A 144179-nucleotide genomic window follows, 5' to 3' on the forward strand; every position below is an offset into this window, starting at 1 on the left:
ATATACCTTATCAGGTGCTACTGATAACAACAACTGCTGTCAAGTCTCCCCAACTGGCTCCATGCTTCTCACACTTGCAGGATGGAGTGTCCCCTTGATGAAACAGTGCCTGTCCTGGAAGAGCCAGTGGTATACGAAAGACAACTGGAACAGATCAATAAAGCTGTTGGGGACCAACCTGAGCTTGAAATAGCACTTGAACAAGCAGAAGAGGGTCTGGAACAAAACACTACTAACTCTGAAGCTGAACCTATCAAACTTTGTCCTTAAGAGCAGAAGTCAGACTTGGACTCAGAACCTGGTGAGAGACGGAGTGCTACTGGAGGGCAAGAGGAAGATGGAGACCAGTGGCCTAGATGACGGGAGTGAGAAGATATGACATTGTCTTAAGAGTGTGTACCATCAACGATTGTTGGGGAAACAGAGAATTCTGATGAGTGAAAGTGAAGACGAAGGTGTAAAACAGAGAAAGTCAAAAAGACCATGAACACCAACTTGCAGGTACTCTTAACCTGAGTGGACCAAATTTGCAAATGACGCAGATCAAGAATTCTGGGATTGTTGGCAACAGCATACTTGTTCAGCTGATCCTCTTTGAATTAGGCATTGTGATTGAGTTGTATTTGGAACTTTCATAGTCATCTGGCATGGTAGTTTGTGCACATGTTAGAGACATTTATATTGATCGGGATCTAGAACTTGGAAAGACACCTAAGCCCCAGTATATGAAAGAGGGTTGTCATTTAGAGGAACACAGAGTAGGGTAAGAAAGCCTCAAGAAGATTGATATGTACTGTTACTGAATGAACTTGACAGGGACCCTGCCATGAAAAGGGTGGTAGAAAGGGGATTCATGATCAGCATGGCAGTGCTAAACTCAACACCGCCTTGGCTGACCATGACTCTGACTGCCACCACCCAGCCAGGAGCCATGATCCTGGCGGCGGTCGCCTGGTGGTCTTGCTGCCAGGGTTGTCAGTCAGACCCCCAGGAATGTGGCTGTCTGACCGCTACCATGGGTACGGTGGTCCTATGGACCGCCGTACTTGTAAAGAGGTCCTAAGTCCTATGTTCTAAAAATGAAATAGCAAAGACTTTCTGAGACTTCTTCAATTGTGTGTCACATTTTTAACCAATGGGCAAGACAGGGTGGAGAGAGAGTCTGGAAAACACCTGGTCTTTGATCATACCAGCGCACATAATGTTTAAAGCTCCTCCAACAATTGAGCCAAACTTGCACCTTGACAAGCTGATGCTGTGGTAGGAGCCACAACTCATTGGAAATGTATTTTTATTACCTAGGTGTTTGTTTTTTCTTTCTGAAAGTTAATGAATCAACAAGGTAACTCAGTGTGCTAAAACTTCACATAAAAACACAAGTTTTAGTAGCCTCCAGTATTCCAAGTGTTTTGTACACAGCTTACAATTCAGGGCTGCTATAGAGGTATCTATGCACATTGTGCTTGTTCCCTTTAACACACTGGTTAGACCAGACACATCACCAGGTAAACCATGGTCATAGATGCCCATGCAAAGATAGTACAAGTGTTATTTGCGTTCATCTGCTTATCCATACTAGTACTGAAATTGTCATACATTATTTGTAATCAAGTTTTAAAATTAATGTTTGGTTACAGAATACATATCAGATGTAGTCCCTGATGTTAGTCACATTAAGTTTATTTTCTAAATGTTTGCAATAGCTATGATCCTTACAACTTTGGATATAACCTGTAGTACTTGTGGTTTTGTTTTTACTGCCTAAATATCTTATTAATCCTTTGCAATTAACTCACTACTGGTCTCTGAAAAAAAACATTTTATTTGTTCTTGGGTGAAGGTCATGAAGGCAGTAATCACCCACTCCCAAATAACTGTTTAGAACACAGGCTCAGTACTAACTCAAGACATAAGTGAACATATGCTTCTTACAGATGCCTTTCAGAGAAGCAGACCCATAAAAGAAGGCATTATCTCTCTCCAGTGGAAGCAAGAAGGTATCTGTTAGGACTACCTGGATAGTGTTATGAATATTACTGCTTTTCTGATATCCTTGTCTTGAGGTCCAGATCTTAGGGCTTTCATTTTGCCTGATGTTTTATTTCTCCTAAAGATTCAACTGCTCGACTATGTGTATTAGGTCATGTGTGCAAACTACACTACTCAGAAATCCGATGGCACTAATAAGGGACATTTTCCTGTATCGTTCATTAAAGACAAATCTACTTACTTATTGGGGATATATCATGTCTTGCAAATGGTTCGTGAAATGCCACCCAGGTGCCTTGAAACAGTATCAACTCCAGAAAAACAAAGATTTTGAACTCTGCTGTTGCTGCACACTACATGACCAGTTTCACACTGCAAATCTTGAGTAATTAGCGAAAATATTAGCTACTGGTCACCGTCAGAAATATCAGCACCAATCTAAATTTCATGTCCCTTTAGAGACAGAGACAACTGTACTGCAAATTACAGACCAGTGGTGGAAGTTGTAATGAGGGGTGAAGTGCTGCTTTATTCTTCCTTCATTGCTTGCTGGCCTCAGATATCATGAACTATGCACTACTAAGGAACCAATAGGAACAAGAGTTGGGAGTCTCAAATCAAGCACTGAACCAAACATTCTTATTTGGATTAAAATATCAGTGGGCCCCATACAGGCCTTTATACCCCTTCCTCATGTTCTTTGGTGAGTAGTCTTTCCAGGGCTTACCTCTCAAACTTAGGGCCTGATTTAGAGTTTGGCGGTTGGGGTTACTTTGTCACAAATGTGACTGATGTCCCTTCTGCCTTATTATGATCTCATTATATCCTTTAGCAATCGTATTATGGCAGACGGGATATCGATCATGTTTGTGACAGAGTAAACCATACACCAAACACAAAATCAGGCCCTTACTGTTTAACATCTATGTGATCACTTTGGGATGGATTATTAATGCCAATGGTCCATGGTGCTATCATCATCAACATTCTCAGACTCTCCACCATTGTCATGAGATGATTTATGTTGTATTTTACTACCCAAGCTCCCAAAGCACAGAAGATACATTTACACCATACTTTCCCTGGATTAGGTGGGTCTTCAACATCTTTCTAAAATGAAATAGACTGGAGTAAAGATGCATATTATCCTGCAGCTCATTTCCCTGGCACTAACATTTTATATTTCAGCCATGAATATTTTAACTTTAGACCAAAGATCCCTCAAGGGTTGATAAATTTGCAAGGCAACTCATCACTAAGGTATTATGATGTAGCTCCTCAAAGAGCTTGATGTGCTAGCTTTGGAAAACTAAACAGAATTCTCTCACTGACAGAAGAGAATAGATCCCTAACAGTAGGAAATATGCAGTACTTGTATTCCAGGAGTAAGCCAGCAGTACTGAGTATATAATTATGGATCTCACCATTTGACGTTCTAGAGTCTTACTTTTGTCTGTGGTCCAGTTGCCCATACTGGCACTTGTGTGTAGCACGATGTCTGTAGGGATGTTTTATTTAAAATATTTAGGTTTATCATCCTTTTTCACCTATGTTGTGTGTATACTTTGTTTTCATTAGTCGGTAAAATAAGAATATAAACAGATGTCGTAAGGTTATTTGCTTCTTGTTCAGTGAGTATATTTGGCTATTCATTCCTTTTTACAAAATATTATTAGTCTCCCTGTTCGAAAGAGTTATACATGGCCTATATCTTTTTATCAGATGTCATTTTCTTTCCAGTTTGAATGATTGTAAAATTGGTTACTAGTTAAAGTTAATTATCAATAAAGTAAGTAAAACTATTTGAACCTTCATAGACTTATTTGTATGGTTATTCCATTTAATATGCACTGGTTGATAAATGTTTGGGTCTACATCTTTCCTTTGTTTACATTGCCTTCACCATATCAAGTTGATAAAAGAGTTCTTTAAAAAAAAAAATCAGTTTCACAATATCAATCCTTAAGTTTTGTAAAGTGACTCAGGTTTATTTATTTTGAATAAATGTTAATTTCAATTGATTTTTCCTATCTTTAATTAGTTCTCAATGGTGAAAGTTTGATGATAATAGATACTAAGTGATACTGAACCAAAAATGAACTCTTGTGTTCAAATGTTTTTTCCTAAAATACAAAGTAGCATGACTAATTTTTTATTTGGTTTTAGGGGTATCACCATACAACTAATAAATATTTTTTGTGCTCTGTACTACTCATTTTTTGTCTATCAGTTTCTAACCATATTGATGATGGGTGCAACTTAATAAAAATGAGTACTACAAATGTACATTTCTAAAGCATAGCTGATTTTTATTCAGTGTTCTAAAAACCTATATTGAATTTGTCAATAAATAAATAAAAGACAGACAAAGAATATATGGAGTCCAAGGTTATCATTGAATATAGTTAGGAAGGTAAATTGTGTTGCATGTTGACATATACAGTTGAAGCAAACTGTACCACCTGGAGTATTCGGGCAGCATCAATATACTATCAAAGTAACCTAAATAATTAAATAAATACTAGACTAAATAGACCCACATTAAAAAGAAAAAGATGGATTCCAAAGTTTTGGAGCAAGGAGCATTAGATGTAAGAGCAAAGCCACAGTTAAGTTTGTTAGCAGACTCCAAGACTTGGAGTCATCCTGGAGGAAGGTAAGAGGTTATGAGACACCAAAATATGTGAATTTTGTGAACACTACTGGGGGGATGTTCACGGGGGCTTAGTGTTAGCCATGAAATTATCCAGTGTGGACCATAATAATATTGTTTTCCAGTTCTGTATGGATGCCAGCACACCTTATAAAGGAGATCTAGGGCCGGATGTAGGAAAGGATTTGCAACTCGCAAACAGCAAAAACTGCCGTTTGCGAGTTGCAAATCACATTTTCCTATGCAGAAATGCATTCTGCGAGTCGGACCGACTCGCAAAATGCATTTCAGAATCGCAAATAGGAAGGGGTGTTCCCTTCCCATTTGCGATTCCTAGTGGTATGCAATACCATTTGCGACCGCATATGCGGTCGCAAATGGTGTTGCAGTTACCATCCACTTCAAGTGGATGGTAACCCACTCGCAAATTGGAAGGGGTCCCCATGGGACCCCTTCCAGTTTGTGACTGGACCCAAAAAAAAAATTTCAGGGCAGGGAGTGGTCCAAGGGACCACTCCCTGCCCTGAAAAAATACAGAAACTAAAGGTTTCGTTTTTTTTTTTAAGTGCAGCTCGTTTTCCTTTAAGGAAAACGGGCTACACTTAAAAAAAAAAAAAAAATGCTTTATTTAAAGCAGTCACGAACACGGAGGTCTGCTGACTACAGCAGGCCTCCATGTTTGCGAGTGCCCATAGTCGGTATGGGGCCGCAATTTGCGACCCACCTCATTAATATTAATGAGGTGGGTCATTGCGACCCCATACCGACTCGCAGACGGTGTCTCAGACACCGTTCTGCATGACATTTTGCGAGTTGCAAATCGCGAGTCGCTAAGACTCGCTATTTGCAACTCGCAAAATGCTTCTTTAGTACATCTAGCCCCTAATTCTTCCAAACAGCTCATTTGAGGTTTGTGGTATTTTTCCAGTTACTAAGAGCAAGTTTGTATGTCATTGTAAGCAAAGGGTCAAACAAGTATCTCTCCCTATCCCGTGGTATGCAGGTATCAAGAGGACCCATAAATAGGTACAAAAAATCTTCATGTGGGAAAATCTGGAATAGGGTTCTGATAAACTCAAATACATGCTTCCTAAACTTTGTGCAAGGTCACAGTCTCTCACCTTGGTGTCACACCTAGAGGATTTGCAGGGTCCAAGATGCACTACAGCCCATGGAGGCAGGATCACACACTGCCCGCCAGTGGTGATGGCTGCTCAGTGGTGGAAGTGGTGGGGCTGGTGTTGGGGCTGGCAGTGGTGAGGGGAAGGCTCCAGCCCTTCTCCTGCAGCCTCAGACGGCTGCGCACTGGGGCTGCTGGCAGTGGTGCTGCTGGCGGTGCTGGTGGCGGTGCTTACGGTGGTGCAGGCAGTGGTGGGGGGAGGCTCCAGCCCTTCCCTTTCAGCCTCGGACGGCTGCCCACTGGGGCTGCTGGCAGTGGTGCTGGTGGCTGTTCTGGTGGCGGTAGAGGCAGTAGTGGGAGGATGCTTCAGCCCTTCCCCTGCAGCCTCAGACGGCTGCCCACTGGGGCTGCTGCTGCTGGCAGTGGTGCTGCCGGCGGTGTTTGTGGTGGTGCAGGCAGTGGTGAGGGGAGGCTCCAGCCCTTCCCATGCAGCCTCGGACAGCTGAACCTCCATGGTTTGTGGTGGGGGCTCAGAATCAGTTCCAGCACCAGGCCTCCTGTCCTTCCTGCCTGCTAGGGCAAGCCCCTTACTCTTCACTTTGGCAGCTGGTGGTGCCTCCTTGCCTTCTCTTTGCCAGCTGGTTGTGCCTCCTTCCCCTTCCCTTTGGCAGCTGGTGGTGCCTCCTTGTCCTTCCCTTTGCCAGCTGGTGGTGCATCCTTGCCCTTCCCTTTGCCAGCTGGTGCAGACACACATTCAGTGCTGATGCCTGGTTCTCTGGAGCCTCTCCCACCTGCAGTAGCTGTCGACACTACTGTGGCCGTGGAATGGGTGGCTGAGGTGCTTGCCTGGGTTCTGACCACCCTGGCCCGACATGAAGGACGGGGGAGGGGTAAGGAAGAGGTCAACAGTGGACAGGAAAAGCTTCTTAGGGACATTGGGGTGGGAAGAGGGTGAAAGTTTGGGAGTGGAGGAGGAGGAAGTGGTTGTAGGAGGTGTCTTTTTGCTGATTTTGGGTGCAGGTGCATGGGCTGGTTGCTGTTGTGAGGTGGATGGCTGTTGGGCGTCTGAGTGCTTGCGTTTGTGTACTTTGGGAGGAGGGGGCACAGGCACAGTGGGAGAGGACACATGGGACGTGTGCACGGAGGTGGGGGTGGTGCCTGCCAGTGAGGGATGTGTGCTGATCGGTGTGCTGGTTATGGTGGTAATGGATGAGGATGTAGTGCATGCAGATGTGAGTCGAGACGCTACTGGAAGGGAGGTGGAGGACGAGGAGGAGGGGGAGGCAGTGGAGGCAGTGGATATTGGTATGCCTGCATCTGGGTGGTGTTTGTGTGAGTGCCTATGGGATAATGTGTGGTGCTTGTGTTTACCTGAGCCACTCCTGCGTGTTGTCTTGTTTGCATGTTGGTCTGCCTGTGTGCTTGGGATAGGTTGGGGTTGAGGGGAATGGGACTTTGTAGAGGAAGTTGGAGGGGGGAGGCTAGAAACAGGGACAATGGCTACCATCAGGGAGGAGGCCAGAGCCTGGATTGATCTCTGTTGCGCCGCCATGCCAGAGTGAATGCCTTCCAGGAATGCATTTGTTTACTGCAAATGGGCTGACAGCCCCTGGATGGCATTCACTATGGTCGACTGCCCAAAAGAGATGGATCTCAGGAGGTCAATAGCCTCCTCACTCAGGGCAGCAGGGCTAACTGGGGCAGGGCCTGAGGTGCCTGGGGCAAAGGAGATGCCCACCCTCCTGGGTGAGCAGGCACGGGAAACATGCTGAGGGGCTGCTGGGAGAGCAGTGCTGGTACAGGGGTGGCAGCTGTACCTGTAGTTGGGGGTGGGCACAGAAGTGTCTGCCACCACCATAGAGCTTCCATCGGAGGAGGTATCACTGTAAGAACTGTCCCCTCCTGTCTCTGCTGTGGAGCTCCCCTTGCCCTCTGTCCTACTGGTGCCCTCACCATCAGTGGATTCGGCCTCCTGGGCCCTGCGGGATACAGCTCCCTCCGTTGACGGTGCCTCTGCTCCTCCGCCAGATGATGCTAATGCACATAAGGAGAGGGTGACAAAACAAAAAGGGTGGGGGAGAGACAAAGGATCCACTTGGTCAATGGCGCCAGCAACACCACCGTTGGCGTACACAACACACACACACACAGGGAACAGCCCTAAGCACTAGGTAATGCACAACCAGTAGCAATGCAACTCACCAGGCCATGGACAGGAACGCCAATAGCAACATACCTGACACCCACAGACCCCTGCCCAGTAGTGGATGCCTACTAGCTTGGTAGGAGATGGTGTTCATCAGCCCCTGCCCACATGGGACCTACCCTGCAATTTCCGGCCTGGCCTATTGGCACCCACAGACCCACATTCCCCACCCGGAGACCACCCAACCACGCACCAGTAGCATATTTGGAAACTGTACTCACCCCCTTGTGGCTGCTGTAATGCCCTCAAACCCCCATCCAGCTCTGGATAGGCCACTGCCAGTATGCGGGCCATCAGAGGGGTTAGGGTTCGACTGGCACCCCTTCCTCGTTGGGAGGATATCCCCAGCTGGGCCTTCACTGTCTTCCTTGCCCAGCGTCTCAGGTCCTCCCACCGTTTCCGACATTGGGGCTTCCGCCTGCCGGAGACCCCCAGGGTCTGCACGTCCTTAGCGATGGCATGCCTTATTCCCTTTTCCTGATGGGCGCTGACCTGCAGAAAAATACACATCGAAAAAGGTATCAGTCAGACCATCCGGCCTGTTACACTCATGGCCCACCATGGATCTCCCATCCCCTTACGCACAGACATTGCCTACCATACATGCATCACGCTGCCCGGAACCCTTCCACCAACCCCCCCTACATGAGGCCCTTACATACAGCACGCCATGCATTCATGCCCCATGCATCGTGCTCACAGTGTACACACCTGTTGGTCTGGAGTCCCATACAGCATTTGATACTGGGGTAGGAACCCATCCACCAGTCTCTCCAACTCCACAGCGGTGAAGGCAGGGGCTCTTTCCCCAGTGAAACGAGCCATGGTAGGTTCCAGACACAGGTCACAGCAGCACTTGCAGAGTATGTCCTCTCCTGTTGAAGGTCAGGTAGCAAGTGAGTAAACAGATAGAAAATGGCGGTCATGTCCACGATGGTGCGTACTGTCACCGCCGGGGTACATCACCATTGGCCACTGTAACCCATAGTGCCCAATGACAACCAATGTGGAGTTGCAAGGGGGTACTTGGCAGCAGGATTGTCTCAGCCAATGTTCTCAATAGTGCTGACCAGAATATTGTCTGCCCTGATTAAACACATGTGCAGCTACATAATTTCCCCCCAGGTGGAGAATTTGGCCACAGTGAAAGCTGACTTCTATGCAATGGGACATATCCCCAACATTATTGGGGCAAGCAATGGAACACATATTGCATTTGTCCCCCCCCCCCTGGGGAGAAATGAACAGGTGTACAGATATCGAAAGAACTTTCACTTGATGAATCCTGGGTCTGTGCATGATGCCTTTATCCTGAGAAATAGCAGCATCCCATATGTGATGGCTCAAATCCAGAGGCACCGGGTGTGGCTAATATGTGAGCCCTGGTCACTCCCAGTGGATGTTGTTGTATAGGTATGGTGTTGGCCCTAAGGGGTAGTGTGTGTTTAACAGTTGTCCATCGATATTTGCAGGTGACTCTGGGTACCCCAACCTCTCATGGCTACTGACCCCTGTGAGGAATCCCAGGACAAGGGCAAAGAATAATAGTAAGGACATTCGACCTCCTGAAGGCCAGGTTTGGTTGACTCCACCTAACTGGTGGATCCCTGTACTACTCACCCAGGAAGGTCTGCCAGATAATCCTGGCCTGCTGCATGTTGCATAACCTTGCCTTGAGACTCCAAGGGGCATATTTATACTCTGTCACATGGGAGTAGGCGGGTCAAAAAATATGACGTCCAGCCGCTTTTGCGTCATTTTCTAACGCCTGGTCAGGGCAGGCGTTAAGGGACCTGTGGGCTCGGAAGGAGCCCAGAGGGGCCCTCCCATGCCCCCAGGGACACCCCCTGCCACCCTTGCCCACCCCAGGAGGACGCCCAAGGATGGAGGGACCCATCCCAGGGAACTTAAGGTAAGTTCAGGTAGGTATTTTTTATTTTAATTTTTTTGTGGCATAGGGGGGCCTGATTTGTGCCCCCCTACATGCCACTATGCCCAATGACCATGCCCAGGGGACATAAGTCCCCTGGGCATGGCCATTGGGCAAGGGGTCATGACTCCTGTCTGTGCTAAGACAGGAGTCATTTCAATGGGGGCTGGGAGTCAAAAAAAATGGCGCAAATCGGGTTGAGGCCAAAATTTTGCCTCAGACCTGACTTGCCCCATTTTTTGATGCCCAAGCTCCATTTTCCCCTACGCCGGCGCAGCCTGGTGTGGGTCATTTTTTTTGACGCACACCAGTCAGCTGCGCCGGCTAACGTCATTCCATAAATAAGGCACCCGCATGGCGCTTTGGAGTGGCGTTAGACGGCGTTAAAATATTTGACGCACAACTGAGTTGGCGCAGTTGTGCGTCAAAAAGTATAAATATGGCCCCAAGTGCCTTTTCTGCAGGAGGATGAGGCTGGAGATATGTGTATGGCAGCAGTTGACCCTGTGGACAGTGAAGATGAGGAGGCAGAGGATGAGGATGAGGTCAACAGAACAGCAATAATATGACAGTACTTCCAGTGACACACAGGTAAGACACTGTAACTTCACTTTACACAAACAGTTTTGTGTTTGACATTGTTCATGGCAGGCAAATTCTCCCAATTCTATGGCCACTTGCTGTACCCTTTGGCGTCTCTCTTTTCAGATAACTGTGCCCCACTCTGTCACCTGGAATGTTGACGCAGCCTACTACAGGTCGTTTCTATGTATTTATTCCTGTACAGTTGTATTGCAGTGTTTCAAGCTTGTTAAACGAATACATAGTTCAATCATTTGACAGACTCAATGCTTGTATTTGTTCACTGGTGTTTATTTAAGTGCCAAGAAGTAGAGGGGGTAGCGGAATGGGCTGGGTTGATGGTGGAGGAAAGTCCAGGATAGAGTCCAGTCTATTTGTATCACAGGTGCATTGTCCAAGGGGGCATAGGAAGGGGAGCAATGGCAGTTCAAGGTGTACAGGGTGACAGAGTGGGACACAAGGGTGACAATCAGGAGAGACCTATTTACTGGAGGGGGTCTTAGCAATTGTAAGAAATGGGGACTTTGGTTGGCAGTCAGGTTACCCCCCATCCAAACAAGGACCCTCACTCTAGTCAGGGTAAAAGAGAATCACCCTCACCTAACCCCGGCTTACCCCCTTGGTAGCTTGGAACGGGCAGTGGGCTTAACTATAGAGTGCTAGGTGTAACGTTTTTGTACCAACACAGAAAGTAATTTAATGAAAACACTACAAAATGACACAACACAGGTTTAGAAAAATAGAAAATATTTATCTAAACAAAACAAGACCAAAACGACAAAAATCCATAATACACAAGTCAAGTTATCAATTAAAAAGCAAAAAGAGGCTTCATGTAATTTTAAACACACACTAACACTGTTACCTTTGGTGCGTCGAAAATAACCCTGCACGTCAAAAAGGGCTTGTGATGCGTGCATCGTTTCTCCTTACATCGGGTCGGGCACGTTGTTTCTTCTCACCGCAGGAGAACTATGGGTCGATTTGGTCAGCATTACCGGGTCCGGGCAGGCCTTGCGTTGTTTTTACGCTCCCAGTGGTGCTTATGTCGGAGATCCAGCCGCACGATGATCCGAAAACCACGGAGCGCGGGTTGCGATCTCACCAGCCTCCATCAGCAATGCTGCGCGTTATTTTTACAGCTCAGTGTGTCAATTCTTCAGTTGCGTTGCAGGCGAGCGTCGATTTTCAGCCACAAAGCCGGCAGCGTGTCAATTTTTCAGCTGCACATCAGAGTTGCATTGATCTTTTCCCCACATGGTGTTCTGTGCGTGGATTTCTTCCTCTCAGGCTGCCCACTTCTCCTTTCAGGGTCCCAGGAACTGGATGGGTACCACTTGGCAGAGTAGGAGTCTCTTCAGAGACTCCAGGTGCTGGAAGAGAGAAGTCTTTGCTGTCCCTGAGACTTCAAACAACAGGAGGCAAGCTCTAAATCATGCGCTTGGAGAGTTCTTCACAAGAAGGAAGGCAACACAAAGTCCAGTCTTTCTCCTCTAGCACAGGCAGAAGCAGCAACTGTAGGATAGCTCCAAAAAGCACAGTCACAGGCATGGCAGCTCTTCTTCCTCAGCTCTGCAGCTCTTCTCCAGGCAGAGGTTCCTCTTGGTTTCCAGAAGTGTTGTAAAGTCTGTGGTTTTGTGTGCCCTTCTTATACCCATTTTCTCCTTTGACGTAGTCCTACTTCAAAGCATAGTCTCTCTTGATTGTGAAATCCTGCCTTGCCCTGGCCAGGCCCCAGACACTCTCCACGGGGTTGGAGACTTCATTGTGTGAGGGCAGACAGAGCCCTTTTAGGTGTAAGTGACCACTCTTCCCCTCCCTCCTAGCACGGGTGGCTCATCAGGAAATGCAGATTACACCCCAGCTCCCTTTGTGTCACTGTCTAGTGAGAGGTGCAACCATCCCAACTGTCAAATTGACCCAGACAGGGAATCAACAAACAGGCAGAATCAAAAAAATGGTTTAAGCAAGAAAATGCTCACTTTCTAAATGTGGCATTTTCAAACACTCAATCTTAAAATCAACTTTACTAAAATATGTTTTTTTAAATTGTGAGCTCAGAGACCCCAAACTCCACATGTCTCTCTGCTCCCAAAGGGAATCTACACTTTAATCATATTTAAGTTTAAAGGTAGCCCCCATGTTAACCTGTGAGAGGGACAGACCTTGCAACAGTGAAAAACTAATTTAGCAATATTTCACTGTTATGACTTATAAAACACATTACAATATGTCCTACCTAAACCATACACTGCACCCTGCCCTTGGGGCTACCTAGGGCCCACCTTAGGGCTGCCTTACATGTAAGAAAAGGGAAGGTTTAGGCCTGGCAAGTGAGTATGCTTGCCAAATTGAATTTACAGGTAAAACTGCACACACAGACACTGCAGTGGCAGGTCTGAGACATAATTACAGAGCTACTTATGTGGGTGGCACAACCAGTGCTGTAGGCCCACTAGTAGCATTTGATTTACAGGCCCTGGACACCTCTAGTGCATTTTACTTGGGTCTTACTAGTAAATCAAAAATGCCAATCATGGATAAGCCAATTACATACACATTTTGTATAGTAGCACTTCCACCTTAGCACTGGTTAGCAGTGGTAAAGTGCCCATAGTAACAAAAACAGCAAATTCAGAGTCCAGCACACATCAACAACCTGGAAAACAGAGGCAAAAAGTTAAGGGAGACCACGCCAAGGATGAATAGTCTAACAACAATGTTTTCTGGCTTCTGCCTGGATCACAGGGACTGTTTGCGTGGTGGTTCTCCTTCTGCAGGGGGAGAGATGATGGTGGCCTGTTGGTCCTGTGGCGGGGCCTCCTGTCCACTAGCGGCAGCGGAGGTGGAGGGCTGTTCATCAGTGTGACTAGTGTCAGGGGCCCGGTAGTGTGCCACTGCCTCCCTCATGGTGTTGGCTATGTCTTCAGCACCCATGCAATGGTGACCAGGGTGGTGTGGATGTCCTTCAGGTCCTCCCTGAGCCCCAGAAACTGTCCAGCTGCAGCCGCTGGGTCTCCTGCAACTTGTCCAGTATCTGGCCCATCGTCTCCTGGGAATGGTAGTATGCTCCCAGGATGTTGGTGAGTGCCTCATGGAGAATCGGTTCCCTGGGCCTGTTCTCCACCTGTCGCACAGCAGTCCTTCCAGCTTCCTTGTTGTCCTGTGCCTTTGTCCTCTGAACCATGTACCCACTGCCACTGTCCCCTGGTCCCCGATCGTCCTGTGTTTGTGGGTTAGCCTGTGGTCCCTGTAGTTGTGGACACACTGCTGATTGACGTGTCCTGGGGACAGAGGTATGGGCCTGCTGGGTGGGTACTGTGCTGGTGTTTCATGAGGGGGAGGCTCTGTGGTGGTATGGCACAGTGCCTGGGTAACCGACTGTCCAGAGATCCCTGATGGGCCAGGTTGGTCATCCAGATCCAGGCGTCCAGAGCTGCTGTCATCACTGTGGACCTCTTCTGGGGGTGGACTGGAAGTTGCTGACATCTCCTCTCCAGTGACATTTTGTGGGGGACCTGTGGGGATGTAAATGTTATTGTTTCTGTTTGTGCCATCTTGTGCATGGGTGCGTTGCCCTCTATGGCTGTGATTGCCCTGTCAACTTTGCCTTGTGTGAGTAGTGATTTTGTGGGCTAGGTGATTCTCTCTAATGTGCATGCTTTAGTGATGTGTGTCCATGCAGGTCTGTGATGGGGGTCCGTGCATTGGTGTTACGTGCAGGGCTTGGTATTGGGATGGGTGCGTTGTGATGGTGGGGTGTATGTGAGGTGATGGAGTAATGGGGGTGAGGGTAGGGGTGGGGGTATGTGATGGCATGCAGGTAGGGGGGGTGAAAGTAGTAAAGGGCTGACTTACCAGAGTCCAGTCCTCCTGCTACTCCTGCCAGGCCCTCAGGATGCATGATCGCCAAGACTTGCTCCTCCCTTGTTGTTAGTTGTGGGGGAGGAGGTGGGGATCCACCACCAGTTCTCTGTACTGCTATCTGATGTCTTGCTACCAAGGAACACACCATCCCCCGTAGGTCGTTCCACCTCTATCTGATGTCATCCCTTGTTCTGGGGTGCTGTCCCACAGCGTTGACCCTGTCCACGATTCTCCGGTATAGCTCCATCTTTCTAGCAATGGATGTCTGCTGCACCTGTGAACCGAATAGCTGTGGCTCTACCCACTGGTTTTCCTCCACCATGATCCTTAGCTCCTCATCTGAGAACCTGGGGTGTGTTTGGGGTGCCATGGGTGTAGTGTGTGCGGTGTGTGTGAGGGTATGTGGGGTGATGTGTTCGGGTGTGTGCTGTGAGGTGCGTGGATGGTGTATGGGTGGTGGTGTTCTGTGGCTCTGGTTCTGTGGGTGCTCTTGGTGTGTCTAGCTCTGTGTTGACAATTGTTTTTAGTTGTAAAGGATTGTTGGTAGTGTGTGTGTGTTTTATATTGGTATGGGTGTGTGGGTGTGGTGTGTGTGTATGTGTGTCAGGTGTGTGTAGTTTGAATTGTCTAATGTGGTGTTGTTTTGTATGTGTGTGTGTGTGTATTTTGAGCGTTGTGGTATGTACCCCAATGGTTTACCACGGTTGAATGCCCACCGTGGTGATTTGTTTGTCATAAGGCTGTGGGCATAGTTCTGTTGGCATAACGGTGTGGGTTTTGCTACCGCCAGTTTATCACTGACCTTTAGGCTGGCGGACTTGTGTGTGTTGCTGTATATTGACGGATTGGTATGCGTGTGTCATAATATGGGTAGCGGTAAACCGCCGCTCCGGTGGTATGTTGGCGGCAGTCAGCATTGCGGTAAGCGGGACTTACCGCCATTGTCATAATGAGGGCTGTAGTTTGTGCAGGTGAGCTGATGTCCAGTTGGCTCTTTGAATTAATATAATTTAGTTTGGACTAGATCCAGAGTGATTTTATGTGTTATGGGAGATTGTATGATTTTTGGCTAGCTCAGATTATCATCGGCCACTAAATCATCCTTAAACCACTTGGAGTGAATCCTTTTCAAAAGTTTGGAAGAGGACAGCATTTAGTAGGCTCTAAAGACATTGTTTCCAGACCTGGCAAGGGTTCCAGCAACGAAAGGAAGTCAGGGGTCTTTGTCAGTAAAAGTTAGCTGACAAATGCATGCTTTGAGTTTCCGAAAATTATATTGTCAATATTAACCAGGGCATGTAAGGTTTGTAGGTTATCAAAAGTTATGGGTTTTTTATCAATGCCCAAATGATTGATGGTGAAGATTCCTCAAGAAGCCTAAAGGGGGTAGTGAACTGGTCAGCCATCCAATTAAATTTTGGGGTTTGCCCATGTAGAAGTCAAATTTGAAGAACAGATTTTATGATCTAGCATGAAGTCTACCTGTAATATATCTATTTTGGTGTTGTTCAGAATATACTTTGAGTGTAGTATGGTAGCTTCATTCATGGAGAGAAACAAAATACGGTTTCCTAGGGGAATAATAGCATTTTCAATCTCTAGACATAAGGGACTATGGGCCAGATGTAGCAAAGGGTTTTACCCATTTTGTGTCTATGGGAAAATGTGTTCGTACATATGGCCCTATATTCTTCCTTCTGGATTGGTCAGTAGGTGCCTTACTTGAATCGGAAAGCTGTGTGATATGTTTTGAATCTGTCTAAATTTATACCTCAGAGAAACTTACGGAGTCTAATTTTTTTAAGCGAGATCCTGGGTTTTTTGTTTTGCCAGAGAAGTGTATTGATGAGACTGTCTATTTTTTAAAAAACTCATCAGAGTGTGTGAGGGGTAGCACACTTATTAAATAATTTAATATAGATGTCATCAACATTTTTGCCTTCTCAATCCTTTCCTACTATGTCAGGAATTTGCGGAACCATTACTCCAATAGATCTGTGACTTTCCTGAGAATTGACACATTATTATATTTGAGAATACCAGGTATGCTATTGAAGAACACTCAGACTAATCATTTGATAAAGCTTGGTTAGCAGGCTAGTCCAGTGTAATCCAGTATTTCTTTGGAATCTAGGCTGTTTATAGGGATGACCCATGACTTGTCCTTGTTGAGGATGTATCCCGAAATCCTGGAAAAGTCTGCAATAGTCTCCATTAATTGTGGTATAGATTGGACTGCCTCTTCAGTGACAATTTAGGATAACATCGACATATACTGTTGCTTTAACTGTTAGATTTTCAAATGTAATGCCTGTGATAGCATCATTGTTCTTAATTTTGTACAACAGAGGTTCCAGGGCTAATAGGAACAGAGAGGGGGATAATAAGCATCCCTGTTAGATGCCTTTGTTTAAGTGGGAATGTATTAGAAATAACACCACCTGCACCTACTCTTCCAATGGACTGAGAGTATAAAGCCATTACCATTGTTATGAAAGGGGTGCCAAGACTGAATTTCTGGACCATCACTTTAAGGTAGATCCAGTCAACTTTATAAAAAAAAATTTCAATGTCTAGTGCAACAGCGACTGTGGGGGTATACAGAGTTTGTGCTTTATCAGTTACATAACAGAGCACCAAGCTGTTGTCACTGGAAAGGTGTTTCTTTCCAAAAAAGCCCACCTGTAAAGGATTAAGTGGTTTAAGCATGTGACACTGAAGTCTGGTGGCCAATATTTTTCTGTAAATTTTGCAGTCATTGTTGATCTAGGATATTGGTCTGTAATTCTTAGTCAGGAGAGGATCCTTTGTCATATTTAGGGATGACAGTGATTATGGATTCTGAGGGAGTGCTGCTCACAGAACCCAAGTCAGCAAACTGGATGTAGACATAGGTGGGGACTGCAATGAAGTTTACCAAAGGTTTTATAAAATAGTTCTGAAAAGCCATCCAACCCCTGTGCTTTCCCAAATGTAAGAGATTTAATGGTGTACAAAATTTCCTGATTGGAGAAAGGGGATTGGTTTGTTTTTCTTCCTCATTAAGAGAGGGGAGGACCAATTTGTCTAAAGACTTTTCACATTCAAATTCTGTTACCTTTGTATTTAGGAGATATAGGACCTCATAAAATTATTTAAAGGTGTTGGCAATCTTTGTAGAATTTGTTTGTATGTGTTTTTCATTGTCCATAATTTCTGTAATATAGTTTTTTTGCTGTTTGTATTTTAGGTAAGAAGCAAGCATTTTACCAGATTTAAACTCTTTTGATTGTTAATCCAAATCCCTGCTAGTGTGTATTCATATTACTTAGTAGTGAGGGAAGCAAAGAGTTCTCTTTGGACTGATATGGAGATGTTTGAGTGATTTAATCTCTTTTTCTAATGTTTGTAGTTTTGAATTAGGTTCTTTGTTCAATTTTGATCTAATTTGTATTATGGTGTCTCTGACAGTGGCCTTAAGTGCCTCCCACCTGGATAATGGAGAATAAGCTGCTTTAGGATTATCATTTAGAAAAACCTTAATTACTTAATTATTGACGCAGTCAGTTTGGCATGATCAAGGGATGTTAGTGTTTTGCTGCTTAGTCTCCTAAAGAGCATTTTAGGGTTTAGTTTCAAATCCTAATAGCTCGAGGCTACACAAGACTGATATGAGACTCATTTAGGTTCAGTAGTAGTTTGAGCAATATTGTAATGGTGTAACCTGCAATCATAATAGAATCAATAAGTAAGCATGATGAGTGGAGGGTTCAAGAAAAATGTGTAGGCTTTCTATGTTGAATGTTGGAGCTGTCATGTGTCCTTCAAATTTAATTTCTCACACAGACCTCTCAGAATATTATGAGATTCAGGAGGGTGATACCAATACAGTATGTAGAGTCCCTTTCAATAGTAGAGCCATGTGGAAGGTTAACATCACCTGGTGAAAGGAGAAGTGATATGCAAGGGATAGCTAGTAGGTTTTGTGTCACTTTAGCCCAGAACATTTGGTTGTCACTATTAGGGCCATATTCATTTGCCACATAGAATTACACCCAATTTTTAGATTTTCGGAAACACCCCATCTTCCTACTTTGTCTGAGATGGCCAAAAACATATTAATTTTGGAAGCGTGAGATATTACATTTATGACCCTGTTCTTTTCACCAATAGCAGGGGAACAAGCTGTAGTTTATAAGAATAATCTAAGATCTTCTTTCTGTTTCAGGATGATTCAAGCCCCTAGTGTTTAGTGAGATCACTTTTAGGGTTCTGTGCCATGATGTTGTGATATCATTGCTAAAGACGTCACAATATTAGGATCTGGGCCTGTGATTCTTCCTGTGAGTTGTTACGATGGGACAAGGCCATGTCTGTAGTGGCAATGAAAATAGTGGCATCATTACATATGTAGACATTGTTGATGTGTTAGAGCAATCAATGGTGACTAAAGCTTCAAGTAAAAACAAATACATAGTAAATCTGCAGCTGTTAAATAAGAACTGCAAAGTATAAAACATAAAGATAACAATAAGAACCAAAATCCATGGGGACTCCCAATCACTCCCCCAAATTGCGGTAAATGAGTTTGATGATAAGGGAAGGTTGTAGCCCACGCCGAGTATGATGTGGGTCAGTATTGGGAAGCAGATGAATATTACAACAATCTGACATTGGCCAGCTCTAAGGGGGGCCCAGGTTGTCATCAGTGACGGCGTACCAGCACCAAAATCAGAAGGATGCTTGTGGCTGGGATTGACTGTTGGCCAGGAGATAATAGTGACTAAAGCGGCAATGTTAGGCTTGGACCTATGGGTGATATCAAGCTTTCAGGAATCTCAATGGAACTGTTATTTTGGTACAGACAGGGTGTCTGCTGGTCCAGAATAAGTGGTTCCAATAAGACAGGGCAAGGCTGTGAAATGCGTATGTGTCTATCTGTGATTGTGTTGCAGAATTGGAGAATTTGAGGTGAAGTGGTCAGTTGATAGTGACAGGCTTTATGAGGGGCCTGGTATAGGTTAACATAGTAGTATGGTCAACAAACTTGTACTAGTGCCACCCACATCACAATTCCAGACTAGTTTTGGTAAGCATGCCTAATCTTGCTAAGCATTAAAGAACATGTATAATAGGGTAAGGTGCCCAGAGTAAGGGAGTATCCCTACTATAAACTAAGAATTTCAAATATTTTCTAAATCATCCTAAAATATCTTAATAGATCATAACAACACCACACAGGGTTAATTTGTACTGTACCAGAAAACCATACAGATATTAATGTTTTGGGGTTTTCAATATAGGCTAATGTGACGAGGTGTCCTTTTTTCCTTCTATTTCATTCAAGAATTTCATCAAGTCTCTGTGATCCATAAAGATATGTTTTGTTCTCTCAGCATTGATCAGGACTTTCACTGGGCTAACAAAGGAGAACAGGGTGTTTTTATTACACAGTCTCTGATGTAAGGCTAGGAAGCCCTTCCTAGTTTCAAAAGTGGGCCTCAAGAAGTCCTGTGTAATGTCGATTTCAGTCCCGTTCCAATTCAACAAGCTTATTCTTTCTGATGTATTCAAGGATCTTTTCCATATGTTGAAATCGTACTGATTTGCAGACAATGGATCTAGGTTTCCCTGTGTGGGAAGATTTAAAATCAGGTACTCTGTGTGCCCCCTCCTCTCCAGATCTTTAACAAATTGGATGAAAGTCACTTTGGGGATACCCAGTTGTAAGAAGTTCAAGCAGGAGCCAGTCAAATCCTTTACCCCTCTGGTATTCTGAATATTCAAAATTACCCCTCCTATTATGTTCCTCTGATACCGACATCTTTCTCTGCAAATCAATGGAGATGGACTTCAAGGATGTGATGTCTTTTATACAATTGTTTGGGAGTCGTCAAGGTTGTTAATCCTATTTTCCACCACTGTGATTCTGCTGTTGGTCTCTTTAAAATTGGTTTTGGTTGAGGTTATTTCATTCTGTCAGACTTCATTTTGGTGAATTCAGCTACGTCATGTGCTTCTGCAAGTGTTTTTAGGATCATATCCATGATAGCGTTGATAATCATCTTACCTTTGATGGGTGAGTAAGAAGTAGAGGGATCAGCTTTTGGCCTCTTGTAGTTTGATTTGGCCCCTTTGTCAGTCATGTTACTCTGAGCTCTGAAATGAGACTGTGAGATTTTGGTTGAATAGCAATCAGGCTGGCGTGACTTATTTTCCAAATAGTAAGCTTACAGGCTACAGTTGATATCAGTCACTGATGTCTAGCTCTGATAGCCTGGGCTCCTTTGTGCTCTCTTGTTGTCTGCACCTGGTGTTGGGCTATGGTGTCCAAGTGCATAGTGGGCACATATAACTCATGAGTCTCATAAGTCTGGGAGTGGTCTACAGTTCAGTAGCACCAAACAGGTATTGGAGTGCATGTATCACTGACTTATTCCCTTTGTTAGAACTGAAAGCAGGAGTCAAAAGAACCAATTTGAAAATAAAGTGTTCCTTACAGACTTGTTGCAATGGTGGGGGGGGTCACAGGTATGTAATATGGGATTTCTCAGAAGACACTGGCAGCCAGTAGGATGTGCATAGGAGAGGTCTTTTAGGTAGGTCGTTGTGAGAGTGGATGAGTCTAGTGCCACAGCAGTGTCATTTCAGGCAAGTCAGATGCTCATGATAATACACTTTCAAAAATATGTACCACAGCAAAAAAAAATGCTAATCGTTACCAGCAAAAGTTGTCTGATGCACTCTCAATAATGTTGTCTGGTGTACTCTCAATGCGGATAGCATAGATTTGGTGTTTTGAGGAGAGGTGCACATGTAATTTCAATGGAGTGTCATAAACGGGCAAAATAATACTGGCTACTCTTTATTCTTCGCCTCCTATTCCCTTATAAAACTGTGTGCCTATTTGCCTATGTCACGTATCAAAAGGTGGAGCATGGCTCTCAAGAGTCAGCTACGTGGGCTTAGAGGCATTATGAGCCTGTAGCTATTTGGAGCAGAGTTTCTCGTTCAGTCCTGCGTTTCTGTCTATGGTGTCCTTTCTGGCCTCGGGTTGATGATCTTTAAGAGAGGTAAAGCTTCACATGACTACTGCGCTATTCTCTGAATGGTGCCCATCTTCTAATGCTATGAGCTTGCATTGGGTGAAGTGTGGTGCTGAGAGCGCAAGTCGGGACGCTTACTGCTGTCTCCTGGGGTCCTCTTTATTTCTAGAGTCTCGGAGCCATGCCAGCTGGAGTGGTGTGAATCCTTAGGCAAGCCAGAAAGGCATAAATTAGAGCTGCTGCTTATGTGGTGGTTATTTTGCAGGTGGACCATGGCTTACCACGCTATTCTCTCCACCGGGGTGCCAGACGTAAAAGTTGGGGTACTTATCACGTGCCACTGCTCCTGGTGTTGTCATTATTCCTGGTGCCTCGAAGTCTTGAGATTATTCATGCAGGCCAGGGAAACATAGGGCCATATTTATACTTTTTGACGCAAAACTGCGCTAACGCAGTTTTGCGTCAAAAAAATTACCGCCGGCTAACGCCATTCTGAAGCGCCATGTGGGCGCCGTATTTATTCAATGACGTTAGCCGGCGTTAGCTGGTGGCGCTGCCTGGTGTGCGTGGAAAAAAATGACGTACACCAGGCAGCGCCGGCGTAGGGGGAATATGGAGCTTGGGCGCCAAAAAATGGGGCAAGTCAGGCTGAGGCAAAATTATCGCCACAACCCGATTTGCGCCTATATTTTGACTCCCAACCGCCATTAAAATGACTCCTGTCTTAGCAAAGACAGGAGTCATGCCCCCTTGCCCAATGGCCATGTCCAGGGAACTTCTGTCCCCTGGGCATGGTAATTGGGCATAGTGGCATGTAGGGGGGCACAAATCAGGCCCCCCTATGCCACAAAAAAATAAAAAAAAAATACTTACCTGAACTTACCTTAATGTCCCTGGGATGGGTCCCTCCATCCTTGGGTGTCCTCCTGGGGTGGGCAAGGGTGACAGGGGGGGTCCCTGGGGGCATAGGAGGGCACCTCTGGGCTCCTTCCGAGCCCACAGGTCCCTTAACGCCTGCCTTGTCCAGGCGCTAAAAAACAGCGCAAAAGCGGCTGGATGTCATTTTTTTTGACCCGCCCACTCCCGGGCGTGAATTTTGCCCGGGAGTGTAAATACAGCGCACATGCCTCGGAGTCACTTTTTTAGACGGGAACACCTACCTTGCATATCATTAACGCAAAGTAGGTGTCCAAGCTAAAAAATGACGCAAACTCCATGGACTTTGGCGCTAGACGCGTCTAACGCCAAAGTATAAATATGGAGTTAGTTTTGCATCGGAATTGCGTAAAAAAAAACGACGCAATTCCGGCGCAAACAGTGTATAAATATGCCCCATAGATTACAGTCCATCCCATCAATTAAAGCACCTCTGCGGCCAACCTGAAGCTAATTACGGTCTTTTCACCTCATATATCTGATGATGTGCACTGTCTAAATGCATTGATGGGACACTCAGTGCTGAGCTGATGAGCTTCACCCCCGTCTTCCCCAATGTACAAGCCACACCACCAAGTATAGCTGATTTTTAACTTCAAACTAACTGTGTAAATTGTGTTATTCGATTAAAAAGCGTTTGCTGGGAAATCTGGTGAGGAAAAACAGATAATTAAAGAGTGGGGAGAGCTTGATGTGAGCTTTGGTTTAGTTTTCATGAGGAATGCTGCTCTTACCCCTGGTAGTTTTACATTTTTTAGAAGACTTCCCTCCTAGAAAATTATGTTTCAGTATCACCAAGCCAACATTAAAGCCCAAAAAGTTGCCTAATTTTGTGAAGGAAAGAAGCATTTACTAAATGAAATAGCACCAAAATGACACAAGCCTTGGTTAGAGCCTAAAGAGTTGTGATTTTTTAAATAAAATGTCCATGTTGACCAGTAGGAAACAGTTAGGGCAGAAATCTAATGTAAATAATACATAATTTCCAAAAGAAACGTCTGGAATTAATTTTTTTACTAAAAAACGTAAAAATAAGCACAGCTACATTGATCAGCGACACTGGATGTTCTGGAGAAGTCAGTTACCTTTCTTGGCAGATGAACACTTTTTTCCGTGCAGAGGGATCGCCAGACTTCTCCACCTCTTTCAGGTCATTCAGCTGCAGCTTTCCTGGATTGTACACATTGTTAAAACATGCAGAAGGGCAATCCACTACTCCCAACTTCTTCTTGTTGAAAGGGTACCTCCCAACTCTTCTGAAAAGCTTCAGGCAGATGTTTCATCAAGGGAACCAACATGAATGAACCCTCTAGGTTCATTCATTCAAGATTTGCAACTGGAAGGGTTTGTTATATAGAAATGCCTTTTTATGAGTGGGAAACATATTTAAAACTCATAAAAATACTTTGCAACCCATTCTAGGTTGAAAATAGGAGGGGGTAAGATAGGGTGTCCTCCTTTCTGTGGGGCGTATTACTGGTTTGTGAGTGCTATTGGAGTGACAAACCATTGATATATTATATATCACCAAGAAAGACTAGTAACAGATTTGCAAAGGGAAATCTCTTCCATTTGGGACAGATTTTCCCTTGGGAAGTATGGCCTCAGGGAGCATAGACAGTGATCCATAGGACCACTGTCTGGTCCCCTGGTGCCTTCAAAAACAGGAAACATTATTTTAAAAAGTGGCACATTGGCCTTTATTGTACAAAAACTAATTTATGGCAAAAAAACTATTTATGAAAACAGCTAAAGGGCTAATGGTCTTCAGCACCATGCATGACTCCCTCCCTGCATTCAACTTGCCTAATCAATATTCTTTAGTTTAGTCAGGTTATTTTGCAACATCTATAAGTGTAAAATTTGCAATGCAAACCAATAGCATGAAGGTCACAATACAAATTGCATTATAATTCACAAACAGGTTAATGTGGAAATTTCACATGAAAATGGAATTAGCACATCTGGCTCATATTTGCTAATTTTGCTTCTCAACAGTTTAATTTCAGATTTCAGGAAAAAATGCCCAATCTTTCTTTTGGAAATGACATTCAATTACATGCTTGGTGTCACTATCCATTCCATATAGACAGTGAAAAAGGATTGCAAGAGTACAAGGAATAAGCCCTTTTAGACCGGACAGCCTTAGGGTGGTCTTCCTTACAACTTTTTGCCTACCTCCTCCACTCTTCTGACCTTATTTGTGCTGGCATTAAGACATTTTGCTAATGCTAGCCAGTGCTAAAGGGCTTGTGCTTTTGCCCATGAACATGATAACTTTGGCTTATCCCCAATTGGTAACTTTAATTTACTTATAAGTCACTTCTAAAGTGTACCCAGCGCCTGTAAATTAAATGCTACTGGTGGGTATTCAGCACTGATTATGCCATTCAATTAAGTAGCCCTTAAACCAATACTCAGGCCTGCCATTGCAGAGTTTGTGCCTGCAGTTTCACACTGCCATGTCGACATGGCAAAATAACTAATTTGCCAGGTCCAAACCTTCCCTTTTCATACTTATAAGTCACCCCTAAGCTAGGCCCTGGATAACGCAGAGGGCAGAGTGCAATGTATTTAAAAGGCAGGAAATGTACTTTTAAGTTTTCATGACCTGGTAGTGAAAACCCAAAGAGAGTTTTTTTACTATACCAAGGCCTTTTTCTCCCATAGGATAACATTGGGATTAGCTTTTTAAATCTTATAAGTATAATTCACAATTTGGAAGAGAAAAGCATTTCACATTTTGTGTCTCTAGAATCATAATTTAAAATTACAATTTATGGTGAAGTCTAATTTTTGAATCGCAATTCTGAAAATGCCACTTCTAAAAAGGTGACATTTTCTGACTTCAGCTGTTTGGTGCCTGCTGCCTGTCTCCGATCACTTCTCTAGGGTGGGTAACAGATGGACTTTGTGTTTTTCCCTCTAGAGAGCCACACAGAATGGGACCTTAGGTCTGACTTGATGGGCCATCCTAGGGGGGGGTGTGGGAGGAGCTGGGCACAATTTCACTTACACCTGAATAGCCCATGTCCGGTCCCTACCTGAATGGCCTGTGTCCTGTCCCCACACAAAGGGGTGCATAACCCCCTGTTTTGAGTCTGGAGCCATGGCAAAAAGGGTCGGACCTCTGTGAACTTCAGAGGCCTGTCTTTGAAATGTCTCATTTCAAAAGCCCAACTGGGTATAAGTACTGGACCTTTGACACCACCAACTCAGTACACTTCTGGACCTGTGACGGCTCTGTCAGGAGGAAGGACTGCTGTGCTACTGAAGAACTGCCATTCTTCTGGACTGCCCCTTTGTTAGACTCCTGCATTGCTGAGCCACCCTGCTGCCTGCTGTCCCCCTGCCTGGGTGAGAAGGACTGGACCTGCCTTAATTGAACCCAGAGTGACTCCAAGGGCTAGCTAGCTGGCCTTCTGATCCAAGCTCCCAAGGACATACAAGACTTACTACTATCATGCTATTGCACCTAGACTCTGCTATCTGTGAGTCTGCCCTGCCAAGTGATGCCACCCTGGTCCTCGATCCTTGGAAGAGGGCATAAGGTGTTTTCACCCGGGGAACCTACTCATCCTCTGCTATGGGATCAGAACCAATGCGTAGCTTTGGTTTCTAAAAACAGAACCAATATATCATCTGGTACAGGAGCACAACTGACCCATCACCACAGTTGCGAGGTTGGAACTAGTGCATCACCTTCTGTCAGAACTGAAGCAACCAGACTCACATTGCTGCTGCATCCTGGTCCTGCACATGGCCTTCAGAACCGCCACTGTGTCGCTTTTCCTGGTGCTAGGTCCTTGCATCTCAGTTGACGGCAGCCTCGACGACAATTCCAAAACTCTGCATCACAGCCTTTGTGGTCACATAGACATCGTTGTTGAAGATCCAGGTGCCAGAGATTGCTACAAGAAAATCAGTGTCAAGGTTGTGTTGTGCAGTTGAGGCAATGCATCGGTTCTGATGGGTGCAGGTACTGTGATGCTGAGTTTTGGTATTCACTTCATATTGTCCAGTCCAATAGTATTGGATAGCTCTAGGCTCTGCGGGCTCCATGACCCATACCTTCTGGCCAGGCTGAAACTCAACCAGCATTGCCTTCTAGTGACAAAAGAGTTTCATGGCTTCTTGGATGACCTTAAGGTTACTTTTTGCCTTGTTCCAGAAACAGCACATCTGGTTGTAGAAGGGCAACATGTAGCCAGCCACAACCTTGGGGGTTCTTGGGAGCTTGCTCCCTTCCCTCCCTTGACCAGACTGAGAGGTCCCCTGACCAGATGACCATACAGAAGTTCAAATAGGCTGAAGATTAATCCCTTCTGTGGTACCTTCCTGAAAGCAAAAAGAAGACATAGTGAGTGGACACTCCACTTATTTCTCATGGACTCAGGCAGGTCCCTATTCATACCTTTAAGGGTATTGTTGAACCTTTCAACAAGTCTATTGGTTTGTGACTGGTAGGGTGTAGAGAACTTATAAGTAAATCCACACTCCTTCCACATAGACTTCATCTATGTAGACATGAAGGGCCTGAATCACAAAGGTAAATTAAGACTTTTGGTCTAAATGGTCTAAGTGTAGACCAAAAGTCCAAGGCCCATATTTATGAAATGCTTGCACCACCTTAGTGCCATTTATCATGGCGCTAAAGTGGTGCAAACACATCTTTCTATTTATATTTTGATGCTAGTCCCGTCTATCTTAAATAATTTCGAGCTAGCGCCATTTTTCCGAATGCACGAACCCACCTCGTGTCAATGAGATGCAAGGTAGGCGTTCCTGTCTTGAAAATGGCATTAGTCCCCCAGCACCATATTTTGCTCCTGGAGCATAAACAACACGTGGGTGGGAGATGGGCCTAAATAATGGCGCTAAGCCCGCTTTGCGCCATTATTTACCGTCTGGTTGTAATTGTGTTCTTAAAAGGGGAAACTAATTGCAAGCAAATCTCACAGCTCACTTTTTTGAAGTGCAGGATGATAAAAGCGATGCACATAAATGGGTGTTCAGTATTGCTTCAGACGTTCATGGGAATAGTCTCCGGCACATGGCTGGAAGCTTTAGGAACACTGAGAATAAGGATTGTCAAAAGTCATGCAGTCCATTGATTTAATCTATATTCAGGAATTGCTTGCTGTTAATCATTTTATTTAGTTCACCCTCAGTAAAAACAAATGTGGGTGTCTAGAAAATAGACCCCTTAAAATGTTGAAGATGCTGACAAAATCTTTTGAAGAAGTTTGCACATTTCCTATTAAACAAATCTTGTGAAATTTTTCAACATTTTACAGGTAAAGGCTTTCTTCAAAGGGACAGAAACAGGAAAATAATGAACACAAGACTTTTTCTCCTCAAACCAGTCTTATGTCTAAATGCCTTTTGAAAAGGAGGCAAGCCTTAAAGTGTATTTTCGTGGGAGATAGAAACCAAGCATATATTGCAAAATAAATTTGTGTGTGCATGAATGTAGGGACAAATATGGTTACGTTGCTACAAAACAGTGCATTGTTGCCCTCCCCATACCAGCAGGTCATTTAATGTGTGTAATAAGAGGGTGGATCATGTATCTTAGCACTGGAATTATGTGTCTCAGTACCAAGGTTTATTGAATATTGCTACATTTTCAAAGTACTGTGAATGTACCCACCAGTGTGCAATCATAAAGGTTCTCTTAAGTCCTAGGAAATATCTGTACAATGTTGTCACTTACATAAAATACACAAAATTCAGCCATAAAAAAACACATGCTTATTGATACAACGTCAGGTCTTTGTTCTCTGTGGCACCACAAACAGTTTGGAAAGTTTTGTCACAGCAAACACATATACCCCTAACACAATACTCTCTGGCATGTGCAGCTCACAACCGACACATACTTCATCTATGGTGCTGGCAAAGAAACCAAATATTCCATAGGATGTCTATGAGGGAAAACAGGGGCTAGTCAGTCAGTGGATCCTGGAAAGAGGGAGGGGGGAGGAGGAATGAGAAGTGGGATGTATATGAAGGAAGATGCAATGCTTGAAATGCACTTATGGTTGCCTGACTCAGGCGAGGCATTATGCCTAACTGCAAGTTTGGCATTTTCAGAAACCTGTGAAATTTTTCATCAAATTCATCCAGTAAAATTCCTGGTTAAAAGTGCAACCGTATTCCTTGGGTTTCAAATATGTGAAATTGAAAATGTTTTAGGGTTCGGGCGTGTTTTTGACAGATATGTTTGTTCTTCACATGTGCACTCACATCTTTTCAATGATGTCGTACATTGGTGTTTTTTTTCTATGTTTACAATAATACATATGAGTTCAAGACCAAGACGTGGTACATGTCCCATGCAGTTCCCAAATGAGATTTTTAAAGGCACAGAAGGCACCCCTACACTTGCACTCTCAAGGTTGACTTGCGCCAACACATAGAACCTTCACTCCAATTTTCAAACGTGAGTGCATGATGATGTTTTCCATAACATTTGTATTGGAAAGGTATTCTTTCAGTACAAAATACTATGCTTAGACTTAGCGATCCATTGCACATTCTTGTGCCTGTAGGTTCTGGTGTAGTCAGCAAATGATTTTAACTACTGTTCATGTGGACCTTTGATTATTGACTGAAAGTGCACGTAAGGAGCTAGCATCAGCAGCACAAAACAAATTACAATAAAAGTGATTTGGTGCCATAAGAATGGCAGAGAAGATGAGTTCAAAGTTATAAGCCTAAATCACTCAGTAATCTAGTTATCAATATATCCAATTGATTGTGTAATCTGAAATGTTATATTATTTACATGAAAATGCAAATCATAACTTAATTTAATAAAGAAAACAAATAATGTAGTGGGATATGGTGTCAGTTTCAGTTAAACCAAATTAACCTTAAAGGCAAGAGGCACAAAAAGTTCAAGAGTCTAACTCGAGAACTTTTGGCTATAAGGTCTCCAGTAGCAGAATTAGGAAAAAGTCTTACCTCAGCGAAGTCATGACAGGATCTTCTAAACTATTCTAAAAAAAAAAAACTATATCAAACAGAATTTTCCAGAATCTTCATTCAACCACTCCCTCCGAATAGGCCAATTAGGATACTCCTTCTTCTGAGAGTAGGAGGACTCCGTAAGTTTCTTTTATCAAACAAAAAAGTAAACATCTGCACAGCCTAAAGAGTATCTGCAGTCTGGTCTACCTGGTACAGGAGGCCCTCTCCCATCCCCATGTACAGCATAAATCATGGCAAAGCTCCAATTAAGTTTCTAATCTAATGTTTTGGCAGCAGTCTGCTTCTAAAGGAATGGGCTTCATGGGACAGCGACGGCCCAATGGCAGAGCGTGAACTTCTTTGTGTTGATTCAATGCCGTAGCAGGGAACCTACCCCTGGCCGTGCTCCCGGCAGGGGCAACAGTTAGGAATAGGACATATTAGTTACACATAAGCAGTGTAAGTGACTGGAATATTGACATTGGATAGTGTCATTTTATAGGAGTGTGTAGAAGGAGAAGTATATCCTCACCTGGTCCTGAAGAAGCGTCGCTGGATCCTTTTGGACCATTAATGACGCGAAACATGTTGACCCTTGTTTCAGGGATAGTTTGGTAATTCCATATTTTCCCTTTTCCAATATATGTGGTTGAGAGTGCTTTGAACAAAGTTCATTCCACTCTCCTCATTATTTTTAACCTTGGCCTTGACCCTCTATGGTTGAATAAAATTGTTTTCACTAGGCATAGGGCCCAGAGCCAATTTTACTCTTTATTGTTACTCTCTTTCTCCTCTCTTCCAAGCTCACCTGCGGGGTCTTGGCACCATCGAGTAAAAGAACTCCGGCAAAGAGCCCCCCTCTGGGGTGTGCCTGTCAGACATTGCAGCGCCGGTCTGACGAGGAGCAATTCCGAAGATGAAGCCTGACACTCAGTTGGGTGTGTGAGGACTCTTGCTCCTATAATTAGGACTCTTCCTTCCTACTGCCTCTTTTGGAACAGTGTATTTTGTTGTCTAGCAGACAAGTCAATGTTAAACAATTACAGTTAAATGGATGCACAATATCATAAACAGTCCATTGGTTATAATTCAGTTATTGAACTGTGGATATGCTGGCAGGCGTTAACACCCAGATTAACATGTTAGCACATTGATTAACATATGATTAGTAAAATTGTGGAGTAGTAAATTGTGCAGCTCCAACAGTTTGACAGCATGCAAGGAAAAATGGAAATGTTTTGAGAAAAGAAAAAAAATTGCCTGACTCAAGGAGGAATTAATTTTTTGCATAATGTACTGTCCACCTTTTTTTGGTAGATATGGTTTGTGTCGAAATTCATCAATGGTAGCATGAAAATGCCTAACCATCACTCACGGAAAACGCTTGCTGCAAGGTAGTGCAAAGTAGCACAATAGTCTATTTGAATTTTTTAGTGCTGCTTTCCAATGCAAATAAGGATTTGCACTGGTAAGGAAAACCAAAACAACACTTTAGGCCAGTTTGCATCACTTTTTGGGCATTTGCATCACTTTTTCACTGAAAGTAAATCTTGAAGCAACATTTTGTGCCAGTTTGTATCACCTTTGTGTCACAAACTCAGAAAATGTGTTAATAATCTGCCCCATAGATTTCAGGCAGCATTTGATAGAGCAATGCTCATTGTAATTAGGAATGATGTTGCTAAATACAGCATAGAAATATATTTGCAAAGTGTGGATTATTGCACAATTGTACTCAGGGACTGATGTTGATGTGTCAGTAGTAATACTATAGTTTGTGTGTTTGGTCCAGAGAGTCAGTGGGAGAATGTAGATATTGACAGGAGTTGCAGCTAGTACATGATATTTAATTCAGCATCTGTAAATTTCTGAGAGTAGCGTGTAAGCTAGAGCTTCATAATGCTGGGCCTGCAAAATGTGGATAAAGGTCTATTATGTCAATGCCTAACTTATTTGTCATGAGTATACAACTTAGGCCCTCATTATATGTGGGGTTGGCCCTAAGGGTGAGGGTCAGGCTAACAGGTCTCCCTCAGTATTTACAGGTGACTCTGTTTACCCCAACCTCTCATGGCTACTGACCTCAGTGAGGAATGCCAGGACAAGGCCAGAGGAACTTTACAATGAGGCACATGGGCGAACCAGAAGGATGATTGAGCGCACCTTTGGCCTCCTGAAGGCCAGATTCCGGTGCCTCCACCTGACAGGTGGATCCCTGTGCTACTCACCCAAGAAGGTTTGCAAGATCATCGTAGCATGTTGTATGTTGCACAACCTGGCCTGGAGACGCCAGGTGCCTTTTCTGCAGGAGGATGAGGCTGGAGATGGTTGTGTGGCAGTGGTGGAGCCTGTGGACAATGACGTAGAGGAGGCAGAGGAAGAGGATGTGTACAACAGAACAACTATAATTCAACAGTACTTCCAGTTACACACAGGTAAGACAAAGTAACTTCACCTTCCATTGCAATTTTGTGTTGGACATTGTACATGGCAGCCTGATTTTCCCAGTTCTATGGCCACTTACTGTACCCTTTGGCATCTCTATTTTCAGATAACTGTGCCCCACTCTGTCTCGTGGAGTATTGACTGCTGCCCACTACAGGTCAGACCTATGAATACATAACTGTACAGTTGAATTGCAATGCTTACAGTTTGTTAAACAAATACATATGTCAATCAAGTGACAGACTCCATATTTGTATTTGTTCCAAGGGTGTTTATTTATGTGCTAATATGTGGAGGGGGTATTGCAATGGGCTGGGTTGCTGATGGTGGAAAGTCCAGGATAGAGTCCAGTCTATTGGTATCACAGGTGCATTGTATAAGGGGGCATAGGAAGTGGAGCAATGGCAGTTCAAGGTGGACAGGGTGACATAGTGGGGCACAAGAGTAACATTCAGGGGAGTCTTATTTCTTGGTGGGGGTCTTGGTAATGTTCTCTGGCTTCTGCCTGGATCGCAGGGACTGTTTGCATGGTGGTTCTCCTTCTGCAGGGGGAGGTGTGCTGGTGGCTTGTTGTTCCTGTGGTTGGGCCTCCTGTCCACTAGCGTTGGCGGAGGTGGAGGGCTGTTCATCGGTGTGGCTAGTGTCAGGGGCCCATTGGTGTGCCACTGCCTCCCTCATGGTGTTGGCCATGTCTGCCAGCACCCCTGCAATGGTGACCAGGGTGGTGTGGATGTCCCTCAGGTCCTCCCTGATCCCCAGGTACTGTCCCTCCTGCAGCCGCTGGGTCACCTGCAACTTGGCCAATATCTGGCCCATAGTCTCCTGGGAATGGTGGTAGGATCCCAGGATGTTGGTGAGTGCCTCATAGAGAGTCGGTTCCCTGGGCCTGTCCTCCCCCTGTCACACAGCAGTCCTCCCAGCTTCCCTATAGTCCTGTGCCTCTGTCCCCTGAACTGTGTGCCCACTGCCACTGATCCCAGGTCCCTGATCGTCCTGTGTTTGTGGGGTTGCCTGGGGTCCCTGTAGTGGTGGACACACTGCTGATTGACGTGTCCTAGGGACAAAGGGATGGGCCCGCTGGGTGGCTGCTGTGGCAGTGTGTCCTGAAGGGGAAGGCTCTATGGTGGTATGGGACTGTGCCTGGGTCACTGACTGTCCAGAGGTCCCTGGTGGGCCAGGTTGGACATCCTGATCCAGGCATGCAGAGCTGCTGTCATTACTGTGGGCCTCTTCAGGGGGGGATGGATGTTGCTGCACCTCCTCTCCAGTGACGTTGTGTGTGGGTCCTGTGTGTATGTGAAAGCAGTGTTATTGTTACTGAATGTGACATCTTGTGCATGGGTATGTTTCCCCCTATGGTTGTTATTACCAAGGCAGCTTTGGCTTGTGTGATTTGTGATTTGGTTGGCTAAGTGATTGTCACTAGTGTGCATGCTGTCCTGATGGGTGTCCATGAAGGACTGTGAGTTGTGGCCATGCATTGGTGGTGCATGCAGTGCTGGTTACTGGGATGGGTGGGTTGTGATGGTGGGGTATATGTGAGGTGGTGGGGTGATGGGAGTGAGGGTATGTGTTGGTGTGCAGGTAGGGAGGGTGAAAGTAGTAAAGATTTGACTTACCAGTGTGCAGTCCTCCTGCTACTCCTGCCAGGCCCTCAGGATGCATGATTGCCAAGAATTGCTCCTCCAACGTTGTTAGTTGTGGGGGAGGAGGTGAGGGTCCTCTGTACAGCTATCTGGTGTCTTGCAACCACAGAACACACCTTCCCCTGTAGGTCGTGCCACCTCTTCCTGATGTCATCCCTTGTTGTGGGGTGCTGTCCCATGTTTTTGACCCTGTCCATGACTCTCCGCCATAGCTCCATCTTCCTAGCAATGGATGTCTACTGCAACTGTGATCCAAATAGCTGTGGCTCTACCCGGATAATTTCCTCCACCATGACCCTTAGCTTCTCCTCTGAGAACTTGGGGTGTCTTTGTGGTGACATGGGTGTAGTGTGAGTGGTGTGTGTGAGGGTGTGTGGGGTGATGTGTTGGGGTGTGTGCTGTGAGGTGCGTGGATGGTGTATGGGTGATGATGTTCTGTGGCTCTGGTTCTGTGGGTGCTCCTGGTATGTCTCTCTCTCTCAGTTGTAAATTGTTTGTAGTGGTAAAGGGTTGCGGGTAATGTGGGTTGGTGTTTTATAGTGGTTAGTGGGTGTGGGTGTGGTGTGTGTATGTGTGTCAGGTGTGTGTAGTTTGAATTGTCCAATGTGGTGTTGCTTTGTTTGTGTGTGTGTGTATTTTGACCGCGGCAGTATGTACCGCCAATGGTTTACCATGGTTGAATGTCTGCCACCGTGATTCATGGGTCATACTGCTGTGGGCGTATTTCTGTTGGCTTAACGGTGTGGGTTTTTGTACCACTAGTTTATCACTGACCTTTGGGCTGGCGGACTTGTATGTGTGTTGGTATAGTGGCAGATTTCTATGTGTGGTTCAAAATACGCGTAGCAGTATACTGTCGCGGTTGCGGTATGTTGGCGGCCAGTCAGCATGGCAGTAAGCGGCACTTACCACCAATGTCATAATGCTGGGCCTGCAAAATGTGGATAAAGGTCTATTATGTCAATGCCTAACTTATTTGTCATGAGTATACAACTTAGGCCTCTGGAGATGAGACATCACATATGGAATGCTGCTAATCCTCAAGAAAAAGGCATCATGCACAGACCCAAGATACTTTCAATTGACATGGAAGATGTAGTGGTCCGCCAGGCACACTATCTGCAAATTCAGAGAGTAAAAGCTCTTTCAATTTCTGAACACCTGTTCATTTCTCCTGGGGGGGGCAAAGGCAATATGTGTACCATCAAAGCACCAATGATGTTGGGGATATGTCCCAGTGCATAGAAGTCAGCCTTCACTGTGGCCAAATCCTCCACCTGGGGGAATATGATGTAGCTGCATATGTGTTTCATCAGGGATGACAACACTCTGGTCAGCACGTTTGAGAACATAGGCTGTGGGGGATGTGGGTCTGTGGGTGCCCCTAGGCCCCTAGGCCAGGACAAACATGGCAGGGTAGGTTCCATGATGGGCAGGCTCAGATACACTTCAACCCCAAAAATGCTAGTGGGCATCTACTACTGGGCAGGGTCCTGTGGGTTTCAGGTGTGCTATTAGCGCTAGACATTGTACCCCATGGCCTGATGACTAGCATTGTAACTGGTAGAGCATGGCCTAGTGCAAAGGGCTTTTCCCTGTGTGTTGTGTACCCCAACAGTGGTGTTGTTGCTGGCATTGACCAAGTGTTTCCTCTGTCTCTTCCCTCCTCCTTTTGTTTTGTCACCCTGTCCTTGTGTGCATTAGCATCATGTGGCGGAGGAGCAGAGGCACCGGCGACTGAAGGAGCTTCATCCCACATGGCCCATGAGGCCTAATCCATCAACAGTGAGACAGAGTGCGAGGGGAGCACCACGGCGGAGACTGGAGGGGACAGTTCAGACAGCGACACCTCCTCTGATGGAAGCTCCCTGGTGGTGGAGGACACCTCTGTGCCCACCCCGACTCCAGGTACAGCCTCCACCCCCTGTACCAGCACCGCCCTCCCAACAGCCCCTCAGTGTGTTTCCCGTGCCCGCTCACCCGGGAGAGTGGGCATCTCCTTCACCCCAGGCACCGCAGGCCCTTCCCCAGTCAGCCCTGCTGCCCTCAGTGCAGAGGCTATTGACCTCCTGAGATCCATCTCTGTTGGACAGTCAACCTTACTGAATGCCATCCAGGGGCTGGCAGGGCATTTGCAACAAACAAATACATTCCTGGAGGGCATTCACTCTGGCATGGTGGCCCAAGAGAGATCATTCCAGGCCCTGGCCAACTCACTGATGGCAGCCATTGTCCCTGTCTCTAGCCTCCCCCTCCAACTTCCTCTACCCAGTCCCAGTCCTCTCAACCCCAGCCTATCCCAAACATACCTTCAAACCAGCATGCACCAAAATCAACACACAGAAGTGGCTCAGGCAAACACAAGCACCACACTTCATCCCACAGGCACTCACACAAGCACCATCCAGATGCAGACACACCAACATCCACTGCCTCCACTGTGTCCCCGTCCTCCTCCTCGTCCACCTCCCTCCCAGTAGCGTCTCCACTCACACCTGCATGCACTACTTCCTCATCCACTACCTCCATCACCATCACGCCTATCACTACATGCCCCTCACTTGCATTCACCACCCCCACATCCATGCACATGTCCCCTGTGTCCTCTCCCTCTGTGTGTGTGCCTCCTCCTCCCAAAGTACACAAATGCAAGCACACAGACACCCAACAGCCATCCACCTCACAACAGCATCCAGCCCATGGACCTGCACCCAAACCCAGCAGACAGACACCTCCTACAACCACTCCCAAACCTTCACCCTCTTCCAGTTGCCGTTTAAGGATTTTGACCAGGTGCATTCTGGAAGTTGAAGTACTGACTCTCCCTCTCCCAAGGAGCAACCCAGAGCTTCTGGAGCCTTGGAGTGAGTTGTGGACACTTGAAGGACCCTAAGTGTACTGCAGGAAGATGATCCACAGGTTTGGAGAAGTTTGGAGCAACTTTGGGAAAAAGCTCCATAAGTGGACGGGCACCACATCCAGAGTAAAGTCGATCAACATCAACCGTGACCCAGCTTGACTTGCAGGTTCGTGCCGCTGAAAATCTCAGAAGTTCCAGACCTCCAGGATTTGACCTGGAGCTCATGGAAAGGCCACCCAATGACATTGCACAAAAGTTGGCTTGCAAAGAAGGACCACCCGACATAGGGGAAGAAAAGCTCCAAAAACGTTGCTAAGTCCGATGGTATAAGTTTGACAGAGTCCTCCCTTATAGTGTATCCGAGGAGGGATCCATCATGGTCAACCTCAACTTTAGACTTTGTCCTTGTCAAAGGAAATCTTCCTGTAAAGTTTCCAAGTCCGAACATAGAAACTTGACCAAGGCCTCCTGCGCAATGTATCTGAAGAGGGCTATAGTATGGTCAGCCTCAACTTGTAACTTTGTCCTCATCGGAGAGAAATTCTGAAGGTAAAACTTTACCTGAGGCCTCCTACTCAGTGAAACCAAGCAAGGCTCCTTTGCAGTCGGCCTCAAATTTTGACTTTGCCCAGTCAAGCGTGACCAAATGTTCAGATTGGGGCTTTTTGTTTCTAGGCGCTAAAAATAATTTTATCTTTGAAATTCATATCTCTGGTTCCCTACTTTGGATTTTTGTCATTTTGGTGTAATTTTAAAGATAAAAATATATTACATTTTTATAAATGGGCATTAGACTTTTATTTAACAGAAATGATTGAGTGCGTCGCTGAGCCAAAATTTAAAGCACCACGCTCTGTCATTTGCACAACTCAGCGATGCACCGTATTTAGTTGAATATGGTGCAGGCTCTCGCTAAATTGAGCTGTCTAGTGTCAACGCAGGCAACCTTGCATTATCGTGAAAGGATGTCTGCATTGAGGGATTTGATTGTTTATGTGTGGGAAGGTGTCCCTTCCTGCACATAAACAATGGCTAGTGGCGATTTGGCACCTCTGTGTATGTTGCAGAATGCAGCACATACAGAAGTGCCAAAGCATCATTTTGAAATGATTGTTTATGTGTAGGAAGATACACCTTAGTGCACATAAACAATCGTGTTTGGCATTTTTCTCTTTCAATGCGTGCTGCAGAATGCAGAACACATAGAACAAACAAAAAACAAGGAGGAATAAAAGTATTCCTCCTCTTTGCACCTTGCTAACACAACCCCTTGAACTGCACTAGATTTTTGCGCTGTCTCAGGTTTACGAAAACTTGTAAATCTGAGGCAGCGTCAAAATGCAATGAGTGGTGCTGTGGCATGCCCACAGCAATACCCCTTGCATGCCCCTTCCACACAAAGGAATGCATGTGAAGGGGCCGTATTTACAAGGTGACTTTAAGCCATAAAATGTGGCTTAACGTCCCCTTGTAAATATGGTGCACAGCATTGCGTCACCGAAGCGTCACGAAAAGTGACATTCCGGTGGAGCTAGGGGCTCTTGAATATGCCCCTAAATGCTATACACACCTGTCTCCTAAATTAAGCCTAACTCCTCATGTGTAAAGCTACCAAGGGTTGAGCAAGGATTCATTTATTGAGACCTTTCCTGGACCTAGTGGGGTTTTGTGGCCTATTGCTAACTGTAGGTACTCTCCTGCCCTTACCAACAATCCATTTCCCAACAATACTGATTGTTTTACTTATACTTTACTAGCAGGATGCTAGGCTTTTAGGTGTATAGGTTGGGAAGTTAAATAAGTAATAATTGATTGACTATTAATTGTTACTTGTAAATTAATTATTTCAATGAATTTTAAATATGCAAATTATAAAGTTCCTGTGTATTTCAATTATATGTTAGTTGCGGGATGCTAGGTTTGCACGGGGATTGGGTGGGAAGTTTATTAAGCAATACTTATCGAACAATTAATTAGTAATTAATTATGTAATTCATTTTAAATATGTTTTTTATTATATTTTAGTCGCGGGCTGCTAGGTTTGCAGAGGTATAAGGTGGGAATTTCATTATTTCGTATTTACATAAGAAATATTTATTGAACAGTAATTATGTAAATTTATTAGTTGTTTTATTTATATATATAACATAGTGGCGGGTGCCACTACGTAGGTATAGTTAGGACAACGTTTCTGTGCAAAAGGTTTTTTTCGTTTGCTAATAACTATGGTACCGTTTGATAAATCTTGATGAAATTTGCCAAATAAATATGATGCTTACTTCAGCTGCTGTCTAGAAAGTTTTGGGGTGATCCATCCGGGGGAGCTAATAAAAAAGGGGGTCCCAAAACACTTTTTCCCCATTCTCTTTTCCTTAGGGGTTTTGAACAGCAATGCCGCCAAAATTAAGGGATGGACTTATACAATTTTGGCAGAAAGGCAAGTCCTGGTCCAGAAAGAAACCTTTTTTTTGTTTTGGTTTTGATCCATTCAGTATTTTTGGAGAAATTAAGGAAAATCCAAATTTGTATATCTGGAATGCAAAGCATTCACAACCCCTCCCGATCTCGTGCTATGATTTGAATAGCTGACAGCACTTCAACAAGGAAGCTGTTGAAGTATTATCAGCCATCTTAGGACTTGGCTGAAGCTGAGTCCCAGAAAAAAAGAATAAAAAATATAAAAGGGGCAGGGGTATGAGCACCCTGACCCCTTAGATCTGGTGTTGGGGTCTTTTTGTTAGGGGGAGCCTCCTGGCCCCCTACAGCCCAGGGGACCATCACCTCGATGGGGCTATTCCTGAAATATGTGCAGGTGGACCGGGTAGCCCCGGAGCCTCGGGCCATCCATTCAGGGGTAAAACTGCTTTAATTATGTGGGGAAGGCCCAATGGCCTCCCCCTACAGCTCTGGGGGCCACCACCTCCCCAGAGCTATTCCTAAAATATTTGTATGGAGCTGTGTGCCCCCTGAGCCTCTGAGACCACCATCTGCAGGGGGATAACTGCTTTTAAGATGTGAGGGAGGCCAGGTGGCCGCATAGCCTCCTGCACCCAAGGACTACCAACTCCCTAGGGCAAAATGATTTTATAATGTGAGGGAGGGCCGATGGCCTCTCCTACAGCCCCGGTGACCATCACCTCTCTGGGCAATATATTAAAATATGTGCTGGGTGGTTGCACAGCCCCCAAACAGCCCTAGGGGACCACCACCTCTCTGGGGGAAATAGTTAAAAATAGAAAGGGGATCTGTTCTGGACCACCATACCCCAGGGACCACCACCTCCCCAAGGCTTCTTCCACATTGGATGGGGACTGTGCGGCTCACCTCCAGGAGACACTGATGGCCCTGGGGACCGCTACCCCCCAGGGCCATCTCCTGCTATGTCCCAGGGTGCCCACCCCTAGGACACAGCTGTTTGTTGTTGCTTGGCTGCATCATTGAAGCTGCAGCCAAGCCACAGCAAACACTCCAGTTTCAAGCAAAACAGAAGCTTTCATCTCTGTTCCCTGCACATAGGTATACTAATTTAAGCAGCTCCTTGGCAGCTGAAGCAATGGGACCACGAGGGAGGCCTTGAGGCTTCCCCGCGGTCCTAGATAGGCCATAAAGGGCTTGTTATAACATAAAAAAAATATATATTAAAAATAAAACATGTACAGACAGCGGGGGAGTGAGCACAGTGTGAAGGTCCCAGACCTTCACTCTGAGGCCCTCATTACAAGTTTAGCGGTCTCAGGACTTCCATGTTGGCGACGATGGTCATACCACCAACAGGCCAGCAGAGAAGACTGCCACATTATGACCATTGCGGTATTCCCAACATGATACAGTCAATCCACTGCCGGCACTGCCAATACATTAAGACCACCACCAGTGTGCACAATGCCAAGGTTTCCATCATGGTCGCACCACCACAGAAACCCTGGTGGTTTCCAACTCTATAAAAGAAGACACTCACCGTCTGGAACACAGACCCGTCCCGAGCCTTCATGGAACCTGAACTGCCCGTCCTACCACTGCTCCTGCTCGCACAACGAGTCCACAACCAGTGACTGCGATGATGACAACAACAGTGAGTACTCACACATACCTGACACTATAGGGAAAAGCCAAAGTACCCACGCACTCACAACATATCCGGGAGGGATGGCAAAGGGTGACACACACGCGTTACTTCACACTGATAAGCATATTCACACACAGCCACATGCACACACACACATACACATACTACACACACCACAGCCAACACACACACAGAGTACACACACCAACCTGCAGACACACACCACTGACACCATTGAACACAACAGTACACAACACCATGACTCACATAACTACATCACAACCGCAACAACATAAAGGCCTCGTCAAGCAAATACAATACACACCTCCTCCTTACACTACATACATATAACAAAATATAACAATACCTAACAACCAATATACTCAATCACCCAGCCATACAATGAACCATACATCATGCCATGCTAACACACCCCACAACACTTCTGATATACCCATCACCACACACGCACACACTACAACCACATAAGAGCACACAACACCACCATTACACGTCAACACAAAAAATACACAAAATATCAACATACATGAAAGTTCTAAACACAAACATTTCCTACACACAATACACTGCCATCACAGCAGTACAAATGCCAGGGCCACACCCACACATGCTTCCCAGGCACAACAGCTACCACAACCAACACATACACACATGTCACTCACACACAAACCAAAGTAGGCAAGACCTAAACAGCCATGTGGAAAGAAAGGCAGGACAATTATGTGACCATGGAACCAACAACTGGTTGGCTAAGATATATTACAAATATAAATATGGCAAGGAATAAATAACTATGTATATATAAAAGGCCCTAGGCCAGTCCAAACTGCAAAGTGCATAATGCACAAATGGCACTTCTGTGTGCCCCTACATGATTCCTGACTGCTACATGACCTCCTCAAGGTAGGGATATCAAGGGGGCAGGCAGGCACCTCAGCGATTATCAGGGGCCTGAGGGGGGGTTTGGGCTTGGGTTTGAGAAGGAGGTCATTGGTTTGGGCTTGGACTTGGGAGGAAGGGCCTAGGGCGAGTTTTAGGGGAGGGCTGGGAACACTTGGGAGGGATCAATGTCTTGGCAGGGAGAGGGGCACGGGTACTAGCAGAGAGCCAGGGGAGGACTTTGAGGTGGAAGGACTGGACTTGGGGAAGGACACATACCATTTGGGGGTATCACAGGGTGGGAGAGGATAGGGAAGAGGGAGAACTCCAAGAGGAATACCTTTTTAGACAAATGGGGATGGTCATGGCAAAAGGGTTTGGGAGTAGAGGGAGAGGTGCATATGCATGTGAGGAATGCTTGTGGGTACTGCATGTCTGTTGGATGGGCGAGTTTGGATGTTTAGGTGTCTTGGGAGGGTGGGGAGGAGGTGCTTAGAGATGCCATGCTGGATGGGTGACTGTCTGTTGGGGTGGTGTCTGCAAGGTATGGACAATGTGCTGCTTGTGGGTATGTCAGTAGTTGTGAAGGATGCATATCTAGTGACTGGGATGGATGTCTGCAATTGTGCTGACTGAGGGTAGGATTGGAGTTGTGGCTAGCTTGGTGAATGTTGATGTGGTGTCTGCAGGTGTGTCTGGTGTAGTGTCTGTGAAGGTAGGGGTGGTGGGGAAGTCTGTGTAGTAGATGTTTGTGTGCATGCCAGTGGTGGGCCTTGTGATGCTTGGGTTTCTGAGCTGTAGCCTTGGATGTTGAGGTAGGTGCATTCTTGTCTGTCTGAGTGCTATGGCTGGGTTTGGGAAGATGGGTTTGGAATTGGAAAGAGGTAGGTGGAGGGGGGTATGGAAGACAAAGGGTGACTGGCTGCTGTCAGTGTGGAGGCCAGAGCCTGAAAGGATCTCTGTAGGCCGGCCAGTACACCGTGCATGCCCTACAGGAACGTATTGCTCTGCTGGACTTGAGCTGTCCCTGGATGTCATTCACGATGGTTGACTGACCAATAGAGATGGACCTCAGGAGGTCAATGGCCTCCTCACTGAGGGCAGTAGGGCTTATTGGGGCAGGGGTAGCGGTGCCTGCCGAGAAGGAGTCACCCACCCTCTTGCGTGAGCGGCATGGACAATTGGGTGGGGAGCTATGGGGAGGGCAGTGATAGTAAGGGGTGGTGGACAAAGATGGTGCTGGGGTATTCCCAGAAGGGTCTGCCACTGCCAGGGAGTGTCCAAAGATTATTGTGAAGATCCAGTCTCCCCCGCAGCACTCCCCTCACCCTCCCTGCCACTGGGTCCCTTACTGTCACCGGTAGCAGCACTCTGGGTCCTGGGACCTGCAGCATCCCCACTCGCCTTAATGCACACAAATAGAGAGAGAGGGGCAGGGAGGGAGGAAGATAGAGCGAGAGGGAGATAGTGGGTTAACATATACCTCACATACACATATTTAGACATGCACATCTGTAGGACTACAACTCCTGGCTAGGCTATCTCTGTTGCCAATACACATTAAGTCACAGCATGCCACTACTACCCACTCCTGTATGGAAAGCCTCACACCCATACCTAAATCAAAGGAAATCAGCACGACTGGAGTCATCCCCATGATTACCACCAAAGCCATGTTTGCATGCACATCATGTCCTGGCTGAAGTACAAATGACTACCAGAATCCTCTTCATACCTCTCCATACTCCTAACACCTATTGGAAGTGCTGGTGACTAAACAAAACACATCAGGCCTGTACAGTTACATTACCTGATCAGTCCATGTCCTTTGTAAGGTTCCATGATTGTGAAGACAACTCTACTCAAACACCACACAGTACCTGCCTGTCACATACCATGGCTGACCTAACACTCTATACAGATAAACCAATAGTGAACTGACAACTGATGTAGCCACTACAAGATGGACAACCATACAGGTAACATCTGATGTGGAGAATACAAGTCAGGGGCACAAGGATGTGTGTAGTTTGAACCAATCACAGAGTTATATCTTCATACACCGAAAACACATATATACCACTACTAGTGTTATAACCAAGTACATCTACAATGGCTCAGATGGCACACATTACACATCCATACACAATCACTGAGTGCAGTGTCACAATTGAAGAACTTCAGGAACACACGTATGACATCATGGCTCATATACAATTACACCTGACATGCAGTTTCAATAGTTGAACTTCACAACATGATAACACTACCATCACTCACACCATTCCAGACATGTGATAACCTGTATCTAAGTCCAAACAACACACATGTCAGATGGAAAAGACATGTAAGCATTATGCATACAAGGACCAGCACGACTGTCATAGTACTGACAACAGATCCCACAACTACATAGGGCAGCTAGAGGAAAGAACAAATAACAAATATTTCACTTCAACATCTCACGAGTCATACAATACCAAATCCTGTCGAAATCTCTTCACTTCAGGTAGGCCAAGGGTATCAGTCATTGTTCCACTCCATCCAATGTGCCCCCAAGTGACCATTGAGACACGATGTAGGCTGCAAATAAACAATGTTGCACTGCAATTGTTAGGGCATTGGCATACATGGCATTTTACATTAAATATTGTCAAAGGCAAGTATTATCCCATTAGATTCAAGGTCATATCCCTACAAGTCTACCACATTGAAATGCATGATGATTGCAATCATACCAAATCAAACTCACAAATTAATCCTACTGTTGCAACCTTCACATACACCATAGATAGAAGATGAACATAATATGGGAATATCACTACCAAGCCATAATGTAAGTCCTATATAGCCTACATCTGTGATGGAACTGGACTGGGTGCCTCACATCGATTCAATACCAGTACCAGTACTTGATGTCTATAGTCTCTGTGCAAAAACAAGAGTCATTCAGTTGCAAGTACAGGTGAGCATTACAGATGGGAGTGGATTTTCACCTTCGAGCCACAAATGCTCAAATGCTGATGGATGGACCAGGTCATACGCAAACACATGCTCACATCCATAGAAAAGGCAGGATGGAGTCACACATGTGCCAATGTCATTTGACCATCTTAACATGCAGACATGTAGATGTCTTGATATAGGAGATGTAGATCCACTGACAGCAAACCTTGAAGACGGATCTACAACTAATTGTAAGGCTGGGTGAGTACTACCCATGTCCATTAGTCTATGACATGTTGCACAAACTACATTGTCATAGAAGCTACAGTGAGGCACCTAACACCATACAACCAGAGCCAAATCCCAGGTACTGTCAGTATTCACCCACTTGCGGCTGCTGTGCTGCCCTCAAATGCCCATCCACCCTAGGGTAAGCCACCACCAAAATGAGGGCCATTAAGGGGGTCAGGGTCCGACAGGCACCCCTCCTTCATTGGGAAGACATCCCCAGATGGGCCTTCATGGTCTTCTGGGCCCCTCGTTTCAGGTCCTCCACACTGCTTGCGACAATGGGTGCTCCGCTGGCTGTGGACCCCCAGGGTTCGCACTTGCTTGATGATGGCATGCCAGATCTCCTTCTTCCGAAGGGAGTTTGCCTGCATGGATGACTCAGACAGAAGGAGAAAGTCATGTACACTGGCACAATACCAACAGCAGTGGGCAATACACATCTGTCTCAGCAAGGACCCACACATACTAATCCTCTCTGCTCACACGCCTTCACTTTATGCCCTCTGCATGCATATACTCCCTCACTGGTTCACTTGCATGATTCACCCCCACAGGCAACCCCTATCGCACATTACTATGGTATTGGACTCACCTGCTCCTCTGGTGCCCCATATAGCTATCCATTCAGGGGTAGGACCTCCTCACAAGCTTCTCCAGCTCTTCTAGGGTTAAGGCTGGGGCCCTATCACCTGCAGGATGTGGCATGATGACACCAGAGACTGTACAATCTAGCTCAGGTCATGGAGGTCTTGCCAGCAACAGTGTCAGGAGTCAAGTGAGCAAGGCTGTGGAAAATGGCGGTCACAGCTGCCTTGTGCAGGACCGTCACCACCGGCAGTCTTCGCCGTTGGTCCCAGCCCACCACAGGCAGCAATGTTAACCAATGACAAGCTGCACAGAGGATGCAACCGCCTACCACAATGACATCATCTGCCGGCGGACTTAGGTCACTTCCAACTGTCCACTTCAACAGGAAAGGCGGCTGCCGTTTTGAACACCTATAAATAATGGATGCCCCAAAATAAGTGTGCCATACACATAATCACCCAAATGGCGGCGTAAGCCTATGTTGTGGCATCAAGTTAATGCAAATAATTGTGACAGTCATGACATAATGATGTGATGTGGCATTATATATGATCCACACTTAGATATTCAGAGGCACATAGGAGATTACACTGTATTGATATATTCCATAACGTATCATTTGATCAGTGCAAGACAGCTCAGTCTGCCACATATGGTACATTATACATGTGACATTTGTCCTATAGACCTTAGATGTATGGCAATGTGCTGCAAAGATGATGTTTAAAGTGCTTCAGCATGGCCTTTATAGTATATGTCAGCAGTGCTACGCATGTCCTTCAGTGTCAGATGTGTCTTTTTTTAACATGTTCTGTTTACATGTGTCAACTGCTTTACTCAAAGTACATTCTCTCCTCTCAACCTACATATTCTGTCATGAGGAGAATGAGACAGCCACCAGTGTTCCGTCCACTAGTTGACCTTGCGACCATGGAGGACAGGCATGTCATCCAGACCTATCGTCTGAATTGTCATACCATTATTGAGCTACAGAGCCACATCTCTTGCCAGCCATATGCAATACCTATTGCATCCACCACACAGTACAAGTCTTGTCAGTGCTACTCCTTCTTGCCACAGGCTCTTTAAAGAATACAGTGGGCTTAACTGCAGCCCATGTTCAGTCTGGTGTTGAAGGATATACTGTGTGCTTTGTTAAAGCACCTGGATAGCTACATCAAGTTCCCCCAACGTGTGGACTTGGCGTATGTGAAAGTAGACTTTTCTGATTTGGAACTTATTCCTCTAGTGGTAGGGGCCATTGATGGAAGTCATATAGACCTGGTCTCGCCCACTATCAATGAACAGGTGTATGAGGAACAGCAATGTCCCACACATGATGGCACAACTACACAGAGAGGGCATGGTTCCTTGGTATGTATGCATTATAAGGGTTTCACTATTATGACACCTGTCATCACTGTCTTTTCGCTGTGTCTGTAATTTCACTGGTCCTACATTTGTGCATCTAGGTGACTCTGGCTACCCTAACCTTCCTTGCCTGTTGACACCAGTGAGGTACCCTGTCATGGAGGGTGAACTCCATTTCAATGAGGCCCACGGGAGGACAAGATGTGTAATCAAAAGAACATTTGGCCTCCTGAAGGCCAGATTCAGGTGCCTGAACCTATCTGTAGGTGCCCTCTTAATTCGCCCCAAAAGGTATGCCAGATAATCATTGCCGGCTGCATGCTCTACAATCTAGCCTTGAGACATCAGACACCATTGGTAGCTGATGAGGGTGAGGCAGCTGAACCAGTGGCTGGGAATGCTGAAATGACAAGTGTTGAGAAGGCAGGGTAGGAAGGTACAGCTGACTCTATGACTGAGCTCATCAATCAGGCCTTCATCCTGAGAAGGGCTGGTAGTCTCTGGTATCATCTCCATGGTGGATACCTGTGGATGGAGTGAGAGACAGATTTATATATAGGAAGTGTGTTTTGGTATCTGTTTATCAGATATATACAGTGGCTTAACATGATTCCCAGCAATGACAATGACAGATGCTGCACAGCATACCATTAGTGGTTGATAGTATTCTGTGACATGTGTACCATATTCCATGTCGGTTGGTGTGACTCAGGTTTGGTAACTATAGCTCTGTGGGTGTGTTCAGGTACCTACTGATTTTTCACACTGTTACCTAGTGACTAATCAACCTTGCTAGATGTGACACAAAATGGCTTGACATTGCAGCATGATGTCCCAAGTGGGTTTTTGGATTAGTCACAGAGCTGTAGCTGTGTTTTGCCTTGTTTGCCATTGTGGTGTGCCATTGCATTGCTGTTATTGCCATGAAGTGGTCCGCAGTCATACCATCTGGTTGGTGTAGCTAGTACAATAGTCATACATGCATGGGATGTGGGGTGATGTGCACATTCCAAGTTTTTACCTACATGGGTTAGTGCCTTGTGGGAAGCGTAGTGACAGTATTTGCCAATGTTATCCATTCCAGCAGTTGGGCTGGGTGGAGGTGTGGCATGCAGGAGGGGGCATTAGGAGAATAGGTAGGAGGTGTAGTGAGACCTACAGTGAATTGGGGAGTATTCGGGTGGTGAGAAAGCATGCATGACACGACAATTGTGTGACATGGAAGTTGTAGGTATTTACCAGAGTCCAGTCTGCCCGGTATTCCAGTGAGGCCCATGGGATGCACAATGTCCAAGACCTTCTCTTCCCCAGAAGTGAACTGGGGGGAGGTGGTGGGGGCCCAACGCCACTCTTGTGAATAGCAATTTGGTGCCATGATTCCATGAACGTACCTTTCCCTGTAGGTAGTTCCACCTCCTCCTGATGTCCTCCCTTATATGTGGATGGCTTGCTACTGAGTTGATTATGTTGACTATTCATTGCCACAACTCCATTTTTCTTTGCAATCGAGGTTTGCTGGACCTGTGCTCCAAACAGTTGTGGCTCTACCCTGACAATTTCATCCACCATGACTCTCAACTTGTCATCTGTGAATCGTGGGTGCTTTTGTGGGGACATGGCAGTAGTTGTGTTGAGGGTCGAGGGGTGTTGTGTGAGTAAGGGTGCAGTAATTGTAGGGGAATGACCACTGTGGTGATGTGTGACTCGTAATGTGGTGGGTGGAATTGTGTCAGGCTGGCGGTGCTGGTGGTGGAATCGCCTCTTTCCCACCCTCCTGTGTCCTGGCAGTGTCAGAATCTTGGCAGCTTTTTCGTGGCCTTCACAATGTGACTCTTAATATGGCAGTCGGATTACCACCAACATGGTGGTCTGTTGGCTGCTGCCACCGTGGTAGTCTTGCCAAATAACCGCCAAAGTCATAATGAGGCCTTGAGTTTTAAGGGGTCGACCCCAGCCGCACTTGTTTCCCTCATTTTTTTTCAACTATAAATGTTAAAAGGTCATACTAAAAATATGATCCTACTGTTTTCAGTTGACAAGTCCATTTTTTAAATTTGTGCAAAAATAGCTAATTCTAAAATTATAGTCCATTAAAGCCTAAAAAACTTTCTTTCTCCCTCTCACTCTGTCTCTCTCTTTTTTAATCTCTTTCTCCTGCTCACACGCCAACTCAGACCCTTATGCACCCACTCAGACACTCACTCTCCCACTCGAAGACCCACTCAGACCCTCGAGGCCCACTCACACCCTCAAGTGCCCACTTACAGACCCATTCAGACACTCATGCACACACTCACAGATCCACTCAGACTCTCACACACCCACTCACAGACCCACTGACACCCTCATGCACCAAGTCACAGACCTGCACAGGCACTAACGCACCCACTAAGACACTGATGCATGCACTCTCCCACCCAGAGAGAGACTCTCACAGCCTTTTACACCTATCCTCGGAACCAGAAAGATAGGCTGTGGCCAACTCCTGCCACACACTGCCAAAGGACAGTGTGCAAAGGAGAGTTGATTGGTTAGCAGGTTGGCCTCAGTGACTGGCTGCAGGCCAGGCCTTGTGGGCAAAATCTGCTGCCGTGCAGGTTGGGTGCTTATAGGGGGTTGGCCTCAGGCCAGATTTTGTTAGTGCTGTAATTTGTGGCATGATTAGCAGTGCATGGTGGGGGCCCGAGTTATAGTAACATTAGGGCACGAGTTCTAGTTAGTTGAGATAACTCTAACTATAACTGGCCAGTTCCCAATGTTTTGTACGTTTAAAATGTGAGCCTAACTATAACATCCCTGTAACCTTTGTCTTTTACTGTGAGTTTCTATGTTTTTTAACTCTGTTCCTAACCTTTGTTTTTTTCAGTGAATTTTTATGCCTTTTTTAATGTATAGTACATTACTCTACGTTAATCCAACCACTGTCGCACGTGGCCTTTGGCCATGCGTGGCAGTGGTTGGCCACAGGACCTGTAACCCCCTATAAGCACCCAACCTTAAACCGTGTAGGGCCTTCACCCATGTGCAGCAGGGGCCTAAAACCAGACCTTGGGGCCATCCTCCCTAACCAACCAACCCCATGCAGTGCATTGCCCTTTGGCCTTGCATGGCGGGAGTTGTCAGTGGCCTCTCTGGGGGTGAGAATAGGTGTGAAGGGGTGTATATAGGGTTGAGAGTGGCTGTCAGATTGTCTGGGTGTGAGAGATCATGTATCAGTGTTTTAGTGGGTGTCTCAGTGTGTACGTGGGTCTGTGAGTGGGTGCATAAGGGTGTCAGTGGGTCAGTGAGTGGGTGTGTGACATTCTGAGTGGGTGTGTAACTGTCTGAGTGGGTGTGAGTGGGTGTGTGAGGGTCTGCCTGGGGCTCTGAGTGTGTGCATGAGGGTCTGAGTGGGTCTGTGAGAGGGTGGATGAGTGTCGAGTGGGTCTGTGAGTGAGTGCGTAAGTAAACGAGGGGGAGAATTGATTGAAAGAAAGAGAGAAAGAAAGTGAGAGTGAGAGAGATGAAGTAATTTAGGGGGTCATTACAACATTGGTGGTAAAAGCCACTTACCGCCAAGCAGAAGACTGCCAACACACTGCCGCGGAATTCCGCCAGAGCTATTATGACCCACAGCGCAGAATACGTCAATATTTAGACACCCACACAAGTCCGCCACACCAAAGTTCAGTGATAAACTGGCGATAACAAAACCGAAACCAACACCAACAGGAAAACGCCCACACTATCATGATCCACGAATCCACGCGGAGGTCTTTCAACCACGGTATTCCATTGGCGGTACACACCGCTGCGCTCAAAATACACACACTCTTACAAAACACTACCACATTGGACAATTCCAAATACACACACCTGATACACATACACACACCACTTCCACACGTCCAATACAATATAAAACACACACCCACATCAACCACAAACCCCTACGACAAAACTTGCGACAGAAGGCAAGAGAGAGACACCGCCAGAAACAATACTAGCATCCACAGGTACTCAACACCATCACTCACACAACATTCACACACCTCACACAACACACCCCTAAATATCACCCCACATATCACAACACACAGCACCCCACACATCACCCACACCCCACCATGGCACCGCAAAGACACCCCAGATTTTCTGAGGAGGAGCTCAGGGTCATGGTGGAGGAAATCATCCTGGACGAGCCACAGCTATTCAGATCACAGGTGCAGCACACCACCATAGCTAGGAAGATGGAGCTATGGCGCAGCATCGTGGACAGGGTCAACGCAGTGGGACAGCACCCAAGAACACGGGATGACATCAGGAAGAGGTGGAATGACCTACGGGGGAAGGTGCGTTCCGTGGTCTCAAGACACCAGATTGCAGTTCAGAGGACTGGCGGCGGACCCGCACCTCCTCCCCCACAACTAACAACATGGGAGGAGCAGGTCTTGGCTAAACTGCATCCTGAGGGCCTCGCAGGAGTAGCTGGAGGAATGGACTCTGGTAAGTCAAATCTTAACTACTTCATCCCCCACCCTACCTGCATGCTATCACATACCCCCACCCTCGCCCTCACCCCCATCACTCCAACTCCTCACACATGTCCCACTATCACAAACCACACATCCCAAGCCCTGCATGCAACACCAAAGCAGGGACACCCATCACCAAGGCATGGCCACTGCACATACACATACACCCCCCTAAACCATTATCACACAAGGTCCCACACAAGAATGCAGGCACTGGGGTACAGGGTCACCCACCCATTGCACACCATGGCACATACAGATGCAATAATCATGCCTTTACACCCCTACCAAAACATCACCGGACAGGAGGGTCCAGACATGTCCACTCCACCCACAGAAGAGCCCCACAGTGAAGACAGCAGCTCTGACCAACTGGATCTAGATGACCAGCCCGGCCCATATGGGACCTCGGGACAGTCGGTTCCCCTCACACAGTCACAGGCCACTACTGAGCTTCCCCCCTCTGGAAACACCAGCACAGCACCCACCCAGCGGGCGCATACCTCTGTCCCCAGGACACTTCAAGCAGCAGTGTGTCCACCACTATAGGGAACCCAGGCTAACCCACCATCCCAACAACACCAGGGACCTGGGGGCAGTGGTAGTGGGCCCACGGTTCAGGGGACAGAGGCCCGGGAACACAGGGGAACTGGGAGGGCTGCTGTGCGACAGGGGGAGGACAGGCCCAGGGAACCCACTCTCCACAAGGCCCTCTCCAACATCATGGGAGCCTACCACCATTCCCAGGAGACAATGGCAACGGTACTGAACAAGTTTCAGGAGACCCAGCGGCTGCAGGAGGAACAGTTACAGTATTTGGGGTTCAGGGATGAACTCAAATCCATCAATACCACCCTGGGCACCATTGTAGGGGTGCTGAAGGAACTCGTCAACACCAGGAGGGACACTGTGGCACAACAAGGGGCCCCTGACACTAGCCTGGACGATGAACTGCCCACCACCTCCGCCGGCACTAGTGGACAGGAGGCACCGCCATAGGACCACGACACCAGCACCCCACCCCCCGCAGATGGAGAATCACCCCGCAAATGGTCCCTGAGATCCAGGACAAAGACAGAGAACAATGCCAAGACCCCCGCCAAGAAATGAGACCACCCTGATTGTCATCCTTCTGTCCCACTTTGTCACCCTGTCCATACTTGAACTACCTTAGCTCCACTTCCTATGCCCCTTTGGACAATGCACCTGTGAGACTAATAGACTGGACTCTGCCATGGACATTCCTCCACTATCATCCCTGACCACTTTACAACCCCCTCCACTATTTTGCACTTAAATGAACACCCTTAAATCACAAAACAATCTGGAGTCAGTCCGTGCTTTCGAAAATGTGTATTTGCAATAACTGTGGAAAAATGCTATATCCAATATATTGGCAACATAGCTATGTCACACAGCTCTAGTCCATGCGGAAACAAAGCAGATGTCACACAGTGGGACCCACATCTGTGAAATTGAAAGGGAAAGTGACAAATCAGGGTCCATACACTGGGTGAAAGTGACAGACAGATGAGAGGTAGAAGAATTAAATCAGATGTAGCAGGCAGTGTTGTCTTCTTACCTGTCGCTCACTGGAAGTATTGAAGAATCACCCTGTTCCTGTTGTCTATGTCCTGTTCTTCTGCTTCCTCGTCTTCACTGTCCACAGGCTACACGGCTGCCACAACACCTCCATCTGGACCATCCTCCTGCAGAAAAGGCACCTGTTGTCACAAAGCCAAGTTGTGAAGCATACAGCAGGCCACAATGATCTGGCACACCTTCTTTGGTGAGTAGAATAGGGAACCACCTGTCAGATGGAGGCACCGGAACCTGGCCTTCAGGAGGCCGAAGGTCCTTTCTATAATCCTCCTAGTTCGCCCATGTGCCTCACTGTAGCGTTCTTCTGCCCTTGTCCTGGGATTCCTCACTAGGATCAGTAGCCATGACAGGTTGGGGTAACCAGAGTCACCTGCAAATATCGAGGGACAACTGTTAGACACACACTAACTCTTAGGGACATCCCCAGACCCAGACACATAGTCACACTGTATTAGGTCCATGTCCTCACCTAATAGCCACACACGGTTCCTCTGGAGTTGCCCCATCACATAAGGGATGCTGCTATTCCTTAGAATGTAAGCGTCATGCACTGAGCCAGGAAACTTGGCGTTCACATGGGAGATGTACTGGTCGGCCAAACACACCATCTGCACATTCATAGAATGGTAACTCTTCCGGTTTCTGTACACCTGTTCACTCCTGCGGGGGTGGGGACCAAGGCCACATGTGTCCCGTCAATGGCACCTATGATGTTGGGGATATGTCCCAGGGCATAGAAGTCACCTTTCACTGTAGGCAAATTCCCCACCTGAGGGAACACGATGTAGCTGCACATGTGTTTCAGCAGGGCAGACAACACTCTGGACAACACATTGGAGAACATAGGCTGGGACATCCCTGATGCAATGGCCACTGTTGTTTGAAAAGAGCCACTTGCCAGGAAATAGAGTGCTGAGAACACCTGCACTAGAGGGGGGATTCTTGTGGGATGGCGGATAGCTGACATCAGGTCTGGCTCCAAATGGGCAAACAGTTCCAGGATCGTGGTATGATCAAGTCTGTAGGTGACAATTACATGTCGCTCCTCCATTGTCGACAGGTCCACCAGCAGTCTGTACACTGGAGGATGCCGCCATCTCCTCACCTGCCCCAGCAGACGTGCTCTATGGAGGAGAACAGCGAGCAGAGAGTCAACCAACACTGAGGTACGTAAACACAAATTTATTCCATATTTTTTTTAAATCGATATATGCCTGTATTAGTGTTTATGCAAGGCCTAGATATGTGTGACGCAGTCAAAATTAATGCCATGTGGCCCCCTGAAATGGCGGCTGTCTGACCTGTGAGTTGGGTCAAGGGGATATGAGGTAACTGTGCTGGCGTTGTACACCGTCGCGGTAGGCGGTCGAAGACCACGGCGCAATCCTGCATTGGTTAACATTGGACCCTACGGGTCCCAGGACCCAATGACGATGTACGCCGGCGGTGACGGTACGCACCACAGCTGACGTCACCGCCATTTTCTCTCTGTTCACTCACTTGATACCTGATCTTCGACAGGAGAGGACCTACACTGCAAGTGCTGCTGTGACCTCAGTCTGGAAGAGACAATGGCTCATGTGTCTGGGGAAAGGGCCCCTACCTTCAGCACGGAGGAGTTGGAGAAACTAGTGGATGGGGTCCTCCCCCAGTACACGCTACTCTACGGTCCTCCAGACAAACAGGTAAGTACACTGTGAGCATGCCGAATGGCAATGCCTGTGTAGATTGGTGTGGATGAAAGATAGGGGGGGGAGAATGAGGCGTGCATGAAGCGACGGTGAGTGCATGTGCATCATGGCAAGGGTAGGGATGCGGGCCAATGACTGTGACGGTGCGGACAGTCATATCTTCTCCTTTTCCCCTGTACTATTTGTGTAGGTCAGCGCCGGAATAGATGGGAGGACATTCGCCGCTGGAGCAAGAAGATGGCGGAGGCCCAGCTGGTGATGGCCTCGCAATGTGGGAGGGGTGCCCGTCGCACCATGACCCCCCTGATGTTCCGGATCCTGGCGGTGGCATATCCAGAGTTGGATGGGCGCTTGAGGGCATCACTGCAGCCACAAGTGGGTGAGTACACTCTCATTCTGCTGATTCAGCGCACATTGTAGGTGTCTGGGTGGGGGAGGTGGGCTGTGGGTTCCCCTAGGCCAGGGCGAGTTTAGTAGGCAAGGTCCCTTCATAAGGCAGGCCGCACCCCACCCCACCTGTGTTCAGAGCCAACTACACCTAGTCAGGCTCCTGTGACTTCCATGTGTGCAGCAATCGGGCATAGGCCTTGTACCCCATGTCACTGTGATTAATTAGGGAACTCAAAGTGCACGGCGTAGTGCAGGGGGCTTCTGTGTCTGTAGTGTCTGCCAACGGTAGCGGTATTGCATGCACTCAACATGTCTTTCTTCTGCCTTCCCCCCCCCTTTTTGTGGTCTCCCTGTTCTTGTGTGCATTAGCATCATCAGGCAGAGGAACAGTGGCACCAGAGCAGGAGGGAGCTGCATCCCACATGGCCCTGGTTGGTGACACAATGGAGTCAGAAGCCACCAGTGGGACGGAGGGCGAGGGGAGATCCACGGCGGGGACAGGAGATGAAACCAGCAACAAGGACTCCTCCTCTGATGGGAGCTCCCTTGCGGTGGCAGGCCCTTCTCTGCCCCCCGCATCTACAGGTACAGCCGCCACCCCCCCTACCAGCACTGCCCTCCCAGCAGCCCCTCAGCGTGTGCCCCGTGCCCGCTCACCCAGGAGGGTGGGCATCTCCTTCGCCCCAGGCACCTAAGCCCCTGCCCCTGTCAGCCCTGCTGCCCTCAGTGAGGAGGCCATTGACCTCCTCAGGTCCCTCACTGTTGGGCAGTCTACCATTTTGAATGCCATCCAGGGTGTAGAGAGGCAGTTGCAACAGACAGATGCATACCTGGAGGGCATTCATTCTGGTCAGGCAGCCCAACAGCGAGCTTTTCAGACTCTGGCCTCAGCACTGATGGCATCCATTGTTCCTGTGTCCAGCCTCCCCCTCCAACTTCCTCCACCCAGACCCAAACCCCTGTACCTCAGCCTATCCCAAGCACACCATCAGACCAGCATGCACACACCTCAACACACAAAGGAAGCTCAGGCAAACATAAGCACCACACATCCCACAGGCACTCATGCATCATCCACATGCAGACATAGCAACATCCACTGCCTCCACTGTGTCCCCCTCGTCTCCCTCCTCGCTCCCAGTCTCGTCTCCATTCACACCTGCATGCACCACATATTCAGCCACTACCTCCATCACCAGCACACCCACCACCACACCCCGCTCACTTGCACCCATCACCCCACTACCATTCACACATCCCCTGTGTCCTCTCCCATTGTGTCTGTGAGCCCACCTCCCAAGGTACACAAATGCAGCCCCACACCCACCCAATCCCTGTTATCCCCCATGGCACTGCCCCTTTGAAAATAAAACAATAATAATAAACATAGTTTATAATTGTTTTATTTTTAAAGGATTGGAGCTGCTGCTGCTGGCGGGGGGACGATGCTCCTCCGCCATAGTGGAGAAGCCACAGCTGAGGGTTATGAATGACTGCATGGGAATGGCTACACACACAAAATGTGGTGCTTCCTTTATGCAAAGTACTGCTTTACATTATTTTTTGGCAACAAGTTTTTCAATGGAAAGTACATAACAAATCAAAACTTTATGCCAGTTTGCATCACTTTTGGTGACTTTCCACTGACTTAAATGTTAATACTTATGTCCAGCATTCATTAACATGAATGCATGTGCGCTGATGCTGTAAAAGGATCGAAATAAATCATGCATTGATCTAAATCAGGGCCGGGGATTGTCTAGAAAGCATTTCCAGGACGTTGTTGGTGCGCAAAATAAAGCACCCAATTGCTTTTCAGATGTGGGTCACTGCTGAGATTAATTAAGTTTTCAAATATTTGCAGGCCTCAAATAATCTAGATCAGAAATGAACGAAATGCCTAGACCCATATTTATTATGTTTATATATGAAGAAATAGCACTGAACGTTAATAAATTGATGGGATCCGTTTTAGCGCATATTTTAATACCGAAGAAAGTGTGTTAATTGTAAGAATGCAAACGGCGCCCCCACGCCCTAGAATAATTGACAATGTAATTTTCTTTGTAGTAAATCCAATTAATACATCTCTAATTAGACATTAGCATAACATTGCTTGGAATTATAAACTAAAGATCAACAAAAGCTATTAGAATTAATGATGATGAACTAAAAGCAGATGGCGATTAGAGCGACATGCATTTCAAAGGCATTATTTTAACTATTAAAATGCATAAGAAACGGGCATTATCTGCGTCTCTAATGCAGATAATACGACTTTAAAACTATCCTTGACACAGAAAGGATTCATTTTGCTACTAATCTTCGCAGTCAGCGGAGCCAGCTCAGTATAATTCAAGGCAACGAAAAAATACAGCAATCATCCTGGTATGAAAAACTATGCTCTGCAGCATTGAATGTTTTTTTATAAATTAGTATTTTTCTAATATTCAAGACAAGTAAATACTTTTGTAAACTAGAGGGCTGTATGACGGAATATCGAGGATAAAAGTATGTGGGAACAAATCGTGGCAAATTATTGAGAAGGTCCACAACTACCTGCCTAGAGCTATATATATTTCATCAAGGTAAATATATGCGGTGTTGAATACCTAAGTATTTTGTTCCTCTGTGTGTTTTCAAAATATTATGGCTATGCAATAATCTGTAGTCAATATTCTGACTTTTCTCACCAGGGAAGAGAGCACAACATGGGGGATGCAATGCTGAAAAGAGTGCACAAGGATGAGAATGTTAATAGCAGAGATGGGTACAGCTCTGTGTTGGAAATACACCTTGGGATCTGGCCAATTTTTGTGTGTGTTTTTGACACTGACCAAGTACAGCCAGCGCTTGAATTTCACAACTTACTCAAAGGGAGGAGGGAGGTTGCCAGATTCTTCTTCTTAAGTTTGTTTAATGTATCTAGGGTGGGGAAACTTGGCGCTGAGGAAGAAGGAACTCATTTCTGAGGGTGGACGCATTGCTCAGAAACATCAGAGTGCCATTAGTGAAATTTTCTCCTGGCTCAGCTGACCAGGTTTCCACAGCTTGTTGGCAAACACAAGGATGATGTTGGATTAGATCCTTGTGGTGATGTATTTTTAATTCTCAATTATCTTGCTTTACTGTGTGCATGCATAAATATATATACATTCACTGCATCCATATTTATTGTTGACATACTGCACTTTTTTCTGATTATTATTATCACTCAATTGCTGTCATTATTTTAGTAGCTGCATGTGTTTTGCTGCATTCAAGTTAAATGTTCATGTTAATATTTTTATATTCTTTTGTTTGAACCCCGGGAAGTGCCTTAATAAATTCATCACTCAGACTAAGAGTGTTGCATTTTTTGCATTCTTTAGTCTTGTTCCCTCTTAGTTTGAAGCTCAGCAGAACAATATTCTATCCACCTTTTTGCAAGGGTTTTAGGATGTAGCATGCAAAGTGGAAAGGGTTTCTCAATGGGGGAAATGGTTTTCTGCATGGAGGAAAAACATACAGAAAACATTCATAAAAATGAAAGTGAATGCAATGACAATTTGACATATGCAATAATACCCCACATACAATTTGGCGAAGAGAATTGACGCTTTCTTAATGCAAGTTTGAAATACCAGTTTCTTAAGGGAAGCAAATATGCGTGGTTACAGTGCAGGTCTGTGAGACATTCTAACACAACCTGCACAGTGTAAGCATGCTGTCCTGAGTGCACCTAGAAATATTAATAATAATAAAAATAATAATAATAGTAGCAAAAGTTATTTAAATAGCACTTCATGTTAAATTGCTTGCAGTCAGTGGGCACTACATGCAGAACACATTTTGATTCACCATAATAGCAATTTCAGCAGAATTACATTCTCTTTCATTATCCTTTAGCAAACAACAGCAAAAGCTTCATTCCAAGATTGTGTCTGATCTGAGAATGGACAGGACCAGGGCCACTCTGGGAGTAACAGCTAAAACCAGTCTTGAGTGAATATGAGGGGCAAAGACAGAATGTGCTACAAAACAATGAGAGCTGCCACCATGGCATGTGACATTGTTACTGAGCACCATCCTTTCCATAAATTGTACATCCATTTTAGCTCCCCAAAATGATACAAGCTCAATGCATCAAACGCACAGTGACCTTGTGCTGGACTGTTAATATGTCATGGTCTCAGCCTTTACAATACCGAGGTTTCAGAAATGTGGAAGCATAGAGATGCAGCAGAAACACATTAGAGCCTTACATATCCGTGTACTAAATCAGTTGTTGTTCTTTGTTAAGTCCATTCCTGCAGGAGTTTGGGTGAGCATGTATAAGGGAGATTGCTTCATCACTGTTGGGAAGACAGGGCCTAAAGTTTAGTAATTATGGTGAAATACGAGGCTGCCAAGTATAAACCTTGGAAGGTAAACACTAATTAAAAGCTCAAATGATGTTCATTCAGAAGCAATAATTGTGAGAAAGAAGAATTCACTTATTGGAAGCAGAGGTCAACACCCACCTTCAGATGGTCATTAGAATATCAAAACTTCAAACTACAGTACATTTCTCAATGAGTGCTCCGGAATATATAAATAACACAATGATGCTACCTTGCTTTAGGTTTCAACTTATAATAACTAATAAAGCTCAATTGAAAGGGAAAAACATCAGTGTAAACATTTAACACTGATAAACACATGCACAACCACAAACAAAAGTGTAATTCTTAGATAGAATATGAAAGAGAATAATACATTTTCATTTCTTTTGTGAAAGTGCCAACACAATGTAACTTTGTTAATGAAGGTAGCAGCAAAATAGACCAGTCAAAGTTCATTATTCTTGAGTTTTGTGATTAACCTCTTAGCTGCTGGGCCTTCCCCACCTCCCTCCCCAGTGCTGACCCCTTTTTTGGCTATTTGGGGTAGTTCGAGCTCAGGCCTTCATAACTTTTTGTCCACATAAGCTATCCACGCCAAATTTGCGTCCTTTTTTTCCAACACCCTAGGGATTCTAATGGTACCCAGAGTATGTGGTTTTCCTTGGAGGAGACCAAGAAATTAGCCAAAATACAGTGAAAATTTCTTTTTTTCTTTTTTTAAAGCAGAAAAAAGGGCTGCCGACGAAGGCTTGTGTTTTTTCCCCTGAAAATGGCATCAACAAAGGGTTTCTGGTGAACGGGCAGACTTGAATCAGAAAACCACATTTTTCAACACAATTTTTGCATTTTACTTGGACATACCCCATTTTTACTATTTTTGGTGCTTTAAGCTAAACATTTCTGAAAAGTAGACAACATTCTGAATTCAGCAGGGGGTCATTTGTGTAGATCCCACAAGGTTTTCCTACAGAAAATAACAGATGAAATAAAAAAATATTGAAAGTTAGCTGAACAAAACAGCCATTTTTCTCCACGTTTTACTCTGTAACTTTTTCCTGCAATGTCAGATTTTTTAAAGCAATATACCGTTACATCTGCTGGACTCTTCTGGTTGCGAAGATATATAGGGCTTGTAGGTTCATCAAGATCCCTAGGTACCCAGAGCCAATAAATGAGGTGCACCTTGCAATGGGTTTTCATTCTATACCGGGTATACAGCAATTCATTTGCTGAAATATAAAGAGTGAGAAATAGGTATCAAGAAAACCTTTGTATTTCCAAAATGGGCATAAGATAAGGTGTTGAGAAGCAGTGGTTATTTGCACATCTCTGAATTCCGGGGTGCCCATATTAGCATGTCAATTACAGGCCATTTCTCAAATAGACGTCTTTTTTACACACTCTCTTACATTTGGAAGGAAAAAATGTAGAGAAAGACAAGGGGCAATAACACTTATTTTGCTATTCTGTGTTCCCCCAAGTCTCCTGATAAAAATGGTACCTTACTTGCGTGGGTAGGCCTAAGGCTCGCGACAGGTTATGCCCCAAAACACAACGTGGACACATCACATTTTCCCAAAGAAAACATCCCTGTTTTTTGCAAAGAGCCTAGCTGTGGATTTTGGCCTCTAGCTCAGCCGGCACCTAGGGAAACCTAGCAAACCTTGGCATTTTTTAAAACTAGACACCTAGGGGAATCCAAGATGGGGTGACTTGTGGGGCTCTGACCAGGTTCTGTTACCCAGAATCCTTTGCAAACCTCAAAATGTGGCTAAAAAAAACACTTTTTCCTCACATTTCGGTGACAGAAAGTTCTGGAATCTGAGAGGAGCCACAAATTTCCTTCCACCCAGCGTTCCCCCAAGTCTCCCGATAAAAATGTTACCTCACTTGTGTGGTTAGGCCTGGTGCCCGCGACAGGAATAGATCACACAACGGTCAATGTTGGTCCTTACATGAGGCAGCTGTTGACCCTGGGGTGATCCATTCCTGACGCAGGCACTAGGTATAGGCACTCAAGTGGGGTAGTGTTTTTATCAGGACAGGTGAGGAATCACTGGGTGGTAGGAATTTTGTGGATCCCAGCATATTCCTGTAGTTTGTGTGACAGAAATGCGAGAAAAATAGAGTTTTTATTCAACATTTCAGCTTTGCAGGGTATTCTGGGTAAGAAAACTTTGGGGAATCCACACAAGTCACACCTCTGTGGACTCCCCCAGATGTCTAGTTTCCAGAAATGTTTAGGTTTAGTATGTTTCTCTATATGGACGCCGAACCCAGGACCAAAAACACAGGTGCCTCCCTTACAAAACCAGTTTGTTTTGTGATAGAAAATTTTGATGTCTCTGCAATACGATTTGGGTGGTGGAATTTGGGGCTGAACTAAATTGGTGAATTCCCAAGAGAGCACTCTCTCTCTCAGCTTGCCGCCGCATTCACCTGCTCTCCGGGTTGGGCTAACCCACTATTACCCCGTTGCACAGACTGTGCTTGCGAAAGGACAGCAGGACTGTCCTCATGACCTCCCTCATAATTTACTGGAAGAGGAGTTATCGAATGGGACTCCTCCGACTGAAAAATCACTCCCAGAGTCTGCGCCATTGTCCCATCCCTCAGATGCTGTCTCAGTCTCTGATCCTATGTCAGAGCTGTCCTCTATTACCCGAGTGACGGCAGCAGTCATCCATCAAGATGCCATCTCTGCTATTGGCACAAAATCGATGGTGTGTGTGAGATACGTGCAACAGTAGAGGCCACCTTACCTGCGCTTCTTCCCTCATTCAGCACGCTCTTTCAAGACACTCACAAAACACCTTGTCACCATTCGTCACAGCCTTTGGCACCTCCTGCGCCCAGTCCAACAATCATTATTGGTGCTCCCACTCCTTCCTCCTCGGATTCCCTCATTACCACCTAGCAAAAGTGCCCTTCATCTCTCCATAGCTGCCCCCCACCCGCACATACATTTCATTTGTATTATAGTGCAGGTACTGACTTTACTAATGTACTCAGCTATTTACATAAAATACAGATTTGCTCTTTGCAGTAGGCATATAAACCTTCTGCGCTTCTTTATGGCACTAAAACTGCCACTAGACAAAAGTCTGATCCTTTTGTAGCAGAAACATAATCACAATACTTACTTGACTTTTTTTATTGCTGCCTAAAAGCTACAGTTGAAATGCGTCAGTTGAAGTATGTGCATTGCTTTGAAGACGCAAGCTGCAACTGCAAGACAACTGGTGGCAAATATATATATATATATATATATATATATATATATATATATATATAGAGAGAGAGAGATCACTTTTATATGTGGGTCTGGTTTTCCTGGGGGCCGATCGCAGCCCCCAGGGAAACCACACATGTATTGACAAAAGTGATCTATGTATATATATATATATATATATATATATACATATATATATATATATATATATATATATATATAGATCTATCAATAGATATATCCATGTAGATAGATATATCTACATAGATATATTTATATATATAGATCTATATATATATCTAGAGATCTATTTTTTTTTAGTAGTTGTATGGTTTCCTTGGGGGCCAAAATGGCCCCCAGGGAAACCCTACAACAACTAAAAAAAAATAGTGCCCCCACAGTGGGTCGCCCTGCCCATGGGCGAGCCCCTGTCCATTTCTTTTTTTTTTTTTACATTAGTCCCGGGGGGGGGGGGGCGGCGCGATCGAGAGCGATCGCGCCCCCCCCCAGGGGACACCTACCTTTTTTTTTTTAAAATATGCCCCCGGGGGGGCGGCCCGTTTTCAGCGGGGCCGCCCCCCCCCTCATGTGAAATCCATGGTGTCTAGTGGTGTTTCCTGGCCCCCGATCGCAGCTGTGAAACACTTTCAGGAAGGCCTCGTACGAAAGGGGAGAGTCTCCCTTTTCTCACGAGGCCTTCCCGAACGTGAGGAAGGCCATTTGGGGCCGTTTTCCCCATCGGAGCAGGAAGCGGCTTTCTGCCCGCTTCCTGCTCCTATAGGGAAATCAACAACGTGACGTCAGCGTGCCTCGCGGCACGCTGACGTCACAAAGGGATGGGTGGGGGTCAGGGGGAGAGACAGAAAAGCTTCTGTGTCTCCCGGGTATTAAAAAAAAAAAAATCCCTCCTTGGTGTCGGCCACTGGTCATGACCCGCACCAGGGAGGTAGTGTTAAAGGGGTTAAGGAATGCTGCTAAAATAATATTTCTTCTTCCTTTTGTTTCCTCCAATTTGTGTACTTAAATTAAAGGTGCAGGGTTTAGAATCATGTTTTAGGGAACATATAATTGTTGTATACATTATAGAAGAATGTGAAAAGCATATTTGATCTTTTGGCAGTGTTTACATCTTCCACTGACTAGTGAAATGGAAGGGTCATACAAATCTTGGCCAATTTCACATTTACCCACAAAGTGGGTCAACCCCTTTAATACATCAGCCACCTTTTCTAACAGGTTAGTATTGATAGCAGTTCAATTTCCAAAGATTCCAGGGTTTAAACAGTCAATGCTAGTTGTAGTGACTGGTGCCTGTGAAAAGAGTGATGTCACCATACACGCCAAATAGTGGTGAAAACATAACATAAGAGTTTCTACATGCCAACAAAATGTTTAGCTGCAAGATGTCCCATTGTTATGTGTGATACTATAAGCTAACCCTGGCTATTTGCACAACTACACTTTATTGCCGAGGGTTTTGAGCACATTATTACAATATTAACAGCAACATGACAAGTGCCATAATAGAATGTGGTGTTTGTTAACAGGGCAGAACTGACTTAAAGTAAGAGATTTTCCAGGGGGACCCTTGGCAGATATGAATGTCCACACCACAGCAGCACTACCTTAAAGTACTTAAGCAAAGCATGCATAAAAGCAGTGGCAAACATGCTTAAAGCATCACGTTTTAGGTGCCTTGAATTTAGGGTTTCAGACTATTGTGGTCTAGTTAAAAATTGTAAAGGTCTCACAGTACTGTGCTGTTGACTCCTAATTTTATAATGTTATAATATTTAGTATGAAGTAGAAGAATTATCCCTATCAGAGTCCAGGAATTTGTTTATTAAAACATTCAAATGTACCACTCTTAAATCAATTAAGCATCCTGTAAAAAAGACTGAGTCCTGACAAAGTGAGTGTGAGAAATAATGGTATATGAAGTAGGGTAATTAGAGGTGAGTGTGAGTGAGAGTGTACTACACACATTTTTTATGTTTAAAAAAGTCGACATAAGTCCATTAGACACACAGCCAATGAAAAGATACTACATGTACTATATTACTTCTCATTTAAAATAAATATGTGCCTTATAACAAGCACTGCAAAACACAACGTGATTTTGTAAACACTAGAAAAATATGTTTTTTTGACAGTTTTGGGTGTTAGGCAACTGATAAACACTGATAAGCAGTGATTTGAAAAGGTTTGAAAAACACTGAGAAAACATCTTTGAAAACCACAAAAAGTATTCAATGAAAATAGCACAACCTAAACATAATAGAACATTTGTGATTTAAAAAATTTGCCCAGAGATATGCATTTTAAGGTTTTAGGGCCAAAAGCACCAAGAAAAAGTAAATGCCAATTACAAATGTGAGGAAATTACTCTCAGTTGTGTGGCCTGCACACGTAATTGATTTCCATGCACATTCCACTAGAAACTAAACACTTCATTGTATTGCTTGACTCTTGCAGAGTAGCAAAGCAGAGCAGTCCAAATATACTCAAGGGAGGAGGTGTGGACTAGTAATCACCATTCGCTGGCAAGCTATGATACCGCTCAATAAATAATTGTCCAGTCTGTGTGTTTTCTTTAAAAATATAAAAGTACATTTAATACACCCACACTACTCAGTACTACAGTAATTTGCAATCATACATAAAGCTGGTGGCAATGCCTTTTGACCGCTAAAGAGTCATGATCCCAAAATTCAATTTTGTTACATTTCAAGACTAGAATCACTTCTCATGGTAATACTTCATTCCATCACTGATTTTAGTAACCATAACCCCTCTGCACCTATTAGGAATAGTCAAGCAATGCAATCATGTACCCACATTATCAGCAATACAAGTTGACATCCCACATTATCAGAAAAAATAAATGACATCCTCTACTGCACTTATCAGGAGTAGTCAGTCATTGCAATAAGGTGTTCACAGCATCACTAATAAAACATTGCAGCCTTTCAGGAATATGAATTAATGTCAGCAATATCAACCCTTTAAATAAAGCATGGCCATTGGCATCTTTGATTAAAATACTGCTTAACTCATGGTGAATAATACTTTTAAAGGAAACATACCCATTCAATTATGAAGAATATTTTTCAATAAAGCATTGTTCAAACCCTTATGCCAACCATTTAACAAAAAATTCTCACATCCTTCATGCCTATGTTTTCTTTAACAACCTTTGGGCCACAGAGCTTGACGACATAATCTCAAGAGTGTGGAACTGCATTCCCAGCTGTAGAGCTGAAGCTCCAGCCTTGGGAGTGCTTTAAAATGTTAGGCAGATCACTTGCCTTAACCCTCTTAACCTACAGTCACATTTTAAGAGTAATCTCTTGGGGGCTTGCTGGGGGGAACTGCAACATGTCTGCAGCTCCCCTACAATATCTGTCCCTTGTTGGTAGTGCCTTTGTCATCTGTTGGACACTGCAGGTCCAGAATGTCAGACAGAGCAAAAACCCCACCTGATATTATGGGGTGCTCCGTAGCCGGGAAGCATGGCTAGTAAGAAGCATCTCCAGCTTCTTGTTTTGTTGTGCTTCACAGCCTCACCCCATGCAGCATCTCTATGTTTACTTTCTCTATTTGTCTTGGGTGCCAGGCATCCTGTGTGCTTTCAACACAAGGTGCAACCCAGGGAGCTTGCACCTATCTGCCACACCAGCTTACCCAACCTCCCTCCCCCTGCCTGCTCCTGTGGGCACGATGCTCATGATAGCTAGTAGTGTCCCCCTAGACACATGAAGTGGGACAGGCCCACCACTAATGTAGAGAATGCAGTAGCACTCCCCTGTTTTTATCACCTTGTTGGATCCTGGAGTTTGGGATCCCAGGCCCCTTTTCTTGTCTATGGAGCGCATCAGTGCTCTCCTGCTCTGGCTGATGTCAGAGGCTTAGAGTCAGATCCCAGGTCCCTGTCTGGCCTTCTTGGGGTGGGACAGCACTCCCCAGATTCTGGTTTTTGGAGGCTCGGAGTTGATAGTCCCGGGCCCCATAAATGAAATCTGTCCCAGGGGTTGAGATCCCTGGGCCCTGTTTGCTCTGGGGAGGGACCCCACACATGCCTCCTCCCAGGGAGTAAAAATTAAAAGTGCTACTTGAGCTCCATGATCGCACTTGGGGGATCAAATGTCAAATTATTTTTCCTTCTATATCCCAGGCCTTGTTAGGCTGTTCTGTGCACTTCAGGCTCATTTTGAATCTGGTGGCAAGGCTGGATCACTTTCTCTGGGCCTCCTGTCCTCTCCTGGGCTCTAAGATGCTAAACTTGGCAGAGTTGGTTCTTCTGGATCCTTATGCCAGCCTTTCTGCTTTTCCTCCTTGGGTATTTCTCTCCTCCTTGGTGTAGAAGTTAAGTTCTTCTCCTAACTAGTATTTAGGGGGTCAAAAGGGACCATCTTCCCTGTTATGGAGAGAACACCACTGGTCTTGAGGTCAATTATAGCCAGATCCATTAGTTAAGATAGGTATTATGGAGTACCTCCTTCCAGTTGTCCAGTAAGCAAAACCAAGAGAGCGCTCTCCCCTTGGGCAAGACCTTTTAACTGAGGACAGAAGGATCTAGAAGCCAGGCACCTCTGGCCTATCTTGGGGTACCACATCACATCTATGCCCCTGTCCAACCCTCCTGCACAACTTGCTGGGACAATTCTAAATGCCCATGCTGATATCACTGCCAGGGCCATTCCCAACAAAAATCAAAGTGGTGCCCCCTCTTGTGTTGGCTGCAGAGGTCTGGGCTACCTCCTTTTTTGAAAAGCCTTGGGCTGGCCCATTCCTGGTAGAGGGTGATAGCTAATTGATGAATGCAGATCCTTAACCGTCACTCCTTTCCTCCTCAGGAGCTGAGTAAAGTACTACTGTAGGCCAAAGGGAAGTGAAACTGCACTCTAAGGTAGTCTTCCACCTATGCGTATAATGGTGTACCACTGCAAACAAGAGAGTAAACCACACTGACCCTCCCTAAGAGTGTACAATTAAATTATGAGGCCTGCCCCAGGTCCATATACAATCCTCCAAAGTCCTCTCTGCGCCAAGCTACCTATGCACATTTCCTAGGCTGTGTACATCAGTAGTCTCACACACATAGCCCTTACACGTGTGTGTGCATGTGTGCACATGTGTTCATATCTATCCAGCCAACTGTCTCTTTCCCTTGTTGCATTGCATTGGCCTTATCTTAAAAGGCAGACACTGATGGTAAACAAATGTAGTTTATTTGCTGTGTGTTTACCATGGGTGGGACTCCAGTTCTGAGGCTCATCTACAGTGAATAAGTAAAGAAAAACAGGTGATATAAAGGTTTAGAGGGACAGAACCCATCAGTCAATATTCACAGCTAACTGGGATATATGCCCAATTTCAGGCCAAATATGATGGAGCATAAATTGGACACATCATGTGGGTTGTCCTGGTCAAAATGTTTACCTTCTGAGTTTTGTTTTATGGAAAGTGATATTCTCCAGTGGGAAAAGATTGAAGGCTTTATCAGATGAAGTCTACTCCAAGTCGGACAGCCATTGGATGAGATTCCACTGGCAAGAAAAGATGGAAGAAGGAAAATTCAAATGTGATGCCAGTAGAAGCCTGTTATAGGTCAGATATCTTCCATGCCTTTGCCCTGTTAAGATTTCTACCTTTGGCTTTGGATTGAGGGTCTGATTTAGACTTTGATGGACAGAATAGTGTCTTTCAGGATGGAGGAGAATGGTACTCCACCTCAAATATGGGGATGACCACCATCCCAGCTGTCATCTTTGCACACTGAAAGGAACTGCTGTCAAAGCAGTACCCTTCAAAGTACAAAATGTTTGGTGATTGTAGGAAAGTACCATCTTGCCTGGCATGTTACCCCCATATTTCACTGTATATATTTTGTTTTAGTTGTATGTGTCACTGGGACCCTGCCAGCCAGGGCCCCAGTGCTCATAAGTGTGCTCTGTATGTGTTACCTGTGTTATGACTAACTGTCTCACTGAGGCTCTGCTAATCAGAACCTCAGTGGTTATGCTCTCTCATTTCTTTCAAATTGTCACTAACAGACTAGTGACCAATTTGACCAATTTACATTGGCATACTGGAACACCCTTATAATTCCCTAGTATATGGTACTGAGGTACCCAGGGTATTGGGGTTCCAGGAGATCCCTATGGGCTGCAGCATTTCTTTTGCCACCCATAGGGAGCTCTGACAATTCTTACACAGGCCTGCCACTGCAGCCTGAGTGAAATAACGTCCACGTTATTTCATAGCCATTTTACACTGCACTTAAGTAACTTATAAGTCACCTATATGTCTAACCTTTACCTGGTAAAGGTTGGGTGCTAAGTTACTTAGTGTGTGGGCACCCTGGCACTAGCCAAGGTGCCCCCACATTGTTCAGGGACAATTCCCCGGACTTTGTGAGTGCGGGGACACCATTACACGCGTGCACTACATATAGGTCACTACCTATGTGTAGCTTCACAATGGTAACTCCGAATATGGCCATGTACCATGTCTATGATCATGGAATTGCCCCCTCTATGCCATCCTGGCATTGTTGGCACAATCCCATGATCCCACGGGTCTCTAGCACAGACCCGGGTACTGCCAAACTGCCTTTTCAGGGGTTTCACTGCAGCTGCTGCTGCTGCCAACCCCTCAGACAGGTTTCTGCTCTCCTGGGGTCCAGCCAGGCTTGGCCCAGGAAGGCAGAACAAAGGACTTCCTCAGAGAGAGGGTGTTACACCCTCTCCCTTTGGAATAAGGTGTTAAGGCAGGGGAGGAGTAGCCTCCCCCAGCCTCTGGAAATGCTTTCATGGGCACAGATGGTGCCCATTTCTGCATAAGCCAGTCTACACCGGTTCAGGGACCCCTCAGCCCTGCTCTGGCGCGAAACTGGACAAAGGAAAGGGGAGTGACCACTCCCCTGACCTGCACCTCCCCTGGGAGGTGCCCAGAGCTCCTCCAGTGTGCTCCAGACCTCTGCCATCTTGGAAACAGAGGGGCTGCTGGCACACTGGACTGCTCTGAGTGGCCAGGGCCAGCAGGTGACGTCAGAGACTCCTTCTGATAGGCTCCTTCAGGTGTTGCTAGCCTATCTTCTCTCCTAAGTAGCCAAACCCTCTTTTCTGGCTATTTAGGGTCTCTGCTTTGGGGATTTCCTTAGATAACAAATGCAAGAGCTCATCAGAGTTCCTCTGCATCTCTCTCTTCACCTTCTGCCAAGGAATCGACTGCTGACCGCGCTGGAAGCCTGCAAAACTGCAACAAAGTAGCAACGACGACTACTGCGACACTGTAACTCTGATCCAGCCGCCTTCTCGACTGTTTTCCCGGTGGTGCATGCTGTGGGGGTAGTCTGCCTCCTCTCTGCACTAGAAGCTCCGAAGAAATCTCCCGTGGGTCGACGGAATCTTCACCCTGCAACCGCAGGCACCAAAGAACAGTATCACCGGTCCTCTGGGTCTCCTCTCAGCACGACGAGCGAGGTCCCTTGAACTCAGCAACTCTGTCGAAGTGACTCCCACAGTCCAGTGACTCTTCAGTCCAAGTTTGGTGGAGGTAAGTCCTTGCCTCCCCACGCCAAACTGCATTGCTGGGAACCGCGTGTTTTGCAGCTACTCCGGCTCTTGTGCCCTCCACAAAGATTTCCTTTGTGCACAGCCAATCCTGGGTCCACAGCACTCTAACCTGCATTGCACGACCTTCTGAGTTGTCCTCCGGCAGCGTGGGACTCTCTTGTGCAACTTCGGGTGAGCACCATTTCACTCCACTTTGTAGTGCCTGTTCCAGCACTTCTGTGGGTGCTGCCTGCTTTTGAGAGGGCTCCTTGTCTTGCTGGGTATCCCCCCTGTCCCCTGACGCAATTGGCGATATCCTGGTCCCTCCTGGGCCACAGCAGCACCCAAAAACCCTAACAGCAAGCTTTGCAGCTAGCAAGGCTTGTTTGCAGTCTTTCTGTGGGAAAACACTTCTGCACGACTCTTCATGATGTGGGACATCCATCCTCCAAAGGGGAAGTTTCTAGCCCTTGTGGTTCTTGCAGAATCCTCAGCTTCTACTGTCCAGTAGCAGCTTCTTTGCACCCACAGCTGGCATTTCCTGGGCATCTGCCCACTCTCGACTTGATCGTGACTTTTGGACTTGGTCCCCTTGTTCCACAGGTACCCTCATCTGGAAATCCATCGTTGTTGCATTGCTGGTTTTGGTCTTTCCTGCAAAATTCCCCTATCACGACTTCTGTGCTCTTTGGGGAACTTTAGTGCACTTTACACTCACTTTTCAGGGTTTTGGGGTGGGCTATTTTTCTAACCCTCACTGTTTTCTTACAGTCCCAGCGACCCTCTACAAGGTCACATAGGTTTGGGGTCCATTCGTGGTTCGCATTCCACTTTTGGAGTATATGGTTTGTGTTGCCCCTATCCCCATGTGTCCCCATTGCATCCTATTGTAACTATACATTGTTTGCACTGTTTTCTAATACTATACTGCATATTTTTGGTATTGTGTACATATATCTTGTGTATATTTGCTATCCTCATACTGAGGGTACTCACTGAGATACTTTGGCATATTGTCATAAAAATAAAGTACCTTTATTTTTAGTATATCTGTGTATTGTGTTTTCTTATGATATTGTGCATACGACACTAGTGGTACTGTAGGAGCTTCACTCGTCTCCTAGTTCAGCCTAAGCTGCTCTGCTAAGCTACCATTATCTATCAGCCTAAGCTGCTAGACACCCTATACACTAATAAGGAATACCTGGGCCTGGTGCAAGGTGTAAGTACCCCTTGGTACTCACTACAAGCCAGCCCAGCCTCCTACATTGGTTGTGCAGCGGTGGGATAAGTACTTTGCAACTACTTACCACTTTTGTCATTGTACTTTTCATAAGAGAAAAATATACAAAACAAGTTCAGTGTATGTACACCTAACCAACATTTTTGCTTTTCTTTTCTCACTTCTTTTCTAAGTGCTGAAAAGTACCTCTAAAACTTTCTAAAAAGTTCTTAAAAAGTTTACAAAGTTTTTTTTATGTCTTTCCAAAAGTTCTAAAAACTTTTTTCTCACTTTTTCTATCCCTTAAACACTTTCTAAAATGTCTGGCACAGGCCAAACCGTTGATCTGTCCATACTTGCTTATGATCACCTTAGCTGGAAAGGAGCAAGGAGTCTCTGCATAGAAAGAGGTTTAAGTGTAAGGAAGAATCCCTCTAGAGAACTGTTGGTTAATATGCTTGTTGAACAAGATAAAGCCAGAGGTGGCACTTCTGGTGAGAAATTAGCTGATGGTTCACAATCTGACCCTGGGGCACCCCTAGCAAAAGAGTTAGAAGGGAAACTTCCTAGCCTGCCCATTAGCAGACCACCTAGCATAGCTGGCACTGATGTAGAGTCACATCACAGTAATAGTGTTGTCTCACATCACAGTAAGAGTATTCCTTCTCATCATAGTAGAAGTGCTGTTTCTGTTAGCAAGGCTGTTAGAGTGCCATCTGTTAGGGACATGTCTCCTTCTGTTCATTCTCACCATTCTTCTGTTTCAAGGCATGTCCCACCCACCCACCCTGATGACAGAGTGTTAGAAAGGGAGCTCAATAGATTGAGAGTGGAACAATCCAGGCTGAAGCTCAAGAAGCAACAGCTGGATTTAGATAGGCAGTCCTTAGAGATAGAAAGAGAAAGACAGAAATTGGGTTTAGAAACCCATGGTGGCAGCAGCAGTATTCCCAATAGTCATCCTGCAAAAGAGCATGATTCTAGGAATCTGCACAAGATAGTTCCCCCTTATAAGGAGGGGGATGACATTAACAAGTGGTTTGCTGCACTTGAGAGGGCCTGTGTTGTACAGGATGTCCCTCAAAGGCAGTGGGCTGCTATCCTATGGCTATCATTTAGTGGAAATGGTAGGGATAGGCTCCTTACTGTGAAAGAAAGTGAAGCCAATGATTTCAAAGTTCTTAAGAATGTACTCCTAGAAGGTTATGGCTTAACCACTGAACAGTACAGGATGAAGTTCAGAGAAACCAAAAAGGAGTCTTCACAAGACTGGGTAGACTTTGTTGACCATTCAGTGAAGGTCTTGGAGGGGTGGTTAAATGGCAGTAAAGTTACTGATTATTAAAGCCTGTATAACTTAATCCTGAGAGAGCATATTCTTAATAATTGTGTGTCTGATTTGTTGCACCAGTACCTGGTGGACTCTGATCTGACCTCTCCCCAAGAATTGGGAAAGAAGGCAGACAAATGGGTCAGAACAAGGGTGAACAGAAAAGTTCATACAGGGGGTGACAAAGATGGCAAGAAGAAGGATGGTAAGTCTTCTGACAAGGGTGGGGACAAATCTAAAACTGAGTCTTCATCAGGCCCACAAAAACACTCTGGTGGGGGTGGTGGGTCCAAATCCTCTTCATATCAAAACAAAGAAAAGAAACCATGGTGCTATTTATGTAAAATAAAAGGCCATTGGACAACAGATCCCAGTTGTCCAAAGAAAAGCACCAAGCCTCCTACCACTACAACCCCTGCTGCTACACCTACTGCCCCTAGTAATAGCAGTGGTGGTGGGAGCAAACCTACTAATGGCCAATCCAAGGGAGTAGCTGGGCTCACTTTTGGTAACTTAGTTGGGGTTGGTCTTGTTAGGGAGACCACAGAGGCTGTGTTAGTCTCTGAGGGGGCTATTGATTTAGCCACCTTAGTTGCTTGTCCCCTTAACATGGATAAGTACAAGCAACTACCCCTAATAAATGGTGTTGAGGTTCAGGCCTACAGGGACACGGGTGCCAGTGTTACAATGGTGATAGAGAAACTGGTCCACCCTGAACAACACCTACTTGGTCACCAGTACCAAGTAACCGATGCTCACAACAACACACTTAGCCACCCCATGGCTGTTGTAAATCTCAACTGGGGGGGGGGGGTTACTGGTCCAAAGAAAGTTGTGGTTGCCTCAGATTTACCTGTAGACTGTCTACTTGGAAATGATTTAGAGACATCAGCTTGGTCAGATGTGGAGTTGGAGGCCCATGCAGCAATGCTGGGCATTCCAGGGCATATTTTTGCTTTAACCAGGGCTCAGGCCAAAAAGCAAAAAAGACAGGGTGACTTGGATCCTGGAAGAATGGACCAAGTGCTCCCTAAAGCTAGGGCTAGTAGAAGTAAAGCACTACCTACTATCCCTCCCTCTACAGTGGATTCTTCTTCTGAGGAAGAAGAATTTCCACCCTGTGCAGAACCTACACCAGAGGAGCTGGAAGCAGACACTGCTGAGCTTTTGGGTGAAGGGGGCCTGCCAGGGAGGAGGTAAGTGTGGCACAGCAGACCTGTCCCACACAAGAGGGTCTAAGGCAGCAAGCTGTCAAACAAGCAAATGGGGATGTCAGTGACTCTCACAGAGTTTACTGGGAGGACAACCTCTTGTACACTGAAGCAAGGGATCCAAAACCTGGAGCTGCCAGGAGATTGGTGATTCCTCAGGAGTACAGAAAGTTCCTCCTAACTCTAGCCCACGACATTCCCTTAGCTGGACATTTAGTACAAATGAAAACTTGGGACAGGCTTGTCCCCTTGTTTCATTGGCCTAGAATGTCAGAGGACACAAAGGAATTTTGTAAGTCCTGTGAAACCTGTCAAGCCAGTGGCAAAACAGGTGGCACTCCAAAGGCACCCCTTATTCCCCTGCCTGTGGTTGGGGTTCCCTTTGAAAGGGTAGGGGTTGACATAGTTGGCCCCCTTGACCCTCCTACTGCTTCAGGCAATAGGTTTATCTTGGTGGTAGTGGACCATGCCACCAGATATCCCGAAGCAATTCCTCTAAGGACCACTACAGCTCCTGCAGTGGCAAAGGCCCTCCTGGGAATCTTTTCCAGGGTGGGCTTCCCAAATGAGGTGGTATCAGACAGGGGAAGCAATTTCATGTCTGCTTACTTAAAGGCCATGTGGAAGGAGTGTGGTGTTACATACAAATTCACCACACCCTATCATCCACAAACAAATGGACTGGTGGAGAGATTTAACAAAACTCTCAAAGGCATGATTATGGGACTCCCTGAAAAACTCCGCAGGAGATGGGATATCCTGTTACCTTGCCTCCTTTTTGCTTACAGGGAGGTACCCCAAAAAGGAGTGGGCTTCAGCCCCTTTGAACTCCTATTTGGACACCCTGTGAGAGGTCCTCTAAAACTTGTTAAGGAGGGTTGAGAACAACCTTTAAAAGCTCCAAAGCAAGACATAGTGGACTATGTACTTGGCCTCAGATCTAGGATGGCTGAGTACATGAAAAAGGACAGTAAAAACCTTCTGGTCGGCCAAGAGCTCCAAAAGCAATAGCATGACCAGAAGGCTGTTTTGGTTCAGTACCAACCAGGGCAGAAAGTGTGGGTCTTGGAGCCTGTGGCCCCAAGAGCACTCCAAGATAAATGGAGTGGACCCCACACAATTGTTGAGAAGAAGGGTGAAGTCACCTACTTAGTTGACTTAGGCACTGCCAGGAGTCCCCTTAGGGGGCTTCATGTCAATCGCCTGAAACCCTACTATGACAGGGCTGATCTCACCCTGCTCATGGCAACAGATGAGGGACAGGAAGAAGAGAGTGACCCTCTCCCTGATCTCTTCTCTTCCACAGAACAAGATGCTCTGGTGGAAGGTGTAGTACTGGCAGATTGTCTTACTGCTGAGCAGAAAGACCACTGCATAAATCTCCTAGGTCAGTTTTCTGAACTCTTCTCTACTGTGCCAGGCACCACTTCTTGGTGTGAGCACACTATAGATACTGGAGACAGCTTGCCTGTCAAAAGTAAGATCTATAGGCAGCCTGACCATGTCAGAGACTGCATAAAACAAGAAGTGCAGAAAATGCTTGAACTAGGAGTGTTTGAGCACTCTGAAAGTCCATGGGCCTCTCCTGTGGTACTTGTACCTAAACCTCATTCCAAGGATGGAAAGAAGGAAATGCGGTTTTGTGTAGACTATAGAGGTCTCAACCAAGTAACCAAAACTGATGCTCACCGTATACCCAGGGCAGATGAGCTAATAGATACACTGGCATCTGCCAAGTATCTAAGCACTTTTGATTTGACTGCAGGGTATTGGCAGATCAAGTTATCAGAAGATGCAAAAGCAAAAACTGCATTTTCAACCATTGGAGGCCATTACCAATTCACAGTAATGCCTTTTAGATTGAAAAATGCACCTGCCACTTTTCAGAGGTTGGTGAATACAGTCCTGCAAGGGCTGGAAGCTTTTAGTGCAGCATATCTAGATGATATAGCTGTCTTTAGCTCCAGCTGGGATGATCACCTGGTCCACCTATGGAAAGTTTTGGAGGCCCTGCAAAAGGCAGGCCTCACTATCAAGGCTTCAAAGTGCCAGATAGGGCAGGGGAAGGTGGTTTATCTGGGACACCTGGTAGGTGGAGAACAGATTGCACCACTTCAGGGGAAAATCCAAACTATTATAGATTGGGTTCCCCCTACAACTCAGACCCAGGTGAGAGCCTTCTTAGGCCTCACTGGGTATTACAGGAGGTTCATAAAGAACTATGGCTCCATTGCAGCCCCTCTTAATGACCTCACCTCCAAGAAAATGCCTAAAAAGTTTTTGTGGACAGCTAGCTGTCAGAAAGCTTTTGAGGAGCTGAAGCAGGCCATATGCTCTGCACCTGTCCTGAAAAGCCCCTGTTTCTCCCAAAAATTAATTGCCCAAACTGATGCATCTGAATTAGGGGTAGGGGCAGTCCTTTCACAACTTAATTCTGAGGGCCAGGATCAACCTGTTGCTTTTATCAGCAGGAGGTTGAGCCCTAGAGAAAAGCGCTGGTCTGCCATAGAGAGGGAGGCCTTTGCTGTGGCCTGGGCACTGAAGAAGTTGAGGCCATACCTGTTTGGCACTCACTTCATTGTTCAGACAGACCACAAGCCTCTACTTTGGCTAAAACAAATGAAAGGTGAAAATCCTAAATTGTTGAGGTGGTCCATATCCCTACAGGGAATGGACTATACAATGGAACATAGACCTGGGAGTACCCACTCCAATGCAGATGGACTCTCCAGATATTTCCACTTAGACAATGAAGACTCATCAGGTCATGGCTAGTCTTATTGTCCTTCGTTTGGGGGGGGGGGTTGTGTAGGAAAGTACCATCTTGCCTGGCATGTTACCCCCATATTTCACTGTATATATGTTGTTTTAGTTGTATGTGTCACTGGGACCCTGCCAGCCAGGGCCCCAGTGCTCATAAGTGTGCCCTGTATGTGTTACCTGTGTTATGACTAACTGTCTCACTGAGGCTCTGCTAATCAGAACCTCAGTGGTTATGCTCTCTCATTTCTTTCAAATTGTCACTAACAGGCTAGTGACCAATTTTACCAATTCACATTGGCATACTGGAACACCCTTATAATTCCCTAGTATATGGTACTGAGGTACCCAGGGTATTGGGGTTCCAGGAGATCCCTATGGGCTGCAGCATTTCTTTTGCCACCCATAGGGAGCTCTGACAATTCTTTCACAGGCCTGCCACTGCAGCCTGAGTGAAATAACGTCCATGTTATTTCACAGCCATTTTACACTGCACTTAAGTAACTTATAAGTCACCTATATGTCTAACTTTACCTGGTAAAGGTTGGGTGCTAAGTTACTTAGTGTGTGGGCACCCTGGCACTAGCCAAGGTGCCCCCACATTGTTCAGGGACAATTCCCCGGACTTTGTGAGTGCGGGGACACCATTACACGCGTGCACTACATATAGGTCACTACCTATGTGTAGCTTCACAATGGTAACTCCGAATATGGCCATGTACCATGTCTATAATCATGGAATTACCCCCTCTATGACATCCTGGCATTGTTGGCACAATCCCATGATCCCACGGGTCTCTAGCACAGACCCGGGTACTGCCAAACAGCCTTTTCAGGGGTTTCACTGCAGCTGCTGCTGCTGCCAACCCCTCAGACAGGTTTCTGCCCTCCTGGGGTCCAGCCAGGCTTGGCCCAGGAAGGCAGAACAAAGGACTTCCTCAGAGAGAGGGTTTTACACCCTCTCCCTTTGGAATAAGGTTTTAAGGCAGGGGAGGAGTAGCCTCCCCCAGCCTCTGGAAATGCTTTCATGGGCACAGATGGTGCCCATTTCTGCATAAGCCAGTCTACACCGGTTCAGGGACCCCTCAGCCCTGCTCTGGCGCAAAACTGGACAAAGGAAAGGGGAGTGACCACTCCCCTGACCTGCACCTCCCCTGGGAGGTGCCCAGAGCTCCTCCAGTGTGCTCCAGACCTCTGCCATCTTGGAAACAGAGGTGCTGCTGGCACACTGGACTGCTCTGAGTGGCCAGGGCCAGCAGGTGATGTCAGAGACTCCTTCTGATAGGCTCCTTCAGGTGTTGCTAGCCTATCTTCTCTCCTAAGTAGACTAACCCTCTTTTCTGGCTATTTAGGGTCTCTGCTTTGGGGATTTTCTTAGATAACGAATGCAAGAGCACATCAGAGTTCCTCTGCATCTCTCTCTTCACCTTCTGCCAAGGAATCGACTGCTGACCGCGCTGGAAGCCTGCAAAACTGCAACAAAGTAGCAACGACGACTACTGCAACACTGTAACGCTGATGCAGCCGCCTTCTCGACTGTTTTCCTGGTGGTGCATGCTGTGGGGGTAGTCTGCCGCCTCTCTGCACTAGAAGCTCTGAAGAAATCTCCCGTGGGTCGACGGAATCTTCCCCCTGCAACCGCAGGCACCAAAGAACTGCATCACCGGTCCTCTGGTTCTCCTCTCAGCACGACGAGCGAGGTCCCTTGAACTCAGCAACTCTGTCGAAGTGACTCCCACAGTCCAGTGACTCTTCAGTCCAAGTTTGGTGGAAGTAAGTCCTTGCCTCCCAACACCAGACTGCATTGCTGGGAACCGCATGTTTTGCAGCTACTCCGGCTCCTGTGCCCTCCACGAAGATTTCCTTTGTGCACATCCAAGCCTGGGTCCACGGCACTCTAACCTGCATTGCACGACCTTCTGAGTTGTCCTTCGGCGGCGTGGGACTCTCTTGTGCAACTTTGGGTGAGCACCATTTCACTCCACTTTGTAGTGCCTGTTCTGGCACTTCTGCGGGTGCTGCCTGCTTCTGAGAGGGCTCCTTTTCTTGCTGGGTGCCCCCTCTGTCCCCTGACGCAATTGGCAACATCCTGGTCCCTCCTGGGCCACAGCAGCACCCAAAAACCCTAACTTGCAGCTAGCAAGGCTTGTTTGCAGTCTTTCCGCTGGAAAACACTTCTGCACAACTCTTCACGACGTGGGACATCCATCCTCCAAAGGGGAAGTTTCTAGCCCTTGTCGTTCTTGCTGGAAATCCATCGTTGTTGCATTGCTGGTTTTGGTCTTTCCTGCAGAATTCCCCTATCACGACTTTGGGCTCTTTGGGGAACTTTAGTGCACTTTGCACTCACTTTTCAGGGTCTTGGGGTGGGCTATTTTTCTAACCCTCACTGTTTTCTTACAGTCCCAGCGACCCTCTACAAGGTCACATAGGTTTGGGGTCCATTCGTGGTTCGCATTCCACTTTTGGAGTATATGGTTTGTGTTGCCCCTATCCCCATGTGTCACCATTGCATCCTATTGTAACTATACATTGTTTGCACTGTTTTCTAATACTATACTGCATATTTTTGGTATTGTCTACATATATCTTGTGTATATTTGCTATCCTCATACTGAGGGTACTCACTGAGATACTTTGGCATATTGTCATAAAAATAAAGTACCTTTATTTTTAGTATATCTGTGTATTGTGTTTTCTTATGATATTGTGCATATGACACTAGTGGTACTGTAGGAGCTTCACTCGTCTCCTAGTTCAGCCTAAGCTGCTCTGCTAATCTACCATTATCTATCAGCCTAAGCTGCTAGACACCCTATGTACTAATAAGGGATACCTGGGCCTGGTGCAAGGTGTAAGTACCCCTTGGTACTCACTACAAGCCAGTCCAGCCTCCTACAGTGATGCCTGCCAAAAGTTTCTGACATCTCTTTACTAAGCCTCTGAACTTTGTTTATTATTTAGAAAGAAGTCACCATGCAGGAGTTAAGCAGGAGCAGGAGTTAAAAAAGAGACAAAAGGTAATTGTTTTTTTTTTTACTGTAAAACCTGGCAGTGAAGGAGAGAAAAAAGGAAATTACACCATTCACCCTAGATTGGAAGGGCACTGTGATGCCACTCCTCTCACATCCCCTACTATGTCTAGGTGTTGGAGGAAGTTTTTTTATCAATAGAGCACTATCGACAGAAGGTTCATGGTCCGCATGTATTTAATGAGGTAGGCAGATTGAGAGTTTGGTGGACATGGTACTCCATAATGTTTCCAAAGAAGTACTTTGTCCACCAAATTGTACCTATGGCCTTTAGTCTCTTTTTTGGAGCTCAAACTCTTTCAGTTGGCAAGCCTTTATCCTGCATCTGGCAACGTCCATGTAAAATTGGATACCTCTGCTAAAAGGTCTCACTAAAGCTCTAGAGGTCTTGGAGCTCCAAATCTTTTTTAAATCCCAACTTTTCAGACTTTCAGAAGCAACTTTCCTTGGTTTCTTCTAAGAGTTCCAGCACCTAGTGTTGAAAACAGCCCTTTTTGCAGGGTCATCCCTTAACCTTTTGCCTCCTTCCTCCTAGCTTTTCTGACCTGTTTATGTTAGCTTTAGGACTCTGGGCACTTTACCACTGCTAACCAGTGCTAAAGTACATATGCTCTCTGTCTAAATTGCATTGTTCATTGGTTTGTTTATCCATGATTAGCAAATATTATTTACTAGTAGGTCCCTAGTAAGGTGCACTAGAAGTGCCCTGGGCCTGTAAATCAAATGCTACTAGTGGGCCTGCAGCACTGTTCGTGCCACCCACATTAGCAGTCCAGTAAACATGGCTCAGACCTGCCACAGCAGTGTCTGTGTGTGCAGTCTTGCACTGCCAATCTGACTTGGCAATTCCATAAACTTTACCTTTTTATAAATGGAAGGCACCCCTGAGGTAGGCCCTAGGTAGCCCCAGGGGCAGGGTGCAGTGTATCTTAAAGGTGGCACATGTACTGATGGGTTTTACATGTCCTAATAGTAAAATACTGCTAAATTCAGTGTTCACTGTTGCAAGGCCTATCTCATAGGTTAACATAGGGGCTACCGTTAAATATCACTAAAGTGCAGATTCCTTTTGAGAGCAGATACAAATTTGGAGGTTGGGGTCTCTGAACTCACAATTTAAAAATACATCTTTGAGTGAAGTTGTTTTTTAGATTGCTTGTTTGAAAATGCCAATTTTGGAAATTAGGCATTTTCTTTCCTAAACCATTCTGTGACTCTGCGTGTTTGTGGATTGCCTGCCTGGGTCTGTTTGACAGTTGGGCTGGTGTGAATCCCCTCTAGACAGTGAGACAAAGGGAGCTGGGGTATAGCCTGCATATCCTGATGAGCCATCTGTGCTAGAGTGGAGGGAGGAGTGGTCACTTACACCTGAATGGGTTGTGCCTTCCTTCTCACAATGCAGTCTCCAACCCCTGGTGTGTGTCAGGGGCCTGCCTGGGCAGGATCTTGTGAACAACAGAGATTTTCTGTTGAAGTAGGCCTACTTCAAGGGCAGAAAGGGGTATAGGTATTGGGCTCAAACCCCCTGAAAATTAGATCACTTCTGTAACCAAGAGGAACCTCTGCCAAGGAGAAGAGCTGAAGAGCTGGGAAGAAGTGCTGGCCCTGCCCATGCTTTGGTGGGATATCCTGCAATTGATGCTTCTGCCTGTGAATGAGGACAAAGACTGGACATTGTTGTATATTCCTGCTTGTGAACAAACTCCAAGGGTTTGGACTGAGCGTGCCTCCTGTTTTGAAGTCTCAGGGCCATCAAAGACTTCCTCTGCTAACATTTGGACTCTCTGCTGAGACTCCTGCCCTTCCAAGTGGTGCCCTATCCAGTCCCTGGGCCCTTTAAAGGTGAAATTATCAGACAAGAGCTGAAAATCCATGCACAGATTTTCAAATCGCAATGTGGCTGATAAATGATGCACCGCCGGCTTCCCAGCTAAAATCACCACTCCACCTGCATTGTAGCTGGGAGATCGATGCATCGTAGCTAGAAAAACAACACGCAAAACCTGCTTGCGGCTGTTGATAATGACGCAAACCCCACGCAATGCAGTTTTTAAACACTGTGCAACAGGATTTTCCAGGAATCGTCCCTGGGCATCAGAGTCAATCTGACTCTGCGCGGATCCAAGGTGCCTTATCTGGAAATCAATGCAGCGGTCTCTTGCGGGAGAGAAAAACAACACATTGCTGACCCAACCGGAGAAGAAACGACTCACGCCCTCCCTCACGAATAAGGAATTGATGCACTGTTGCCTTTTCTGATGCATGCTCACCCATGCACCTTTATTTTTTAAACAAACCAGGTACTTTATGCAAAATTAAAATTTTCATTGTTTTCTATGGAGTAAAACTCTTATTCTTTTGAAAATTCCTATTTTAACATGTGTATGTTGGATTTTTGTCATTTTGGTCTTGTTTGATTTAGATAAATTTTGCCTATTTATCTAAACTGATGTAGTGTCCATTTTGTAGCGTTTTCACTGTCTTACTTTACACTTTAATTCTGAAGCTAAGCCTGCCTGCTTGTGTCAAACTACCAAGGGGGTGAGCGGGGGTTAATTGAGTGTGATTCTCCTTTACCCTGACTAGAGTGTGGGTCCTTGCGTGGACAGGAGGGTAGCCTGACTGCCAACCTAGGACCCCATTTCTAACATACCTAGGAACCAGGATTCACTCTAGGTGAGGCTGGCTGCGGACTCCAATTCAGATCCAGTTGCTTCTGATCTACTGGTGTTGGAAGGTGATATATTGGTAGGTGCAGGCAGGTACCTACAGTTACTAAAAAATCACAATCACAAATAAGGTACAGTCAAGTTCCCAATAAAGTAATCCTTGCTCAACCCTTGGTAGCTTGGCTGCAAGCAGACAGGCTTAACTAAGGAGACAGGTGTGTAAAGCATTTACAAACACCAAGATATTAAGAAACATTACACAATAAAAATCCAACACCTGTTTATGAAAATAGGAAATATTAGTGTGGTTAAATTCACATCAAAACAATCATAATCTAATGTAGGGAAGGGGAGATTTGAATTTAGAAAGATTAAAAGTAAAACTAGTGCTTAGAAGCAAATAATGCTCAAAGAGATAAAAAGGTTGTGCTGGACCAGTACAAAGTCGAGAGTTTAGGTCACCTGCAATGTAACACTTTTACAATTACTTACAGAAGTGTTTCTTGATGCAGGACGGTGGTGCACAACACCAGACAACAGTTCAGAAGCTCTGGTTTGCCTCTTGGGGTCTAAGACTACGACTCTCACAATGCAGGTGAAGCTTGTTAGCTGGAATTGTTCTTATTGTTGATGTTGCAAATAACCCTTCCTGCATCTTTCTTCCTGATTAGGGAGTCCATTGCTTATTCCTGAAGAAAGGCAAAGTCATTTTGTTGTGAAGCCTTGTGAGTGCATCAAGTGAAGTCCTTATGAGTGCAGTCCTCTCTTGTGCAGTCCAAGGGTCAAGCAGGGCTGTCTTTTCTCTCTAGATGTTTAGTTGGGGTCTTTGGGGGCCCACAACACCAGCCAAGGGTCCAGAAGCTCTGAATTGGCCTCTTGGATCTTTGGGAATTCAATTCCAACAATGCAACTAGTCAAATCCTTTAAATTCCAGGTGAAGCTGGCCACTGGGGTGTCTTGTTGGTGTTGATGCAGTTGACTTCTTGAAGCTGTTTTCTACCAGTTGCTTTCAGGGAGTCCACTCCTTAACCTTTTAATGCAAGGCGAAGCCCTCCTTTGTGAAGTCCAAAGTGTTAAGCAGGTGCAGTCCTTGTGAGTGCAGTCCTCTTGTGGTTCAGACCACGGGTTCAGCAGGGAAGTCCCTCTAATCATCATATTTCAAGGCAGGGATCTGAGGTGATGTGCAACTCTCCCATATATACTGCTGTTTTCTGGGCTAGAAAGCGGGGGGCACCTTAACCAATAGGTTTCAAGTTGCCACCCTCTATGATGACCACCTGGGAAGTGTGGCATATTTTTGTCCCAGAATGCACATCTCCACAAAAATCAAAAAGGAGAAAATCTCTCCTGGGACCTCAGGTCTGGCTAACCCAACCCAGTGGTGTGACTTATTTTTCCCTACACTTGCTCCTAGCCCTCTCCTTAGCTAATTAAAAATTGTCCCAACTGGCTGAGGGTGCAGGAAGTGGGGGTGGGCCTGGGTCCTGTGCTATCTGTCTTGCTCCCTTTGAAGTCCAGTTGGGCTATCCAGCACCATTCCTGTCCTGCCATCTGCAGCAGCAGATCCCCTCCCACCAGATGGTCTCTTTGTTTCAGCCCAGACCTCTCCACACCTCATCAGAGCACCTTGGCTCAGCCTATCAAAGACCAATCAGAAGAGGCTGCTACAGCGCTGATTGTAGGTAACTTTAGTAAAGCAGTTCTAAAACTACCTTCCTGCAATAGTTTTGATAAGTGTAACATTGGCAAGTTGTTGGATTTATTTTAACTATTATTTTGAGACTTGTAATGGATGATGGAACCCATTTGTGTAAAAAGCTAGACTTTATTAAAGTTTTGTAAAGCCTTCTCATGTTAACCTATGGGTCTAGCAGCACTACAATGGGGAAAACATATATAAATATATCTTATAATGTCATTGTTTTTAATTACAAGGCACCCTACCCCTGGGGCTCTTAGGGCAGACCTGAGCGCTGACCTCTATGTGATAAAAAAGGTAGTCTAATACGTTTAAACTGCTTTTAATTACAAAGTCGAATTTAAACACATTTTTTGTTTAAAAGAAGACTGCAAAGCAGTGCTGGATGTAAAATGACAGCAGACAATACACCAAGTGCACTGGGGTGTCTAAACCTACATATCAAATAAACAGGACACTGGCCCTGTGCCTGATTAGCAGGGTCCGGGGCACGACCAGAGTAAAAAACACCAGTATCAATCAAAACTGGGGGAAGGGGTGCAAAAAGTGAGCAGGCCTTTGGGAAAAGCCATGTTTTCTCACAATTGGTCACTTCAGCCAACTCACCCTTTTAGTCAATTTCGCAGTCCTAGGTACCAGTGGGAACAGGTAAAGCCTCTCAGGTCTACTAGCCAGTGGCAGAGTTGGCTCCTAGCTACTCCCTAACTAATTAAAAAATGTTCTCAAGGTCCAAACCTTCCCACTTTTAAAGCATTCTGTTTGCTTTACTTTGAACTCTAATACAGTGTACTTTGCTGAGCCACATCCAACATGGTAGCACTCTTCTCTATTGGATGAGGATGGTGGCTCACTCACAAGTGTGCTTAGGGAAATGAGCAGCCTCCTCCTGCAGTTCACCAGCAGGTTTAAAGGCTTCAGCAATCAGGCTACACACACAGGCCTGAAGCCATATTTGTCCTTTTCATAGTATTAGATGACACAATAGGGCCTGAAGCTCATAGGTGACATTTAACTTTCCATTCTATTAGGTTTTTTTTTCGTCATATACTAAGGCCTCACTGGGAAGTTAAATATGTCAAAGGGGTATTATGCATTCTTGTTATGTTTTAAACTGTTAAACTGTTATGTTTCACACTGTGAATCTGACAGCAAATTCGGTAGCGGTAAGTCTAAACTGTTAGTGAAAGTACAATAGTGCCTCTTAAATATCTGAATAGCCCCTGTTTAGCAGACATGAGGGACCCATGATAATAGTATGTATCCCTAAATAGAGGTCAGGGTCATAAGACTTCTAACATACAGCTGATTATGTTTTTTTACCTTGAACGGGGTTCAGCAAAGATGTTATGGGTGCCCAAAATGAACACTACAAACATCTGGTCACTGAAGATCACAGAAGCAGCTGATTGAGAAAGCACTGCTAACTGCCATAGTCAGTTGTATTCCAATGTCTCTGACAGAGCCATAGATTGCCCAGAGTTTCTGTGTGCGTATTTTGAAGAGGGGATACACCAGTGACATTATGTTGTCATTACACTCTAGGGGAGTCACCTGGTGTCAAGTATATTGTAGCCTGACTCACGCTTCAAATATGTCCTTTTTCTTTGCCAAACACCCATGTGCACAGCTAATAGAGGCATATAAGGAACCAGTTGAATTACTTTGACAACAGAAGATAATTCAGATAATAATTCAGTGGTTGTGGACTAGCAGCACTGGCAAAGACAATATAAACTGGTTCAAGTGAAGAGGTCCACAAAGCAGCAGTCAGCAAGTACTGGGAGAGGGCTGTCTTCAATGTAAATGATCAAGTTGTAACATGTATTTTATTACTGTAAAAGCGTGACTGATATGAGTTCACAAACTCTTCTGGAGTATTTCTTATTCACATTGCCTCTCTTGTTAAATCTTGTCAAATTGCAGAGCAGAAAATTTCAGAAACATGTTTCTGGCTGGACTAGCAATTCAAAGGGCAGTTTCCACCTCATGGTTTGGATACGAGAAAGAGAGAGAGAGAGACAGAGAGAGAAAGATAGAGAGATCGATAGAGAGAGAGATAGAGAGAATAGTTTCAAGTTGATCTGAGAACATCACAAATTCACTAGTGCTGCCTTTCAAAACCTTTATGTTTCCAGTTCTTGGTTGCATTTCCCATTCAGGCCAAAATTTTGAGTAACTTGAAACAGCCATAGCCAATGCGTGTTTTAAACAGAGCGCTCTCAAGGAAAAACCATTACATGATAATCGTAAATAAAAAGTGTGTACACCTCATTAACGCAGTGGCTACTAATTACCATATTTCCATATAGACACACATCTGGTTGACGGACCATTGATCTGAGACATTTTGTGCTAGGCAAATTTCCTGAAACCCACATAATCTGATATTTGAATCTGACACATGCTCCCTTCAACAAGGATTCAAGTGCCATAGGCCACAGCAGATGCATAAATTTTGATCTTGTGATCCTTCATTTCCATGGAATGTAAGTTTCAGCTCTTTACCTCATGCTTTTCTCATAGATGGACGTGGTTAACAACATTGCAGATTTTAAAGTAAAGGTGCCTGAGTAAAAGTTCAAAGCAAAGAAATATTGTGAGATTCGTCCCTTGATACAGTCTTGCTTCTCAACATCCTTAGCTATTGTTGTGCCATGGTTTTTAGAATTCGTCACATTTCATAATCAAAATACCCACATCCATCTCAACATCCCTAGCTTTCATTGTGCCAAAAGTTTTGGAATTCATTACATTACATAATCCAAATACATTAATGCATTCGGATTTGTTTCTTATTCAGTGACTTCTCATTAAAAATCAATTTCCTTTCATATGCATTTCAATGCGTAACCTAAACATAATCATACTCACAACTCCAAAAAAGGTGTCTGTATTTCAGATTATACACTACTCTCAGTATCACTGTACGATAACTAGGCTCCGATCTTATTAAATAAACTCCAGGTAGGCGATGTTTGTTAGGATCCATTCCTTCATGTTAGCCAATGCTCCTTTTCCTTTTTCTCTAAAGCCCTATTGGGTCATAGAGACACAGAAAGAATGACAATAACTCAATTCCTTAACTCATCCTGGTCTTATTAGCCCTAATTCCATAACTTTACACTACCTTAATGCAAGTCTAATTCTTTGCTAACCTTAACAATTGTTGTTGTATAAAACACATTTGGTCTAAAAAATCAGGGAAGGAACTATATGTACTTCTAAAAAGACCCTTTGCTTTGAAGCACTCACTCGTATTTTAAAAACAAGGCAATGAGAGAAAAGAAGAAAAGACCAGAATCCTTTAAAAAAAAGAGGTTTTATTGTATTTTTTTTAAAACAAACTGTGTTAAAACATTTATCCTTAACAGTGACTTAAAGGATTTTAGAGGCGGTGTCTCAATCACATTTGAACGTCTTATATCTCTACATGTACCGCCGCTTTTCATTGTTATCGAGGTCTCCCGGTTCTCAGTTTTCCAAATTGACAATATATTTCGATTCCAATCTGTGTAGCCTTAAGCATTGGTCACCTTTTCTTCAGTCTCCCCCATTTTTTTCATGCGCACTGGATATTTGGGATCATTACTATTGTTGCCCCTGACATTCTCCAGAATGTGTTTTTTAACATGGAAGATCGTACTGCCTGTATATCTTCTGTGACAGGGGCATTCTATGCAATATACTATATAGTCTATTTTAAAGGTAATATACTTCTTTGAAATAGGGAATCATAGGACATTCTCTTTGGACTATAATTACAAGCGTTGCAGTTGCAATACTGAGAAAAAACCATTGGTTCTGTGCCCAACCAAGAGCCTTGTATCCCTGATTCTAAATGGCTCTGGACTAATATATCTTTCATGTCCATACCTCTTCAATATGTGATATTAGGTGTGTCTCCTATGTGTATCTTAATTTCTTAATTGTTTCCTCACTTTTTAATATTTCCTAGTATTCCTCCTGAAAGGGCTTTTTAAACTTTTATCTCTCTCTCTCTCTCTCTTTCTCTTTCTCTCTCTCTCTCTCTCTCTCTCCCTCCATATATATACATATATATAAATATATATATACATATATATAAATATATATATATACATATATATATATATATCAAACCAAGGCCCTTTCAGGGATAGAGTGACGCATAAATAATACAAAAAACAAAGGAGAACTCTGGGAAGTTCCCAATTTTAGGTGGAGAGCTGCTCTAGTAAGGAGCACCCTGCAACACCAGTGACACTCTAGATTTGCTCACCTCAAATGTCTGCTTATCTAGCAAAGTCTTTAAGCATAGGATTAGCACAGTGCTATCCTCACCGAGCTAGATAGTGACAAAGTCTTTTGCCATTTGTACAGCAAAATCTTTAAGCATAGGATTGACATAGTGTCATCCTTACCGAGCTGTAAAATGACAAAAGCCATTTACCACTCCAGGCACAGTATTACGGCTTTGGACTGGTCAAATACTGTCCAAGCCAAGACATTTGAGGTGAGCAAATCTAGAGTGTCTCTGGTGTTGCAGGGTGCTCCTTACTAGAGCAGCTCTCCAGCTAAAATTGGGAACTTCCCAGAGTTCTCCTTTGTTTTTTGCATATATATATATATATATATATATATATATATATATATATATATATATGTATATATATATATATGTATATTTATATATATATATACACACACACACAAATCTGCCAGCCAAGCAGCTATAGTGACCCACACCTAGCTATCGGTGCAGGCAGTACAGGCAGTAGGAGAAAGACTGATTCCCCTCCTTAACTCTACACAAGATAGACAACAAAGCCACTGCTGCACCCCAGTCTTCAATTATCGAGGCACTTTTATTATCTTCAAGAAAACTCCAACGCGTTTTGACTCCTGCAAGTCTTGTTCATGATTAGAGAGTCCTTCTTTCATTACAATATTTATACTCTGTGGCCCGTCCTGCCCATTATGAAGCATTCTGGGACATGTATTGGAAATTAAAAGCAACAGAGTAAAACAGACATTGTTTTGTATAAGGCAAACTACTACTATTCCAAGAGTACATGAGAGTTCTGTTCCTGTAATTATGAACATAATAATTTGTATTTATTAACTCTTGTGTGGAGACCCCACCACATGTTGTTTTTATGGATTCTTTCAGAATTAATGGTATCATTATTTTTCACATATACTAGAACTTATCATTACTGAGCTAAGTGGCCATGTTTAAATCTGTGTCACTGTGTGGGCCCCATGTTTATTTCATGTGTGAGAATTCCATTGTTGTCTCAGAGAGTGTAGAAGCTGTGTCATAGTGACCATGTTATTTCATTTTAGGAACATCTCAGATGTTGCCCATGTGTATAATCAACCAATTCACTCCCCCTTGCATGCTGTACACATTTAAGAAGACCATTCCCATACTAGTATTGGGCCTGGCCTGGTATCATTTATGAGCTAAGTGCCTCTTTGAAACCAACATAAATAGTATTTATAGAGTATGATGTACCAAGTACTGTACCATTCACCCAATTATGTTCACCCTATATGATGCCACATTCAACCCAAACATTAAGATCACATTTACTCAACATATATATTATGGGTGTAACAGCAAATCTAGGTTATTACATCGTATACTGAACTCCAGAGTCTAAAGGTAATCCGCTAAAGAGGTGTGATGCTTTGCCAGGGTATAGCTCATATCTTTGTGCTCAATTGCTCGTATGTGCTCCAATATGTCTTACCTGAAAGGGCACGTTGTGCTCCCCATATACTTCAGTCCGCATAGATATCCATTGAAATAAACAACAAAGGTAGTATTGCATGTTATCTCTGACTCTGTAGGGATTTCAATACCCTTGAAGTCTGTGATGGTTTTCTTGGTCAGTCCAATCATGCATGCCTTACACGTACTACATTTCACAAACCCCTTGTTTGATTCGCTGAGCCAATTACTAGGTCCCTAATCAAATATATGTTTTAAGGATTTTGCCTTTGTATATGTGAATAGTGCATGTTTTCCAATGAATCTAGACATACCATTATCACTGAGTAAAATCTTCCAATGCTTTTGGAACACTTTCTTAATTTCAGTGCTATCCTTGTTATAGGTGGTGATCATCTTTATGTCATTCTGATCTTGCTGTGCCTTGGATTTGGTAGTCATAAAACCCTATGCCTGACTTTTTTCATCAACCCTTTTCACTCCCTGCTCATTGCTAGATCGCGAGTATCCTTTTTGATAAAAACTCTTTTTTACTTCTTTAATTTGGATTCTCAGATCTTCCTCTCTGGAACAATTTCACTTTGTGCAGATAAACTCACCATATGAGGTGCTCTTGATCAGGGCATTTGGATGGAAGCTTGTGCCGTGTAGTACACTATTGGTGGCCATGTGTTTTCTGTACATTGTTATTTCTAGTTTGTTCTCCTGAACATAAATCTGAACATCCAGGAAGTCAATTTTCTCATGACTCAAATTAAATTCAAGGCCATACTGATTCTTATTCAGTTCCTGAAAGTATTGCAAAAACTGTTGTTCTGTTCCATTCGAGACCAAAAACAGATCATCAATATATCTTAGCTATATAATCACCCTCACCAGATGTTGCTCAAACTTGTCATCCCATGCAATCTCCCTCTCCTACCACCCATTATAAGTGTACCATAACTGGGGGAGAAGAAAATTGCCATTGCTGTTCCACATACCTGTTGGTATAGTTGATGGTTGAAGAGAAAAAAAATGTTGAATAAACACATTTCAAACCTCTCCAATATCATCTCAGAGTGTCTCTTCTGTTTGTTGTTTCTTTTTTAAAGAAAACAATCCACTGCATTCAAAACTATATTATATTTGATAGAGGTACATAATGAAACCACATTGATTGTTATTAATAGAAAGTTATGTTGCCATTCCATCTCTGATATTCCTCACAGGAAGTCACAGAGTCCTTGATGTATGATGGAAGGTGTGATGTCATAATCACCATATTGTGACATATTCCTAAAAATGGATCCCCATCCTGATACAATCGGTCTACCTGGTGGATATTCCAGTGTTTTGTGGATTTTCACTAGACAATATATTGTTGTCATTATTGGATATGCAGCCGTCAAGAACTCATGCTCATCATCATTTAGTAGTTGCTCATGATACCATCCTTTCAATTTTGTTATTGTAATTCATTATCATGATGTTCATTGGAGTGTACTCCAGCTTCTTGTAATTTTTATTATTCATTATTTGCCTTTTGATTTCTTTCATATAATCCTCTTTATTAAGTAGCACTATATTGCCCCCTTTATCCCCTGCTTTGATTGTAATTGACATATTGGATTGCAGACTGTCCACTACCTTATATTCCGCTGATGTCAGATTTTCCAATGTCTTTCTATTTCTCCTATTCTTAATTCTCTCCAAATCTGTCAACACTGCCTCATAAAAGATGGCAGTCTTATTTCCTGGAGATAAAATGGGACAGAAATTTGATTTTGGTTTGATGGGACTATGGGCCATATGTATGAAGCCCCACATTTGCGAATTACAAATAACGATTTCTACCGAATCGCTATGTGGAATTCATAAAATATGATGTAACAAAGCAATTGCAAAATATTTTGCGTTTTCCCAAAAATCGCAGTTGCAAATAGCGATTACTGAATAGCGATTCAGTAAAATAGTGAAACGGCATTGGGTAATTAAAAATTGTGAGTTTTGCTTTCTGGAGCAGCATGATGACTTGACAACCAGCAAGTGAGTCAGCGTGTGCCGTTTCCAGAAGTCTCAGCCACAGACGCAGGCAGACATAGTTAGCACAGAACCAGAAGGCACTCAGGCGAGTCAGCCAGGCCCCCAGACAAAATGGTCACTGAAGGGAATGACAAGGACACAGGAGGAAGAAAGAGAAAGCTCAAGTTCAGTGAGCAGGAATTGGAGTTGCTCACAGTAGAGGTTGTCAAGAGCCAAGATAAGTTATTTGGTAAAAACTCACCCCATGTTCCGGGAAATGAGAACAGAATAATCTGGAGTGACATCCAGGCTAATTGGGCCGCTTGCGACGTAGAAAATGCTATTTGGGATGTACAGACCCATTTGTGTGATTCGGTAATCTATTTAACGAATCACAAAAAGGGGTTGCAAGTCACAATTAGGAAGGGGTGTTCCCTTCCTAATCGTGAGTCACAGTCCCATGTATGATTGTTTTGTAACCGCAAATGCGGTTGCAAAACAATCGCAGTTAGCACCAGTTTCAAACCGGTGCTAACCCATTTGCAAACGGGCGGCAAACGGCCTGCTATGAAAAAATTAAAAGAAAACATTTTTGAAATGCATCTCGTTTTCCTTTAGGGAAAACGCACTGCATTTAAAAAAAAACTGCTTCATTTAAAAGCAGTCACAGGCATGGTGGTCTGCTGTCTCCAGCAGGCCACCATCCCTGTGAGGGCAGCTATTCCCAATGGGGTCTCAAATTGCGACCTACCTCATGAAAATTTATGAGGTAGGTCATTTGCAACCCATTGGGAATTGCAAACATTGTCATTGACACTGTTGTGCATCAGGTTTTGTGACTCGCAAATTGCAAGTCGCTTTGACTCGCAATTTGCGAGTCGCAAAACCTGAAGTTCGTACATGTAGCCCTTAATGTGATACCAGTATCAAAAAAGAAACAAGACATGGGGGGTGATTCTAACCCTGGCGGTCGGTGTTAAAGCGGCGGCCAACCCGCCAACAGGCTGGCGGTAAAAAATATGGGATTCTGAGCCTGGCGGGAACCGCCAACACAGACAGCCACCTTAACACTCCGACCGCCACGGCGGTACAAACAAACAGCGCGGCGGTCACCGCCAACAGACAGGCGGCAGACAATGTACCGCCCACACTATTCCAACTCACCAATCCGCCACCTTTTCCGGGGCGGGAGCACCGCCGATAAAAACACGGCGGAAACAGACTACGGACGGGAAAACGCTCACCACTACGCACTCCAGGAGGAAGGAGGACAGCATGGAACCCGAATTAAACATCCTACCTGCTCTTGTCTACCTTCTCATCTACCACGAGTACGAAGTCCGGCGCAGACGACAACGGTGAGTACTGCACCTACGACACACGGGAGGGGGAGGACGAAAGGTTACGGCCACACACATATGCGACCCCCCCCCCCAACTATGTACTCACCAATGCAGCGCACCAAGTCACAGTGACACCACCCAAACACCCCTGAAAAATGCTAGGACATAATCATATTTTGAATAAATATTTATGTACCAAAAAGCTCCAGAAAATTAGCGTACAACCATGAAAGATATCCACAACAAAACTAATGACACACACATCAGTGTATAACTGAAGTACCAAGTCCTGCACAACCTACGATTTCAGCATGTCCGTGGGCCAAAGTCTTGAGAAACAAGGGCAAAGCCCACACAGGAGACCTGAGTCCTTTGGAGAGAACACTGCAGGGGCATCAGATGTAAAAACTACAGGCACCTCAGGGGGAAGGGAAGGGGGGGGCACCACAGCCACATGAGTCCACGACGCCAGATCCACGAGGAGCCACCATGCCCACTGGACCATCCTGGGGAGTGCAAAGCCACAGTCTCTCAAGTCTCTGCAGTGGGTGGATTGCCCACTGGACCATCCTGGGGAGTGCAAAGCCACAGTCTCTCAAGTCTCTGCAGTGGGTGGATTGCCCACTGGACCATCCTGGGGAGTGCAAAGCCACAGTCTCTCAATGTCTCTACAGTGGGTGGGCTGCCCACTGGGCCATCCTGGGGAGTGCAAAGCCACAGTCTCTCAATGTCTCTACAGTGGGTGGGCTGCCCACTGGGCCATCCTGGGGAGTGCAAAGCCACAGTCTCTCAATGTCTCTACAGTGGGTGGGCTGCCCACTGGACCATCCTGGGGAGTGCAAAGCCACAGTCTCTCAATGTCTCTACAGTGGGTGGGCTGCCCACTGGGCCATCCTGGGGAGTGCAAAGCCACAGTCTCTCAATGTCTCTACAGTGGGTGGGCTGCCCACTGGGCCATCCTGGGGAGTGCAAAGCCACAGTCTCTCAATGTCTCTACAGTGGGTGGGCTGCCCACTGGGCCATCCTGGGGAGTGCAAAGCCACAGTCTCTCAATGTCTCTACAGTGGGTGGGCTGCCCACTGGACCATCCTGGGGAGTGCAAAGCCACAGTCCATCAGGTGGATGACAGTCTCCACTGGTCAAGGAGGAGGCATGGTGGGCACAGTGAACCATTAACGGTGCTTGCGACGGCGGTGCCCAGCGGAGCGGTGCTTGAGAGGAAGGGCCCAGCGGAGCGGTGCTTGAGAGGAAGGGCCCAGCGGAGCGGTGCTTGAGAAGAAGGGCCCAGCGGAGCGGTGCTTGAGACGGCGGGGCCCAGCGGAGCGGTGCTTGAGACGGCGGGGCCCAGCGGAGCGGTGCTTGAGAAGAAGGGCCCAGCGGAGCGGTGCTTGAGACGGCGGGGCCCAGCGGAGCGGTGCTTGAGAGGAAGGGCCCAGCGGAGCGGTGCTTGAGAAGAAGGGCCCAGCGGAGCGGTGCTTGAGAAGAAGGGCCCAGCGGAGCGGTGCTTGAGACGGCGGGGCCCAGCGGAGCGGTGCTTGAGAAGAAGGGCCCAGCGGAGCGGTGCTTGAGAAGAAGGGCCCAGCGGAGCGGTGCTTGAGACGGCGGGGCCCAGCGGAGCGGTGCTTGAGAAGAAGGGCCCAGCGGAGCGGTGCTTGAGAAGAAGGGCCCAGCGGAGCGGTGCTTGAGAAGAAGGGCCCAGCGGAGCGGTGCTTGAGACGGCGGTGCCCAGCGGAGCGGTGCTTGAGACGGCGGGGCCCTGTTCAGCGGTGCTCTTCTCCACGGCGGGCCCTGTTCAGCGGTGCTCTTCTCCACCGCGGGCCCTGTTCAGCGGTGCCTATCTCCACGGCGTGGCCCTGTTCAGCGGTGCTCTTCTGCACCGCGGGCCCTGTTCAGCGGTGCTTTTCTCCACGGCGGGCCCTGTTCAGCGGTGCCTATCTCCACGGCGGGGCCCTGTTCAGCGGTGCTCTTCTGCACCGCGGGCCCTGTTCAGCGGTGCACTTCTCCACGGCGGGGCCCTGTTCAGCGGTGCTCTTCTGCACCGCGGGCCCTGTTCAGCGGTGCTCTTCTCCACGGCGGGCCCTGTTCAGCGGTGCCTATCTCCACGGCGGGGCCCTGTTCAGCGGTGCTCTTCTCCACCGCGGGCCCTGTTCAGCGGTGCCTATCTCCACAGCGGGGCCCTGTTCAGCGGTGCTCTTCTGCACCGCGGGCCCTGTTCAGCGGTGCTCTTCTCCACGGCGGGCCCTGTTCAGCAGTGCCTATCTCCACGGCGGGGCCCTGTTCAGCGGTGCTCTTCTGCACCGCGGGCCCTGTTCAGCGGTGCTCTTCTCCACGGCGGGGCCCTGTTCAGTGGTGCTCTTCTGCACCGCGGGCCCTGTTCAGCGGTGCTCTTCTCCACGGCGGGCCCTGTTCAGCGGTGCCTATCTCCACGGCGGGGCCCTGTTCAGCGGTGCTCTTCTGCACCGCGGGCCCTGTTCAGCGGTGCTCTTCTCCACGGCGGGGCCCTGTTCAGCGGTGCTCTTCTGCACCGCGGGCCCTGTTCAGCGGTGCTCTTCTCCACGGCGGGGCCCTGTTCAGCGGTGCTCTTCTGCACCGCGGGCCCTGTTCAGCGGTGCTCTTCTCCACCGCGCGCCCTGTTCAGCGGTGCCTATCTCCACAGCGGGGCCCTGTTCAGCGGTGCTCTTCTGCACCGCGGGCCCTGTTCAGCGGTGCTCATCCAGCAGGTCAAGGGAGCCAGACCTGGCCTCGACTCCCTGCTCAGTCGCCCTCGGACCGTGACGTTTCTGGACCCTTCGGGGACGGACTCCTGGCCTCCTTAGTGTCCTCCTTCCCAGCTGGGATGTGGCATGTGGGGTCCACCTTCTCCGCGCTCCTGCTGCCCTTCCGCTCCTTTGATGGGGCTCTCGGGCCCTTGCCTCCCCCAGATGGTGTGGGTGGTGAAGTGGCCGCACATTGCTCCTTGGGGGCAGCCCTGTCGGTCCTCGCACGGCGGTCCTTTGTTTTGCGGGTCCTCTTGCCGGGGGGGGGCTGGACGTGTCCTTGCTGCAGCTCGATGTGTCACTGCTGGCAAAGGGTGGGCTCCAGAACCCAGGCACAACAGTGACACCCGAAGCTGGGCTGGTGGTGGCTGCGGTGCTCTTGGGACTCTTTGAAGATGGATGGGGGAGGTCATCGGGGGGAAAGAGGTTAAGGTTAGCCAGGAAAAGTTTTTTAGGGCCAAGGTAAAGGGTAGGAGAAGTGGAGATGGAAGTGGAGGTAGAGGAGGTGGTTGTAGGAGAGTCAGGTGTGCTGTCATTGGGTGAAGGTGCTGGTGCTGTAGGCTGTCGTGAGGTGGATGGCTGTTGGGTGGGTGGCTGCCTGCGTTTGTGTGTCTTGGAAGAGGGGGTGACAGACACAGTGGGAGAGGACACAGGGGACGTGTACATGGCAGTGGGGGTGGTGACTGCACGAGTGTGGACTGTACTGGAGGGTGAGGTGGTGATGGAAGCACTGGCTGATGTTGGGGTGCATGCAGGTGTGAGTGTAGACGTCACAGGGAGGGAGGAGGGAGATGAGGAGGAGGGGGACACAGGGGTGGCAGTGGCTGTTGGCATGTCTGCATCTGGGTGTTGCTCGGGTGAGTGTTTGCGGGATCTGTGGTGCTTGTGTTTGGATGAGCTGCTCTTGGGTGTTGAGGTGTGTGCAGGCTGGTCTGATGGTGTGGATGGGATAGGCTGAGGAACAGGAGACAGAGACAGGCTGGAGGCAGTCAGAAGAGGGAGGCTGGAAACAGGGACAATGGCTGCCGTCAGTGCTAAGGCCAGAGCAGTGAACGCTCGTTGATGGGCAGCCTGACCCGAATGAATGCCCTCCAGGTACGCATTGCTCTGCTGCACCTCCCTTTGCACACCCTGGATGGCATTCAAAAGGGTCGTCTGCCCAACAATGAGCGTCCTTACCAGGTCAATGAGCTCCGCACTGAGGGCAGCAGGGGCAACAGGGGCAGGGGCTGAGGTGCCTGGGGCGAAGGAGACGCGCGCCTTCCTGGGCGAACCGGCACGGAGCGAAGACTGAGGGGCTGCTGGGAGGGCGGGGCTGGTGCGCTGGGTGGCGGCTGTACCTGTAGAGGTGGGGGGCACGGATGTTGCCGCCACCCCTAGGGAGCTCCCATCCGAGGACGTGTCGCTTTCGCTGCTCTCACCAGCGGTCCCCGTCGTGGTGCTCCCCTCGCCCTCCGGATCACTGGTGCCCTCGGTGTCTGTTCCTGGGCCCACCGGGGCCTTGTGTCCTGCAGCTCCCTCGTGCTCCGATGCCATATCTCCTCCGCCTGATGATGCTAATGCACACATGCAAGAAGATGAAGAGAAAGGGTGGGGGGAGAAAAAAGAAGACCAGGTTGAGTGCATGCAATGTCAACACCGTTGGCGGAGAGGACAGACACAGGTGCCTAATGCACTAAGCCGCGCATTCGGGGTACACTACTCAGTACTACTGACTAAGACAACAGGCCAAGAGACGTCAAACGCACACATGGGAGATGCTGGACCTTCAATGGCTGTACTTGTCACCCTACCGAGGTGGGGGCCGGGGGCACAGGGCCATGCCTAAGGGAGAGGACTACACTACAGAAAGCGCCCTGGCCTAATGTCACCCACAGCCCTCCTCCCCCACCCAGACGCCTCCACTGCGCAGAAAGATAGGAGAATGTGCTGATACTCACCCCCTTGTGTCTGCTGTGATGTCTTAAAGCGCCCATCCAATTCAGGGTAGGCCACCGCCAGGATCCGGGACATCAGGGGGGTCATGGTGCGACTGGCACCCCTCCTAGGTTGGGAGGCCATCCCCAGCAGTGTTTCTGCGGTCTTCCTTGTTCCGCGGCGGATGTCCTCCCACCTCTTGCGGCAGTGGGTGCCCCGTCTGTTGTGGACCCCCAAGGTCCGGACTTCCTTGGCGATGGCACGCCAAATGTCGATCTTCTGATGGGCGCTGACCTATTAGACATGTACAGGGTGGAAAGGAGGAACTCATCAATGACCTGCATGTTAGATGTAATTGGCCCCCCCCCACCCACTTTGCCATATGGCACATGCTCTCATCTGTCGGGCGTTGCACTCCTCATTCGCCCCCCACCCCACCAACTTACATCCACCCCAATCCACACAGGCATAGCCCATTCCATTAGCACCCGGTGTACTCACTTGTTGGTCTGGAGGACCGTAGAGTAGCGCATACTGGGGGAGGACCCCATCCACGAGCTTGTCCAACTCTTCAGACGTGAAGGCAGGGGCCCTTTCCCCAGTCGCAGCAGCCATTGTATCTTCCAGACCGAGGTCACAGCAGCACTTGCAGTATAGGTCCTCTCCTGTGGATGATCAGGTCTCGAGTGATTAAGCAGATAGAAAATGGCGGTCACGTCCGCGGCGGTGCGTACCGCGGCGGTGCGTACCGCGACCGCCGGCGCACTTCGTTATTGGCTCCTGAAACCCATAGGCTTCAATGTTAACCAATGCGGCTTTGCGCCGCGGTCTGCGACCGCCTACCGCCACGGTGTGCCCCGCCAGCGCATTGACCTCACATCCCATTGTCCCACTTCACAGGTCAGGCAGCCGCCATTTCAAGGGCCCACATGGCTTAATTTTGACTGCGACACACAGGCCTAGGCCTTGCATTGCCACACATACACGCCTTTCAACCCATTGCCATTCTTTAACTGTGCAAGCTGTCTGTACGTACCTGTGTTTTGGCTGACTCTGTGCTCCATGTTGTCCTTCCTAGGCACCGTCCGCTCGGACTTGCGATGAGAAGGAGGAATCCTCGCGTGTACCGACCGCTGGTGGACCTGTCGACAATGGAAGAACGCCATATAATACTTCGATACAGACTTGACCGTGCCACTATCCATGAACTGTGTGCCCAGCTGGAGCCAGCCCTGATGTCCCCCATCCGCCAACCCACAGGGATTCCCCCTCTGGTGCAGGTTTTGTCAGTCCTCCATTTTTTGGCCAGTGGGTCATTCCAGACCACAGTGGCCATGTCATCTGGAATGTCTCAGCCTATGTTTTCTAAGATTTTGAGCAGAGTGTTGTCTGCCCTGATGAAACTCATGCGGAGCTACATCATTTTCCCCGAGGAGGGTGACTTGCCTACAGTGAAGGGTGATTTCTATGCCCTTGGACACATCCCCAACATCATTGGTGCCATTGATGGGACCCATGTGGCTTTGGTACCCCCAAAAGACGATGAGCAGGTGTTCCGAAACAGAAAGAATTATCATTCGATGAATGTCCAGGTGGTCTGTTTGGCTGACCAGTACATCTCCCATGTAAATGCCAAGTTCCCAGGGTCAGTGCATGACGCGTATGTGATGCGAAATAGCAGCATCCCCTATGTGATGGAGCAGCTACAGAGACAACGTGTGTGGCTAATAGGTGACTCTGGTTACCCCAACCTGCCGTGGCTACTGACCCCAGTAAGGAATCCCCGGACAAGGGCAGAGGAACGCTACAATGAGGCCCATGGGCGTACTAGGAGGGTGATTGAGCGAACCTTTGGACTCCTGAAGGCCAGGTTTAGGTGCCTGCATATGACTGGTGGATCCCTAATGTACTCACCAAAGAAGGTGTGCCATATCATCGTGGCCTGCTGTATGCTTCACAACCTGGCTTTGCGACGCCAGGTGCCTTTCCTGCAGGAGGATGGTCCAGATGGTGGTGTTGTAGAAGCCGTGGAGCCTGTGGAGAGTGAAGAGGAGGAAGACTCAGAGGACGACACAGACAATAGGGATAGAGTGATACAACAGTATTTCCAGTGACACCCAGGTAAGAATCACCCACGCCATTTCCCAATTGCTTCTAGCCTCCTGCATCTGTACTTTCTGTAGTTCCCCACAGATGTTTTTCAGTAATTTTTGCCTTTCCCTTCCCTTCTCAGTGCTGTCTGACTCAGTACCTGACTTCTGCTTGGTTCGCCCATGAAATACAGCGTATTGACATTGGTATGTTGTCATGACTAATTGACAGAACAGAAATTGAACAGTAATATGTAATACATTTGTTAATAAGACAGCATGACTCAAAACAGATTATTGTGCAAAATGTGATTTATTTACAGTGCTAGATATCGGTACATGTGATTCTAAGGGTGATGGGTGGGGGTGGAGGAATATCCATGGCAGAGTCCAGTTCTCAGTCTCACAGGTGCATTGTTCTTTTGCCTGGGGAAGGATGGAGCATAGGCAGTTCATGGTTGGACAGGGTGGCAATGTGGGACAGTGGGAAGAGTTCAGGGGGTATGTCCTGCTGGCGGGGGTCTTTGGTCTCAGGCTCCTCTTACGGGGTGGTTGTTCTTCAGCAGGAGGTGGGGTTCTGGGGGGCTGTCGAGGTGTTGGGACCTCCTGTCCACTAGCGCCGGCGGAGGTGGTAGGCTGTTCCTGGTCCGGCCTAGTGACAGGGGCCCTGTGTGGTGCACCATGGTCCCGCAACGCGTCCTCTATCCTGTGGAGGGCCAGGACGATGGTCCCCATTGCGGTCCCGATGATTCTCAGCTCCTCCCTGAACCCCATGTAGCGTTCTTCCTGCTGTGCCTGGATCTCAGTGAACCTGGCCAGTACCGTCGCCATCGTTTCTTGGGAGTGGTGGTAGGCTGCCATGATGGTGGTGAGGGCCTCTTGGAGAGTGGGTTCCCTGGGCCTCTCCTCTCCCCCCTGTCGCACAGCAGCCCTCCGAGCTGCCCGGGTTCCCCCGGCCTCTGTCCCCTGGCCGGTGTGCCCGCTCCCACTGCCCCCAGGTCCCTGTTGTTGTTGGGGTGTTGGGTTAGCCTGGGTGCCCTGTAGTGGCGGACACACCGCTGATTGAGCTGTCCTAGAGACAGAGGCATGGGCCCGCTGGGTGGGAGCTGTGCTGGTGTCGGCAGAGGGGGTCGGGTCTGGTGTGGCCTGTAGCTGCCTGAGGGGAACCGACTGCCCAGAGGTCCCCGATGGTCCGGGCTGGTCATCAGGTTCACTGTCGACAGAGCTGCTATCCTCAGTGTGGGCCTGTTCCGGTGGTGGGATGGACACTTCTGGACCCTCCTGGCTGGTGTGTTGTCGTTCGGGTCCTGCATGTGGTAAGAGAGTTTGGTTATTGTTTCTGTGTGTGCAATAGCGTGCGTGTTATGGGTGCCCTTGTTCCCCAGTGCAGGCATTCCCTTGAGGGAGGTGTTGTGAGGGTATTTAGTGGGGGGGAGGGGTTAGTGCAGTGGTCATGCATAGGTGATGGGTGCCCATGATTTGTGTTGGCATGCAGGAGTTGGTGTTGGGATGGGTGGGTTGTGCTGGTGAGACATTGTCAGGGAGGATATGTGCTGGGGGGTTGGGGGTGAGGGTGGGGGTGTGGGTTGGCATGCTGGTGGGGTGGGGGGGATATAGTAGTTGAGATGGGACTTACCAGAGTCCATTCCTCCGGCTACTCCAGCGAGGCCCTGAGGATGCAGGATGGTCAAGACCTCTTGCTCCCACGATGTAAATTCGGGAGGGGTGGGTGGGGGTCCGCCGCCAGTCTTCTGGACCGCGATGTTGTGCCTGGAGACCATCGATCGGACCTTCCCCTGTAGGTCGTTCCATCTTTTGCGGATGTCCTCCCTATTCCTGGGATGCTGTCCCACCGCGTTGACCCTGTCCACGATCCGCTGCCATAGCTCCGCCTTCCTGGCTATACTGGTGTGCTGCACCTGCGAGCCGAAGAGCTGGGGTTCCACTCTTAGGATTTCCTCCACCATGACCCGGAGTTCTTGGTCCGAAAAGCGTGGGTGCCTTTGGGGTGCCATGGGGTGGTGTGGGTGAGGTGTGGGGTGGTGTATGTGATGATGAGTATGTTGGTGTGTGGTCCTTTGTGCTACTATGTGGTGTGTGTGATGGTGTAGTGTGCCTCAGTGTGTCTTGCTATGGATTGTCTGCTGTGTCTCTCTCTCCTTCTCTCAGTAATTCTGGTCGCAGGGGTTTGTGGGTGATGTGGGTGTGTGTTTTATAGTTGGTTGATTGTGTGGGAGTGGTGTGTGTATGTGTATCAGGTGTGTGTATTTCAAATTGTCCAATGTGGCTGTGTTTTGGTGATGTGTGTGTATTCTGACCGCGGCGGTGTGTACCGCCAATGGAATACCGCGTTTGAATGACCGCCGTGTGGATTCGTGGGTCGTAATGGCATGGGCGTATTTCTGTTGGCGTGACGGTGGAGGTTTAGTCAACTCAAGGTTATCGCTGCCCGCCGATGTGGCGGGCTGCAGTGGAGGACGGATTTTTGGAGGTTTGGCCGTTGTGGGTCAGAATGACCGTGGCGGTTGACCGCGGCCGCGGCGGTGTTATGGCGGTCTTATGACCGGCGGTAAGGGCATTTTACCGCCGAGGTCAGAATGACCCCCATGGTGTTCTCATTACTAACATCAGAAATAGTTGTTCATATTCTCAGCACGTCTTTGCCTACTGTCTGGTGCTCTGGATCAGTTTGCTGGGTGAGGATGTGCAATGGGTCGTCATCTTAATCTGACTGTATATGTGGGTTCCAGTGGTATGCCTCTTGTTGTTGCAATGTTGTGCAACATAACACATGTGGCCACAATCTGACAGCAGGTTTCAGGACTGTATTGAAGTGCCCCTCCCCCCACATTTATGCAGGCACTGGAAGTGACTCTTCAGCAGGCCATAGGTCCTCTCAATGACACTTTGTGTTCTCCTATGTGCTGCATTGTAACTCTGTTCCCTTGGTGTGGCTGGATTAAGGTATGGTGTGAGGATGAGGACCGCACTGCATATGCACTATCACCTACATGACAGAAGTGAATATTGAGTCTTTGTCATCTCTGACCTCACCTGTACAATATGCTATACTGTTGTCTGTTACATTACCAAGCAGGTATCCTTGTTCAAACTCTCCAGCAAGAAGCTGGGTGTACATTCCACTATGTCTTAAGATGTACAAATCGTGTGTGTCTCCAGGGAATCTGGCCATTAAGTCAGTAATGATGTGTGAGGGATTGCAGATGACCTGTATGTTCATGGAATTGCTATTGTTTTTTTCTGTATACGTACTCATTATCAGATGGTAGACAGAATGCCACATGTGTCCCATCAATGCAGCCAATGACATTTGGGAATTGGGCTACCTGGTAAAAATTTTATTTTGTGAGCTGCAAGTCCTGTGGGGTATTGGGGAATTTGATGTGCTGACATGATTATAGATAACATTGCATTGAGGAATGCATGAGTGGGTATGGCATTGGTTCTGTGTGTGTGTGTCGCTGCAGATGTGGTTGTAAATCTGCTATTAGCGCTAATATTATAGAAGAATTCAACCTAAACTTATCAAATATCTCCTCCTCCTTTGGACCAAAGAGATGCACACTCTGAAAATGTGCTCCTGTCTCCCCTCCCTCTCCTTAAACCTGCATGGATCCTCATCCTCCTCGCCACGACGTAGAGTGCAGCCATTGTTGAAAAGGGCTGATGCACTCTAGGCCTCTTTTCAGAGGTTGCACCTGATTACCACCTGATTTGAGTTGATGGTAAATTGCACATGCCGAATCCCTGTTTTGCGACCATTCTCAAAAATGAGTCACAATTTTAGGGAATCGCTATCTTAGCTATTCTTTAACCTTTTCGGTGCGGGCGTCGGCCACTGGCCGACGCCCATACACCCTCCCTGGTGCAGGTCACGACCAGTGGCCGACACCAGGAAGGGTATTAATAAATCCACGGGTGCGTCGCACCCGAGGATTTGTATTTTTTTTTTAAACTTCCCCCGGGAGACACGGAAGCTTCTGTGTCTCCCCCCGCCCCCCACCCGCCCCTTTGTGATGTCAGCGCGCCGCGAGGCGCGCTGACGTTTCAAAGGTGTTTTCCCCATCAAAGCAGGAAGCAGCCTTGCGGCCGCTTCCTGCTTTGATGGGGAAAACGGCCTTTCCCACGTTCGGGAAGGCCTCATAAGAAAGGGGAGAGTCTCCCCTTTCTTACGAGGCCTTCCAGAAATTGTTTCCTGGCACCCGATCGCAGCACAGCTGCGATCGGGGGCCAGGAAACACTTTCAGGAAGGCCTCGTTAGAAAGGGGAGACACTCCCCTTTCTTACGAGGCCTACCTGAAAGTGTTTGGGGGCCAGGAAACACTTTCAGGTTTCCTGGCCCCCGATCGCAGCTGCGATCGGGGGGCCAGGAAACACTTTGAAAAGGCCTCGTTAGAAAGGGGAGACTCTCCCCTTTCTTACGAGACCTTCTGAAACTGTTTCTGGCCCCCGAAAAAAAAAAAAAAAAAAATGACAAGGGGTCGCCCGTGGGCAGGGTGACCCCCTGTGCGGGCAATATAGATTTTTTAGATGTTGGAGGGTTTCCCTGGGGGCCATTTTGCCCCCCAAAGAAACCATACAACAACTAAAAAAAAAAAGATGTATATAGAGATCTATATATATCTATGTAGATAGATATATCTAGGTACATGGATATATCTATAGATATATCTATGTAGATATATATATATATATATATATATATATATATATAGAGGTAGATCTATCTCAATCAAAGAGATTTATAAAGCGCGCTACTCACCCGTGAGGGTCTCAAGGCGCTGGGGGGGGGGTGATGGGGGGAGGGAAAGGGCCTGGGAGGTTCACTGTTCGAAAAGCCAGGTTTTGAGGGCCTTCCTGAAAAGAAGTAGGTTTTGGGTCTTGCGAAGGTGGGTTGTGAGGGCGTTCCAGGTTTTGGGTGCAAGGTAGGAGAAGGATCTGCCCCCGGTGGTGGTGTGTTTGATGCGGGGGACAGAGGCGAGAGAGAGGTCAGCTGAGCGGACGTTTCGTGTGGGGGTGTGGAAGGTGACTCTCGTTGAGGTAGGCAGGGCCTGTGTTGTGGAGTGATTTGTGTGCGAGGATGAGGATCTTGAAGGTGATCCTTTTGTCAATGGGGAGCCAGTGGAGGGATTTGAGGTGTGGAGAGATGTGTTCGTGTCGGCGGAGGTCGAGGATGAGTCGTGCTGCTGAGTTCTGGATGTGTGTAGTTTGCGCTTGAGTTTTAGAGTGGTGCCGGCGTAGAGGGCGTTTCCGTAATCAAGCCTGCTGCTGATGAGTGCGTGAGTGACAGTTTTTCTGGTCTCTGTGGGGATCCATTTGAATGTTTTTCAGTATACGGAGTGTGTTGAAGCATGAGGAGGTAAGAGCGTTGATTTGTTGGGTCATCGAGAGGGAGGAGTCTAGGATGATGCTGAGGTTGCGTGCGTGGTTGGCGGGGGTGGGTGCAGGGCCTAGCGTGGTGGGCCACCATGAGGGGTCCCAGGTGTTTTTGTGTGGGCCAAAGAGGATTATTTCGGTTTTGCTTGAGTTGAGTTTCAGGTGGTTGGCTGTCATATATATATCACTTTTGTCAATATGTGTGTGGTTTCCCTGGCGGGAAAAGGGTCCGACTTGTCTAGTGGCAGTTTTAGTGCCATAAAGAAGCGCAGAAGGTTTATATGCCTACTGCAAAGAGCAAATCTGTATTTTATGTAAATAGCTGAGTACATTAGTAAAGTCTATGGAGAGATGAAGGGCACTTTTGCTGGGTGGTAATGAGGGAATCCGAGGAGGAGGGAGTGGGAGCATCAATAATGATTGTTGGACTGGGCGCAGGAGGTGCTAAAGACTGTGACGAATGGTATGTGACAAGGTGTTTTTTGAGTGTCTTGAAAGTACGTGCTGATTGAGGGAAGAAGCGCAGGTAAGGTGGCCTCTACTGTTGTACGTATCTCACACACACCATCGATTTTGTGACTGTCTACGTAGGCTAGTGTTTTAGAGCAACAGTTTAGCCAATAGCAGAGATGGCATCTTGATGGATGACTGCTGCCTGCACTAGGGTTATAGAGGACCGCTCTGACATAGGATCAGAGACTGAGACATCAGATACTGAGACAGCATCTGAGGGATAGGACAATGGCGCAGACTCTGGGAGTGATTTTTCAGTCAGAGGAGTCCCATTCGATAACTCCTCTTCCAGTACATTATGAGGGAGGTGATGAGGACAGTCCTGCTGTCCCTTCGCAAGCTGTTCGTGCAACTGGGTAATAGTGGGTTAGGCCAACCCAGAGAGCAGGTGAATGCGGCGGCAAGCAGAGAGAGAGTGCTCTCTTGGGAGCTCCCCAATTTAGTTCAGCCCCAAATTCCACCACCCAAATCATATTGTGGAGACATCAAAATTGTCTATGGCAAAACAAACTGGTTTTGTAAGGCAGGCACCTGTGTTTTTGGTCCTGGATTCGGCGGCCATATAGAGAAACACACTAAACCCAAACATTTCTGGAAACTAGACATTCGGGGGAGTCCACAGAGGTGTGACTTGTGTGGATTCCCCAAAGTTTTCCTACCCAGAATACCCTGCAAAGCTGAAATGTTGAAAAATAAATAAATTTTTCTCGCATTTCTGTCACACAAACTACAGGAATATGCTGGGATCCACAACATTCCTACCACCCAGTGACTCCTCACCTGTCCTGATAAAAACACTACCCCACTTGAGTGCCTACACCTAGGTGCCTGTGTCAGGAATGGATCACCCCAGGGTCAACAGCTGCCTCATGTAAGGACCAACATTGACCGTTGTGTGATCTATTCCTGTCGCAGGCACCAGGCCTAACCACACAAGTGAGGTATCATTTTTATCGGGAGACTTGAGGGAACGCTGGGTGGAAGGAAATTTGTGGCTCCTCTCAGATTCCAGAACTTTCTGTCACCGAAATGTGAGGAAAACTTGTATTTTTAGCCACTTTTTGAGGTTTGCAAAGGATTCTGGGTAACAGAACCTGGTCCAAGCCCCGCAAGTCACCCCTCCTTGGATTCCCCTAGGTCTCTAGTTTTCAGAAATGCACAGGTTTGGTAGGTTTTCCTAGGTGCCGGCTGAGCTAGAGGCCAAAATCTACAGGTAGGCACTTCGCAAAAAACACCTCTGTTTTCTTCCCAAAATTTGGATGTGTCCACGTTGCTCTTTGGGGCGTTTCCTGTCGCAGGCGCTAGGCCTACCCACACAAGTGAGGTATCATTTTTATCGGGAGACTTGGGGGAACGCTGGGTGGAAGGAAATTTGAGGCTCCTCTCAGATTCCAGAACTTTCTGTCACCGAAATGTTAGGAAAACTTGTTTTTTTAGCCACTTTTTGAGGTTTGCAAAGGATTCCGGGTAACATAACCTGGTCAGAGCCCCACGAGTCACCCCATCTTGGATTCCCCTAGTTCTCTAGTTTTCAAAAACGCACAGGTTTTGTAGGTTTCCCTATGTGCCGGCTGAGCTAGAGGCCAAAATCTACAGGTAGGCACTTTGGAAAAAACAGCTGTGTTTTCTATAAAAAAAATAGGATGTGTCCATGTTGTGTTTTGGGGCATTTCCTGTCGCGGGCACTAGGCCTACCCACACAAGTGAGGTATCATTTTTATCGGGAGACTTGGGGGAACATAGAATAGCAAAACAAGTGTTATTGCCCCTGATCTTTCTCTACATTTTTTCCTTCCAAATATAAGAGAGTGTGTAAAAAAGACGTCTATTTGAGAAATGCCCTGCAATTCACATGCTAGTATGGGCACCTCGGAATTCAGCGATGTGCAAATAACCACTGCTCCTCAAAACCTTATCTTGATCCCATTTTGGAAATGCAAAGGTTTTCTTGATACCTCTTTTTCACTCTTCATATTTCAGCAAATGAATTGCTGTATACCCAGTATAGAATGAAAACCAACTGCAGGGTGCATCTCATTTATTGGCTCTGGGTACCTAGGGTTCTTGATGAACCTACAAGCCCTTTATATCCCCGCAACCAGAAGAGTCCAGCAGACAAAACGGTATATTGCTTTCAGAAATCTGACATCGCAGGAAAAAGCTACAGAGTAAAACATAAAGAAAAATGGCTGTTGTTTTCAGCTCAATTTCAATATTTTTTTATTTCAGCTGTTAATTTCTGTAGGAAAACCTTGTAGGATCTACACAAATGACCCCTTGCTGAATTAAGAATTTTGTCTAGTTTTCAGAAATGTTTAGCATTCTGGGATCCAGCATTGGTTTCACACCCATTCCTGTCACTAACTGGAAGGAGGCTGAAAGCACCAAATATAGTAAAAATGGGGTATGTCCCAGTAAAATGCCAAATTTGTGTTGAAAAATGTGGTTTTCTGATTCAAGTCTGCCTGTTCCTGAAAGGTGGGAAGATAGTGATTTCAGCACCAGAAACCCTTTGTTGATGGCATTTTCAGGAAAAAAAACACAAGCCTTCTTCAGCAGCCCTTTTTTCCCATCTTTTTGGAAAAAACAAAATGTTCACTGTATTTTGGCTATTTTCTTGTTCTCCTCCAGGGGAAACCACAAACTCTGGGTACCATTAGAATCCCTAGGATGTTGGAAAAAAAGGACGCAAATTTGGCGTGGTTAGCTTATGTGGACAAAAAGTTATGAAGCCCTAAGCGCGAACTACCCCAAATAGCCAAAAAAGGGCTCAGCACTGGGGGGGAAAAGGCCCAGCAGCTAAGGGGTTAAAATAGCACTGTGAATGCCCTTCATTCATTCAATATGGCTATTTTGCATTTACAAAAGGTGGATTTTTGCGATTTCCCCGTTTGCAAATGCAGAGTAGTTTGATACATCTGGCTCCATATTCATGGGCAACACTACGTTTTTTCAAAAATTTGGATCTCCGATGTTCCTATCTCATTGAGCTAATGCATCAGATTGAGTAATGAATGGTTTAAATTCCTCAGAGGGGTATACTGAAGGGTTCTGAATAGCTTCCTGCTATATTTGACGTGGATCTTTAGTTTCTTTATAAGCAAAATATTTTCCAAGTTTGACTTTGTGGATACATTTATGAACACCAATCTTAGTTTCCACAGGATCAACATGGATTTCAGGGCAATAGAAGAGACCCCTATTGAGGAGTGTCAGTTCTTTTGTTGTAAGTTGGTGATGTAAGAGGTTTACCACAAATTCAGATTTGGTTCCATTCTCAGTACTACTTCTTTTGCCTATTGCATTGAGGGTACGTTCTTCTTCCCACACACTCTTCTGTTCCTTCTGTGTCTCTCACATCTTTCTTTGCTGGCCTCCACCTCTGTTGCATCCTTGGTCTCTTCCTTTTGACGTTTTGGTGGTTTGGCGACTTTTGGTGGTCTAAATATATCAGTTGCATTTCTTCCAGTAGAGTAGAGTAGTTTTGGTCTTATTTTCTGAGACCCCTTCACCCTCACTGAGGTCTGTGTCTGATTCACTGATTTCTCCAGGGGACAGTGGTATTCTGAGCTTAGAGTCTGCAGAGTACTGTTTTTTAATGCATCAAACCTTCTTGGAAACATGTATGTTGTTCCATTTTGATAATCTTGTTCGTCCCTCATATATTTTCTCTAGTTCCTTGCTTCAATGTCAGATTCATGTTTTTCCAACCTTGACTCCATCGTTTTCCTGAGTTTTTCACCTTCCTCTTTTCCATGATCTTTGGAGATTTGTTCCTCTATTTGTTCCTCGATTCTGTTAGCATTTTGGGCTTGACATCTGGATGGTTTGGCATAGTCAGCAGCGAGGTACTCTATCCATCACAATATACTTTTCCAATACAATTACTTTCCAAATTTTGGTGATTTCCTTTCGATGTACTTTTTCAATGAATACATTTATATGCATATATACATATATATAAATGTGTGTATATATATATATATATATATATATATATACACACATGCACCCACACACATACACACCCACACACATGGTTACAACCAACTTTTCCCATAGAGAAGGCATTAATTGTTTTGTTAATAATTTGCCACCATTTGACGAATGTTCACTAAATTTTCTAAACCAGTATGCTACGCACTTTAGGTGATGTGTAGGAAGTCTTGTGGTGATTCGTCAAGCAGGGCCTTAGAAAAGTGGGGTCCCGAAACACTTCTTCCCCATGCAAAGTCCACAGGGAATTTGTGATTTTTAGACACGGCTACAGCCCGATTCGCTGATCAGAATTATTCCAAATTTGGCAGAAACCAGAAAGAGCCCATTTTGTGACTTGGTGTAAATATGTTCAGAAGTTTCCGAGTTACTCAATGGAAAAATATATAGAGATCTAGGGATACAGATTTTTCATGGATTCACATGTACCTGTGAGGGATATTCAGGTACCAGTAGGTACCCTCAGGTAACCGCAAATCAAAACCCAAAAGCAAGGCCCTAATTGATTGGGTGACCGCAACCTGAAAGGAAAGTTGTAGCTGCCATTTTGTTTCTTGTCTGGGCCCCAGGGAGAATTTGTAGAAACAAATAGCTGTATCCAGACCCCTTACGAAACATGGAGGGACCCTGTGTGAGAAAACAGGGCTGATTGCAGAGGCTGCATAACTTTTTGCCCCTATTTTATACTTTTAGATTGTATTTTTCTGACTCTGATGGTGCTCTGTGTACTACTAACCAGACCCAGGGCTTGTGCTCTGTGTAAAATGAGTATGCAAATTAGGTTAATTATAATTGCCTATGTCAACCTACCTATAAGTCCCTACTCCATGGTAGGGCACATAGGTTTAGGGAGCCCAGCATAGGTAGTGTAGGTGCACTGCTGAGGTTCCCAGTGTCATTTTAAAGGCAGGCCTGCCTTGCTGGCTGCTTTTAAACTAAAGTTATATGCAAATTTGACTTCGCAATTAAAAGTACTTCCAGAGCCTCCATAGGCTATAATGGGGACACTTTATTTTAATTTACAAAGTCCCTTTAAGTGCCAGATACCTTGAGTGTGGTATCAAATTAATTGTTAGTATAAATCCCACGACTTGTAATTATTGGATTTAATATAACTAGGCCAGGTAAAGAGTTTTAAAACTCTACCTGAAAGTTGCCAACTTCAGCTCTGTAGTGCCTTTCTCTGATTGGCCAGCCTCAGGAAGCCTGGCCAGGCTGCCTTGATGAGGTGTGATGTGGCTTGGGCTGAACACAAAGGATGTGCCTGGGGGAGGAGATCTGCCTCAGCAGATGGTGAAGCAGGATGGGGGGAAAGCAGCCAAACTGGTCTTTAAAGGTGGGGAAGGACATTTGGAGAAGCTCAGGACCTCTCTCGCATCCTGCAACCTCAGACAATTAGGTGCCCTCTTGATTAGATGAGGAGAGGGCAGGAGGGGTGTGTGTTTAGGATTTTTAGTCATACCAGTGGCTGGGCTCAGCCAGATCTAACCTTCAAAAATCACTTTCAACCATGTTGGAATTTTTAAGAATGCTCCTCCCTGGGACTGATTTTTGCCACATTTCCCAGGAAAGGGTCATCAAAGGGGGAAGGAGCCTGCCTGGGATTGGATAACCAGGGCCCCCTGCTTTCCACACACCTCAGATCCCTACATGGAAGAAAACAAAGACAAAGAAGACTGACCTGCTGGACCCCTGACCTGCAACTGGACACTGCACTCTGAAGGACTGCACCAGCTGCACACTTGGGCTCCACCACTAAAATGACTTTGCCTGTCTTCTACTGCTTCAAGAAGGGACTCCCCTTTGCTACAGGTACAAAGGAGCTGCCCAGAGTCCCCTACATCAAGTCCAGCAAGCAAAGCCAAGCTGACCAGCATCCAGTGCCATTTGAGGATTCTGACCAGGTGCATTCTGGGAATTGTAGTCCCAGCTCCCAAGGAGCAACTCAGAGCTTCTCAAACCTTGAATCAAATTGTGGACACTTCAAGGACCCAAAAGGACCTCTGGAAGAAGATTCAGAAGTTTGGAGATGTTTGGAGCACCTCCATAAGTTGAAGAGGTGCATTGTGGGAGTTGTGGTCCCAGAACCCAAGAGGCAAACCAGAGCCTCTGAACCCTTGGCTGGTGCTGTGGACCACTTTCCTGAATCAAGAAACACTTCTGAAAGTAAGTGTGACAGTGTTACCTCATGGTGACCTGAACTCAGCACTTTGTCCCTTTCCAGTGTGACCTTTTTTAACCCTTTGAGTGCTAGTTGCTTTTGTGCACTAGGAAACATTAATTCTTTAATAATTCATATATCCAGTTCCCCTTATCCAATTGTAATCATTTTGGTGTAGTTTTAAAGACAAAAATAAAAGCTATGTTTATGAATTGGTGTTTATTTTTATTGTGTTTTACTTATTTACTGTTTTGTGATTTTTAAATGCTTTACATACTTGTTTCCTAAGTTAAGCCTTGTCGCTCATTGCCAAGCTACTAAGGGTTGAGCTGGGTTTAATTTATTGAGACCTAACTGTACCTAAGTTGGGGTCAGTGGCCTATTGCTAGATGTAGGTACTTAGCTGCCATTACCAATAATCCACTTTCCAACACCCGTTATATGCAAAAAATTGCCCAATAATTTTTTTGTTGGTTGATTCACCAATCTGTGGATCTACTGCGGTGCTAAGTCCGACCCCTAGTGTAAAATTCACAGATCTGTAGACAAATGGAAAAAAACATGCACCCACTCTCAGAGAAAATACGGCTGCACAGGGCTAAAGGCCATGCAAGGCATGGTTGGATTAATGTATGGTAATTATACTTTACATTTAAAAAAAATATAAATTCACTGAAAAAACGAATGTTACAGTGGCATTATAGTTAGGTTCATGTTTTACCCACACAAAAGCATAGAAATTCTGCAGTTATAGCTCTACTTATATGAAGAAACTATGAGTGATGCTGTTAAGTAACTTTAGACCATGAGTTATAGTTTCTTACCATAAGTATAACTGTATGTATAACCCTAACTGCTAAATTTCTATGGTTTTGCGTTGTTAAAATGTGAATCTAGCTTTGAACTATAGGGGGTCATTACAACATTGGCGGTAAATGCCTCTTACCGCTGTGCAGAAGACCGCCAACACATCGCCGCAGCCATGGAATTCCGCCACGGTCATTATGACCCACAGCTCGGAATCCGCCAAAATCCAGACACCCACACAAATCCGCCACACCAAAGGTCAGAGATAAACTGGCGATAACAAAACCTCCACGGTCACGCCAACAGGAACACACTATCACGACACACGAATCCACGCAGCGGTCTTTCAACCACGGTATTCCATTGGCGGTACACACCGCTGCGCTCAAAATACACACACATTTACAAAACACAACCACATTGGACAATTCCAAATACACACACCTGATACACATACACACACCACTCCCACACATCCAATACAATATAAAACACACACCCACATCACCCACAAACCCTTACGACCACAATTGCGACTGAGGGCCAGAGAGAGACACCACCATCTACAAACTAGCATCCACAGGCACTCAAAACCATCACTCACACAACATCCACGTACCTCACACAACACATCTCTAAATATCACCCCACACATCACAACACACACCACCCCACACATCACCCACACCACCCCATGGCACCGCAAAGACACCCCAGGTTCTCTGAGGAGGAGCTCAGGGTCATGGGGGAGGAAATCATCCGGGTAGAGCCACAGCTATTTGGATCACAGGTGCAGCACACCACCATAGCTAGGAAGATGGAGCTATGGCGAAGAATCGTGGACAGGGTCAATGCAGCGGGACAGCACCCAAGAACTAGGGATGACATCAGGAAGAGGTGGAATGACCTACAGGGGAAGGTGCGTTCCGTGGTCTCAAGACACCACATCGCGGTTCAGAGGACTGGCGGCGGACCCCCACCTCCTCCCCCACAACTAACAACATGAGAGGAGCAGGTCTTGGCTATACTGCATCCTGAGAGCCTCGCTGGAGTAGCTGGAGGAATGGACTCTGGTAATGCAAATCTTAACTATTACATCCCCCACCCACCTGCATGCTATCACATACCCCCACCCTCGCCCGCACCCCCATCACTCCAACTCCTCACGTATGTCCCAATATCACAAACCACCCATCCCAAACTCAAACCTTGCATGTAACACCAAAGAATGGACACCCATCACCAATGCATGGCCACTACACATACCCATACACCCCCCTAAATCATTATCACACAAGGTCCTACACAGGAATGCAAGCACTGGGGTACACTGTCACCCACCCATTGCACACCATGGCACACACAGAAGAAATAATCATGCCTTTACACCTCTGCAGGACCCTCACCCAACGTCACTGGACAGGAAGGTCCAGATATGTCCAATCTACCCACAGAAGAGGCCCACAGTGATGACAGCAGCTCTGTCCAACTGGATCAAGATGACCAGCCCGTCCCATCTGGGACCTCGGGACAGTCGGTTCCCCTCACACTGGCACAGGCCACTACAGAGCTTGCCCCCTCTGGAAACACCAGCGCAGCACCCACCCAGCGGGCCCATACATCTGTCCCCAGGACACATCAATTAGCAGTGTGTGCACCACTACAGGGAACCCAGGCTAACCCACCACCCGAACAACACCAGGGACCTGGGGGCAGTGGTAGTGGGCACACGGTTCTGGGGACAGAGGCACAGGAACACAGGGGAACTGTGATGGCTGCTGTGCTACAGGGGGAAGACAGGCCCAGAGAACCCACTCTCCACAAGGCCCTCTCCAACATCATGGGAACCTACCACCATTCCCAGGAGACGATGGCAACAGTACTGGCCAAGTTTCAGGAGACCCAGCGGCTGCAGGAGGAACAGTATTTGGGGTTCAGGGAGGAACTCAAATCCCTCAATTCCACCCTTGGCACCATTGTAGGGGTGCTGAAGGAACTCGCCAACACCAGGAGGGACACTGTGGCACAACAAGGGGCCCCTGACACTAGCCTGGACGATGAACTGCCCACCACCTCCGCCGGCACTAGTGGACAGGAGGCACCGCCACAGGACCACCACACCAGCACCCCACCCCCTGCAGATGGAGAACCATCCCACAAACGGTCCCTGAGATCCAGGACAAAGACAGAGAACAATGCCAAGACCCCTGCCAAGAAATGAGACCACCCTGATTGTCATCCTTCTGTCCCACTTTGTCACCCTGTCCATACTTAAACTGCCCCAGCTCCACTTTCTATGCCCCTTTGGACAATGCACCTGTGAGACTAATAGGCTGGACTCTGCCATGGGCAGTGCTCTACCATCAGCCCTGACCATTTTAAAACCCCCTCCACTATTGAGCACTTAAATAAACACCCTTAAATCAAAAAATCAATCTGGAGTCAGTCTGTGCTTTTGAAAATGTGTATTTGCAATTACAGTGGCAAAATGCTATATCAAATGTAATGTCAACATACCTATGTCACACAGCAGTAGTCCATGCATAAACAAAGCAGATGTCACACAGTGGGACCCACATCTGTGAAATCGTAAGGGAAAGTGACAACTCAGTGACCATACACTGGGTGAAAATGACAGACAGATGACAGGTAGTAGATTTAAATCAGATGTAGCAGGCTGGGTTGTCTTCTTACCTGTGTCTCACTGGAAGTATTGAAGGATCACCGTATTCCTGTTGTCTATGTCCTCTTCTTCAGCTTCCTCGTCTTCACTGTCCACAGGCTCCACAGCTGCCACAAAACCTCCATCTGGACCATCCTCCTGCAGAAAAGGCACCTGTCGTTACAAAGCCAAGTTGTGAAACATACAGCAGGCCACGATGATCTGGCATACCTTCTTTGGTGAGTAGAATAGGGAACCACCTGTCATATGGAGGTGCCGGAACCTGGCCTTCAGTAGGCTGAAGGTCCTCTCTATAACCCTCCTAGTTCACCCATGGGCCTCATTGTAGCGTTCCTCTGCCCTTGTCCTGGGATTCCTCACTGGGGTCAGTAGCCATGACAGGTTGGGGTAGCCAGAGTCACCTGCAAATGGCGAGGGACAACTGTTAGACACACACTAACCCTTGGGGACAACCCCAGACCCAGACAACTATCCACACTGTATAGGGTCCATGTCCTCACCTAATAGCACACACGGTGCCTCTGGATTTGCCCCATCACATAAGGGATGCTGCTATTCCGCAGAATGTGTCATGCACTGAGCCAGGAAATTTGCCGTTCACATGGGAGATGTACTGGTCGGCTAAACACACCATCTGCACATTCATTTAATGGTAACTCTTCCGGTTTCTGTAAGCCTGTTCACTCCTGTGGGGGGGGACCAAGGCGCCTATGATGTTGGGGATATGTCCCAGGGCATAGAAATCACCTTTCACTGTAGGCAAATCCTCCACCTGAGGGAAAACGATGTAGCTCTGCATGTGTTTCAGCAGGGCAGACAGCACTCTGGACAGCACACTGGAAAACATAGGCTGGGACATCCCTGATGCTATGGCCACTGTTGTTTGAAATGACCTACTTGCTAGGAAATGGAGCAATGACAGCACCTGCACTTGAGGGGGGATTCCTGTGGGATGGCGGATAGCTGACATCAGGTCTGGCTCCAACTGGGCACACAGTTCCTGGATTGTGGCACGATCAAGTCTGTAGGTGATGATCACATGTCGCTCCTCCATTGTCGACAGGTCCACCAGCGGGCTGTACACCGGAGGATGCCGTCATCTCCTCACATGCTCCAGCGGACGGTGCCTATGGAGGAGAACAGCGAGCAGATAGTCAACCAACTCTAAGGTACGTAAACACAGCATACTCAGAAATATTAGCAAATCAACATATGCCTGTATGAGTGTTTAGGCAAGGCCTAGATATGTGTGACACAGTCCAAAATAATGGCATGAAATGGCAGCTGTCTGACCTGTAAAGTGGGACAATGGGATATGAGGTAACTTCTCTGGCATTGTACACCGTCGCGGTAGGCGGTCGAAGACCGCGGCGCAATCCTGCATTGGTTAACATTGGTCCCTATGGGTCCCAGGAGCCAATGACGATGTACGCCGGTGGCGCCGGTACGCACTGCCTCAGACGTGACCACCATTTACTCTCTGATCAATCACTTGATACCTGGTCTTCGACAGGAGAGGACCTACACTGCAAGTGCTGCTGTGACCTCAGTCTGGAAGAGACAATGGCTCGTGGGTCTGGGGAAAGGGCCCCTGTCTTCAGCACGGAGGAGTTGGAGAAACTCGTGGATGGGGTCCTCCCTCAGTACACGCTACTCTACGGTCCTCCAGACAAACAGGTAAGTACACTGTGAGCATGCTGTATGGGCAATGCCTATGTGGAGTGGTGTGGATGAAAGATAGGAGGGGGGAGAATGAGGCATGCATGAAACAATGGTGAGTGCATGTGCGTCATGCCAAGGGTAGGGATGCGGGCCAATGACTGTGATGGTGCGGACGGTAATAACTTATCTTTTTCCCCTGTACTATTCCTGTGGGTCAGCGCCCACCAGAAGAAGGACATTTGGCGTGCCATCGCCAGGGAAGTCCGGACCCTGGGGATCTACCACAGACGGATCACCCACTGCCGGAAAAGATGGGAGGACATTTGCGGCTGGAGCAAGAAGATGGTGGAGGCCCAGCTGGGGATGGCCTCACAACGTGGGAGGGGTGCCCGTCGCACCATGACCCCCCTGATGTTCAGGATCCTGGCGGTGGCGTATCCGGAGTTGGATGGGCGCTTGAGGGCATCACAGCAGCCACAAGGGGTTGAGTACACTCTCATTCTGGTGATTCAGCGCACATTGTAGGTGTCTGGGTGGTGGAGGTGGGCTGTGGGTTCCCCTAGGCCAGGGCGAGTTTAGTAGGCAAGGACACTTCTTAAGGCAGGCCCTGTGGCACCCCACCCCACATGTGTACAGTGCCAACTACACCTAGTCAGGCTCCTGTGACATCCATGTATGCAGCAATCTGGCATAGCCTTGTAACCCATGTCCCTGGGATTGAATAGGGAACTCCAAGTGCGCGGTGTAGTGCAGGGGGCTTCTGTGTCTGTAGTGTCCGCCAACGGTAGCGGTATTGCATGCACTCAACATATCTTTCTTCTGTCTCCCCCCCCTTTTCGTGGTCTCCCTGTTCTTGGGTGCATTAGCATCATCAGGCGGAGGAGCAGTGGCACTGGAGCAGGAGGGAGCTGCATCCCACATGGCCCTGGAGGGCGACAGTACAGAGTCTGAATTTACCAGTGGGACATCTACAGGTACAGCCGCCACCCCCCCACCAGCACTGCCCTCCCAGCAGCCCCTCAGCATTTGCCCGTGCCCGCTCATCCAGGAGGGTGGGCATCTCCTTCGCCCCAGGCACCTCAGCCTCTGCCCCTGTCAGCCCTGCTGCCCTCAGTGAGTTGGCCATTCACCTCCTCAGGTCCCTCACTGTTGGGCAGTCTACCATTTTGAATGCCATCCAGGGTGTAGAGAGGCAGTTGCAACAAACCAGTGCATACCTGGAGGGCATTCATTCTGGTCAGGCAGCCCATCAGCAAGCTTTTCAGGCTTGGCCTCAGCACGGATGGCAGCCATTGTCCCTGTCTCTAGCCTCCCCCCTCCAACGTCCTCCACCCAGACCCAAACCCTTGTACCTCAGCCTATCCCAAGCACACTATCAGACCAGCGTGCACACACCTCAACACACAAGGGAAGCTCTGGCAAACATAAGCACCACACATCCCACAGGCACTCACACAAGCATCACACACATGCAGACACACCAACATCCACTGCCTCCACTGTGTCCCCCTCCTCCTCGTCTCCCTCCTCCCTCCCTGTCTCATCTCCACTCACACCTGCATGCACTACATCCTCCATCACCAGCACACCCACCACCACACCCCGCTCACTTGCAGTCACCACCCCCACTACCATTCACACGTCCCCTGTGTCCTCTCCCAGTGTGTCTTTGAGGCCACCTCCCAAGGTACACAAACGAAGCCACACACCCACCCAACAGCCATCCACCTCACGACAGCCTCCAGCCCATGCACCTTCACCCAAAGTCACCAAATGTACACCTCCTACAACCACTATCTCTTCCTCCACTCCCAAACCCCCTCCATCTACCCGTCCCAGTGTTCCTAAGAAACTTTTCCTGTCCAACCTTGACCTCTTTCCCTCACTTCCCCCACCCCTTCAGTCTCCTAGGGCCCGACTCTCCAGGTCCCAACCCAGCACCTCAGCCACAACATCTGCGGGACCAGTTGTGCCAGTAGTAACCGGCTTCTGAAGTGCGCCAGGCAGCAGGGCAGCCAGTGTGGCAAGGAGCCAGAGCACGGACAGTCCCCCACCTGTAAAGCATAAAAAGTTGGCCAGTGCCCGGTGGGAGAGGGGAAAAAAATCAGCCACCAAAGCCGCTCCCAGGGGTACAGTTGGGGGTGTGGAGACAGCTGCGCCACCATCCAAGGTGGGGAAGGGGCACAGTGAAACCGGCAAGTCTGGAAAGATCTGCACGGCGGACAAGACCACCACCATCCCCGCTGCTCAGGACACCGCTGCCACCATCCCCGCTGCCCAGGACACCGCTGCCCAGGACACAGCCGCCACCATCCCCGCTGCCCAGGACACCGCCGGCAGCAGTACCGCTGCCCAGGACACCACCGCCAGCAGCACCGCTGCCCAAGACACCGTCTCCAGAAGCATCGCTGCCCAAGACACCGCCGCCAGCAGCACCGCTGCCCAAGACACCGCCGCCAGCAGCACCGCAGGCCAGTGAGCGCCAATGATTCTGCCGCTACTGAGGCCGCCACGCTCAGGATGAAGCACTCTGGGCACAAAGCCCCCTCCAGAACCAGTGGAGAAAGGCATCCACTACCTCTGTCCTTGGCAGAATGAAGAACTCTGGGCACAAAGCCCCCTCCAGAACCAGTGGAGTATCACATCCACTATCTCTGTCCTTGGCAGAATGAAGCACTCTGGGCACAAAGCCCCATCCAGAACCAGTGGAGAAAGGCATGCACTACCTCTGTCCTTGGCAGGATGAAGCAGTCTGGGCCCAAAGCCCAATCCAGAAACCAGTGGAGAATGTTATCCACTTGAGAGACTGTGGCTTTGCACTCCCCAGGATATAGCAGTGGGCAACCCACTCACTGGAGAGACTTGGGAGACTGTGGCTTTGCACTCCCCAGGATATAGCAGTGGGCAACCCACCCACTGGAGAGACTGTGGCTTTGCACTCCCCAGGATACATCAATGGGCATGGAGCCCCCTCGTGGATCTGGCGTTGTGCTCTCATCCGGCTGAGGTGCCCCCCCCATTCCCCCTGAGGTGCCTGTTTTATTTCTATCTGATGCCCCAGCAATGTTCTCTCCATCTTGTTCGGGTATTGAGTGGGGGCCTCGCCCATGCCTTTTGGGCCCAGTGGTCCACGGACTATGATAGTGGAATACCTTGGACTTGGATTCTTGGTGTATATATTTGTTTATAGTGTGAATATCTTAATATATGTATATATTTTTGATTACTGTCTTCGTATATATTACAATCATTCGACTCATTTCCTTTTGTCCTTGCATTCTTCCATGGGGGGTGTAACTGTGATGTATTAACTGTATTGGTGTGTGTGTTGTCATGGGTGAGGGTGGGGCTTTTGCGTGTTGCGTGTGTGTCACTGTTTTTTCCCTCCCCCTCCCCTGTGTCGTAGGTGCAGTACTCACCGTGGTCTTCGCCGCTGGTGTTCGTGCTCCTGGTAGAGGAGCAGTGTGAGAAAACAGGGCTGATTGCAGAGGCCCCCTAACCTTTTGCCCCCATTTTCCACTTTTTGCTGGTGTTTTCCTGACTCTGATGGTGCCCTGGGTATGGCTAACCAGTCCCAGGGCCTGTGCTCTGTGTAAAATGGATATGCAAATTAGGCTAATTATAATTGGCTAAGTTAACCTACCTATAAGTCCCTAGTATATGGTAGGGCATGTAGGTTTAGGGACCACAGCATAGGTGGTGCACCCATAGGTGCACTGCGGAGGTGCCCAGTGTCATTTTAAAGGCAGGCCTGCCTTGCTGGCTGCTTTTAAATTAAAGATATCTGCAAATTCGACTTTGGAATTAAAAGTAGTTCCAAAGTCTTAAACTACCTTATGTTTACATATAGGTCACCCCTAAGGTGTGCCCTATGTGCCCCTAGGGCTGGGTGCCATGTAACTATAAGCAGGGACTTTATAAAAATAGTTTTATAAGCCCTGGTGAGGTAAAAACAGCCAAATTCGTTTTTCCCTCATTGTAGTAAATGGCCTTCATAGGCTAGAATGGGGAGACTTTATTTTAATTTTTAAAGTCTCCTTAAATGATGCATACCAAGAATTTGGTATCAAATTAATTGTTGTAATAAATCCCACAACTCCCAGTCGTTGGATTTAATATAACTTGTTCAGGTAAAGAGTTTTAAACTTTACCTGAAAAGTTGCCCATTTCAGCCCTGCATTGTTTTTGCTGCTGTGCTCTGATTGGCCAGCTCTAGTAGCTTGGCCAAGCTGCCTTGATGAGGTGTGAAGTGGCCTGGCTTCACACAAAGGAATGTGTCTGTGGGAGGGAATCTCCCCTCAGCAGATGGTGAGGCAGGAAGGGGGAGGGCTGCCAAACTGGTCTTCAAAGGCAGAGAAGGACATTTGGAGCAACCAGCAGCACCCCCACATCCTGCAACCCCAGACAACTAGGTGCCCCCTTGATTAGATTAGGAGAGGGCAGGAGAGGGGTGTGTTTATGATTTTTAGCCACACCAGTGGGTGGGCTCAGCCAGATGTAACCTCCAAAAATCAGATTCAGCCATGATGGATGTTTGGAGAATGTTGCCTCCTGGGATTGATTTTTGCCACACTTCCCAGGAAGTGGTCATCACAGGGGGAAGGACCCTGCACCTGATTGGAGAACCAGGACCCCCCTGCTCTTCACCCAGGAGCAAGGATAAAACTGGCAGACCTGCACCCACACCTCAGTTCCCTACCACATCCAACAAGGAAGAACAACAGAAGAAGGACTGCCCTGCTGGACCCCTGGCCTGCACCTGGAACCTGCACTCAGAAGGACTGCACCAGCTGCACACTTGGGCTTCACCACAAGAAGGACTTTGCCTGGCTTCAACTGGTTCAAGGAGGGACTCCCTGTTTGCTACAGGTGAAAATTGCTAACCAGAGTCCCCTGCACCAACTCCTGAAGAAAGCGACCAGCTGACCACTGTCCAGTGACCAAAAAGGAGTTTGCGCCAGGTGCATTCTGGGAGTTGTAGTCTGCACCCCCCAAGGACCATCTCAGAACTTCTGGACCCTTGGGGTGAGCTGTGGACCTCAAAAGAACCTTAAAAGGACATCTGGGAGAAGCCCCCGAAGTTTGGAGAAGTTTGGACAACTTTTGAAAAAAAGCTCCATAGAGGGACCGACCCGCCGCGGCAACTCTAGCCGGCTAGCCTCAACCGCGACCCGGCCTGATTTGCTGGTTCGTCCCGGTAAAGCAAAATCTCTGAAAAAGAGACTAAGGGGGTCATTCTGACCCTGGCGGTCTTTGACCGCCAGGGCGGAGGACCGCGGGAGCACCGCCGACAGGCCGGCGGTGCTCCAATGGGGATTCCGACCGCGGCGGTAAAGCCGCGGTCGGACCGGCACCACTGGCGGGGTCCCGCCAGTGTACCGCGGCCCCATTGAATCCTCCGCGGCGGCGCAGCTTGCTGCACCGCCGCGGGGATTCCGACCCCCCCTACCGCCATCCAGATCCCGGCGGTCGGACCGCCGAGATCCGGATGGCGGTAGGGGGGGTCGCGGGGCCCCTGGGGGCCCCTGCAGTGCCCATGCCACTGGCATGGGCATTGCAGGGGCCCCCGTAAGAGGGCCCCTAAATGTATTTCACTGTCTGCTACGCAGACAGTGAAATACGCGACGGGTGCAACTGCACCCGTCGCACAGCTTCCACTCCGCCGGCTCGATTCCGAGCCGGCTTCATCGTGGAAGCCTCTTTCCCGCTGGGCTGGCTGGCGGTCTGAAGGCGACCGCCCGCCAGCCCAGCGGGAAAGTCAGAATTACCGCCGCGGTCTTTCGACCGCGGAACGGTAACCTGACGGCGGGACTTTGGCGGTCGGCCTCCGCCGCCCGCCAAGGTCAGAATGAGGGCCTAAGTCCAAAGGTAAAAAGTTGACCGGGACCTCCCAGCCAGCATATCCGAGGAGGGCTCCATGGACGTCAGATCAAGATCCAGGTTTACCCCGGTCGAAGGATTTTCACCTCGAAAAAATGACTAAGTCCGAAGGTAAAAATCTCCACCGAGGATTCCAGCATCGCATATCCGGAGAAGGGCTCCAGGAGGTCGGATTGGACTGGCAGGTTCGTTCCGCTGAAGAAAATCTTCGAAAAAAAGACTAAGGGGGTTATTCTAACTTTGGAGGAGTGTTAATCCGTCCCAAAAGTGACGCTAAAGTGACGGATATACCACCAGCCGTATTACGAGTTCCATAGGATATAATGGACTCGTAATACGGCTGGTGGTAAATCCGTCACTTTTCCGTCACTTTTGGGACAGATTAACACCTCCTCCAAAGTTAGAATAACCCCCTAAGTGTGAAGGTAAACTTTTAACCAAGGCCTCCCGCAGCCTGTAGCCGAGCAGGGCTCCATCGCGGTCGGCCTTAAACTTTGACTTTGCCCCGGTCGAGGTGCAACCAGATGACCCGATTGGCGCTTTTTGTTTCTAGGTGCTAAAAAAAAAACAATTCTTTAAAAATTCATATCTCCGGCTCCCCTTATCCGATTTTATTCGTTTTGGTGTCATTTTAAAGATAACAATATATTCTATTTTTATAAATTCGTTTTGGATTTTTAAACTGTTTCCTGTGTTTTATTTAATTACTGTTTTGTGATATTTGAATGCTTTACACTCTGGCCCTCATTCTGACCTTGGCGGGCGGCGGAGGCCGACCGCCAAAGTCCCGCCGTCAGGTTACCGTTCCGCGGTCGAAAGACCGCGGCGGTAATTCTGACTTTCCCGCTGGGCTGGCGGGCGGTCGCCTTCAGACCGCCAGCCAGCCCAGCGGGAAAGAGGCTTCCACGAGGAAGCCGGCTCGGAATCGAGCCGGCGGAGTGGAAGCTGTGCGACGGGTGCAGTTGCACCCGTCGCGTATTTCACTGTCTGCGCAGCAGACAGTGAAATACATTTAGGGGCCCTCTTACGGGGGTCCCTGCAATGCCCATGCCAGTGGCATGGGCACTGCAGGGGCCCCCAGGGGCCCCGCGACCCCCCCTACCGCCATCCGGATCTCGGCGGTCCGACCGCCGGGATCTGGATGGCGGTAGGGGGGGTCGGAATCCCCGCGGCGGTGCAGCAAGCTGCGCCGCCGCGGAGGATTCAATGGGGCCGCGGTACACTGGCGGGACCCCGCCAGTGGTGCCGGTCCGACCGCGGCTTTACCGCCGCGGTCGGAATCCCCATTGGAGCACCGCCGGCCTGTCGGCGGTGCTCCCGCGGTCCTCCGCCCTGGCGGTCAAAGACCGCCAGGGTCAGAATGACCACCTCTGTCTCCTAAGTTAAGCCTTGACGCTCGTTGCCAAGCTACCAAGGGTTGAGCTGGGGTTAATTTACTGAGACCTAACTGGACCTTAGTGGAGGTTAGTGGCCTATTGCTAAGTGTAGGTACCTACCTGCCCTTACCAATAACCCATTTTCCAACAAGCAGGAAGATAAGGGCTGGAAGAATCTGAAGTTCCGGCGTCCTGGTTCCTCGTGGGATGTGTAGAGGTGAGCTTTTTCCCTTCCAAGTCCTGTTTCCCCCGTGTTTTTGTTTACAGTGAATCCGCCCAGGAAAAGGTCGCAGATTGGTGGCTTGTAATAATGTGGGCAGTACATTGTCCTCCGCCTGTCTGTTGGCAGTTACCGCTGCGGTGTTTGTTTGTACCGCCGTGGCAGTCGGAGTGTTAAAGTGGCTGTCTATGTTGGCGGTTTCCGCCACGGTCGTAATTCATTTTTCTTTCAGCCAGCCTGTTGGCGGTTTTACCGCCGTTTTAACACCGACCGCCAGGGTTGTAATGACCACCATAATGTCCCTGTAACCTTTGGTTTTTTTTCAGTGCAAATAAAATAATTAAAAAAAAAATATATATATATATATATATATTAAAGAAAAGTATGTCATTTGAGATTAGTTATAATGTTGGCCCTCTGAATTATAACTACTGAATGTCATTGTTTTTTGGGTTTCCAACATTTCATTGTACCTGTCTTTTTCAGATAACTGTAGTGTCTCTTTAACCTTTGTTTTCAGTGAACTTCTATGATTTTTTTAACATACAGTACAATACTTTCAGGATAGATGGGTGTAACTTCCATGTTGTTTTCAGTTATGCGTTTGACTTTTCAGTAGTGTGCTTTAATTTTACAACCTAATGCCTGTTATTAATTGTGTTTATTATTATTTTTGGGGCTTTTAACAGTTCCTGCATTACTCCCATGGGACTCTTTGAACCAATGGGTTTTACCTGCTGGAGTTTTTTTGGGTTTACGTCCTGTTCTGCATCACCCTGGAGTACCAATGTACATTTAAAAAATGTGATTAAGTAAGAAAAAGTACTTTTTTATGTAAGTTTCAGTTTAGGGGCTTTTTAATAGGGTCAATCTAAGAGGATCCCTTGAGTTTCTTTTTTTTGAAGATTGCCCACGTTTTACTTTTTGTGACCCCACAGGAGTACAGCAGAACTACAATGAGCCCTTTGACAAAGACATCAAAGACATCTATCTGATTGGTTGAAATCAATGCCTTGCTTAATTTATAGGACAGTTCCACCCTCTCAACCTCATTTGGGAATAGCTCTTTGATGTGATAACCTCTTGCACCGGCCGCTACGGCTTATGTTGTATTTTTGCCTTTTTTAGGGCATTGAACATCATATCAGAGATTAGAGGGAGTAGGAGTTGCAACATGAGCACAAACTCTTGCCAGCTCATCAAAGTGTCCCTGATATGACAATTAATTACAACAGCAGACAGCAAAAAAGCATCTTCCAGATGCCTCACATGCAACGTTCTTCAATGGGCCAGACAAGTAATATAACCACTCCACTACTGGCATGTGGTGGTACATGCAGTCTTTGTACCTTGGGCCTTGTACTTCTTACATGTGCAGAGTAGAAACAGCATGAGATGTACACCTCTTGATATGGACCCTTTATTAAACCGGGAGATTTTTTGACTTAGAAACTGCTGGTGGCCACCTCTGAACTTGATCCAGCCCACCAGTACATGATAGTTTACTGACAGAGATACTCTAAAATGGTTTATAGTAGAGAAAAAAGCACCAATATCAGGAACAAGTTAGTCAAGGATCACAAGTGACTGAAGACAAATTAACATTTTATTTTATTATTTCATTCCAAGATTATATGCCGTGATTTTGTTTTTGAAGTTGAGCCCCATTAAAAGAAAAACATACAAACAAACATAAAACTTGTTACAAAACTGCAAACAATGTTTTTAGGACTACCTTTCCTGCTTTAAAAATAGAAAAATGCAATACAGTCAGTTATGAGTATGTCTATATGTTATTTTTTCATATAAAAAATCTGCCACAGCAGTTCATGTATTATAATAAAAGGTAAGCATTGTGAGAGAATGGTTCTGACCATTTACTCTGCCCTGATTTTTCGCTTTTTGACCTCCTGGTTTTTTACCTTTTACTGTGAGGGGGCCTCCTGGTCAGGGACTCACCCACAGTAAACTCCTGGTAAAATGGACTGCACATGTGACTGCCTGTCCCGTCTTGGTAAGGAAAGGCTGCTATGGCTCAGCAAGAGTAGGCTTATACTTGATCATGTGGGCACACACTTGTGCACCCATGTGATGGCTGCTCGGGGAAGGTTCCTGGCGTGCTCAGCCCAAGAACTGCGCTTAGGGAGCCTGGCGCAGAATTAACTATGCCGAGTGGGTGGTGACCTGGAGTAGGCCTCTTATGATGGGTGTACATATGTGAGGAATAGTTAACGTACTAACTGTCTTTTTAATCCAGGGACACTCCAGTAAATGTCAACATCAGTGTGCTTACTGTCACTGTAGGGAAACTCCATTAACTGTAAATGTGAAAGAGTGGCGAGGGCATAGCTCAGGTCCCGTAGGGTCCACCGAGACCAGAGTCACACCAATATCTACTGTAACCTGCATCAAAAGAATAATGTAGTAGGCTACTAAAGCATAGTTGCATAACTTATGGGTCATTCAGGAATGTCATCCTTCTCTGACTCAGCTCAGGATTATGGTCAATTTCTGCTCTATCCAACTGCATGAGTAAGACCTTGCATTAACCAGCCATCTGTCAGCCCCTGCCAGGAAATGGGCATAGAAGCCCTGGAAGAAATGTTAGGAAGGAGGGGCTGAGTTTCATAGCACATGTGGCCCCACCACCTGGACGAGCCATTTTGAGATACCCCAGAAGACTGTGCAGAAAGCAGGAGACAGGGGCAAGGAAGTGATGTGGCACATCTGGACTGGCCAGAGGTGCAGGCCTGCTGGACACTTCTGCCCCCACTTTAAAGGTCCTGCACAGGGGAGAGCTCTCTCACTTGGCTGTGCTTCACTGCTGGTCACTGAGACTGCAGACGAAATCATAGGCAACTGGAAGGAAGATTCCCCTAACTGTCCCCTATGGCAGGGACTCTGCCCCTGAAGGACTTAAGCCCTAGTGAGGCACATGCCAGGGCCATGAAGGCTGGCCCCCCTTACTCCCCCTGTGGACCAGTTGGGGGAAAGGCTGGGCTAGTGCAAGGAGAGTGTGCCGCCCATAAGGAAAGGAGGCACCTAGAAGAAATGCTGGTGCATGGAGTCAGTGGGACTGGTGGGCTCTCTGTCCCCTGGGGAGCAGATTGGGGGTAATAATCCAGATATGCCAGCCAAGGGGACAGAAAGCCTGTACCCATTTTTGAGGGGGTGGAGGGCATTGGCATGCCCATTCTGTGCAGCCCCCACCCCTACACTAGCAAACATAATAGTCCCTGGTGTCTAGTGGGCTTTCTGCCCCCTGTGGGGCACATCAGGAGTAATAACCCCATCTGTCCCCTGGGGGGGGCAGAAAAAGTGCTCATTTATGTTTTGGGGGCATTGGCAAGCCCATTTTGGGCAGCCCCCACCAAAATGTATTAAAAAAAAAAATAATCCCTGTGCCTATTGGGCTTTCTGCCTCCCCGGGGAAAGAAAGGCTTTTGGCCCCAATTATTATTGGTGGGGGCATGGCCTTGCAAATTGTCCACAGCCCCACTCCTCTTTTATAAAAAGAAATCCCTGCTGTCTAGTGGGCTTTTGGCACCCCGGGGGCAGATTGGGAGCAATAACCCCCATACGTCCCCTGGGGGGCGGGTAGACTTTTCTCATTTGTGTTTGGGGTGGGTGGGGTCATTGGCATGCCCATTTTGGGCAGCCCCCACCCATACAAATCCCAGGTGCCTGGGGGGATTTCTATCCCCCTGGGGGGGAGGTCAGAGACTATTGCCTTGCCCCAAAGAATGAATTGGGTAAACAATAAAAAACATTATGAGGAGAGCTCAAACCCTTGCCCAAGAAGCCACTCTCCCCTCCCTGAATTTTAGTGGAGTGATCCTCTAGGGAAGAGTACTGTTGGAAAGGGAGATTCTCCCCTTTCCATTGATACCTCTCCTGTCTGCCTAGTTGCTCAGGGGGCTGAGATAGTCCCACGAGCACCAAAGCAATAAAAGTTAAATGAGCTGATTGCCTCATTTCACTTTCGTTTTCAGTGAAATTATGTCAGTGCACCATGCATGATAATTGTCAGTTCACTGAAAACAAAGAATCAGCCTTGGGAGCTGAGGAAGCTGTTCTACAGCTCCCGAAGCTGTTCCTTTGAGCAGGAAATCCCTCTGGTGCCCCCATCAGAGAGATTTCCTATGTCATGCTCAGATGGCTGGGAGCCATCTGACACACACCCGCACCATACACAGAAGGGGTTAAGTGCATCTCTGCATGATCGGGGAACTTTGATATATGAAAAGGGTCCATAGATACTTGTGCGTCCCCTTTTGTAATACAGATTGTGCTGGTGCACATATAGCACTGGCTTAATCCTAAAGTGGTGTTCCCTTATTTGCATGGGGGAAGTGTGTCAACTTTTGGAAAGTGTGAAAGGGTTACTTCAGCAACTCCAACCCGAGTTGGGTGACCAATTGCAACAGGGAAGAGCTCTAGGAGGCCGGTAATGATACTCTGAACAGTTCCTTGGCCATCAAAGCCTTTTTCAGTCTAGGTTTAGCCTTTAAGGTATGACAGTCATAGACGATAATGGAGTGTTACTGATGGTGGATATGCAGGATGAAAAGATGCTTAAAGATGGTCCGGATGCTGTGTGGTCAACAGGGGTAAGTTCCGAGTGAGCCTTGGTCCATGGTTGAGGTGGGATAACTTTGTCCACTGAACCTGGGGTCCTGTTAAGACCTCTTTGCAATAAAATGGCTACTGCAGCAGGCCTTTGCTTCTTGCGACACTGCAGTAAGAATCTTTGGTGGCTACAGCCGTCTACAGTTGTCTTGCAGACTTCAGGTCTTTTTTCAGGTATGGGGGATGATGTCTTCCCAGGGGAACCTGAAGGGCAGAATTAGAGCGTAACACGCTGTGCTCTATTATAGCCTAGGTAGGAATTAGTCTATTGACTCTAGTGACAATATGATAGCATTATGTTTATGTTTTACTCTCCTTGTCACAATTTTAATCTTGTCATGCTGTATCGTCCTGGTTATTGCAGTCCACACTTTGCTATCTAAGATGCAGTTGCTTTATTAAAGCATTATTTAAATATATGCTGCCTCTGTTTGTCATTGTATATGTGGGACTAATGTAAGTGAGAGAAACGGATGAGAACTGAGTGACCATAGCTTCCCTGAGAAACCAGTTATGTCATGTGCTCGGCTGCCCAATCATCCCTGCCCTTGGGTAGAGATGAGCCACTGCTAGTTAGCCGGAGCAGAACCGGGATTGGAGTGACATGTGTCACCTGTAATGGGTCAGACTCAGTCTCCCACACTGCAGGCGATTCTGCCACTCAAAATCCTGTAGTCTCATTAGAATAATGAGAGCCTAAGTGACAAATGTTGCTGTGAGCTTGTTTATGAATTGTACACCAACTATATATTAGTTGGTCTTCTATTTCCATGGACCTGGCTGGCCAAGAAACATCCAGACAGGACCATGGGCAGGCTAGTAGAACCTTGGCGTGTTGGGGGCACATCCTCTCAATAAAATAGTACCAGTGAGGAGGAGAAGGGAGAGGAAGAACAAGGCAGGTATAGAGTACCCACCCAGACTGAACCTACACCACCAACACCATCAGCCTTGGTGAAGGCTGTGGACACTGAAGGGGGGGTTGAGAGTGACACCACCAGTCAGAGGGGGGAGAATGTGTCTCTCTCTCCCTGGCCCAGAAGAGCTTGAATTTGAAGTGGTGTCCCCAGGGCAGGCTACATCACCATGTGTGCCTTCCAAACAACCTCTCCATAACTCCCGATGCCCCATCACTTTTTGTGTTGAATCCCTCTACAGCATGGGTACTCACAAACATTTTCCCAGGGGCCACAAAGTTTGGTCTGTGGTGTGACCGAGGGCCGCACTGATTCTAGCAGCATGGCGATAAAAGATAGAACGGAGCTCTGGATGGGGAGAGGTTGTGGCGTTATTGTGGGAGTAGGGGGCAGCAAAGCATATAGATCTAGTGGCTGAATCGCTCAAAAGTGAAACCAGAAAACCTGGCATTAATCCCAGCGTCCTCACTTTACCAAATTGTGTGATCCTAGGCAATTGTTTTTATTTCACGTTCCCGTCATTTTCATCATTATTGTATGTAGGAGGACCTCCAAATGCATGACTTCAGTATGTGTGCTGTGCAAACCCCGTTTGATTTAATAAACTAAGAAGTTGTTCATGTTTAATAGTAAATCAGGCCAATGAAAGAGTGCAGATAACAACTGACTTGGCTCTTAATTCACTATTAGCATTGTTATCAAGTTGAGGGTAAGAATGAATGTTTCTGATTTTATGTTTGAAATCTATTGTTCTTAAAAAAAAATACTTTCCATGCACTGATATAATCTGATGTAGTAAAATGAGATGGTCCTGCAATACACTTTTTGAATTTTTAAGAACCCTTATCATAGTAGCAGACATTTGCTGCAAGATTTCTTAAAAAATGAAAGTGTTCCTGCAGTTAAGCTATTCAGGACAAATTCCTTACTTCCTTTCTTTCTCTTTAATAATGTTAAAATAAAGTATTGCCTGTTGAGTCCAGTAAACAGCAGCCTAGTGCTACTGCTGCCCTGAGGGCCGCATGTAAAGGTCAAAAGGGCCGCATGCGCTCCCCGGGCCGTACTTTGAGTATCACTGCTCTAGAGTGTGCCCTCTATCATATGTTCGAATGGAAATACAAAAAAATATTCCGGCCGTTATTTCACAGGTATAATACTGGCTTTGGACTCTATTAGTAATGGGTATGCAGTAATGTTGTTTGGGGTATGTTTTGTTTTTCCTCTTCTCTATTTGACTTATTTTAAACGTATGGAGGATATTTTTATTTATGGTATTTATGTATTTTTTTCTTGTATTTGCAGAGCACTGGTGGGGAGGCTGCTCTCTTTTTTCTCTCCCCCCTTTTGATTTTTTATTTCATGTTGGTTCGTCTTGATGTGCCCTGAAGAAGGTGTGTTTTCCGCTGGCCATGTTGCACCAAAACATGTGTCAGCACCTGTGCATTAGCTTCTCCAGACTGGACTGAAGAATCTTTAATTAACATGAAGCAAATTATCATATGCATTGAATTGTAGTAGGGGTTGATTGTGAGAGATCTGTAAAATCAGATTTGGCCTGATAAACCTCCATGGTATAAGTTTATATGCGACCTTGATATTTTGTTATGACATAGTATGTTTTCTTTACAATTATGCTATGACAGGTCGGGTATGGCTTTGTACGACACAGTTTTTATTGATTTGAGAATGTGCAAGGTAGGAATGGTATGTTTGGAATTGATGAGTGTGCTATATTTTAGTGTGTAAATGTGGGAGGGTTCTCTATTATACTATTTTGTGCTGGTAATTATATATCATGGTTGGTTGCCAATTCTAAAATAAAATAGAGAAATAGATAAAGATGTCATGTATAAATAATTGACTTGTGGCTTGAGTGAGTCTATTTATAGAGCTTAAAATTGAGGTGGCTAGTTTGTCTGCTGTTTTCTCCTGTACGAGTATTGTTTTCTTATGAACTATGAATACAAAGAATTTATGCGGTTAAAGACAACATGGAGCCTGAGATTTTGTGAGCCATTGTGGTAAATTGCATTTTATGTTTTTTGCAATATTATCCATTGGAATCGGTGTCAAAAGATTTTCTTTTACCAAACACGAAGAATACGTGTTTATTCAGGTTACAGGGTATTACTATGTTGGTTGGGGTGAATACTATACAACTCCCCACACGGGGATAATAGATGGTTTGATAGTCACTTGACAGATAATAGCAAATAAAAATTGCATCTTGGCTCAGATTGAACATTTTGTTAATAATGTAGATGAATGGGTGAACCGTTACTTCTTAATTTATAGTAACTTGTGCTCATGGTATTAATCCAGCTAGTCCCCGTGTCATTAAATACATCTTTGTTCTCTCTAATAATTAATTGGACGATCATCATTTCATCATCATTTCATCACATGGCGAGGGCTTACATTATGCACGTTTAAAGCCCTTTCAATGCCATATTAGAACCTTGTTCTAATGCTTTTTTAATAATGTTTGATAAATGTTGAAACGTGACCAATCAGTTGCTCGCTAAATCCCTTGCGATCTGCCTCCTGTTTAGAATGATTTACTTGGGATAGCTCCTCTCAAGCAATGTGCTCTGCACTTTTCCAGATTTACTTCTGCTTCTTTAATGACACATTTGTCCATCCAGCATTATTGGAATGCATTACAGCTTTGTAATCCTTCACATAAGAAATTAGAGCCAGATTTACAAGCACTACCGCCTCCTTGCATCTCCTTGCGCCACATTAGCATCATTTTTTGTTTTACGCTAATGTGGCTCAATGCGGCAAAAAATAATTGCACCGTGTGAGAAAACAGGGCTGATTGCAGAGGCCCCATAACTTTTTGCCCCCATTTTCCTCTTTTTGCTGGTGTTTTCCTGACTTTGATGGTGCCCTGGGTACTGCTAACCAGTCCCAGGGCTTGTGCTCTGTGTAAAATGGATATGCAAATTAGGCTAATTATAATTGGCTAAGTTAACCTACCTATAAGTCCCTAGTATATGGTAGGGCATGTAGGTTTAGGGACCACCGCATAGGTGGTGCACACCTAGGTGCACTGCTGAGGTGCCCAGTGTCATTTTATAAGCAAGCCTGCCTTGCTGGCTGCTTTTAAATTAAAGTTATATGCAAATTCGACTTTGGAATTAAAGGTACTTCCAAAGTCTTAAACTACCTTATTTTTACATATAAGTCACCCCTAAGGTGTGCCCTATGTGCCCCTAGGGCTGGGTGCCATGTAACTATAAGCAGGGACTTTATAAAAATAGATTTATAAGCCCTGGTGAGGTAAAAACAGCCAAATTCGTTTTTCCCTCATTGAGGTAAATGGCCTTCATAGGCTAGAATGGGCAGACTTTATTTTAAATTTTAAAGTCTCCTTAAATGTTACATACCAAGAATTTGGTATCAAATTAATTGTTGTAATAAATCCCACAACTTCCAGTTGTTGGATTTAATATAACTTGTTCAGGTAAAAAGTTTAGACTTTACCTAAAAAGTTGCCAATTTCAGCTCTGCATTGTTTTTGCTGCTGTGCTCTGATTGGCCAGCCTGCACCAGCTTCTGCCAGGCTGCCTTGATGAGGTGTGAAGTGGCCTGGCTTCACACAAAGGAATGTGCTTGGGGGAGAGAATCTCCCCTCAGCAGATGGTGAGGCAGGAAGGGGGAGGGCTGCCAAACTGGTCTTCAAAGGCAGAGAAGGACATCTGGAGCACCCAGCAACACCCCCACATCCTGCAACCCCAGACAATTAGGTGCCCCCTTGATTAGATTAGGAGAGGGCAGGAGAGGGGTGTGTTTATGATTTTTAGCCACACCAGTGGGTGGGCTCAGCCAGATGTAACCTCCAAAAATCAGATTCAGCCATGTTGGATTTTTAGAGAATGTTGCCTTTTGGGATGGATTTTTGCCACACTTCCCAGGAAGTGGTCATCACAGGGGGACGACCCTGTACCTGATTGGAGGACCAGGACCCCCCTGCTTTTCACCCAGGAGCAAGGATAAAACTGGCAGACCTGCACCCACACCTCAGATCCCCACCAAATTTCAAGAAGAAAGAACTTAAGGAGAAGAAGGACTGCCCTGCTGGACCCCTGGCCTGCACCTGGAACCTGCACTCAGAAGGACTGCACCAGCTGCACACTTGGGCTTCACCACAAGAAGGACTTTGCCTGGCTTCAACTGGTTCAAGGAGGGACTCCCTGTTTGCTACAGGTGAAAAATTGCTATCCAGAGTCCCCTGCACCAACTCCTGAAAAAAGAGACCAGTTGACCACTGCCCAGTGGCCAAAAAGGAGTTTGCGCCAGGTGCATTCTGGGAGTTGAAGTCCGCACCCCCCAAGGACCATCACAGAACTTCTGGACCCTTGCGGTGAGCTGTGGACCCCAAAAGAACCTTAAAAGAACATCTGGGTGAAGCCCCAGAAGTTTGGAGAAGATTTGACAAATTTTGTAAAAAAGCTCCAGAGAGGGACCGACCCGCCGCGGAAATTCTAGCCGGCTTGCCTCAACCGCGACCCGGCCTGACTTCGTGGTTCGTCCCGGTAAAGAAAAACATCCGAAAAAGAGACTAAGTCCGAAGGTAAAAAGTTGACCGGGACCTCCCAGCCATCGTATCCGAGAAGGGCTCCACGGACGTCGGATCAAGATCCAGGTTTACCCCGGTCGAAGGATTTTCATCTCGAAAAAACGACTAAGTCCGAAGGTAAAAGTCTCCACCGAGGAAACCCACATCGCGTATCCGGACAAGGGCTCCAGGAGGTCGGATTCAACTGGCAGGTTCGTCCCGGTGAAGAAAAACTTCAAAATAAAGACTAAGTCAGAAGGTAACTTTTTAACCGAGGCCTCCCGCGACCTGTAGCCGAGCAGGGCTCCATCGCCGTCGACCTGAAAGTTTGACTTTGCCCCGGTCGAGGTGCAACCAGATGACCCGATTGGCGCTTTTTGTTTCTAAGCGCTAGAAAAGTAATAATTCTTTAAAAATTCATATCTCCGGTTCCCCTGAACTGATTTTAATCGTTTTTGTGTCATTTTAAAGATACAAATATAAACTAGTTTTATAAATTGGTTTTGGATTTTTAAACTGTTTCCTGTGTTTTATTTGACTACTGTTTTGTGATATTTGAATGCTTTACACTTTGTCTCCTAAGTTAAGCCTTGACGCTCGTTGCCAAGCTACCAAGGGTTGAGCTGGGATTAATTTACTGAGACCTAACTGTACCTAGGTGGAGGTTAGTGGCTTGTTGCTAGGTGTAGGTACCTACCTACCCTTACCAATAACCCATTTTCCAACACACCATATTTACAAAGTGGCGCAGTGAAAGCGTTGCACCACTTTGCGACACCTTGCCCCACATTATGCCTACGCCAGGCATAATGTATGCAAGAGGGGGCGTTCTGGCAATGAGAGGCTTGCAAAAATGGCACAAAGAAATCTACAAGATTCAATTGTGCCATTTTTGGCTTCATTTTTAACATTAAAAGGATGCACTCATTGAAGTTAATGGACCTCCCTGCACTTTGCTGTACTAGCGTCAACATTTATGATGCTAGTGCAGCAAAGTGCCACAATAACATCAAAAATGTTGACGCTATTGGCCTAACATGTGCTGTATTGTAAATATGGTGCACCCATGGTGTCTTTAGGTGGTGGTGGGGGGGGGGCACAAGAAATCTAGTGCATCAGTACTGATTAAGCATCAAAATTGGCAGTGCCATGCTGCTTCACTTCTAAAATGCAGGGATGCGTCATATTTAAAAGAATATGGCTCATTCTTGTGTTTCTCCCTGTGCCGATGCTAAGTTAGCTGCCAAGCACCTACGCAGCCTTGCTTGCGCCATAGTGCAAGGATGGCTGCATTGCAGGGGAGATTGTTTTTGTGCAGGAAGGGACACCTTCCTGCACAAAAAAAAAATCTTTATTGGCAATTTGCTTCTTATATATGTGCTGCAGAATGCAGCTTACATAGAAAGAGCAATGAATGAGGAGAAATGAAAGCATTTCTCTTCGTTGCGCCATGCTAACGGCACCCCTGGGGTGACATTAGATTTTGGTGCTGCCTCAGGTTGTTACGAAATCTTGTGAATCTGGGCCAGCATCAAATTGCAATGGGTGTTACTGTGGAATGCCCACAGCAGCACCCATTGCTCGCCCTTTACACGCAAAGTGCTGTGTGTTAAGGGGCCATATTTACAAGGTGGGGTTAAGCCACAAAAAGTGGCTTAACACCACCTTGTAAACATGAGGCAGTGTACAGCGCCACCAAAACGTCACAAAAAGTGACACTCCAGTGGTGCAAGAGGCTTGTAAATATACCCCATTGGCCCAGGTGCATCAGCTCTGATGCTTCACTTTTTCTGCGCTCCCCTACCGGCACCTAATGACACCATAGTTGTGCCGTATTTAACATACGGTTCACCATGGCAGTAGTTAGAACAATAGGGTCAACATTTTTGATGCTGTTGTGGCGCTTTGTCATTTTGTCAATTTTTGATGCTAGAGTAGCAAAGTGCAAGGAGGTCCATTGATTTTAATGGGTGCATTATTTTAACGCCTGCTGTGTGCAGGGGTTAAAAATGACGGAACAAATAGCGCAGTGAAATCTGCTAAATTTCACTGCACCATTTTTTCATGCCTCCTAGCGCCAGAATGCTCCCCTTGCATACATTATTCCTGGTGCTGGCATAAAGTTTTGTTGGAAGAATATTTTGTGAAGGGACAAAGGGATTGCAATTTGTTCATACCTCAAAAAATGTGTAGCTAATTATAGTCGCCTCCCGAGGGATCCTACACTAAAAAGGGAGAGGAATGCGTAAAAGGGTGATTTTGGTGTAAGTGAAAGGAGACAGACAGAGCTACAGCACTGTGGTGTGCAGGACCGTGAAGGTGTTAGAGAGAATCAAAGACTGAATTGAGCGCGATTGGGATGTAAATTTGAGAAGTTACAGCAATGTGATGCTTGAACCATCTATAACAGAATGGTATAGTGCTGTGCTTTTGAAACATTTTAAGGAGAGCGGGCAGCATGGTTCCAGAGGTGACAACAGTGAAATACAGGGAACAGCGTAATGAGTTAATTGCAAACTTTTGATAATAAAAGAAGTCCAGAGGTAGAGGAAGCAACTCAGAGCTCTAATCGTGCAATTGAACCTGATGAAAAAATAGTAAAAAGGAGCACAGAGGCGAACAGTACATGCGCTTTTATGTGATGATGCATGCATAGAATATTTGGGCCCATATTTATACTTTTTGACGCAAAACTGCGCTAACGCAGTTTTGCGCCAAAAAAATTAGCGCCGGCTAACGCCATTCTGAAGCGCCATGCGGGCGCCGTATTTATTGAATGGCTTTAGCCGGCGTTAGCCGACCGGCGCTTCCTGGTGTGCGTGAAAAAAACCCACGTACACCAGGCAGCGCCGGCGTAGGGAAAAATGGCGTTTGGGCGTCTAAAAATGGGGCAAGTCAGGCTGAGGCAAAAAAATCGTCTTAACCCGATTTGCGCCATTTTTTTACGATGCCCATCCCCCATTGAAATTACTCCTGTCTTAGCAAAGACAGGAGTCATGCCCCCTTGCCCAATGACCATGCCCAGGGGACTCCTGTCCCCTGGGCATGATCATTGGGCATAGTAGCATGTAGGGGGGCACAAATCAGGCCCCCCTATGCCACAAAAAAAAAAAAAAAAAAAATACTTACCTGGACTTATCTTAATGTCCCTGGGGTGGGTCCCTCCATCCTTGGGTGTCCTCCTGGGGTGGGCAAAGGTGGCAGGGGGTGTCCCTGGGGGCAGGGGAGGGCACCTCTGGGCTCATTCTGAGCCCACAGGTCCCTTAACGCCTGCCCTGACCCAGGCGCTAAAATCCGGCGCAAATGCGGGTTTTTTAGACTCGCCCACTCCCGGGCGTCATTTTTGCCCGGGAGTATAAATCCGACGCAATAGCATCAAAGTCATTTTTTAAGACGGGAACACCTACCTTGCATATCATTAACACAAGGAAGGTGTTCACGCAAAAAAATGACGCTAATTCCAGGAACTTTGGTGCTAGACGCGTCTAACGCCAAAGTATAAATATGGAGTTAGTTTTGCGTCGAATTTGCGTCGAAAAAAACGACGCAAATTCGGCGCAAACGGAGTATAAATATGCCCCTTGATGTTTTAGTTCTAAAAAAGAGATGCCTCTTAAGTTGATAGTAAATGTATTCCTTTATTTCATTCTACAGCCTATGTTAAAAACAAGGGAATTGCAGGGGACAAGAATTCCTGTGGTGGCCCAAGAAATGCACTCCAAAGTCATTCAAAATTGAGAACGATTGACGAAAAGACCTTTATGTCCTGTCTTCAGATTAAGCCAAAGTCTTCCAACAGAATCTGTGAGCCAAAACGAAGTCTCACATGATTCATTTCCCAAAAAAGCACACAGGTAACACCTATTCTACTAAATATTGGGCTACATTCGGCCATGGTGATAATCACCCCCGCCCGCACTTCAATGAAGTTGTATTTCAGTTAAGGTTTTGTAATCATAATAGAGATCTTTTGATTTGTGTATTCTTGCTCTTTATGCAATATATATTCATTATGTTTTTCGTTGGTAGTGCTAGTATTCCCTAGATTCTCTGCATCTGTAATGGTTTGTTCTAGAGACTGCACAACACCAAAAGTCTTTGTTACTTCTATATGGGTCTCCTGACCCAGAACACTCGTCATATTCTAGCATGACTGGTAGAGAGACCTGTAGTACCTGGCCAACGCTACGGGTACATTTTTGAAGTTCCCATTGCCTAAATGATGTGTATACTAAATGGCGTTCTCGTCTAAAAAAAGTAATATTTTGGATATTTGTTGTACTTTGTTTTTTTCCCAGCTTAGACTATATGGTATCTCTCAAAAAAACAGAATATATTCAAGTGTTGAGCTAAGGATGAAGGCAAATCAAGTTCACATTGTAGCAAGCTAGTGTTAAACTGGGTCATTTTATAGGTGATATATGTGGTTCTTAGAAACAGCAACACTGCTGCATTACTTTTCACATAAAACACGTCCTTTTTAAGTGTACCAGCTCACTGATTCTCCCATACTACTATGTTGTATCTACAGTTCAAATCCTTGTTTGAATATAAAGATTGAAGCAGAGAGACAAAAACGCTTGAGGCCCCCTACCACTGGGTTGTCCTGACAGGGACTGTGAGACATGCATCATTTAAAAAGCTAAGACAAGCATAAATCGTCCACCAGGACCGCCCACCTCTTGGTAAGCATGTTGGCCATTTGCTCTCAGCTTCAAACAATTCCTCCTGAGTGCACTTTGGAGGTAAGGTTTATGTTGCCCAGCATCATGGTATTGGTGTAATGGCAGTTTTTAAGGAATTGCGAAGCATCATGGGAGGTAAGCAAATACTAATCAATAATCTTTAAGGGATCTTTGCCTCTGACAAGTGGATCTTTGAGCCAAAGGCAATTTCTTCTCAAGTACTTACCAGTGGTTAAGGTCACATGGGCATTGAGGTGCTAACAGCTTGTATTGCAACTTGTTTCTTTTGCTTTTGGATATCAAGATTTTGCACAAAAAAATGGATATAAGCGCAATCAATTTGAAAAAAACAGTGAAAATTATGTTGTACAGACAACTTATGAAAAATGGTGGTACACAATAGGAAAAACTGGTAATGTAGGCAAATAGTTGAATTCAGTTCAGTTGCTTTAATTGGAAGAATGTTCATTTCAACTTCAAGCTTTATCTGTAATTAAAATCCTCTATGGATAACACCAATAGAGGTCTTTTTGAAGCAAAGAGATACGTTGAGAATTAACAGCAGAATCAAACTAAATATTTAGTATTGCTCTCCAATAGCTAAATGATATGCTTTATTATACCAGCAATGGATATTCTTTCTCTTCTTGATGTAACTCATGATCAAATAAGAGAGGAAATGTGGGGAGATAGCAAGGCTTCTGAGGGGTAAGAATTCAGCTGAATGGCAACAGAGAAGCATAGAGGACATGGAAAGACCAATTCTGAGTATCGGTGAAAAGATTAGGTGGGCACAATGGGTGAGGCGGCAGGTGGAAAAAGAAATACATGGCTTGAAATGCACGGACCAGAGATCTGACAATCCCTACTTGAAATCCTTAAAGCCATCTCTCCTTTGTTGCTAAAACTGTGCTCAACTCCCTCCACTTTATGTACCCAGCCATCAATCCATTCTCTTTCAACGGGCCACCGCCAAAATCCAGCTGCAGGTAGTACATAAAGGTTGGAACCTATCTGAAAAGGAATATTTATGTTCTAGCCAACTTTGTCAATGGCATTGATTGCTGAAAATACATCAATGTGTCTTTGCTCACAGAATTTATGCCAGTGAGCATGGACACTTGCAATGTATACAGAAATGGGAGATGGGGGCAGTGTAAATGCCCACAAATTTGATTTCATCCTAGTATCGTGGAGGACAGTTCCAAGCAAGCTGAGGACACTACACATATCTTTTGGTGAAGGTTTGTATCCCAGAGATTAAGGTAAAAGAGTCACCTTAGAATTGCTTCTGCATCGTGTGAGAGGAGATGATGAGCCAGCCAAGTTATTTACAATAGGCAACGTGGTAATTGACAAACTCAAATTCAGGCAGTATATACTTCTTACGGTAGGATAACAGTAAACATCGGCATGGCCATTGGTGTGGGGCATGACTCCTGTCTTTACTAAGATAGGAGTCATGTCCATGGGAGTTGTACATCAAAATATTACGCAAGTCTGGTTAGAGGCATTTTTATGCCTCTAACCAGGCTAGCGTCCTCCTTTGACGCACAACCGCCTGTTGCCCCTACGCCTCCCCCTCCTAGCTAATGTCCTTTGTTATGAAGCTAGCTGGGCCTTACCGCTGGCTACCGTCATTCCGTAAATATGACGCCAGGTCAGCATTTTGAAATTGCGCTAGCCAGCGGTAAACTTTTTAATGCAAAACTGTGTTAGCACAGTTTTGTGTGAACAAGTATAAATCTGGGCCTCATTTCTGTAGATTCAGATACCTAAGAACAAGGTGGAGGTACAAAAAACCTTGTCTGTAAAGCAGCAAAAGATGATTAAATCGATGATGATTTTTTAAATCAAAATCCAGGTCTGTTGTGTAGCAAAGCATGCTCTCTTCACTCTCATGTAAAGCTAATAGCAACAGGATTCAGGTAAATTTCAATATTAAAACCAGAAATAGACAATGAAGGAAAATCACCAGCTACACAGATCAAAATACAGTTGATATACTGAGGCTGAACCCTAAATATCTAAAGCAAAACAGGGTCCCAGCGTAATTATGTTAAGTCAAGGTGAACAAACCATAAAACATCCAGGCACTGCACAGCATCCCTGTAGTGCTACAGTGATGTAACACATTTGGCATCCAGAGCCACTGACTAGTGTTGATCTTCCAGGTTCACACATTACTAATGCATTATCCTATCTATCAGTCTATTCCAGGTTGGAACTGTTAGAAATGGGGTCTTTGGTTGGCAGTCAGGTTACCCCCTGCCCAACCAAGGACCCTCACTCTAGTCAGGGTAAGTCACACACAATTCAAATTATCCTGTGCCCACCCTCTGGTAGCTTGGCACTGAGCAGTCAGGCTTAACTTAGAAGGCAATGTGTAAAGTATTTGTGCAATAAATCATACAATAACACAATTTAGCAGTGCAAAAATACACCACATAGGGCCTGATTCTAACTTTGGAGGACGGTGTTAAACCGTCCCAAAAGTGGCGGATATACCACCTACCGTATTACGAGTTCCATAGGATATAATGGACTCGTAATACGGTAGGTGGTATATCCGCCACTTTTGGGACGGTTTAACACCGTCCTCCAAAGTTAGAATCAGGCCCATAGTGTTTAGAAAAATATATAATATTTATCTGGATATTTGCAGGTCAAAAACGATCAAAGTTGCAATAAGTAAATGTAGAGATATCACTGAAAAGTGATATAAAGGGGGTCATTACAACCCTGGCGGTCCAAGACCACCAGGGCTGTTCTGGTGGAAGCACCGCCAACAGGCTGGCGGTGCTTCCAGGGAGATTACGACTGCGGCGAAGCACCGCTGTCGCACCGCCGGGACTGGCGGTTTCCTGCCACAGTGGTTCCGGCGGTTTCAATCCGCCAGGGCAGCGCTGCTTGCAGCGCTGCCCATGGGATTACGAGTACCCCTACCACCAGCCTTTTCCTGGCGGTTTGAACCGCCAGTAAAAGGCTGGCGGCACGGGCAGTGCAGGGGCCCCCTGCCACAGCCCTGTGCAGCTTTTCACTGTCTGCTATGCAGACAGTGAAAAGCGCAACGGGTGCAACCGCACCCATCGCACGGCCGCAACACTGCCGGCTCCATTTGGAGCCGGCTCCTGTGTTGCGGCCGAGATCCCCGCTGGGCCGGCGGGCGGAAACCAGGTTTCCGCCCGCCGGCCCAGCGGGGATCTCCTGATGGCTGGGCGGGAGTGCGGCCGCATTGGCAGCCGCCGGGCGGTCAGACAGGTCGTAATGAGGGCCAAAGTGTCTTAAGTCTTTTAAAAGCAAACAAAGTCTCTTTTTAGCACAAAGTACCTGGTTCGCGTGAAAAATCTCTGCAATGGGCCGCAGAGGAGGGGAAGCGGGGAAACAAAGGGGGTGTGCGTCGATTTCCTGCGCAGCACACAATGATGCGTTGTTTCGTTTCCACGCAGGGATGACTGTGCGTAGATTTCCAGCGCTCGGTTGTGGATCCTCTTCGGGTTGCTGGGTTTTCAGATACCCCGGGGTCTGTGCGTGGAATCCTGGGCTTGTGGAGCGGAGTCACAAGCGCTGCGTTGTTCCGGTGGGCATTGCGTGGAAATTTCTTCCACACGGCAGGCGCTGTGTCGATTTCCCCTCTGGAAGTCAGGCCACGTCATCCCAGGTCTGCTGTGTGTCAATCCGGTGGGTCATGCGTCGAAGTTCTGGTTGCAATGCAGGCGCCGCGTTGATCTTCTCCTTACGAAGTCGGGCTGCGTCTTTCTGGTTTGGTGTGCGGTGAATTTCTCACCGCGGGGCAGGCTGTGCGTCGTTTTTAGCAAGCTGTGCATCAAATTTTCGCTGCACAAGGAGTCCAGTTGCAAGAGAGAAGTTTTTTTGGTCCTGAGACTTCAGGGAACAGGAGGCTAGCGCTATCCAAGCCCTTGGAGAGCACTTCTTCACCACAGCCAGGGAGCAGCAAGGCAGCAGGGCAACAGCAAGGCAGCAGTCCTTCACAATATCAGTCAGGTGAGTCCTTTGGGCAGCCAGGCAGTTCTTCTTGGCTGGATGCAGATTCTGGTTACAAGTTTATTCTCCAGGAAGTGCCTGAGTTGGTATGGGCAGAGGCCCTGTTTATATACCAAAATGTGCCTTTGAAGTACTGACTTCAAAGAGTGGCTTAGAAGTGCACCAGGTCCCCTTTCAGTTCAATCCTGTCTGCCAGGGTCCCAGTAGGGGGTGTGGTAGTCCTTTGTGTGAGAGCAGGCCCTCCACCCCCCCAACCCAGGAAGACACATTCAAAATGCAGATGTATGCAAGTGAGGCTGAGTATCCTGTGTCTGGAGTGTGTCTAAGTGAATGCACAAGGAGATTGTAAGGCACAGAACGATTTAAGTGCAGAGAAATGCTCACTTTCTAAAAGTGGCAGTTCTAAAATAGTAATACTAAATCCAACTTCACCAGTCAGCAGGATTTTATATCACCATTCTGGCCATACTAAATATGACCTTCCTACTCCCTTCATATCAGCAGCTACCACTCAAACAAAGTATGAGGGCAGCCCCAATGTTAGCCTATGAAGGGAGCAGGCCTCCCAGCAGTGTAAAAACGAATTTGGGAGTTTTACACTACCAGGACATGTAAACTACATAGGTACATGTCCTGCCTTTTGCCTACACAGCACCCTGCCCTGTGGGTTATCTAGGGCATACACTAGGGGTGCATTATATGTAGAAAAAGGGGAGTTTTAGGCTTGGCAAGTACTTTTAAATGCCAAGTCGAAATTGGCAGTAAAACTGCACACACAGGCCTTGCAAAGGCAGGCCTGAGACAAGGTTAAGGGGCTACTTAAGTGGGTGGCACAATCAGTGCTGCAGGCCCACTAGTAGCATTTAATCTACAGGCCCTGGGCACATATAGTGCCTTCTACTAGGGGCTTATAAGTAAATTAAATAGTCCATTTGGGTATGATCTAATGTTACCATGTTTAAAGCGAGAGAGCATATGCAATTTAGCACTGGCTAGCAGTCTAAAAACAGGCTAAAACAGTGTCCAAAAAGTGGAGGGAGGCAGGCAAAAAGTTAGGGGTGACCACCCTAAGGCTGTCAGGTCTAACAGGAACATATTGAAATGAGCATCAGAAAAGCTATTCATGGACGTCCCCAAGGTCCCCTCCTGTTACTCTCAACTTTGTCACCAGCCCAAGCCTGATCTGA

The sequence above is a fragment of the Pleurodeles waltl genome, chromosome 3_1 (assembly GCF_031143425.1).
Source record: "Pleurodeles waltl isolate 20211129_DDA chromosome 3_1, aPleWal1.hap1.20221129, whole genome shotgun sequence".
Classification (NCBI taxonomy): Eukaryota; Metazoa; Chordata; class Amphibia; order Caudata; family Salamandridae; genus Pleurodeles; species Pleurodeles waltl.